The sequence below is a fragment of the Trachinotus anak genome, unplaced genomic scaffold, assembly GCF_046630095.1.
Source record: "Trachinotus anak isolate AG129_WGS33_773 ecotype Australia unplaced genomic scaffold, CSIRO_AGI_Tana_v1 ptg000009l, whole genome shotgun sequence".
In the NCBI taxonomy this organism is placed as follows: domain Eukaryota; kingdom Metazoa; phylum Chordata; class Actinopteri; order Carangiformes; family Carangidae; genus Trachinotus; species Trachinotus anak.
The window spans coordinates 22,490,879-22,635,057 of record NW_027273860.1 but is presented as its reverse complement, the minus strand read 5'-3'; the positions used below and the strand labels follow the sequence as shown (position 1 = coordinate 22,635,057).

Genomic DNA, 144,179 nt, shown 5'->3' with positions numbered 1-144,179 from the left:
TACATATACATCTCCTTGATAAATGGCCTGGAGTGGTGTGTGGACTCACTTCTTTATTGTCAATGGCCATTACTTGTGTTAATTAAGAACTCTAGCTCGCTCTGCCTGCAGGCACAACTCCTTCACTGTACTTCAGCATTTCAGTAAGAGATGGTTATTGCAAGAACAGATTCTGCTGAGAACTATCTTTAAAATCTACTACACCCTTAAACTTTAGCTGACATTCTTAACTAAAACAAGATCTTTCAAGTTCCTGAAAGGTAAAGGTTTTAGCATTAGTGATTTGACAGGAGGGGAAGGGCATGTATTAGATGTGTCAATGATGGATACTCTGTCCTTGCCAAGGTGTGGATGAGCGCAACTAAGAGACAAAAACAAATAACTACATTGTTTTTATGTGTGACGTAATATGCATTCAAATCTGTCAGTGCATCCAAACCATGATATTCAGAACCTCTGTTGCATCATTGCTCTGACCTAATCTACAGCCACAATAAGAGTGTACATACTATTATTAAAATAGTTGTTACTGTTTGAATTCAGTAGAGAAGTGCCTCTCCAATATGTCCTTGTATTCTTATTCCCTTGTTGAGTTGGTTCTTTGCTGCTCTGCATTCCTTGCTATTTTCTGCCTTGTGAGCTCCTTCAATGCGTCTACTTCTCCTGAGCTCTCTGGTAAACCATGTTTTGTTGCTGTCACACACATTAATGCAAATACACTCTTTGAAACCACGTTTCCAACATTACTCTTTCTGATGCTGCAATGAATTACATACCTTAGAGTAAATTATTATATATTACTAAAGAAATATACAGGCATGCGTGTGTTAGAAACTGACCCTTTAAATCCATGTTTTCATGTACACAACCTGCAGGATCAGTGTATGCAGTGTAATGTACTGTACTGTGAATCTAAAAAACAGATTGAGTACAAATATTCAGATATTTGTTTTTCCATATCCTAATCACAAAGGGTCATCCTTTTATGTACATAGCGTAGAACAGACCTATCAGCAGCTCTGCTTGTGTGCAGTTACCCAAGTTGCCGCAACATTTAATGAGGTTAAAGCTATTACACCAGAGGTCAATGGATTTGTGGTTTTTGGAAGAAAGCTGGCTTTGAACAAATTTCACAAAGAACAAGTGAATTTTAGTTGTTTCCTTATCTCTGCATGTGGGAGGAGCAGGCTGAGGACTGCAGGCTGGAGAATGAATGCAGTACCAGAGGGGTACATTATTGATGGGGCTTGTGCATTGAGATCCAGAATATATCTGACAGAAATGTCACAAGACCAAAACATACACCTATGATGAGATGATTTAATTAGTGTTAGTGCAGTGTCTTTTTGATTCTCCCATTCAAAACATGTGATGTTCAGACTTTAAACTTATTGTCACTTTGTCATTAAATCATGGTCATCATATTCTTCTGCAGTAGCCACTCAAGATACTTACATCCTGTTATTACATGCCCATATAATTTTCATTGTTAGTGAGTCTAACATTAAATCTGCCATCAGACACATAGTGAATTCACAGAGAATGATGCACCATATAAGCCACTGTCATTCAACTCACTGATATCAGCTTCACTGTTTACTGTTTGTTTTTCTAAAGCTGTATTTAAGCTACTGCTGATGCAAACCAGATGGTTTTTGCTGCTGCTTCACATTAAAGGCATTCCATTGCATCGGAATCGGAATCGGAATCGCCTTTATTGTCATTATACATAGTACAACGAAATTTGAGCACTGCTCCCTTGGTGCAAACAATGGTAATTAAATAAAATAAATAAAAACCTAAAGAGAGCACAAAATTAAAAATAAAGGAGGTATAAAAAGGCAGGTAATATGTACAGATATTTACACTTGGTAAGAGTGAAAAACCCGATTATTGCACTTTAGGCCCAGTTTTATTGGACAGGTAATTGGTAGTTATTCGTTGTGATCATCCGGTCATCCGGAGCTTTATGTCCTTGTTGACTGCAGTGATAGCCCTTGGGAAGAAGCTATCCCTGAGTCTGTTGGTCCTTGTTTTGTGTGACCTGTACCTTCGGCCCGACGGTAACAGGTCAAACTGGTGGTTACAGGGGTGGGAGGGGTCCTTGATGATGTTGCCAGCTCTGCTCAGATAGCGAGAGTTGGCAATGTCCTCCAGGCTGGGCAGAGAGCAGCCAGTGATCTTCTGGGCTGTGCAGACGACCCTCTGTAGTGCTCTCCTGTCAGCTGCTGAGCACCCCGCGTACCACGCTGTGATGCAGTACGCCAGGATGCTCTCTATGGTGGCTCTGTAGAAGGTCACCAGCAGCCTCTCCTCCAGGTTGTTCCTCCTGAGCACTCTCAGGAAGTGGAGACGCTGCTGGGCCTTCCTCTCCACCGCCGAGGTGTTCGCAGTCCAGGAGAGGTCGTCGGATATCTGCACACCCAAGAAACTCATGGTGTGGACTCTTTCCACACAGTCCCCGTGGATGTAAAGTGGGGCCGGGTCTTCTCCGCCCTTCCTGAAGTCCAAAATGAGTTCTTTAGTTTTTGTGGTGTTCAGTTGGAGGTTGTTAACCGAACACCACGCAGTCAGTCTTTTGACCTCGTCTCTGTAGTTGGACTCATCCCCCCCTGAGATGAGTCTGACCACGGTTGTGTTGTCCGCAAACTTTATAAGGGTATTTGAGAGATGTGTCGGGGAGCAGTCGGATGTGTACAGTGTGAACAGTAGGGGACTCAGAACACATCCTTGTGGAGAGCCGGTGTTGAGTGTGATGGTGCTGGACAGGTGGGGGCCAAGTCTGACAGTCTGTGAGCGGTTTGTCAGGAAGTCCTTAATCCAGAAGCAGATGGGGGTGGAGAGGCCCAGGTGGGACAGTTTCTGGATCAGGATCTCCGGGATGATGTGGTTGAAAGCAGAGCTGAAGTCCAGGAAGAGCATCCTCACGTAGCTGCCCGGGTGCTCTAGATGACTCAGTGCAGTGTGGAGCGCTATGGTGATAGCGTCCTCGGTGGATCGGTTTGCCCTGTAGGCAAACTGGTGGGGGTCCAGAGTGGGAGGCAGACAAGTCCCGATGTGCTGAGAGACCAGTTTCTCGAAGCACTTCATGACCACAGGTGTAAGTGCAACAGGCCTGTAGTCGTTGGGGCTGTTCACTGCTGTCTTCTTGGGGATGGGGATGATGGTGGAGGTCTTGAGGCAGGATGGAACGGTGGCCAAAGACAGGGACAGATTGAAAATTGTGGTGAACACTCCCGCCAGTTGGTCCGCACACGCTCTAAGCACCTTGCTGGGTACTCCGTCGGGTCCGGCCGCCTTCCTGGGGTTCAATGTCCTAAGCACACGAGCATAACACAGAGAGGCATTTAATGTGAAACAGCCAAAGGAAATGTAATATGTCACCATTTGTCACCAAATACTGACAGTGACTATGAAATAGTACACCACTTCATTTATCCAAATTATTGTAGCTATTCTAGCTTAATTGTTTCATAGTTTTGCCCTCTCAAAGCAATCAAGAATGACTTGATCATACTGTGGATGTGGATTTTCTGTCCGACTCATAAGTTACTGTACTTACTGAACACAGTATTGTACAGTACTGAATGCTAAACAGTGATATTCAACATGGATATCCTACAGAAAAACCACATGAATTTCACATGTGCAAAAATCTCATGACCACATGTACATGTGATTTTTGCACATGTGAAATTTTATGTGAAAATCACATGTGAAATGTGTGGAACACATGGGCTGGAACATGGAAAACATGTGGTTTTGGAACATTTTCATGGTAAAATGTGTGAAGCCCATGTAAATTCCCATGTAAAACCTATGGGCTTACATGTGAAACTCATATAAATTCCCATGTGAAACATATACATAAACTCATGTGGAACAGATGGGATTACATGTGAAACCCATACATAAACCCATACATAAAATCATGTTTTGACAACCTGGACTTATGAATAGCACACCCACAAACCGCCGCCATCAGTGCACACCTCTGGAAACACTCAACAGACGCACAGATTCGCTCCTGGTTCGCGCCTCTGTTCAAGACGCCTCCCATAGTATAGCTCAGGGTTACATTCAGTGTGGGTGAAGGCCGTCGGAGCAGCACAGTCTTAGTGCAGTAGGGCTTCAGTGAGGTCGTTAATCCCTGCCACTATGCTCGCTAGTCCGCCAAGACAAGTAACCTCCGGCCACATCAGGACGCTTCCTGTACACTTCCGGATTTCTCTCTCCACGACCACTACACTGAGCTGTTCACAGAAGCGGTCAGGTACACACACAGCAGCCATACCCTGCACTGGATTAGCTGGCTGGACAGGATTGCGACTGACGTACAACAGACTGAGTAGAACTGTTTTTTTTTTTTTGTGCCAATTTTTATATTTCTGTAACGTGAAGGTTCGATGTGTGGTGGCTTGGATCACTCTTGGTTAAAGAAACAGCAGGATGGAAACGGATGAACTTTTTAAACAGCAGTTTACTTCTCTCCACACTTCATCAGCTTCACAGTACAACACTTCCTGTCTCTCTCACATGACACTAACAAACCAATCAGAAGCAAGAAGGACTTAGACTGAGGTAAATGAGAGAAAAACTAGAGAAATGCATTCAGGAAGTTACTGTAACTGTAAATATTCAAACTTGTAAATATATATAATAATTGTGTAAACATAAATGTGTAAATAGTTAGCCGTAAACATAATTGTGTAAATAATTAAATGTATAAACACTGTAAATATATTTTTAGTACACTAACTCAGTCATACAACGTGTAAAAGCAGTGTTGGAACACACTGTGGTACCAGACCCTCATGAGCATCAGGTGAACAGTATTGTACTGTAGAAAGTAGTGTGTTGCTACAAAAAATGGCGAGAAAAAGGCAATTAACAATGGAAGAGAGACAGACCATCATAACACTTAAAAATGTAGGTCTTTCCTACAGGGAAATTGCAAAGAAAGTCAAGATGTCAGTGAGTACAGTTTTCTTCACCATCAAAAGGCACTCAGAAACTGGGGGAAACTCTGACAGGAAGCGGTCTGGCAGACCCAAAGTCACAACTGAATCAGAGAACAAGTTTCTGAGAGTAAACAGCTTGCGTGATAGGCGGCTCACAGGACAACAGCTTCAGGCACAGCTTAATAGTGGTCGTAGTAAGCAAGTCTCAGTCAACACTGCCATTGGACTACTGAAGACTGGAAGAAGGTATTATGGACTGATGAATCAAAATTTCAAATCTTTGGTTCATCACGCAGGATCTTTGTACGCTGTCAAGTAGGCGAGAAGATGGTTCCACAGTGTGTGACATCAACTGTCAAACATGGAGGAGGAAGTGTGATGGTCTGGGGCTGTTTTGCTGGATCCAGGGTCAGTGACTTGTACAGAGTGAGCGGCACCCTGAACCAATACGGCTACGACAGCATTCTGCAGCACCATGCAATACCCTCTGGTATGTGCCTAGTTGGTCAGAGGTTCATCCTACAGCAAGATAATGACCCAAAACACAAGTCCAAGCTATGCCAAAACTACCTCAGGAAAAAAGAACAAGATGTTAAGCTTGAAAACATGGAGTGGCCAGCACAGTCTCCAGACTTAAACCCCATCGAGCTGGTTTGGGATGAACTGGACAGAAGAGTGAAAGCCAAGCAACCTACAAGTGCCACAAATTTATGGGAACTTCTGCAACAGACTTGGGAAGAACTTTCTGAAGAATATTTGATTTCTATTGTAGAAAGAATGCCACGAGTGTGTTCAGCTGTTATATCTGCCAAAGGTGGCTACTTTGATGAGTCAAAAGTTTAGAATACATTTTGGTTTATAAACTGATTCCATGATTTCTTTTTCAACTCAAATTGCTTATTTGTTCTATGCTTTCATTTCAGAGTGCAATGACACAATAAACTGAATAATTTTCAGTAAGAAACTGGAAAAAGTGTGGTGTTCTAAAACCTTTTACCAGTACTATATATACAGTCAAGCCTGAAATTATTCATACCCCTGGCAAATTTTGACTTAAAGTTACTTTTATTCAACCAGCAAGTTTCTTCTTGATTGGAAATGACACAGGTATCTCCCAGAAGATAATAAGACAATGTACAAGAGGCATCATTGTGGAAAAAATAATTTCTCAGCTTTTATTTACATTTGAACAAAAAGTGGCATGTCCAAAATTATTTATACCCTTTGCAAACTTTCACAGGGAAATTCTAAAGTTCTATACCATTCCTGCTGTTTTAATCAACTCAACAGGTGAAAAACAGCAGCTCTCTGCAGTTGGTTTGTGGACAGTCATGGCTAAGACAAAGGAGCTCAATGAGGACCTGCGACTGCGCATTGTGGCTGCTCACAAGTCAGGAAAGGGTTATAAGGCCATATCTAAATGTTTTCAAGTTCCAGTGGCTACAGTGCAAAGTATTATTAAAAAATACAAGACATTCCACACTGTAGAAAATCTCAGAGGATGTGGTCGGAAGCCAAAAGTGACACCTGTGCTGGCCAGGAGGATAGTGAGAGAGGTGAAAAAGAATCCAAGGATCACCACCACCGCTGGTGGCAACGTCTCAAGGCAGACAGTCCAACGGACACTGCACACTGCTGGGTTCCATGGACGCAGACCAAGGAGGACGCCACTTATCCAGATAAGGCACACAAAAGCCCGCTTGGCCTTTGCAAATGCTCATCTGGACAAAGAAGGTCAGATGAAACAAAAATTGAATTGTTTGGCCACAATGATGTATCCTTCATTTGGCATAAAAAATGAGAAGCCTTCAACCCTAAGAACACCATCCCCACTGTCAAACATGGTGGTGGGAACCTAATACTTTGGGGGTGTTTTTCAGCCAACAGACCAGGGAACCTAATCACAGTAAATGGCACCATGAAAAAAGAGCAATACATCAAAATTCTCAACAACAACATCAAGCAGTCTGCAGAGAAACTTGGCCTTGGGCACCAGTGGACAAAAACATTAACATTTTGCAGTGGCCCAGCCAAAGTCCTGACTTGAATCCAATTGAGAATCTGTGGAGGGAGCTCAAGATCAGGGTGATGGCAAGGAGACCCTCCAACCTGAAAGAGAGACATGCAAAAAGCTGGTCAGCAATTATAGGAAGCGTTTGATTGCTGTAATAGCCAATAAAGGCTTTTCTATTGATTATTGAGAAGGGTATGAATAATGCCACTTTTTGTTCAAATGTAAATAAAAGCTGAGAAATATTTTTTTCCACAATGATGCCTCTTGTCCATCGTCTTGTTATCTTCTGGGAGACGCCTGTGTCATTTCCAATCAAGAAAAAGGGGGGGGGGGATCATTCAATGTAAAGGGTGTATGTGCAGAGAACATCCTTTGTGAGATTGGGTTAAAATGAAATAACAATGAGATCCATCTACACATTATAAACTAACTAAAATAACTAAGACACACTGACTAGACAAAAACCTACTAAGAACTACTATTCTAAATGCCAAGAGGGAGACCTGGCTGGCACCCCTTTTTAAAAAAAGAAACAGAACCTAAAACATACAAAATTAACAAAGCTCTGAACTGAAAACTGTCACACAAAAAGTGGCACCCCAGATGGGACCTAACAAAAAATACCATTGAATGATTATTACAAAGTATTACAAAAGTGAGAAAGAAGAAACAGAATACAGAATAAACACAGTGGAGAAACAACAAAAATGCAGCAAAATGACTGCTGACTTGTGTGGATTGGAAAGAGGGGAATTTTCAGCTGCAAACACAGGGCAGGAGCTATCCCCTACCACGTTTTCTCTGCTGGACATGGAACTGACTGAAATCTTTCAGCTTGCTAAGCCACTGACTCCGAAAAATGCTGTCAACACCAACAGCCAGAAAAATGGAGGACCTCACACTACAGGACCATGTCTCTGTTCCTGGGATCCTTCAGCAGCTGCAGGAGTTCTTGGATACTCAAACTCACCACAGTCGGGAACTAAACAGAAAAATGGAACAAATGTCAAACACATTTGAAACCCAAATTGAACAAGTAAGTGAAACACTGACAGATCTAACTCAGCAACAGAAAGAGAAGGTTAAACATATGGATAAGCAGCTGGAATATTTGCGCACTCAATTTAATGCAGCCCTGGGCTGGAGGTTAAACCAGCATCATGATGATCTACTGAAGGAACTCCTCTCTGTGCTCACACAGAGGCTGAGGCTGTAACCCACCTTCAGGGGAAGCTCTCCCAATGCAAAGCTTCAATGCAGACACTGACAGAGGAAATCACTGCCAGAGCTTTGACCTCCACCTTTGGCCACGCAAGTCTGCAAACCCAGTATGAGGCTCTACAAGAAAGAAACCCCATGCACATCTGCCAAGATTGCAGTCCACTTTACAGCCTAGTATGGTTGAGGACCATCTTGGTTCACCTGGAGGATTCACCATTCAGGGAGAGGCAAAGTCCAGATTCTTGGGAAAGAGTCCTGTGAAACTCCAATTTCCAACCTTTGGTAGAGTGGATGGTAAACCTGACCCACTCCAATACCTGGAAAGATGTGAAGATTTTCTGGCCCTCAATCCCCTCTCTGATGAAAAATGTATTGCTAACCTGCGTATTGTGTTGCATGGGACTGGGAGGGATTGGTGGGATGTAGCTTGTCATAAAATCAATACTTGCAAGGAATTCCAGGAACCTTTTTGTGCTGCCTTTTTGTCAGAGGACTATGAGGATGAGCTGTCAGAAAGGGTGCGTAGAGGCAGAGAGTGAAAGAATTAGAGACTTTGTTTATATGTACCAGTCATTGTGCAAGCGCTGGAAACCAAACATTGAAGAAGAGGAAATCATAAAGTTTATTTTAAAAAGCATTAACCCCAAACTGGCTGGCCAAATGAGAAGTAGTGGAGTTACCTCAGTTGAGCGACTTGTGCGCCTTGGCCAGCAACTGGAGAGGGATCAGGAGAACCAGCTACAGTATGAGAAGAGGAAGAACTTGCTAAAGAAAACAGCCAAGGCAGGTCCACCTGAGTCTGCTGCTCCGCCTACTAACAGGGAATCTTCAGTCTGCCCAAGCCAACCTAGCCAAAAAAAAGCCACCTCAAGTGTTTTGTTGGCGCCATGCATCAGCTTCCTGGTCCTAGCAGAACTCAAACTGGGGCAATGGAGCTCCTTCTCATAGACCTCAGCTGCAGACTGCTAGACCCTCCCACCCTCTACCCCAGCTTGCATTTTTCTCTGCAGTCACACTGGTGAACCTGGTCCCCTTTCCATCATGGCCTGACCTTCTACAGGAGGGGACCCATGCGATCAACTCCGAGCATCTCCCAAGGAGCATGTACTGCTGTTTGCTGAAGTTGCCCATGAGGTTGGCAATGAGCTTGGCAACTTCGAACATAATCCTTCACATCCTGGCTCATTTTAGGCCAATACGCAAGGCTCTGTAACCTTTTGTAGGTCTTGTATCTCCCAAAATGGCCAGACAGTGGATCATCATGGTAATGGCAAAGAAGTTATTTGTCAGCAAAGTGACCTGGAGGGTTTTGGAAGTGTTCCTCGTGGATTGTAGAACTGCAGCACAGGTGGCAGGTTGGTGTTGGGGGTTGTTAACAGGGGTTCTTGATAGAGTAACTGGTATTGCACTTGCCTTTACGATATTCCACTGTAAAGGAAAACTCCTGGAGGTGAAGCGCCCACCAAATTAGCTGTATTCTAAGATTTTGGATTTTGAAAACCCAAATGAGAGGGGAGTGGTCAGTTACCACAGTAAAGGTCCTGCCTTCCAGATACTATCTCCATTTTTCCAGAGCCCAAACAACAGCGCGACATTCCTGCTCGGTCGTTGAATAATTCCGCTCTGCTTGGTTCAAAGTGTGGCTGGTAAAGGCGAGAAACTGTTCTGTACCCAGTCCTATCTGTTGAGCCAAGACAGCCCCCAGGCCCACATCACTGGCATCAGTGTATACAATGAATGGGAGGGAGAAATGAGGATGTCCTAGTATCAGTGGGGAACCAGATGACGTTTCAGTGTCTCAAAGGCTGCTTGACACAAGGTCATCCAGAGGAACTTGGCTCCTTTTCGTTTCAGTGCATTGAGTGGTTCTGTCAGCTGAGAGAACTGGGGCACAAAACGATAGTACCACCCAGCCATCCCAAGAAACCTTTGGAGCTCCTTGAGGTTTTGAGGAACACGGAAGTCCTCTATCGCCCCAGTTTTCCTCAGCATCCACCTCCACTCCGGCATAGGTAAGTATATGTCCTAAGAACTTCAGTGATGTTCTTAAGAACTGGCTCTTCTTCATGTTCACGGTCAGGTGTTCAGGGCTAGGGGAATAAATGATGATGTCCAAATACACGAAACAAATCTTTCCCTGTAGGTCTCCCAGGTTAAGCTCCATAAGCCGTTGAAAGGTAGCAGGGGCACCGAACGGCATTACCTTGAACTGGTACAGGCCAAGGGGACAGATGAATGCAGTTTGTTCTTTACTGTCCTCATCCATTTTTACCCACTAGTAACCATTGTTAAGGTCCAGGGTAGTGAAAATGGCAGCTCCTGCCAGTGACTCCAGAATTCCCTGTATGTTTGGTATGGGATAGGCATCAGTCTGAGTTGCTGAATTCAATCTCCGGAAATCCACACAAAACCTTGGTTTTGGATCATTTTTCTTAGGGACCAAGACTACAGTAACAGCATAGGGAGAAGAGGATGGCTTGATGATGTCCTTTTTTTTCAGCATTTCTTGTACATGATCAATGATCATCTGAAGTTTGGTGGGTGACACACGATTAGGTTTTTGTTTGATAGGTACTTGGTGGGTGAGAAAATTTTGTGGTTGAGCTCCAGTGGCAACTTATACCTGATTGTGTTTGTGGACCATTACACAAGATGGGTGGAAATGTTTCCCCTTCGCCAAGTCACAGCAGAGACAGTTTCCTGGATCCTGGTCAGGGAGATCCTGACTCGTTGGGGTTTTTCAACCTTCATTCTTTCTGACCAAGGTCCACTGTTTGTGTCATCAGTCTTTGAGAAAACCTGTAGGTGGTGGAACCTCCAACGGAAGAGGACCTTGCCTTACCATCCTCAGTCCCACCTGACAGAAAGAATAAACCACAACATAAAGACCATGATCGCTTCATATGTGGAGGAGAAGCACAAGAGCTGGGACAAATACCTGCCTGAATTTCGCTTAGCACTGAACTCAGCAGTACACAAATGCACCAGAGTCACACCCACAGAGCTCAACCTGTCTGCTTAAAGGACTGTTAGATTCCGAATTGAGTCCACAGTTATACAATCCTGATGCCCCTGCATACTGTAACATGGAGTTGGTGGAAGACCTAGCCACTAACATAGCTCCAACACAGAGTAGCGAGGTGGGAGACGAAGTGGAGGGATTTCCACACGGTACATTTATTCAACACAAATACGGACCATATGAGGACAGGTCCTACGGCACTCAACACACATAAATGTTGGGATCTCAAGCCATGGGTTCTGAAAAAAAAAAACAATGGAGGGGCCTACATGTCCCTCCATTAGCCTGAGCCAGAGTTGGTCGATCGTTTGAACAACGGAGCCACGACCCCCCCCATGATTCACACCTAGGTGTGAATCAGAGTTTGAATGTAGACTCAGCATCGGCATTGGCTGAGGCCAGGCGCACTCAGCAGGGATCCCCGGTGACATCACTCAGGTGATAAAAGCAGCACCATGACCCTTCGCCGTTGCTTATTCCCGTGCACCAGTTACAGTAGAGAGCTACTCCAAGCTCTCTCCACAACTGGGCTGCTGAAAGGGAGCAATCTGCAAACATTTGACCTTTTTCCACAACTTCTTAAAGCCTAGTGTGTTGCCTCTAAGGCATTTCTTTTATTCACCTGTAATGTGTGCCTTGAGAGAATTCATTCATATGTTGTAGTTAAAAAAAATAAGAGTAAAAAGGTTAAAACGTTTATTAGAGGATTTTATTTTGACAGTCAAGTCACTGATGACATCACTTCCTGAGAGGTCACCTTTGTTGGTTGATTACCTGTTTATAATCCTTTTCTCCTTGGACTGAGAGTGAGGCAGACATGTTCTGAAGCTATCGTAGCCATCCGCTGAGAAATATTATACAGGCAACGCCGTAAGTGCATACATTTCATGTTTAAGGAGTTAAAAACAATAAATAGGGATAGCTACTAAAAAATATACATTTTGCCTACGTTATTTACACATCTAAAAACATTCTGCTGGTGATAATTATGGTAATTCATCGTGCCTATAATTGTGTTAATTCATGTTTTATGTTGTTTAAAATACAATATTTGCTGTATTTACAGTTTTTCACACCGAATGTCATTGAAGACTTCTGAGTAAACGGTCAACTCCACTATGACTCATGTTTTCATTGAACACGGTTTAACTTGGTGTTGAAACAGAGTTGTTACACTCTGAGTGTTCTCACTAGACCTAGGTTCGCGGGCCGAGTGCATAGACTGCTGTTGTTTGTTTCCTTTTTCGTTTTTCATTTTTCGGATCCGACGTAGATCGCTGTGCAATCAGTTGATTTAACGTTCTGTGAGGACGAGCACACCAACTTTGTTAAGGACAAAACACAGTTCACCATCCCTCATCTGTGATCTTCCTGCTGCCGCCGATGAACTCATCACACTGTCATCGCCAGGAGAGCAAGACACAAACCGCCAAGCTCCCAGCCAAGGACCGAGCTGTAGAGAATCAGAGCGGACTCTCTTTTTCTAACTCCGAAGGATCGGAGCAACGCAAAGTATGAGGCTGATGTCTGGGCAGAGACACAATTAGTATTGAGGTTAAACCTAGCTTGAATGATGGATTTAAGCTGAAGATATGGATATCTTAGGGACTTCAACTTGGTTCTTAATCAAGAATTTGACCGACTTAGTAGAGCAGCTAGTTACCGTAACTGCCAATCATCTGAAACAATAAAACAATATATGAACGATTTTGGTCTGTGCGATGCTTGGCGCTCTTGTCACCCCATGCTCAAAGAATACACCTTCTTCTCATGTCACCCCATGCTCAAAGAATACACCTTCTTCTCACCAGTTCACCACTCTTACTCCTGTTTAGACTTTTTCCTAACCAGCAACTCTTTCATGAAGGATATATCTGATACACAAATTCACCCTATCACAATCAGCGACCATGCACCAGTCACTATGACAGTCATCGGGAAAATATGCACACCTCCAATTAGACACTGGAGATTTAACACATCATTACTTACAGACGTGGAGTTTATTGATTTCTTCCAAAAAGAGTGGACAACTTTTTCTGAAACAAATGACCTGCCCGGTATCTCTCCTTGTGTTCTCTGGGAGACGGCTAAGGGTGTAATACGAGGCATAATAATTTCATACTCATCACACAAGAAAAAAAAGGATAAAGCACTTGAGATAGAACTAGATCAGAAAATTAAAACCTTGGAAGCAGCTCATGACGCCTCTCAAGAGGAACACCTGTTGAATGAATTGAGAAAATATAAAATGGAACTAAAAGAATTAATTTCAGCTACAGAGATTGCGCCTGGAGAACTTTGAACATAGTAATAAATCAAGCAAATTTTTAGCAAACCAACTAAAACAGAACAAAGAAAAAGTAACAATCTCCTCAGTTACTGACTCCACTGGGAAAACAACTCAGGTCCCAGAGGAGATAAATAAGACATTTAGGGATTTCTATAAAAACTTATATTCATCTAACATTAACCCATCAAACTCTGAAATAGAGGAGTTTTTGAGCAATATTGATCTGCCAAAACTAAACAAAGAGCAAATTAAGGCTCTGGAGTCACCTCTCTCAATTGCAGAACTCCACGATGCCCTCCAACAGAAAAGCCCCAGGTCCAGATGGCTTTCCGGCAGAATTCTACAAAATTTTGGCCTACGCTGGCATCAGTATTTCACAGAATGGTTACAGAAATTAATGAAACCACCAGACTTCCTCCAAACATGAACTGTGCAAATATTAATCTCCTCCTTAAACCAGACAAAGACCCTGCACTTCCATCTAGTTATCGTCCAATATCACTCACAAATGCAGATCTTAAAATCATCAGCAAGGCGCTAGCTTGTAGAATTGAAAAAGTAACACCTTACATAATAGACCCAGATCAAAATGGGTTTATTAAAGGCTGTTGGTCCACTGACAACACACGGAGACTAATTGACCTAATAGACTTCTGCAACATCCAGAATAAGAAAGCTATAATTGTTTCACTGGACGCAGAAAAGGCCTTCGACAGGGTGAACTGGAAATTTCTTTATTTGTGCAGTGAGGACCCAACTGCTTGCTAGCGGTGGGGTGCTTGCTAGCGGTGCCCTGACCGCTCCCCCAATTTTAAGGCACTATAGTCACCCACACACCCAACTCACTCACGCACACATACGTACACCCACACATACACACTTTGCACCCACACCAGACGTAGGGCGGGGAGAGGATGGCCCCCCGTCTATCTGTCCCTGGTGCCGTGTGGATTGTGCGGGGAGCCTGCCATGTGGGAGAAGAAGATCCATTGGGTTGGGCACGTGGCTGCCGGGGGGGCATGCTGCCGCAGGTCCTTGGGCTCTGGTGGTGGCTGGGAGTCTTGGTGGCCTGGTTTCTGGCCACCTGTGCCTTTGGTCTGGGGGGGCGCTGTTACTGCAGCCCCCACATCAATTACCCACCACATCAAATCGCTACACACTTGCATACACACATGAACACATACACATACATACATGCACACCTACCTAGCCCTTCCCTCATACACACACACACAGACAGATTCACACACACACACACACACACACAGAGTAAATCTGCCCCAACAACACAAGGCATCCAGACCACTCAAACTGCTTGCCAATGATATTGGGACAGGACAAAAAAAAAAAGAAAAAAGTATAGCGTGTTGTATTTTGCTATTTGACTTATAAGTGCTGCATATCCTGTTGTTTTAGATTTGTTTGTTTGTTCACTGTAATCAGCTTAATAAGCCAAATATCACTAGTTAAAGGACCAATATCCGACTAGACGAACTCTGGTTTGCTGGCTCAGTTATGGTGTAGTGATATTGTGATTATTGACTGTGGTGATGACCTCTTGTGGACTTCTCCCAATCACACACCTCATCTACATCTCACTCACATTCAGGCTGGCCTAGGGTGTGATTACATCATACACGTAAATCTCAAGGGCCCCTCCCTTTGTTCTCATAGTTCACGCCATTCACACTCTGCAGCCAGCCGCCATCTTGGCTCTAGCGAGTACGTTACTTACGTCACGCTGCCGTCATCTTGGCTCATACTGACACGACTTTGTCGCCATCTTCTCTCTCTCTCTCTCTCTCTCTCTCTCTCTCTCTCTCACTCGCTCATAGTTGAATTATAATTGGTTTAATATCAAGTAATATTATTTTGAATAATTATTACTCTTATTAATAAATCCTGTTATAATTTAACTCGTCGTTGTCTGTGATTATTGTGACTATTTGTGATAACAGCTGGATTCAGGACAGTCAGTGCTCGAATTTACCCTTCAACTAACCTTCTGAGACTGTATTTTGAGCCATCAATTTGGTCATTGGTCCCCGGTGACAGGGTGGTGCCCCGAGGTTACTACTTGTAGTAAACATTGATATATATATTGGTGATTATCACTGATAATCATTAATATTATACGCCAATAACCAAATTGCCCCTACCTGTGCACAACATGTGGCTCACAGTCTTCACCAATGGTCCACATCACTGAAATCAAGGAAGTCGAGAAAAATAAGACAGACGCAAAAGTGACACCTGCAGCACTAAACGGTAAAACAAAAGGGAGGCGTCACCCTGTGGCGTTAACTGGTAATGTTCTATGTAGCACTCTGGCTGTTACATATTCTCCCCTGGTAATAACAAGGCTGCCCTCAGCCGTACACAACTGAAGAAGCAACCGAGCTACATGTAGTTATACATAAATTCAATGAAAAGTTAGCCATTACACGCAGTGAAAGACATAATGACCAGCAACCTGAAATACATATCAATGGACAGAGTACATCAGGAAACAGAAAAATAGCCATTAAACACATCAGGTGAATAAGAACAGTGAAAAATCCTATTTCCATAATTATTAGCTGTTTCCTTATGTTGATCTATGAAAAAAACCTGAATCACACAACAAAAATGAGGAGATAAATACCTCAACAAAACCCTGCAAAGAAATTTGAACTGTAGTGAAACTTGTACCACGGAGGTAGGATACACAGTGCAAACACAAATAATGCAAAAATAATGCTTTTCAATTTTCAACACAGTTTCGACATAACAAACCAACTGCCTATCACAGGTCAAGTCTGTCAGTATGGTAAGAGTTTGTCCATCTGCTGACCGACAAACCAGATGTGATTCTGGGGTGAAGTCTTGGTCTGAGGTCATATCGGTCAGTGTGATCAGGGTTCAGGTCAGACACACTCATAGCTGAGCAGACCTCAGAGTAACAGTCCATGACTGGCACTGGGCCAGAGTCAGTGTCACCAGGCAAGTCAAAGCACATGTCTGCAGCAGGGAGGTCAGTCTGGCTGTCAGTCTGGGTGAGGGGCCTGCCTTCGTCCAGAGCCCAGGCGTCAGTTTGCTCCATGGCCACAGGCACAGCGTGCCTGCTGGGGGAAACAGAGTCCCAAGTGTGAAAAGGTTGCAAGTTAACTACATGAACGACTCCAGCATCCACACCAGTGTCCAACCCAGTCAGTCTGTAGTTGACATCTCCCAGCTTCTGACTAACATGGAGTGGGCCTGTGAACAGGGGTGCTAGTTTAGCTGCAAAGTTGGACTGTGCGTCAGACCTAGGGTGGGTCTTTACCCAACATAGTTTGTTCCCAACATAGCCACGTATGGCAGTTTTGAGTGTCCGGTTCACACGTTCTGTCACGTTCATTTGAGGGTGGTAAGCCGTGGTGAGCCTGTGCACAGATCCCAGGGTGGAAACAACATGCTCAAACAACTCAATGACAAAGGGTGAGCCTCTGTCAGAGATCAGGTAGGTTGGGGCACCATGTCTGGCAAACACCTCACTGACAAACCTTCCTGCTGGCACATGCACTGTCACCTCCCTAACTGCACACACCTCAATCCACTTAGAGAAACAGTCAACAAAGACCAGCAAGTAGGCGTTACCAGATGCAGTTCAGGGCAATGGGCCGACGAAATCCACTCCTGCATATTCCCAGGGCTTCTGAGGCAAGATGGGGACCATGAAACCAGCTGGTTTCCTCTGGCTGGATTTAGCAGATTTCAAGCAATATGTCACGTCCTGCTCAGTCTGAAGACAGTCATGTTTTTGAAAAACCGAGATGTCATGATAATAACAGAGCAAGGTGCCACGGATTGATATGGGGGCGTAAAGCTTCAGTTCTTTCAGAGGATGCAAACCACATCTGGCTTTTGGGTCTGAGTAGTAAAGCAGACTGTCATGAACAACAAACTGTGGGGGGTTGGTTTTGTCTAAGTCAGCATGTGGGTTCGCCTCCAGATCCCTGAGAAGCTCGCCTATGTCTGGGTCATCTTTCTGCAGCTGTTTCAAATGTGAGCGATCTGCGAAAAGCACAGGTGGCAAGGTGCGGAGGTCTAAACTGCCAATAACGTACTTGGGAAATAGATCTATGGGAGTGTCATTGGTCAGGGGCAGAGGGTTGCGAGACAGACCATCTGGCACAGTGTTGTGAGTGCCAGGCTTGTGCACTATTGAGAAGTCAAAATCTTGAAGTTGTAGCGACCAGCGGGCTAGCCAGCCAGAGGGGTTTGGGCGGGACATGAGCCACCTGAGACTGTTGTGGTCTGTGAAAATGGTCACGTGGAGGCCCTCCACGTAAGGCCTGAAATGCTCAAGAGCCCCGATCACAGTCAAACACTCCTTTTCTGGAGTGGAGTATGGCTTTTCAGCTTTGTGAAGAGAGCGACTAGCATAAGCCACAACAATCTCTCGCCCCTCTGGGTCTTTCTGCATCAATGCAGCTCCCAGCCCAAGGTCACAGGCGTTAGTGTGAATGAAAAAAGGGCTTGTGAAGTCAGGGAATCTTAAGACTGGTGCAGATGTGACACGCTCTTTCAAAATGTCCATGGATTCCTGACATTTGTCATCCCAGCGGAAAACTGCATCCTTCCTCATGAGTGCATGGAGGGACTCCGCATGGTGAGCATAGCTCTGGACAAAACGCCAGTAATATCCAGTCAGTCCGAGAAACTGAAATTGTTTCACGGTGGACAGGGTTTGGAACTCTATCACAGCTTTTATTTTGTCCTCATCAGGCTTTATGGCAGAGGGTGTGATGCGGTAGCCAAGGAATGTGAGCTCACTCAGACATAACTGACATTTCTTAAGCTTCAGTGAGAGGCCAGCAGCTTTGAGTCTGTTGAGCACTTCCTCCAGGTTGTTTAGATACTGCTCAAGGTGGGGGAAGCAAAGACAATGTCATCTAAGTACATAACACACGTTTTGAAGACAAGACCCGCTAGTACAGTGTTCATTAGTCTCTGAAATGTGGCTGGGGCATTGCAGAGACCAAAGAGGAGTACAAGAAACTGAAAAAGACCACAGTGTGAAATAAAGGTTGTCTTTGGTCGTGACTCCTCCGCAACTGCCACCTGCCAGTATCCTCAAGCTCCAGTGTTGTGATGAACTGCCCCCTTGCCAGAAAGTCAAGTGAGTTATCAATACGTGGTAAGGGGTACGAGTCTTTTTGTGTGACTTGGTTGATGCCTCTGTAGTCCACACAGAACCTTGGATCAGAGCCAGGCCTGTTAACAATAACAACAGGGGCAGCCTGTGGGCCAGTGGATGGCTCAATGATGCCATCCTGCAACATCTGCTCAACCTGCTCCTCTATGATTCATTTTTTTGTTGGTGAGGTGCGATAAGGAGGGAGATTTATAGGCTTTGTGCCCCCTGTATCAATAAGATGCTCAGTCATTGAAGTGCGCCCCAGATGACCATCAAACATGTCGTTAAACCGGGTGAGGAGACTGAGCATGGCTGCTTTCAAGGCTTGCCTCAGCGACTTTGGACATGAGACTGGATTGTAAGGCATCTGGTGACATGATGGCTCCCCCTGTAATGAATGTTTCATCTGAACAGTCCTCATCTTCGTCCACCACAGGACAAGGGATGTCATCCATAAAGACAGTTCTGGAGGGGACGTGGATGGTCAAGGAGACTCTAATCATGAAATCCATGCCTAGGATGAAAGGGGAGGACATGCTGGGGATTATGGCAAAAGGTTGGTAGAAGCGTTTTCCCATGAAGCCAATAGAGAGCCAAGACACACCGAAAGGGGTGCAGATGAGATCTGCTCGCGCTGTAGAAAGCGAAGCACCGGTGTCTAATGTTGCTTCCACTGGCATGGCATTAAAGTTCAGTTTGGTTCTCAGTGGTTTGTTCCAGGGAGCCTGGGAGTCATTGTCCTCAACATGACATAGGACGTGCTGTTCTTGTGGGCGTGAGGCGAGTGGGTGGGGCTCAGTTAGCGCCTGGAGGGAGGATTGCCTCTGCGAAATGTCCTCCCTCCCCTGAAGTTTCCTGACAGCCTGGTGTGAAGTGGGGTGTCAGAAGACATACTGTCTGTCTTGACATGTGGCTCACCTACATCTGGAGACACAGTTGCTGGGGAGTTGGCATGGGCTGTGACTTAGGGGGTAGTGGTGCCTTAGATGCAGTGTTGCAGGTTGGGCAAGTGTGGGACGTGAACCCAGGGCGAGAGCATTTATAACAATGGGGCTCAATGTTCTGGCTTCTCCTCAAATGTGCAGGAGGAGACTGGTGGCCACTCGGTCCAAGACCACATGGAGTTCATGAGCACGCATTTCAGTCCATCACTGAGGAGATAGGGGCGCCATACAGTTCAACTCTATTTTTCCAGAGAATGCTTACATATCAGTTCAATCTGCTCCTGCGCAGGTGGCTCTGTTTGTGAAGGAATATTTTTCCTTTTGCTATTTTTGCTCAAAGCTCTGTTGTCACAAGGCCATTAGCATGGCTGAGGAGTCTTTGTCATATTATTTTGTTTATTGTTAATGATCATGCAACTGCTGCAGTCTACTTACATTTGTATTTGTGCACCTTTTATAGACTTAATTCAGTCTATATTTCACATCCTTGTGTAAGCTTTTTAAAGTCACTTTTAGATTGGACCCACAAAGCAGAGGACAAAGAATCTGAGGTGTAAAGCAGAGGGAATCTTTTATTGGAAAGATTGTGAGTGGAGGTAAAGTCTGTTAGCAGTCCAGGGAGAGAGTAGTGAATGAAGTGGAAAAGTCCTGGGCAGGCTGCCGGCTGGACATGATGGGCTGAGAATTCAGGGTTGGTGGTGGAGCAGAGGAGAGGCGCATGGGTGACCCTCCACACCTTTTGGTTGTGCTGAATAAAAAGGGACCGCTAACGCAGATCCCTGGGAGAATCCTAGGGGATTCCTGGCTGGTAACCTAATGAGGCTTCAAATGTGGACATACCTGTGGCAGAGCAGGTCAGGTCGTTGTGGGAGCACTCCAACCATGGTGGGTGAGTACTCCAGGAAGAGGGGTTGGTGGCTGCTACACATTGTGTCCACAGGTATGCCAACCTCCATGACCACCAGCAGTTTCCAGAGCAGAGGGCAACTTAGAGAGAGCCACAAAATGAACAGCCTTAGAAAAATGGTCTACTATGGTAAGAATTGTGGTTTTACCATGACCACAGCAGACCAGTGACAAAGTCCAGGGCTATGTGTGACCAAGGCTGTCCAGGGTGAGGAAGAGTGTGTAGCAGGCCTTAGAGGGCTTGATGGGAAGCCTTACACCTAGCACAAACAGAGCAGGCAGCCGCATAATCCTGAGTATCTGCAGCCATGGAGGGCCACCAGAAGTGTCCTTTCAGTAGAGACAGGGTGCGGTTTGTGCTGAGGTGGCAGGTCAACTGGGAGGTATAGGTATGGGCTGGGAATAGACTGAATCAGGGATAAACAAGATATTAGGTCATCCATTAAATGGGTCTGGCTGATCTTGTTGGGCCTCCTTGATAGCAGATTCTATTTTCCTGGTGACAGCAGCCAGAACACGGTTAGGAGAGAGAATAGTGTAAGGAGATTCAGGGCTTTCAGGGGTGAATTGATGGGAAAGTGCATGAGGTTTGATATTTCTGGATCCTGGATGACATGTAAAGCTGAACCAACCAAAAAACAAAGCCTGATGAGCTTGCATGGAGTTAAGACGCTTGTATGTAGGATAGGTTTATGTGATCTGTCCCCCATAAATGGCTGCTAGGCCACCTCCAGCCAGTGACGCCACTCCTCCAGTACAAGCTTTAAGGTTCTGTAGATGAGATTGTAAGCAGTAATATAGCAGCAAAAAACTATTTTCTATGTAAAGATATAGTGGAGTCATGTTGTTGTGAGCAGAGAAAAAAGTCACACACCCTCTGACTGTGTTGTGATCTGAAGCCCCTTTTTCACTGGTCAAAAAACCTGCTAAGCCCTGCCAACATTGGGCTTTTGTCGGTGTTGGAAAGGGGTTCAAACTGCATTCACACCCAGGTCCAACAACTTTGCAGTGAATGTGGGTAATTATTGGCTCTGGCTCCGATCAGCATTGATGTAAACACAAAACCCGGGTGAAGCCGCAAATTTTCGCCTCTTTTCCTGCTGTAACATCTTTTCAGAGCACAAAGACACAGGCCTGTCACTTGTCCAGCACAGTGCTGTTACACCAGAAACTCCGCGGCCCCATTGACCTTAGGGATAAAAGAATGAGCTGCAGATCTGAACGTTTTAAAAACACACAATCACTGATTGAAACATCTCATACAGAGGCTCTGTCACTTTAACAGGCTTTTACCAGTTTGCAAGGTGGCTTGCAGCTCACTCTTCCTCTCTGCTTCTGCTTTAAGTACATGTGATGACATCACTCCTTGCACTTGTGTATCCTCAGTTCAAACAGAAAGGCAAACTCAACTGGCAGTGGAAAAGGGGTCAGTTGGCTTTTAATAGCAGGTTTACAAACGAGTAGACTAGCAGAATAGATCATATCTCTCCTGTGTTAACTTCTTTGCATTGGCTCCCTCTAAAATCCTCCCTCTCACCTACAAAGTCATTAATGGTCAGACACCATTGTATCTTAAAAAGCTTATACATAGTTCCCTATTATCCTAACAAAAAACTTGATTCTCCAAATGAAGGTCTATTGTGGTTTCTAGAGATACTGAGAGTAACAGCTGGGATGTTGGAACCTGCCATCATGGCCATCTGGAGGACCTCAGCCACAAGGAATTTATTTAGGAAAACTCACTTACACACAAGAGTCTCCTGAATGTAGTTGAGAACAAGCGGTGGCTGAAGGATTTACACAAGTACTTGACCTTAAGGTAATTTTGTGTTTGTACCTGTGCAAAACACTGAAATTGACAAATGAATACATTGAAAATATGTTTTTCATGTCCTCATAGATCTACTGCTGTCTTACGCACGCCAGCAAACGTTTTGCAATCTCACCGCCAGTCTATGAACTTAGTGCTCTGCTTGCTGCCTTGAACTTTCACCTGAAAAGACTGCCAATGCTGTCTAAAGATGGCAAAAAAATGTTTCATACAATTACAATTAAAATTCTATGAATCTAGATTGTAATGCAGATTGCAATGTTAAATAATTTTATATCTGTATTTGCTAACTAATATATAGAGTGTCAGACTGACATACTGACTGACCCTATACATTAGTATATAGAGTTGAGATAATCTAAACAAATACTATTAAACAAAATGATAATTGTTCATCATTGTCCTATTTTTGAAGATGCAAGCCAACTGAAGGAGTGACACGACAGCTGATGGACAAGCCCACTAACTTTTTGCATGACATCCTCATCAGAAGACGTCAAAGACTGGAAAAAAAAAAAAAAAAAAAAAAAACTGCTTGGGTTCAACAGAAACCCACCAACACCCACACTTGTATGCATTACTGTACATCTGCATTACTGTACACAAACTAGAAAGGGCTTATATTGTGTTTATATTTATCCTCGTCCATTTCCCTTCTGTCTGTAGCTAAAAATAAACACACAGTTTATTTGGCATACTTTAGACAGAATTGATCATTCATTTTCCTATCTATCCTTATCACTGAACACAAGAGAAATGAAATTTAATCTTACTTTTTTACAACTATGCAGAAAACTCAATTGTATAAGCAGTATTTCACAATGGATTAAGAGTATTAGGAAAGGTAATTGATGACAGCATGATTTTTCTGAGAGAATATTTTGGTTTTACAAACACAATACAGTAGTAAATTATTTACAGAAAATGCTCCAGTAAATGGTTGAATTGTTAGGCTTTTGGTGTCCTGATGATGCATGTAGCCATAAATGTAGTGTGTGTAGGAAATGAATGGCTGCCACAAAAGTGCTAATGTCCTGGAATAAAACCAATATACTTCCCCTGGAGATTGGGCCACTTGTCCCTGATCTGCCATACACAGCAGCTGGGAATTATTAACTGGTTTCCCTGACCCACTGAACCATGTTGCCAATAGATAAAGCTCTGCCAAGTAATGTGATGTCCTTCCTGTAGTTCCTGTGAATATGCAGAATCCCTGCATCCAGGCAGTAAAAGGAGAATGATGGGAGGTGGCTGATGCAGAGGGCTGGCTCCTGGTTACAGCACTTCATCTCCAAATCTGCCTGCATGTCTCTGCAGGAGGAGCACCATGCCGGTGGTGCTGCATCATTAGGGCGTCAAAAAGCCATTCAAAAAGACCTCTTCCAAGGTCCCTCCACTCCTCCAGGGTCATTTCTTGACACAGACTCTGTAAAAGCAAATAAACAAATAAAGAATGAAGTAAAGATCAGGGTTTTGGATAGCATTTATATACTGTAATGCAATTAATGGATAAATGTGCATTTTACAATATGCAAAAATAATTTATAGTAACTTAGAACAACATAATTTAACTCAATAACTGAAGTGTTGACTATTTATTATTACACCTAACTACATATGTGAGGCACAGATGGTACAAACCTCTGTCTCCTCTCTCCTATCATTACAAAGGGACTCCATACACTCTGCCTCTGCTCGAGCTGCATTATCTGTGTGCCTTGCACCTCTAGCTGTTTGTCCCCAACCCCCTCTGCCCCTACCACTTTGTTGTCCTCTCCCTCTTTGCAGAGATGGCTACACCTGACTGCAGCTAGCCTCGGCTGCGGGATTGAAATCTGACTGTGAAGAAAAAGCACTGATTTGAAAGGGTTTCAAATTTGTAACAAATAAAGAAAAAAACACCCTAAGAATCACTACATCTTGGACATTTCTCATATTTGCATAATACCATATACTTAACAATACTTTGTACATCGGGTCCCAAACATTCAATTACAACCATCAAACTTAAGCTATCTGTTGAATATTTTAATTTGTGTTCTAGGTATGTAGTGGTAGCAGAGTAGCTAGCAAGCTAATAATTACATTTCATGGATGTGTGTCACTTGGTAGTGGCAAACCATTAGCTCCTAACCAAATGACTATTAGCTCTATACTTCAAGAATCTATATTCCAACCATAAAAATAATAGCCAAGATGTACATGCTCTTGCTTGCCTAGTACTTACCTTGTCACTTGACATCATTCATACAACTTAATTGTCTCTCTTGCTGTGTTCTGGGCCACTTTAACAGAGCGTAAGAGAACTTGGCTGACAACAGCGGTGGCGGTAGCACATCATTTACCAGTGCCTGGTACATCATAATACAGCAGGGGCATTGGTTAAACTTAAATGCATCATCAGGTATTCAAAATATCCTAGGGAGTGTTAAATGCGCTCTTCCATACATCCTCTTCATGAATTCTGAGCAGGTGGTAGGCATTACGGAGGTCAAGCTTAGAAAAGATGGTGGCACCTTGGAGGGGCTCGAAAGCAGAACTGATTAAGGGCAGCGGGTACTTGTTTTTTACCGTTATGTTGTTCAGGCCACGATAGTCAATATAAGACCGTTATGTTTTGTCTTTTTTATCCACAAAGAAGACACCAGCACCGATAGGGGGGGAGGAATGTTGGGTAATATCTGCAGCTAATGCATCCTTCATGCATGTTTCCATCGCCTCACGCTCAGGACCTGAAAGGTTGTACAGACGGCTGGCGGGATCCAGGAAAGAGATTGATGGAGCAGTCATACAGCCAATGTGGTAGCAGGCTAGAGGCTTTAGATTTTACTGAACACCTCCCCCAGATCGTGATACTCCTGTGGGATTTCCGTATCTGTAGAATCAGAAGAACTGATAACAGGAGAGAGCAGATAGCAGGCAGGAGGAATGACAAAAAGTGCTCCAGCCAAGAACACAGCCAGCAGTGTCTCTTTAACCAGGGATGCCCCAGAATGAGAGGAGGTTGAGATGCAGATATTATATGGAAGTATAGTTTCTCTGTGGTTACCAGACAGAAACAAGGTTAGTGGAATGGTGCTGTGTGTGACCTTATCCAAAAGTCTTCCATCTAGAGCAGAAGCAGTCAGGAGGGTCTTGAGCTGTCCATAGGAAAACCCATCTGAGTAGCTACCTCCTGATCCAGGAACTTGTCCTCAGCCCCTGAATCCAAGAGGGCTTGGAGAGAGAGAGACAGCTGGATATCACAGAGGGTGGCAGGTAGTTGGAAAAGTGGCTTTTCGGGCTTATCAGTATTAATATCAGTGTCCCCACAGCTATGAGCTGATGAGCCAAGAAAATGACCAAAACCTCCACAGTACAACCACACATCAGCCCCTGATCCTATGATGCAGCTCCTTGGCTGACAAATGAGCCCGACCCAGTTGCATGGGCTCATCCTCTGCAGTCTGCTGTTGCACTCCGGGGCTAATGGAGACTAGTCTGGGCATTCTGTTGGGAGAAGGGACAGGGACACGGGTGGTGGTTCTCACAGATGATTATCAATTCTGATGGCTAATGCCACAAGTGAGTTAAGATTCACTGGTTTGTCTCAAGCCGCTAACTCATCCTTAAGGTTTTCATTCAGGCCCTTCACAAATACCACCTGTAATGCTTCATCATTCCAATTAGCATCAGCTACTAGAGTTCAGAATTCAATAGTTTGCCACACTTCTGGTTCTTTGACATAGATTTCACAGCTAGCAGCATTACCAGAGTAATTGGGGTGATTGAAGACAGATTTAATTCTAGCAACAAAACTACCATAAAACAGGGTGGTTAATGGGTTGTGTGAATTCATTGCCTCAACCCATGCCAGTGCTCTACCCCTCATTAAGCCAAGCACAAAATGTACCTTTGAAGAGTCCATGGCGAAGATGAGTGGACACTGACAAAAAACCATGTCACACTGAAGAAGAAAACCAGAACATTTTTCTATTTTCCCATGGAAACACTCTTGATCTACAGTGTAGGACTCACAGTAGGAAGTGGAAGATGGCGTGGCTTCAGGAGGCTCACATTGGCAGAAGCAGAGTGAATAGAGGTTAGAGTGGAAATCTGACGAGTTAACTTGGAGACCTGGTTAACCATTGATTTCTCTCAGGGCCCTAATAATCTGCTGATGGTGTCCAAGGAGGACTCCTTGACTGCAGACTGCTCAGAGTAGTGCTGACGCCTCAGAATAAGTGTCTGCGGCATCCATGTTTGGCCAGATTGTTATGTAAGTCAGTTTTCGTGGCAGAGCACAAAGAATCTGAGGTGTAAAACAAAGGTGATCTTTTATTGGAAAGATTGTGAATAGAGGTGAAGTCTGTTAGCAGCCCAGGGAGGGAATCATGAAGGAGGGGGAAAAGTCAAGGACAGGCTGTGGGCTCGATATAATGGGTGAGGCTGGGAATTCAGGGCTGAAGGTGTGGTGGAGCAGTAAGGGGCAAAGCTGGCCTGGGAGTGTGGCAGGGCATTGAGTGGAATCCTCTTGGGCAAAGAACAGGCAAATACTCCAGGGACAAACAGGTGAGACTGACAGAGCAGAGTAGACAGACAAACCTGGAGTACATAGAGAGTTCAGGTCAAAACAGAGCTTCAAAAAACTAGCAAATATAAGCAAATTTATTAGGCCAGACATGATACCACAAGATGTGACAGAATAATCTGGCAAAGAGAGGAGATCTTAGTTGTTCTTAAATACTGCAGGACTTTGGAGTTGATGAGGCTGATTGGTGGCAGGTGCGGAGGCAGAACTGGTGGAAACAGCACACTGGGAGGCCATGCGCAGCTACACACACATACATGCGAACAGACCCAAAAGAAAGACTGGGGACAAACATATGCAAGAGGAGAGGGAGACACAGGAGCACACAGGGAAAACAAGGGACCGGCGGGACCTAATCTTAACACCTTGTTATATAGCTGGTTGCTATTAACTCCCGTTGTATCTTTTTTCTTGAAATAAAGTTTATAGGTTTTCTCAGATGACTTTTGTAAATCTTTTTGGAATGTTTTTACTTAATTGGTGATGATAGTGGTGATGCTCTATGCAGGATCACCACATTATCATTACTGTCATTCTTGAACTCTCTCCTTCACTCTCTGAATGTGGCTACAGGGCTGACCCAGATGGTGACTGTGAAACTGGCTGCTGCCTTTTTAATCTAGCACTAATTACACACAGACTGTAAATTAAAGCTATATTAATCTGTTGCTGAATATTTATCAAATGCATTTACAATAAAAAGGATCTTTATATATGCAGGAGATGAAACCTGGACTACAAACCAGGGTATGGTAGAGTATCTATAGCAACTAGAAAAAAAAAAACAAAGTCTGTGATCACGTACAGGATGAGAGGCGCAATAAGAGGAGAGGTGTAAGGGATGTAATGTTAACCACTTCTACCTTTTGGTTGCTATCAATTAGAAGAGAAAGAATGTGGGCCTGGTGCAGATCAGAACCACAGTGACAAGGGTACTTGAGAAACTCAAAATAGGTTTCAAGCCATCACTGATGTAGTAGTAAAGCAAAGTAAAAATTATGGACACTCAGATACTGCAGCAGTGTTTACTGAAGTATTGCTGTTCAATATTTGTCCAATGCAGTGTACCCATATTTGCAATATTCACAAGATTTATTTACAACATTGTTAATGATGCAAATGTGGATAGTCCACCGCAGATATCAGAAGTAAACATAAAACCAATTTGGCATAAGATTATAATTTAAGCAGTCAATCTGACAATGATAGACAAACATAGACAAAATCACAGTAAATTACAGTATAAAGCATTTTTTCCATAAGGTTGGCAGAAAAGTGAAAGTGCCTTTAGTATTAAGTGAGAATGTGTTCTTTTGAGGAACAGGAACTGCAAAGAAATTATGACAGATTATCTGAGGAAGAGCTCAGGCTTTTTTTGACTTTTTACCCAATAAAGGAAGTCCAGTCTGGGATTTCAGATACATGAGACAATGTATGATATTATTATGGGAATTAATGAAAAGCATTGTAATGTTTTGGAGTCAAATAAAATAAGTATTCAGATTTGTTATTTAAGTAAAAGAACTAATACAGTAATGTAAAATACCCCAAGTAAAAGTCCTGCACTAAAATTCCTAAAAGTACACAAGTATCAGCAGCAAAATGTAGTTAACGTATTAAAGTAAATCAACTGGTTTGTCCCACTGAGCCATATATTAATACCACATCCTTAGATGATTAGTATTGAGGCATCAGAGTGTAAGCAGCATGTTACTGTTGTAGCTCCTAGATAAAGCTGAGGCATAGTGAGATAATTAGTAAAAAAAACCAAAAACAGACATAGCCTGTTTGTATAGCTGGACAAATTTTAATATGGTATCACCTTTCAAACATTAAACATTTTGCTACAACATCACCAGCATGTGCATCTTTGATGTCTGCAATGAGGTCTGTCTTGCATTGTCATTGCACAGGAGCATTTACCCCTTCAGATAAATGCAAGCATGGCTGATGCCTTTCTGAATACACAGCAGTGATTTGGAGAGTGAACAAATGTTTGTTGGTCAACAGAGCTTTGCTTTACCAATTCAGAGCAAATTGTTAATGTCAGTGATGTCCACATGTTACTGCTACAGTCACATGCTTACTGCTACAGTAACATGTGGTAACATGTGGACAGGGTCAAAACATGTTTGAGAAATGTTGGCACAATGTCAGTCAATGGGAGAAGCTGTAGCAAGCTCTCATATATGCACAGCTGATAAAGAAGCCTTAGTGATGAATTAATCTAATTGAACAACTTTCACTGCCACTAAGTATATTTGTATTGCAGCTGCCACCTCTTTCCATGCAATATGTACCCTCTTCTGATCTTTCAGAAGTTCTAGACAGTTTAGGTTTAATATAAGAATCATGTGGGATTGTCTGCTCAGCCTCACAGTGACACTTAAAGCTAATGGTAAGCCACCTGTTTGGATTGGACCGCAGAGCAGATTCAGACACAGACAAGCAGATCAAAGAAAAAGGAAGGAACGACCCGGGGGGGAGGAGGGGGTTCAGCCGGAGGGCTTAAGTCACTGGAGGAGACAAGCTTGAGGAGTGACACATGGAAGGTAGGATGCACTTTAAGAGAGGGAGGTAATTTCAGTTTGATGGATGTTGGGTTGATAACACTCTCTACTTCGTAAGGGCCAATATATCGCGGAGCCAGCTTACAGGACTCTACCTGAAGGGGGAGATCATAGGTGGAGAGCCATACCTTTTGTCCAGGTACGCATTCTGGGGCGGGAGTGTGGTGCCGGTCTGCCAGGCGCTGGTTCCTAGTTGCGGTGCGCAACAGAGCCGCTCAAGTCTCTTTCCAAACCTTCCTGCAGGGGCGAAGGTGGGACTGAAGAGAGGGAACTGCAACTTCCTCCTCCTGGGATGGGAAAAGGGGAGGCTGGTACCCCAGTATTACCATAAATGGGGACATACCTGTGGCTGAACTGGTGAGGGAATTGTGGGCATATTCTACCCATGGCAGATGGGAGCTCCAGGAGGTTGGATGGTGTGCGGTGTTGCAACGGAGAGCAGCCTCCAGGTCCTGATTTGCCCGCTCTGTCTGGCTGTTAGTCTGGGGATGGCACCTGGAGCCTTGCAGAACGCCCTCCATATCTGGGAGCAAATTGCTGTTTCTGAAGCTGAAGGAAGTTTTGAGAGGGGAACAAAGTGTGCAGCCTTGGAAAATTGATCCACAATAGTGAGTATGGTGTTACCTCCAGAAGCAGGCAGACCTGTGACAAAATCCACAGCAATATGCTGCTGACTGGAGGTAGGCGAGGTTATGATGATCTGTTCTGACCAGGAACAGATATTAAGCCCCCTCTAGCCAGTGCCTCCATTCTTCCAAGGCCAGGACCACCACCAGAAGCTCCCGGTTGCGGACATCATAATTCCTTTCAGCGGGGGACAAACGACGAGAGAAAAATGGGAGCAACGTGGATGTGAGCCTAGTTAAGGGTGTAGCAACCTTACTGTAATCCCTGATGAATTGACGGTAGAAGTTGGCAAATCCCAGGAAACGCTGGAGCTTCTTACAGCTCTCTGGTTTAGGCCACTCCGCCACTGCTGGTACCGATCCACCTTCAGTCTCCCCTTCTCCACAATGTAGCCGAGAAAACTGACAGGATTGCAGTGAAACTTACACTTCTCAGCCTTCACAAACAATTTGTTCTCTAGCAACCTCTGGAGAACTAACCTTACTTGTTGCTGATGTTCTTGCAGGTTATGGGAGAAGATCAGGATGTCATTCAGGTACACAAATACAAACCTGTTCAACATGTCCCGCAGAATATCGTTGACCAGGGCTTGAAAAACTGCAGGGGCGTTGGTGAGACTGAAAGGAATGACATTCAAGTGTCCGATTGGGAGTGTTGAAAGCAGTTTTCCACTCATCCCCCTCTCTGATCCGCACTAAATGGTAGGCATTTCTCACATCCAATTTCGAGAAGATGGTGGCTTGATGGAGTGAACCAAAAGCAGAGTCAATGAGAGGAAGAGGGTACTTGTTCTTCACTGTTATGTTATTTAAGCTGGTGTAGTAGCAGGGCTGCAGGGATTCATCCTTTTTGCTCACAAAAAAGAACCATGCTCCTACTGGAGATGATGAAGGTTGGATGAGTCCAGCCGCCAGGGATCCGTGAATGTATTTCTCCATGGCCTCCCTTTCTGGACGAGAGAGGTTGTAAAGACGGCTGGTAAGGAGAGAGGCGCCAGGGACAAGATCAATTGCACAGTTGTACGGGTGGCGAGGAGGTAATAACTGAGCCTTTTGTTTGCTGAACACCTCTGCCAGGTCATGATATACATCGGGAACACCTGTGAGAGCCGGAGGACTGGGAGCTGCGGGCAAGGCCAACTGTGAGGGGGTCAGTGCCGATTTCAGACAGGATGAGTGGCAGTGAACGCTCCAGCTCATGACAGAGCTGCAGGACCAATCTATTGGGGGGTTATGTAGCAGTAGCTGGATTACCTCTCGATGGTTGCCTGAGACGAGCAGGGACAAGGGAACAGTTTAATGGGTAACGTGGGAGAGAAGTCTTCCATCCAGAGCGGTAACAGTTCTAGGAGAGGATAATTCTTGTACTGGGATGTTATGTTGTGCGGCAAGGGCGGTGTCAAGGAAGCTGTCATTGGCACCTGAGTCAATTAAGGCAGGGAGAGCAAGCGTCAAGTTTTCCCACATGACCACAGCTTCCAGCTGAGCCCGTCGTGGGGGACTGTTGTGGGAGGACATGGTTTGGCTCACCTGGACCCCCCCCTTTCCTGATGAGCCTGAACTTTTGACAGTTCAGGACATGAAGTACACCTGTGTCCCCCCCTCCCAGAATTTACGCTGCCGTTCTGCAGGACTGAGTCGAGAATGCCCCATGCCCCAATGCGGAATTCAACCGAGTAATCCGCCACTGATCTAGACCCCTGGTGGAGGGACAGAAGGAGACCTGATACATCTTTCCCTTTAACGGGACAATGAAAAACTATTTTCATGTCAGAAACTAATTATTGGTGCGTAACTGTGAAGTTAGATTGTCTCTCCCACTGAGCCCTGCCTGAGAGGAAATTCATAGTAAACGCAATCTTGGATCCATCAGTGGAATATGTGGTTGGTTGTTGTTCAAAAACTAGTGAACACTGGAGGAGAAAACGACTGCATGCTCCCAACTCACCACTGTAGTGTTCGGGTGTGGGCATGTGGGGTTCATGGGCTTGAGCTGCTGGAGCAGTGTGAGCAGGGGCTGTCAGCTCTTTAGGAGCAGGTGAAGGCGGTGGCGTCGGCCGGGTAGTCACATGTTCCAGTTGAGCACCGAGATGAGTAACTCTAGCACTAAGCATCTTGAGGTTGCAACTATCTCCTGGAACATGGTGTCATGTCAGCCCAAGGCCTCCTAACCTATTAGGTGGCCTTGGGCTGTCAATGCTTGTTTGAAAGAATCCAAATCTGTGGGGTCCATTCTTTTTGGCCAGATTGTTCTGTTAATGCATAAGTTTAAAATCATTGGTTTACTTTGTTTCTTTAGTTCTGGAAATACAGAAACACAAGCACATCAATATAACATGGCTGCATACTGCAGGCTGTCTGGGTCTACTGAATGAAGCACTATAATCATCATAATCAATGCACCAGATGCTGTACAAATTTCACACTAATGACCAGAGACATGTCAGCAAACTGGGAGAAATGACAGCTCTGTGAAAAATGACCATTTGGAACCTTTGTCACGTCCTTCTGTAAATTATGAAAATAGATTTTGTACATATGCCAAGTTCTCAAGGGGTAAATATTTACTGGTAAATTTAGATATGTTTTATAAGCAAGAGAAGATGCAAAAAACTGTTGTTAAAAGCCTTCTAAAAGTGGTTGTACCCAGATCTGTGGTCCCTCAGGGACTAAATAGTGACAGAGGCCCAGCTTTTGTGGCAAAGATGACACAGGATCATATAAATGTTCTAGGATTTCAGTGGAAGTTGCATGTTCCTTATCATCTACAGAACTCAGATCATGCTGAGAGAATAAACTGACCAAGCTAATGATGACCACATATCTAAAGTGGCCTCATGCATTGTCAGTTGTACTATATGTACACCCAATGCAACCAAAGTCCTCATGATGGGGAGGCCTATGTTCACAGGAGCAGGCCCACTGACAGAGTATGTAACGACACTAACTGACATTTTGAGTAACACTGGGGCACACTGGATGCATGGTGTGTGCGTCACGGCTGCTGTTGCGTCTGTTGCGGAAAAACACACATGTGTATCCATACCAGCTGTGGCAGTTGTATGTTCCTTATCATCTATAGAGCTCAGATCATGCTGAGAGAAAAAAGCTACAGTAGTGCGTTGCTACTACTGCAGGTCTATCTGTCTACATAGAATTTCCAGGGTACTTGACTCTAGGATTTCTCCTCATTTTAAAGTAATTTCTGATTTATTTTTTGAGTGAAATGGATTGCAGGTTCTAAAATGGTAACAACATTACCATTACTACTCCTATCAGCATTGCATTACTAGAATGCAATTAGTTTTTTGTCCTAGATAGGCTATCTTATGATGACATTGTGTTGCTGATGTCCTGATACGCTTCTTGCAGCTGCTATTGTCCAATGTTCAAACTCTGATAGCTGAGAGATTAGAGCAGGAGAGAACTTGAGAGGAAGCTAATTAGTATCAACAAGTGTTAGATACTGTTGATCTCGTGATCAAAAAGGGGGGATCTTTGAGGGAATTTTCTTACTTTTAGTTTTATTTTATAGGCCCGCACCAACACTCAAAGAGTTCAGGTCATAGCAACCTCACATTGTTAGATGGCTGTACAATGGTTCACTATTTAGCTTCTATTATGACTGTTAGTGTCTTTAGATGGAGCCATCTTTATCCTTTGTAGCTGGAGAAACAAACGATAGGGAGGCGCAGAAAGGCATAACTTAGAGAGAAGTGGCCAAATCCAGTTCTAGTCCCAGTCAAGGATAAGTGAAGTAGGCAAAGGGCAAGATACATATAATATTAAACTGGGCAAGAACATGTGACAATGACCAGGAGACCAGAGAATATAGTTAAGCCTTATTTGGGTAAGGCACGGAAGAATGTGAGGCCTGGGAATATATACACCCTGCAGGACCAGACATCTGCAGAAAGTGCTGTGGCGCTATTCTGAGTCCCTTGTTAAGGGTGTACTGCTCATCTTTTTGTCATCGGTGTGCAGTAGGGTTACGCTAAAAGTACTGAACTGATTTGCACCACACTTGGTGAAGAGAGGGGGCACGGAGCAGGGAAGAATCCATTCATTTCTGATGCCAATGCAGTTGAAGGGCCAGATCCAGGAATTTTTTATCACATTTCTTAACATTTTTCAACATTTTTGTCAGTTTCTCAGGAAATTTTGACTTATGAAGTGTTATAAGAAATAATTTCTTTATAATTCTAATTTTAAATTAATTAATCCTTACATACAGTAGGAAGTGGTTAATTAACAGCATCCATTCAACAAACTATTCCTTTCCTCCAACACTGCAGCTCTGTGTGCATATTGCAGTTTCTGTCGTAGCGAGCACAAACATCAACACAGTTAATAATTATATAAGAAATTTTGAAATTTTGAATTTAATTCCAAAATAACATTTTCGTATCTTTTCTTGTCATTTTAGATGTATGTCAAATTTCTTAATCTTGTGTATTTTAGTTGTCTGTTCTGTGAAGTGTAAAATAATAAAACTATTTATATTTATACCAATGAATATTCTGTTGAAATTCATAATTTCACATTTTCACAGATGCTCATTTCCAGACTGTTCTCAAATATCTCACCACCCTCCAAAGATACAGAGGCTTGTCAGTGTCACACTGCTGGAGAATACATGCCTCTCAGCTATTTCATATAGTCAAAAGACTTCTCTGATTAACTAAACTCCAGAAAGTTTTATATTTTCTTTGAGTAATTCAATATACAGTTTTTTTCTCTTACTCTCTACTTTCCTTAAACTTTTCTCTCTGTTGCCTTGTCAGGTTTTCTTTATGGTTTGAACAACTTTATAAATGATTAAAAAAACTTAGTGAACAAACTATTGATTAAATATAGACAATAGGATAACATACAGCATAGAGTAAAATGTGGCAGCACAGAAGTGATGGGGCAATTTTCTCTATATATTTACCAAATCTTCCAAAATGTGTGCATCAGGAATTCCAGTATGATTATACATTTGAGTCTATCACAATTTTATAAAAGATCTTAGATTGAGTTTAGAGTTAAGATCCTGCGTACAATCAGACTCCGAAAGATGGTCCAGTCAAACAGGAATAATTTCTTCAGGGTACTTGAAGAAATTCTAATTAGCGTAACTGTAATAATTATTGAGGTATTCTTAGCACTGGTATTAATTCCAGCCCCCATTCCTTGTTATTTTTCTGCACCCTTGAAGATGGCTGAATAACCTGAATCCCATCCACAGAAAGTCCCCTGGGTTTCATTTCATTTATTTCATTTGCACATGATTTGGGTGTCAATCACACTGCAGCATTTCCTGATGGCCAAACAACATCTTGTGTGTGGGAATGAAAACATGGATAGTATCTCCAGCTAGCTGTATTGCACCATGGGAACCATTAAAATGAAGGTGAAGTCAAAGTCCTCCAGCAGAGTTAGATCCTGCAAGATGCTTTGATGGGTCATTATAATGAAACATTCTGTAGTATCTGAAGTTCTATAGGATATGTGAATTTATGGGTTTGTTATGTTTAGCTAGGAATCCCCTGGTCAAAAAGATTTAAGGGCCTTAGCGAAGAGGTTTAGGTCAAAAGTTCTACCATTGGGAGATGGATGACTTCCTCATCTTATGTGATGAAGTCCTTTTCCTGTTTTTATAAGAAATCATATGTTTACCTTAGGTTCATGAGAACAACTAACCTATATAAGTGGGGAGTTGGAGCAGTTATTCAGAGGAGATTCATATTGGCTCTGACTCCTCTCTCAGGCAATCTCGAGTGCTTGATTTGATGCTGGACTTCTTTGTAATAAACCTCTGTATATACAAGCAAGACGGTGTCAGCGGAGTTGCCTTCATCATCATCACATCATCGCCGTTTAAGAAACAACAATTCTCTAAATGTAGTTTAAGCTGGGTTGATAAGAAAACTTATATTTTTAGACAATATTACCAGCATCTGTTGGGGGATAATTATTTTCTGCCTTCTGTAATTTAATTGATTACCAAACAGTTCTGCATTAATTTATTTCAAGTCCCTACTTTTTGAATTTCATGTAATAATTTAATTTCTCTAGGTTTACCAGGCAAAGCCATTTTAAAAGGCCCCAGTCACACAACTCATAACATGATTATTTGATCTGTGGGTTAAAGTCAGGGCCATGAGCTTGATATTTTACCAAAATTAAGCAGTGAATGTCTTAATAACTTAACTGTGACCAACCTGTAAAACCCCTGTGCTCAAAGAACCAGCAATTACCCATAGAAAATCCACACCAAGGAATAATAGAAAATTGAAATTTTCTAGTACTTTATCACCCCCATTCCCCTCTAATTCTGTCTACAGATGTAATTTCAACTCTGTGACAGACAAAGTTAAGCTGCAGTAAGTGAGAGTGACATTGACTTCAGGCTTAGGCTTCTAACCCAAAAGAAAGGAATTTATCAAAAACAAAGCGATAGTTGAGACAGCAGAGCAATCCGATGAGGATGTCTCAATTTCAGCATATTGAGGCACTGTAGTAATCTTTGGCACCTTCCCATGAAAAAACACTGCACACCTGTGGAAATAAATCACTGCTGGCAATAACAACTTAACATTTTTTATGGGATTGAATCCTAAGATACATCTTATTAAGCGCTGTCTTTCAAATTTCTTTGAGCTCCAAATGATTCAGCAAACCTCCCAGTTCTTCTGTTTTTACTCTGAGCTCAGAAGATTTTTGTGCATTAAGTGATTCACTTCATTTCAATTGTTTGAGTCACACTGTTAAACTAATAGTAATAAACTAACTTATGCTTGGGAAAGAACAGCAGATGAAGCAGGTAGTCAGTGAAAGCTGTAAAGGTGTTGGTTTCAATGAGATGTTCACATAAATCAGTGTCTTCTATAAAAGCAATTGAAGAATCTTTTATAAATTTTGTATTATGATATGATTTGTGTTAATTAATTCCCTCCTTTGACACTGCTATGATGTATATCCTATCACCTACAGTATATCTTGCTGTGCCACTAACCTGATTTTAAAGCTATTCATCACCTTATCAGTGCAAAAAACACTGAGGCCACAACAGCTAATAAAACAGCACATTGGCAATGTGGTTTGTGAATTGGACAGACAACAACAGAGGAATTATAAATTTGTCTTATTAGTTAGGACAGTGCGATTAATATTTGTCAATTTGTGTTACAGATGGAAAACCTAGAGAACCAGGTGATGCAATGAACCTTAAAAATCTGGAGCTGCCCAGACGAATGGAATAAATTATGAGAGTATGTGAAGTTATTTTCTGAGAATAAAGACAAACTGAGTTTCATAAATAAGAACAACACCCCTGAAAGCATCATTATTTTAGTTTGTTTGGTTAGGTGGTTCTAAGGTGTAGTCTGATTGGTTGTTTTCTAGCTGTATTCTGCTGAGTTCATTTGTAGCCGTACTCAGATTGATTGATTTGTGGTTCTAGTCTGATTGAGTGGTTTGTAGCTGTATTCTGATTGGTTGGTTTGTAGATGTATTCTAAATAGTTGATCTGTAGCTGTATTCTGAGTGCTTAGTTAGTAGCTATAGTCTGATTGGTTTGTTTTTTAACCATAATCTGAGTGGTTGATCTGTAGCCCTACTCTGATTTGTTGATTTAAAGCCGTATTATTATTGGTTGATTTGTAATCGTATAATGATTGATTGCCAAAGTGAAAAATAAATTTATTTTTCCATACTTAAACTGTACTGTTAGCATTAAAAGTATGTTAAAAGTTTCAACAAGAACACTTGTACTTGTGTTGAAGCATGCTAACAGTGCATTTTTTGATATGTCTCCAAAGTACTTAGTAAAGAGTCATATACAGTGTGAATGGATTCAACTTAAACTATTTGGTCTGAGTCGTGAGGGTTTGGTGTGGTGAGGGTTGTTTACATATGTTATTGGCCAGTGAACCCAGACCCAGCACATGCACCCGAATGAAAGACAGTGAGAGGCCAGAAAGTCTAACAGTCACAATAATATAGTCACAATAATCACAGACAACTACGAGTTAAATTATAACAGGATTTATTAATAAGAGTAATAATTATTCAAAATAACATTACTTGATATTAAACCGATTATAATTCAACTATAACAAAAACAAACATTGGTTACTAACTAGATGATTACAGGCAAAACACATATGTAACAACCTTGTGCATGTGTGTGGTTGAGGGAGAGAGAGATAGAAGATGGCGACGAAGTCATGTGAGTGACGTGTCAGTAGGAGCCAAGATGGCGGCAGCGTGACGTGAGTGATGTACTCGCTAGAGCAGAGTGTGAATAGCATGAACAACGAGAACAAAGGGAGGGACCCTTGAGCTTTACGTGTATGACGCGATCACACCCTAGGGCAAAAAAGAAAGTCCGCTCTGATTCTCCACAGCTCGTTCCTTGGCTGAGAGCTTGGTGGTTCGTGTCTCGATCTCCTGGCGATGACGATGTGATGAGTTCCTCGGCAGCAGTGGGAAGATTACAGATGAGAGACGGTGAACTTTGTTTGGTCCTTAACAGTTGGCGTGCTCGTCCTCACAGAACGTAAAATCAACTGATTGCACAGTGATCTACGTCGGATCCGAAAGATAAAAAATGAATCTAGTCTGAGTTTATTTATCAGGATAATGTTGTTTGGCTTTGGGTTCTGCTCTTGTTTCATCAGAAATTATAATAAGCTAATTCAAGCTAAAGGTCACTAGGAACTTGCTATTGCTGCTGATCATTCCAGTTGAGCCTATCCTGTAGGAAGTTTAAGAACCTCGGTTCAGCATTTGAATACCACATATTCAATGCTATTAAGTCAAACTGTCACAATTGGCTGTTATTTCAAGTGCTCTTCCTCTGACTGTTACTGCCACAGTGTGCTACCAGTCCTCTGAAAAACAAGTCATGTACCTAGCTGTTACTGCCATGCATTACAACTTAAGTCAACTTTAAGAGATTATCCTGTGACTGTTATTGCCGTGCATCTTGCATGCATCTTGAAACATTTGGTAAGCAGACAGTAAACCTGAATTAGCATTTGCATTTACTGGCCCCAATTTTTTATAACCACTAGAGCCACTAGATGGTGCCATAGCTACCCCTCCCCCACAATAAACTACTCCCTATAGTGTATTCCACTGCATTGTTTAGTTAGGCTAGTGTTCTACCCAAGCTACACTACAAGGTGTCTGCCAATGCAACACCACAGCCAACTACATTCCTTGTTGTTTCTTGAAATCTTGTTGAGATGCTTGCTCTTAAACTTTTCAGAGGCAAACCGGCCTTGCCTCTCAGAGCAAAGTAGCCCTTGAGGAAGAGGTAAAATCCCTCAGGGCTCAAAACTCTCTCCTCTATGAAGTTCAGGCAGCTAATAAGAAAGCTATGTGTTACTTAGAGGACCTGCACTCAGCAGAGTTAGATCTCTGCTCACACAAGGAGAAATAGTTAAAACCTAGGTCAGACTGTCTTGCCTCACTACAGTCATTCAGTGAATGTTGTGATTCTGGTTTCTCTGATTTACACTCTTCCCTTCACGACAGGTTAACTCTTCCCCCAATCAGAAGATGGGACCACTTACCCAACTGACTCTACAGCCTTGGGAATTAAGTCAGCTCCTCAACCTCCACTGAGGGACAGACATAACAGTCAGCTGACTTCCCATATTTTTGAAACAGGCACTGAAGAGACAGGTGGTTCATCCTTTATTTAGTGTTAAAAGTATATTTTTTATCAGTGTATTAATGGCTCTTTTGCATTTAAGTTGCACTCAAGTACTACTTCATAAAAGCACATTTTTGTTTAGTGTGTGGTTGTACTTGTAAGTATAAGTCTGAAAAACTTTACTGAAACTGTCAATTAACTTAAGCTACGCTTTAGCATAATATTTAAAGTACAATATTTATTAATGTGTTTCTAGATGTGGAATAAATATATTCAATAAATAAATGAATGTCTGTATTAATGTGAATGACAGTTTTTACAGTAGTTTTCTGTTGTTTAGATTGTATACAGAACTCTGTAAAATTAAAGACATTAGCTGTAAATTAACAACCCAACTGTTACAGTATTATGCCAATGATACCGTTCATGCCATTAATCTTTTTTTTACAGAAAAAAATCTACATTATTAAAAAAGTATTTTCTCTGTTTATTAAATTTTAAAAACTAACAATTATCTGTAATTAAATATGTTGCCTAAAGAAAACAAAGCTTACCAGCAGCTAGCTAGCCAAACTCAGAGGTGCCAATGGAGAACTGCCTTAAAGCAGCATTCTATCTAACGACCATCCTCCACTGGTTGTAAAAAGAAGTCTGATTGTATTGAAGTCTATGTGAAAATGTCTCTACTTCTCACTTGATAGGGTGTTTATTGTCACCCAAGGTCTCTTCTGGCATGGACAAAGTCGATTCACCTGGCTTGTTCACAAATGGGTTGTGGATCCATTCCTTCCCAGTTCAGGAGTCTTTTGTGGTTGGGAAGTAATGCTCAAACTCTTTTGAAAGCTGAGATATGTGATCGTGCACCAGCTGGGAGAATGAAAGGCCAAAAATCCCAATGTTCACTGGCGGTCCCCATAATTGCAGTTTGGCTTTGAATGCAGCCACTTTATCTGCTGACTTGAAGACAGTTGTCGCTCTCCCATGAAGTGACAGATTGAGTTTGTTGAGCAGGTTGAATATGTCACACAAGTAAGCAAGTTTGAGACCCATTCTGTGCTACTGCCAGCAGTGACTGTTTTTCTTAAAGAAATCTCTGAAGCGGCTCTTGTAACTCAAAAACTCTGGCCAGCGATGTAATGTAAGGGCATGTAATTTGATGTGATTGAAAATTTTAATCATATCATGCAAAACGGTGTCGAGTTCAGGTTACATTTTTTGGCTAGCCAGCATTTCTCTATGGACCACACAGTGCATGGACTCACATTCAGAAGCAACCTCCTTGACCTGAGTAATGAAACCAGAAAGCCGTCCAGTCAGCCACTCTGTCCATGCATACACCGCCACAAAATGACCAATTCAGTTTTCCTGATATGTAATCATTCAAAGACTTTGAATAGTTCTGCAGCTGTGGTGTTGGTTGACAACAATAATGCACACAACATATCCCCAAGCACATCCTCCTGAAAAATATATCACACAAAAACAAACATTATTGCCTTGTTGTCAACATCGTTAGACTCATCAACATGGATTGCGTACCACAGTGACTCATTAATCCTCTCTAACAATTGTGCCTCAATATCCTCTGCCATTTCATCAATTTGTCTCGTAATGGTGCTAGCCAAAAGAGGAACATGTACCATCTTTTGAACTGCAACCTCCCCTAAAAGTTCACGGCAAATGTCCTTAGCAGCAGGCAGGATCAACTCTTCACCAATAGTAAAGGGCTTCTTAGCTTTCAATGCGGTTAGCCACTATGAATGATGCTGTCGGTGCAGACACATTTGATGAAGTGGTGGCCTTTAATAATTGCTTCTGTCCTCCGTGTTCAAGTTTTTTTTATTTCAAAAAACCCCAAAGGCTTGTCCTTTAATGCAGGGTGCTTGGTCTCTATGTTGCCAAGCAGTTTTGAAGGTTTCAAGGCTTCTTCGGATAGCTGGTCGCCACATACTATACAGGGCGTGCTTGGAGAATGTGAATCATCTGTTGCAATGAACCCATAATTTAAGTAGGTAGCTCTTGGTATTTTCTTTTAAATGCAGCTCTGTTTTTGTTGGCAGTCCTAGGCTGTCTCATTATTGGGTCTTTCCCCCTTTTCAAAGAAGCTCTCCAGCGATGCTTGTTTTTTACTAATTTTTACTAGGGTTAGCTTGTGGGCTTACAAAAAAACTGCAAATGAGACAAGTGCGGGAAAGAGGCGTGGATGTAGAGGGTGGAAAACAAGAGCCTCTCATTAGTAGGATGTCATACACACCCCCCCCCCCTTATTTTTTGTTAATTTATTCTCTTCTTTCTCTTTATTTTCATTTATTTCACTACATCCTAAGTTAGACTCCCATACATGTCTTTTGTTGTCATTCCACTTTGTGACCATAGATGGCACTGTGATACCAGGTTCAGTGAGAGATGCCTGACTAGCAAGCCCATCCTACTCCCATAGGAGGCAGAATAAATTGGTGCTTGAGACAGTCGCACGTTGCTGAAACCGTGTTTGTGTCTTACTGTTCCACAGGTATGTAAAACGTGGAAAACAACATAAAATTTGGTCGGCATACTGCCTAGACATTGGAAAAACATTTGGTCACGTTCATGAGGTTTAAAAGTGCTTGATAACCGAGCTTGCACCTAATTTGTGTGTATGTTTATGTTGTGTAGCAAGCTAGCTTTTTAGCTATTGTTTTCACTGCCGACAGTGTGAAGGGCAGGTATTTGGTTTGGATGTGTTGGACATGATTCTAATATGTTTGTGGTGGTTTGTGGCGCTGTTGTGTAGTAGCCGCCACCACATAATACCGGTTCACGTAAATGGATGTATTGTTCCAGGGATAAATGAAATCGCTTACATGTATTCGGGTTGCTATAGTTATGTGATTTTTGAGGTCACGTTCATGTGTTTAGAATGGTTTGATGATTTTGGTGTATCTATCAATGCAGCCACAGTATACTCTTGTTTTTTTTGTGTTATTATTTATATGTATTAAAGAGATATGCAATTATAGTTAAACTCAAACATTTGCCTGATATTAACGCTTGAAATTCACCAGTTGAATGTGAATTGAGATGTTTCACATGTTATATAGGAGGCAGAATAAATTGGTGCTTGAGACAGTCGCACGTTGCTGAAACCGTGTTTGTGTCTTACTGTTCCACAGTCATCCATTGCTGTGTAACAAAACCGTTACTGGCCCGAGTACCCCTAGGCTTGAGGCCGGTAACATGGACAGAAGACGACAATTTTTAAAATAAAATACCTTGCAGATAAAATAATAAAAAATAAAAAATGTTATTCTTTCTGTGCAGCCCGGTTCCGCACAGTCCACAGTCCGGTACCGGTCCATGCCCTGATCTAGGAAACTGGCCAATGACAAATGTGCACTCATCGGTCAAGTTTGAAAATAAATCTGTTTGAGTGGGTGTGCTGGTGCTGTGTCTCCGCACTGCTACTTGGTTGGTCCACTAGTGGATTATTACCTTGATTTTTTTTTTACATCTGCCAGCCAAATTTTTTTTGATCAATTTTAGTTGTGGGATGATAACAGAAAACAAAAAACTGGAATATGGACATGGAAGAAGGGTGTGACACAATCCATTTGGTCACCTAACTAAAGTTAAGCATGGCTTTAGTGCAGCTTTCAGTATATTAAGTACAACTTTAGTGGTTTCATTTTAACACAACTCAAGGTATACTAATAAAAAGTAAGCAAGAATATATGAAATATATTTTTAAAAAGACTTATCTAAGTTTTTTGTTTTTTTTTCACTTGGGATATGGACACACACCTGCATCTGTCCCAATGTGCAGTTTATGTATATCATCAAATTGGTCTGAATCAGTCTCTCTACTTGCCCACCATGTAGCGTGACCAGTACTGTGAAAATTGAACTTGCATACACTTTTAGTCAGTCAGGAATCCAGGAACACTCTTGTCAAGTATAATATTGATTTATCTAGAATATAGAAGAGTAGGCTTCTTAATAATTATCTTTGGTGGAATAGGTTAGTTTGGGGGGCTTCTTCTCATTATACTAGCGTACACTCTCCTGTGTCCCACCACTATCGTTTTTTATATGAAGAGTAATATTAAAGAATTACGGCCAAGCAGAACTACCAGAAATCGTAGCATATGTGATATAGGTGATATAGTAGTTGTTTAGGTGAGCTGTATTTTGTTTTGTACTGGTAACTTATGTTTCATTGCCACAGGGATGGATTAAACATTTAAGAACTGAAATATCACTCAATATCTCCATGCTTCCGGCAAGCTATCAGCCTCACAGAAATCTTCTCTAAAGCTGTAGATTTTGCAAATAAACATTTCAGATCAACTGCACAAATGAAATATACAAAAGCCTTCAGTGTAAACAGTATTACAGTCACTCACTCCAAACCCCAAATACACAAGCAAAAGCCTCACAAGTTAGCAATGTAGTGGCAGTTTCACCATATTTTGGAAATGAAGCTCAACAAAGAACATCTTTTTTTCAAATTTTTTTGTTTCCACAAGCAATTTGCTGGTATATGGAAAGGAGAAGAGGAGCAGCTTGCTGTGTTTAGAGTTTGTGCAGTCAGCATCATGTAGTGGTCAGAAAACACTTAGTTCAGCTCTACAACACCAAAATAGTTAAAATGAGCACAGTGCAAAGACTGGACATGACTGTTTCCCTGGAGAAATTTTGTAAATAGTTTCCATCAGGTACAATGCTTTGACTCTATGTAAGATTTAATTTGTAATTTTTGCTTTATTTTATTCTTGCAGCTTACATCATCTTACAAAGACTATAAATTCTATGGCACACCAGAGGAATAAAAAATTGAGACGACCATAGTCAAAAAAGTTGTAACTATAAGTTGTTGAATGTTGTGCATTGCTGTGCTGTTACACTGTTACAGACACTGTTTTAAAAACATAGTCTCACTGAGAAGAGGTACATTCATATTTTCTAAATTACAAATACAGCAGAAGTTTTAACCTCTTATCACACAGTTACCTGTGTAACAAGAATATAAATACTTGATGGTGATGGATCAATTTGTTAGGGAGCTACCTCTTCAATGCAAAAATTCAAAATTTTACCAATTATATGTCTAATTTATGTAGTATTTAGAGGACATAATCAACAACAAATAGAACAAGCTAATTTATAACAAGCAAAATTCCTCTTGTTCCACTGGCAGATTTTTTTTACTTGTTACAAGTAAAATCACCTTCTTGAATAGACAATAGACAAATATACTTGGTAAGATTTTGACTCTGTGCACTGTACTGTCCAAAAAAAAAAAGAAAAAAAAAAAAGGTTGAACTGGAAGGAAGTGTTCTCGTACCAGTGAGGGTGGCTGGGCTGGACCGCTGCTCCTTCGTGCTACAGTGACTCACTATCAAAGGGTGAGGAGCTCTTGAGAGAGAAGCTGTACCTGCAGTTCCATTAATGAGTTAAGGACTGAACCTCTGTTACTATGGCAAGCAGATTTAACATTAAATGGCTAAATTAGACTATTCGGAATGAACATTACAGATATCAACAACATAATTTTGACTAGTCAAAATGACAGTTAGAGCTGGCTGTAATTCATTTTTGACTAGCCACAATGACAGTTAGAGATGGCTTTGATTCATTTTTGACTAGTCAAAGCTGAATTACAGATATCTGCAATGATGTCACTGAAAATTACATTTGACATGTCACACATCCTAAATGACAATTGCAAATATCTGTAATTGAGTTTTAACTAGGCAGAATTAAAGATATCTCAAACATAATTTTTTCATTCATCTGAATTGTTGTGCACATTTGCCCAGCAAATATATCATTTGAACAGTTTTAGCAGAAGAAAGGGCGATTTTTGTGGATAAGATAGGTAGAAAATGCCATGAAATAGAACAAGTTTATAATCAAGGAAGAGAGTTGTGCTAGAAATTTACATCGTATCGAACATTTATTGTCTCCAGACATACTTGAGGACAATGTTCCCTCTAATTTTTCATGTGTCTGGGCATACACAAAAGCTCCCTGAGCACACTGAGGACCATTGTGAGCAACATCAGATGTGCACGCTGTGGCCACACACCAGTATCACACCTGATCAACACCTGGGATCATAGCAAGTTACATGGCTTATTAAAAGAATCAAATTACAGCATTTCCATTTGTTTACTTTTAATATAAGTGATTTGGGCCACTGAAAATGAAATGCACTGTTGTTAGCTAGCTAACTTGCATGGCGCCGTGGCGCGTATGGGAAGGGCACCTACGCAAGCAATGTCAATGCTATGATTGGCTGCGTAGCGTAAGTGAACCGTATCGTATCATTGGCTGGACATCTGTCACTCACTGTGTTACACTGCAAAAAGTTACAGAAAAAAATGTTATTGCTCTAATTAATTTACAGTTTATGTTGAATTTTATTTTATGCACTGTATAGATTTTCTTGTGCGCTGAGAATGTGTGAGCAGTGCGCGATTGCGCAAGCGCGCAGCTTAGAGGGAACATTGCTTGAGGACCTAACTTGATGATGGCGAAATAGTTGCCTTTTTGTAGATAGTAAATCAATTTCTGGAGCATTTCTCACTGACAGCTCATGTTGTGTGTGGGCTGCAACGCTAAAAACCCTGTCAAACACAAAAACGTCTTCTTCTGGCTACTCAGATATGGCTGTAAAACCATATGAATAGCAAGCCGCTCCTGCCTATGGCAAGCCCCTCCTCCTACTTACCATTACAGATATCTCTGTAAAATATTTCAAGATATCTGTAATTATGTTTTCACTAGGCAGAATGAACGTCATTAATTTAAGATATCTAAAAAGGACAATATAGATATCTTTAATTGAGAGGGATTGAGAATATCTTGAACTGGAATTATGACTAGTCAGAATTAAATTGTAGACATGTCAAACTGGAATTATGGATAGTCATAATGTAGTTGCAGATATCCACAATGTCAATTGTGGATATCTACAATTGAATTAAAGATATCTGTAATGAGAAACCTCATACACATGAATCAAAAAAGTGATATCATTTGTCCTAGGAAGAATGACTTTGTGGATATCTGAAATGACAATTGTGGATAGGAAGAATGTCATTGTGGATATCTGAAATGTGGATTATGACTAGGAAGAATTGAATAACAGATATCTCTAATACTAGCTATTAAACATTAAAAGGGCTTGGAGCCTTTATACAGACAGGGCATCAGAGTTTTGTTTTATCTGGACCACCTGACTGTGATGTCTTCCCCCAGAAATAGCACAGTGCTCCACACAATGGAGCTTGCGCAACACCTGTCAATGCTGGGGTTTGCCATAAACTGGAAAAAGAGCTCACCACAGCTCCAACTGTGATGTGTCTGTTGGGCATGATGTAAGCCAATCAAATGGCTCACCCGGGTGGTTCTCCTGGGTCTCCACATGAGGAAATTTCAGAGGTGTTGCCTCAGTGGGATTTATGCCTAGTCTTACAAATTCTGGGACAGACTCCATTAGAACCAATAACCCAAATCTCTCTCAAGCTTCTGTCTTTTAAAACAGTGCTTCTCTTTAGCTTTAATCCTGGTTAACCTTTAGCTGAGGAAATCTCATTGCCTTTGTACAGTGTGCGCACTGTCTCACTACTTGGCCTGCACCACTGACAGACCCAGACCCAGCAGCTGTTTATGCATTACAGTGAATAAACAACGGCTGTTCAAGGCCATCACTCAGGCTGCTGTGGTTGTAGGGGAGGGCATTTATGTTACATTCTACAAGAGCTGTCTCCTCTACGGCTTGTTTCAGTGGAATGACAGTGGAATATATCAGTGCAGTGGTATCATGGGCTTCCCTGTGTTCCTATATCTGTTTTTACTTAAGGGACACATCAGCATTTTCCCTAACTCACTGTGTTGAATGTGCATAGTGTCTAGTAACACTCTGTTGGCTAACAGCTTTTTATTCACACACACACACACACACACACACACACACACACACACACTGCTTTATGGGCTGTATGTGTGTATTGCGGCTGATAGCTTATTTGTACAGCCTCAGGACTGTCACAATGGCTAACAATCTTCCCTCCGGCTTTTCCAACATAAGCTTGTGGTGTGTGTATTTTTTTGAACAATGTTAATTATCTGAGCTGGCTAAGCTAGTTGTTGGCGCTGTCATGGTTACTGATTTTAACAGCGTAGGAACCATGACTTATGCCTCTACCTATACTGCCTGTTTACCCCTTACCACAACAAGCATGTTATGTGATTGTCAGGGGCTATCACCCTAATTGTTTGGGGGGGGGGCTTAGTATGAGGGCTATGGCCTCATTATACTGCTCACATATTGTGTATCACTTACAGTGGATGTGCACTGGGTGTTCAGTGCTTTTGGATCAGTGGGGTATTGACCACATTCAGCTCTGCCCTTAGAGACAGCACTTAGACGTTGGACCTGATTGGGGCCTACTGCTGTGCACGGGGTGCAAAAAACCTTCACAGCCTTCAAAACTGTGCATGTGTGACAGCATAAACCCAGTAGCGATAGATCTTAGTGGGCTGTGATCATAGAATCTGGGGTTACGGTACGTAACCTATAATTTTGTGTGGAATCCTGAGTGCCAGCATGCCTTTGAAAGTGTGAAGTCTCCTAAGCCATGCTCATGTGCTTGCTACTCCAAACCATTCAAACTTAAGTTTGATACCAGTGCTGCAGGTGCTGGAGCAGTGCTATTGCAGGAGGATGCTGATGGAGTTGTTACATCCAGTATGTTTCTACTTACATAAGTTAAACAAGCACAAAATCTGATACGCCATCACTGAAAAATAAACCCTTGCTTCGTTGTTGTTACACCACCATTTTGAAGTGTATGACAGGTCCAACTGCTGGAGGCATCCCCACCTTCCTCGCTGGTTGAGTCCTGATTGGAGTGGCCAATTATCCTGATGCGAGTCGGGACTTGGGGTACAAAAGCCTGGCCAGCCTGTCATTTGTGTGGCTGATACTCTCAGCTCCCCATTGTACCTCTTGTGGTTTTGAGGTTTTGTGGAGCTTGTGTTGGTTGTTGAATTAAGTCATCAAACCTTGTGTCTCAGTACTGAGGTACTTGTTAGGCTATGTGGGGACTGGGCCAATCACACACACAGCACACTCTTAGCTTAGATCCACCAGGAACAGGGGTGCTGTTTTTTGGTCTTAGTAGTCAGAGAGGTCTCATTTTATTTTTGTTTTAGAAGGCTAGTTGAAACTCCTTTTTATCTGAAGTGGGAGACATAATAGATCTTTTGGTTATATTTCATTCTTTGTTTTAACAGCATCTATTAGCACTGATTTCCCTTTTAGTTAACCTAATTTATTGTCTGTATCAATTTCCTCAAACTCCTTTGCCAACTACATCTGGTTTTGTTTTATGCTTCCCTTTTCTCAAAATGAGCTGGGTTGTAACATATATGGGGGCTCATCTGGTATCACATCTGATAAAAGATTCCTGGAGCCAATGTTATTTATAGTTTGGAGATTTAAATTTTTTCTGAATAGAGAAAATTTCTTGTGCCAGTGAGTTGACTGGATGTACAGTTGGTCATGTGTCAGTTTGATTTAGAGCAGTTTTTAGCCAACCTAATTTCTTCAGCTGTGTATTGCAAAAAAACCCAACAGAGCCACCCATTACCTTTCCAAGTAGATGCTGCTGCTTTTAGAGCAAGAGATAATAAAGTGTCAATTCATCTCATGCAACCTTGTGGTTATACTTTCAAGGCCAGAAGGAACTTTGATCCCTTTGAGACATAATGCATCACTCCTAAGGGTCTCAACCCATTAGATCATTAATGCATAAATGCTTGTCGGTAAGGATGTTCACTGCACCATGTTTGATCAGTGAAAACATTGTTTACACTACCGTGCTATGATCCCCTGTCCTCTGTCAGTACTGGGGCCAGAAATGAGGCTTGGCTAAAGACCTGCCTCACTTTCCTCCAAATGAAGGCCCAAGAAAATGCACAGAGCAATCGAGCACAATTACAATTTAAAATAATGAAGCTAGAAATTTAAGCTGACAAAGACTCAATCAGCTGAAGCTAAAATCTCAGAAGGAGGTGCACACATCAGATGATACCACACATATGACTTCCACTTCAACCATTTCACCTTGTAGTGGATTTGACATCAAGATTTTGAGATCATGGTTATGTTGTATTGAGATGGTGGTTTGAAATTGACTAATTGACTAGTCTTATGAACTGCAGTTGATACTTACTAGTGATAGACTTGTCTCTCTGTTAGAGATGGGATTTATGGCTCTTTGGAGGGAGCCGGATCTTTGGGATCTGTTCATTTCAAAGAGCCATTGAAAAGATTGGCTCATTGGCTCATTTTTATATTTATTCACTTTTAAGAAGCCAGCCTGGGGTTAATTAATTTTATCCTGGAAATAATCACAGGGAGGAATGAGGGCTGAGATTTGGATCAGAATAATTTCAAACTCAGATTTCATATTTGAGTTTGAATTATCCTGAAATATTGATTATAGCTTCATTTGGCATGTGTGGACAAGATTTTAAAGTCTGATATGGATTCATTGTAAATATTCCACTGCCATATCCCTCTGAGTTGACAGTGAGATCACTATTTACCCTTTGTATAAAGTGTGTGTATGTGTGTAAAACTACTTTGACTTATGTTATTCATGCAACACCTAAACACTTATAAATACACAATAAAAAACAAAGCAGGCTACAATCAAGTTCCATGCAAAAGCTTTTAGTGCAAAATTTCCACACAAGAACATTTTTAACAATACAGAAAAACTCAAAACAATATTTTAAAATTATATAATAAAGGCTTATAATAAAGATTAAAGGTGCTGTAAAAAAATACTAAGTTGTTGGTCAGTAACACCATGTCTTGTTTTAGTGCAAATTTTAGAGAAAAATGTTTCACACAAGAATATTTTGATAGAAAACTCAAAAACAATACTTCAAGTATTAGAAAAATAGATAAAACTACAATAAATTAGAGAAAAAAATGCGCATACAGCCCACTAGTACTACTAATACAAACTGTACAATGGACTAGTGAACTGTCCTGAGGTGCATATAGTTGCTTTGTAAAAAAATAAAATAAAATAAAAATAGAGCTAAACCCTGAGGAGGACTCCTGAACTGTCCTTGGGTGAACAGTAGCCTATACCTGACCTACAAAAACAGGAGATCAGTCCCTTTACTCTGAACCATAACCCCAATAACAAAATAAAGTGTAAACAAAATAAATGACATTCCCAAAATAATAAAGCAGTTCCATGCTTTATGGCCTCTCCTTCTTGTCCTTCAGCAAATTTGCATTGAGGAAGACAAGTGATCTCACTTTTGCAGGCTTAAGGCGACTTCTCCTCTCTGTGATTATTTGTCCAGTTTTAGAGAAAATTCTCTCAGATGGAACTGATGTGGCCACAACGCAAAGCTTCTTAGCCATGAGTTTGCTAAGCCTGGGGTACACAGGCACCCGACTTTTCCACCACTTGAGAGGATCTTCATTTATTGGAACAAGAGGCTCCTCGAGGTGTCATGCCTCAGCTGGATAGCTGAGTTCCTTGTTGTTTCCCCCAGTGTTCTTTGTCTTGTACTTCCTGTTTTATTCTGTTACTCACCTCTTTTCTCGTTTCAGGTTCTTCACTTCCTGCCCTCATGTGTCTTCCCCTTGTGCGATTACCTGCCCTGCCCTAATGTGTTGCACCTGTGTCTCATTGTCTTCCCTCTCCCAGAGTATTTAGTCTCAGTGTTCCCTTCCTTCTGTGCCAGTTCGTCTTGTTCTTTGTGACTATGTTCCAGCCTTTATTCCCCGTGAGCCTTATTAGTGTCTTGTCTTGTTTTTGGTTTTTGACCCTGCCTTTGCCTGCCGATTTGGATACCTTTGCTCCGCTGATTGATCACCCGTGTACCGACTTTGCCTTATTAAAGGACATATTGAGAACTTGCCAACTTTGTCTGTCTGCATCTGAATCCGAGCCATTGTTCAGACCTGACACTAGGTACGCCCGCACCTCCATGACAGCGTCTGCTGTGGGGTTCCGAGTTACCACTGTTACAGCTACCTGCTCATAGAAGTGGGAGACACAACAATGGGGTAGGAGATAAAACAATTTTATTATGAGATTGTGATATTAGACTGATGTCATCCTAGATTTAGAGAAAAAATTGTGATTAATTTTTGCCATCCTTACTTCCTCACAGAAATAGCTCCAAACAACTGATTCCGGAGCAGCACTGCCTGCTCCTTCCTTTTGGACCGGTTGCTGGATGGGTTCGCTGCTGCTAATTGTGAGTCTTGCTGCTGCAGTTGATACTCTTTGAAAAGCCTTGTCTGCAGTTCTGCCATCCATGAATGCCATCCTTTTGAATCTTGGGTTAAGCGCAACAGCATCCGCAAGGATGTGGTTGGATTCCATTGGAATCTAGCTGACATGCCAGAAGAAAGCGAGTTGACCATGTCTTTTGCTGCCTGTGTTGTTGCCCTCCTCTGGAAATCAGCTGTGGCTCTCTGCAGTCCCCTGGCCAGCAGTATTACTTTGGAGGCAGTCACGTAGCTAGTGAGAAAAAAGATAAATGTTATTATAACGATACAATTATAAAGTTGTACCAACAATAATGAATACTATGATGTATTACACAGTATCTTTTATGTATCAAATATTCATAATTTAGTATCAGCTAATTTGCATGCATGCTACAGAAAATTACCGCTGACCAGTTGAACTACATACCTTTCTGCACTGAGTTCAACAGTGACCTCTTCAAATGGCTTCAAGAGGGTGCATATCTTCTGCAATGTAGTCCATTCTTCTGGAGATAAAGGGTGGACAGGTGCATTGGTGACGGCCAGGGTGGAGACAATGGGGTTCTTGTTGGTGAGGAAACTCTGCCACATGTAATATGTTGAGTTCCATCTTGTGACATAGTCCTGTTTGGGTTGTAGTTCGTCCATCTTCATTTGGAGTTGTGTTTCCTTCAGTTTTTGTGCTCCCACTGTGCTTCTATGAAAGTATTCCACTGCCTCCTTAACTTTATTGATGATGGGTTGTGGACCTTTGAGGGCATCTCTTACCACAAGATTTATGGTGTGTGCCAGGCACGGGAGGTGGGTCCATCCTGTTATCTGAATGGCCTTTGTGATGTTTGCAGCATTGTCTGTTAAGCAGCACACCACTTTCTTATCAACCTCCCACTCTGCTCCAACACTGAGGAGCTTGTTTGCCTAGTTGTCTGCTGTGTGCTGCTCATTAAATTCAAAGCAGTCCAGGAGACAGGAGGACATGTGAAAATCTTCAATGAAGTGGCATGTTACAGACATGAATGAGGTTGTAGCCCTTGACGTCCAACATTCAGTTGTTAGGCAAACTGCTGAAACTTTGGACACCCTTCTCCTAATTGATGCTGCTTCTCTCTCATACATATCTGACACTTTCTGGGTCAGTACCCTCCGACATGGAGGAATGTAGGAGGGGTTGAGAGCATAGCAGAGGTTTTTAAAACCTTTGTCTTCCACAATTTTAAATGGCTGGAAGTCAGTGGCTATCATCTTTGCCAGCTCTTCATCTATCTTCCCCTGTCTCAATGGGGTCAAGACAGGAGCTGTGAAGTAATGACTGAGAGACGTTTGTTTAGATTTTGTGGTAGCAGCAGGAATTGTTTTACCAGGTGCCTGGCCAGGCAAAGATGTGGGCCCAGTGGTAACAGAGGCTGCTGCTGTAGCTGTGGCTTGAGTGACTGTGGCACTGGTATGATGTCTGCCTGATGTGGAGGCAGAAGTACTGGCACTCTCCACTTCATCGTCAGTCATGCTCTCTCTTCACCTCTGAGATTTTAACAGTGGGGTGTTGAGTTTTAAAATGCCTGTGCAAATTGTTTGTGGAGCCAGACTTAAATGAAATTATCTTCTGGCAAATATTGCACTTAGCCTTACTGTCTGTCTCAAGCGAAAAGTGCATCCAAATGCTGCTCCTTTTCCTTTGGCTCATTTTGCAGAACGACTACGGACGGTCCTCCCCCTCCTTCAGGTTGCTGTTAACTGCACTGCCAACTCTGAGGCACTCGCTTTTTTTCCTTTGTTTTTCACTGAGGCACTCACGTGAAGGGAGCGTGCACAACTCATGCGATATTTGCATATGAAATAAGCTCTCCTCCCCATGCTCTCTCCTCTTCTGCCGATTCCGACGCACTCGCTTTTTTTTTTTTTTTACTGAGGCACTCACGTGAAGGGAGCATGCACAACTATGCAATGCATTTGAAATAAGCATGGGGAGGAGCGCCCATGCTCCCTCCGTCTCACTCAGTGGAGGAGCAAGGAGGAGCCTGTGTGAGCATCTGTGTGAACCATAGGTGTGCACTCAGGGAGAGAGGAAAAAAAAGAACGGCTCCCAACCAATCGCGACTCGGTTCCCATCGATCATGTTAATGAGCCGGTCAAAAGATTCGGTTCGTTCGTGAACGTCACAACTCTACTCTCTGTTGGGTGCTTATTGCACAGAGTGCACTGTGTACGGTACATACGTGCTGGCTCTGGGCTCAATGGCAGATCACAATATGAAAACAACCATAACCACGCCAAACCGTCACCACTCAGACCTGAGTCACTTTACTCATTCCAAAGCTTGTTTATTTCTCATACTGAGTTAGTTTGAGCTTTAAGGCAGCTTACAACATTCATACACAGGCCCACTAGCAACACTCAGCAACATTAGCTGCCACCACATTTGAATAGGCCTGCGTGCTAACATCGCTAGCGCGTTAATGCGCTAATCGCGATTAGCACCTCATTTTTTACACACTACATATTGATGAAGCAGTATAAAAATACACACATGGAGGTATTTACGTCCTGTCAGTTTCAATATGTCCGTTACCCGTTATTAAAGCTCTTAACAGATATTTTACTCTCCTGCAGCATTTACATCTTTCATCGCTTCTCTCATTAGGCTGTTGCTCCTTCTCCGCCCTCACTTTGATCCCGCCCCTTTCACTTTCGATTTGCTGACAAACTGGTAAAAAACAATGAAATTAACAAAATGTAAAGATGAACAAACTGATGCGAGCCAACGAATGTGCACAGTTAACAAACTATTTGAAATTCAATTAACTTAAATAACACTGACAAACTGGCAGTGAACTGTAAACACTTTGATTTTGATGTAATACTTTTAAAATATTTTAAATGATCTATTCATCAGTATTTGTTTGTACATATTTATCTAAAATAAAATATTTATAGACAGGCTACATAAATTCAATAATAAAAGGGAAACTGTTTTCTCACCTGATATCATTATTTTTGCAGGATACAAGTTAAGTTAACTTTACTCAGGTGACCAAACAGATCCTGCCAGACCCTTCTTCTGTGACCATATTCCAGTTTTTTGTTCTCTGTAAAAACTTATCAAAATAATGGCTGGCAGATGTAAAATAATCATGGTAATAATCCAGGTAACAGCCACTAGTAGACCAACCGAGTACCAGAGTGGATACCCACCCCCCACTAGCTCCACACTCACTCAAACGGATGTATTTTCAAACTGACCAATGACTGCACATTTGACAGTTTCCTGGATGACAGTCAATCATGCTACAAACAACACAGTGAGACAGTTTGTTTAAGTGTTTTCCTATGGTGACTATAGGAAAAGATTTGTTTAAACTTGTTTTAAAAGTAAGAAAAGAAATATTCAATTCAATTCAGTTTTATTTGTAAAGGGCCAACCAACAGTTCCCACAAAGAGCAAGCGCTTGGCGACAGGGGGGAGGAAAAACTCCCTTTTAACAGGAAGAAACCTCCAACAGAACCGGGCTCAGGGTGGGCGGCCGTCTGCCTCAACCATTTGGGTTTAAGAGGAGAAAAGAGAGAGAGAGAGAGAGATAGAGAAAACAGAAACAGAAATACCTGCAGAATGAGGACAGAGAGAGGGAAAGAGAGGAAAAGCACAAATTCAATATTTAATTTTATTTTTAGGCTGTTATACATAATTAATTGGTCGAATGCTGCAGATGAATAATAATAATAATAATAATGCATGATAAAGTTTTAATAATAACTATAGGCTTACACACACACACACAGACACACACACACACAGACATATATTTCCAGACAAAGTAGGTTCTTAAGGGCCACCAGAAAGGGTGGGTTGGTCATTCCATTCCTATATAGTTGGGATGTACTGTGGTTGCTGTGGACATTGGACTTAATATTTCTGGCTGTTTAACACCCTATATTGTTTAACCTGGCAGCTACAACTATACATAGTAACAACCTCCTGGAAACAGCAATCACCCAGTGTTGACACCTTGGCAATTGCTTAATAAATTCCCTATCACCTACTTGTGAAAATTCTAGTGATCACCTGTATTTTAGAGTGATTATCTTACAAACACTAGCTGCCGGTTATCTTACTTATTTTAAAGTTTGTCATTCTTACTTCTTCTACTTCCTGTCTGTACTATTGCTGTACTGTTACTATAGTACTATTTTCAGTTTACTTTGTTAGATTCATTGATGTGTAGGTTTGTCCTTTTACTCACTGACATCACTGACTAGGTGTGGCTAAAGGCGCATGATGCCAGATAGTACCCTTCCAGGTGATGTAACAAGTACAACCAAGTGGCAACCCACCGTGATGTCATCCATTGGTTTGTGAACTGCCATTATCAAGCCTCAAGTTTGTAGTTTGGTTGTCGCCATGTTGGTTTCTGAAACCAGAAGAAACCATATTTGGAGGAGAAGGTGGAGCTGAGGAGGAGTGAGGGGTTTATCTGACCTGCTCTGTACTCTATCCTGATTGTCAGGCAGGTTGCTGTGTGTGGTACAGTCTGTCAAACACACAGTAGCCCTGCCCTAATGCATACCCTGCTTTATGGTCTATTTTTCTCTAAATGGACAATAAATTAAAAAAATGAACATTATGTTGTATTGAAGAAGACTTGAAACTAGAGACTGAGACCATAAACTCATCAGGAAAACGTTTACTGAGGTAATAAATCAAGTGAGAAGTAGACATTTTCACATAGACTTAATACAATCAGACTTCTTTTCACAAACAGTGGAGTCACCCCCTGATCGTTGTTAGATAGAATGCTGTTTTAAGGGACTTTAGCATTGACTTAACCTCTCAGACTATGTCCATTTTTATATACAGTCTATGAGTAGAACACATTAAGTATCCACGCAGCCTGACTGAAGATGCTTCTATTCACGCCTTTAAGGCAGATGATCTGTGATAGTGTATGTGAGGCCCCATCGATCATAAGATTTTATTACAGAGACTAGAACATATGGTCGGCATCAAAGGAACCGCACTAAGCTGGTTTAAGTCATATCTGTCAGATAGACTCCAGTTTGTTCATGTTAACAATGACTCCTCTATCATCACAGAAGTCAGTCATGGAGTTCCACAAGGTTCTGTGCTAGGACCAATACTCTTCAGTCTATATATGCTTCCTCTGGGAAACATTATTAGGAGGCACCAGATGAATTTCCATTGTTACGCAGATGACACCCAGCTGTACTTATCCATGAAGCCAGGTGAGACTAACCAGGTAGCCAAGCTTCAGGTGTGTCTTAAGGACATAAAAATCTGGATGACCAGTAATTTCTTACTCTTAAATTCAGACAAAACTGAAGTTATTGTAATTGGCCCAAAACACCTCAGAGATACACTATGTGATAATATACTGACTCTGGATGACATCACCTTGGCCTCCAGTGCTACAGTCAGAAACCTTGGTGTCATTTTTGACCAGGACTTGTCCTTTACTTCACATATAAAGCAAGTCTGTAGGACAGCCTTCTTCCACCTGCGCAATATTGCTAAAATCAGACCCATTCTATGTCTAAAGGATGCTGAAAAACTAGTTCATGCATTTGTTACCTCAAGACTGGACTACTGTAACTCTTTATTGTCAGGATGTCCCAAAAATTCAGTAAAAAGCCTCCAATTGATCCAGAATGCAGCAGCACGAGTACTGACAGGAACTAGGAAACGAGATCACGTCTCTCCTGTGTTAGCCTCTCTGCATTGGCTCCCTGTAAACTCCAGGATAGAATTTAAAATCCTCCTCCTCACCTACAAAGCCATAAATGGTCAGGCACCATCGTACCTTGGAGAGCTTATAGTTCCCTATTTTCCCAATAGGACACTTCGCTCTCTAAATGCAGGTCAACTTGTGGTTCCCAGAGTTAGTAAGAGTAGAATGGGGGGCAGAGCCTTCAGCTATCAGGCTCCTCTCCTGTGGAACCAGCTCCCAGTGTGGGTTCGGGAGGCAGACACCCTCTCTACCTTTAAGATCAGGCTTAAAACTGTCTTGTTTAGTAAAGCTTATAGTTAGGGCTGGCTCGGGTATGTCCTGACCCATCCCTTAGTTATGCTGCTATAGAGCTAGACTGCTGGGGGATTCCCATGATTCACTGGGCGCTCTCTCTCTATTTCTGTCTCTCTCCCTCTCTCTCTCTCAATGACTTCATGCCATTAACTTTGTTTTTTTTTTTTCTCTCCCGTAGTTTTGTGCTTCTCCTCTCTCTCCCTCTCTCTGTCCTCATTCTGCAGGTATCTCTGCCTCGGGAGCAGCAGGATCCAGATCCACCACTACTCATCTTTACTATTACTATTACCTGTCTTTATTATTAATAACGCCATTACCGACACAGCTGTTCCTGGTCTCTCTCTCTTCTCTCCCCTCTCCTCCCCCTCCCCCTCTTTCTATCTTCCCCTAAACCCAACCGGTCGAGGCAGACGGCCGCCCACCCTGAGCCCGGTTCTGTTGGAGGTTTCTTCCTGTTAAAAGGGAGTTTTTCCTCCCCCCTGTCGCCAAGCGCTTGCTCGTTGTGGGAACTGTTGGGTTTTTCTCTGTAACAAAGTAAGGTCTTGACCTTACCCTGTAAAGTGCCTTGAGATAATGTATATTATGATTTGGCGCTATACAAATAAATTGAATTGAATTGAATTGAATTGAATCTGCACATCTGTTAACACAGTCATCCTTCAGTTCTCACCCTTTTCACCTCGATACAAACTCCTCTGAGTTGGGTTAGTTAGCTGCTGGTTAGCTCTGTTTTCTTTAGGCTATGTAATTTAATGGAACAGAAAAAATACTTTGTAAATATTATAGTATTTTTTCTGTAAACAAAATAAATACATTGGCATAATTGGTATCATTGGCATAACAGTTGGGTTAGTTACAGATTATGCCTATAATTTTACGGATACAATATAAACAACAAAAAACTACTGTAAAAAATTGTCATTCACATTTGTACAGACATTAATTCACTTATACAATTTATTTAATCACACCCTTGAACACATTAATAAATAGAGTACTAAATAAGAATGCTAAAGCATAGCTTTAGTTAACTGACAGTTTCTGTTAAGTGATGTTGTGCATGTAGGAGTGACTTCGCTATAAATATACTGTTGAACCATTTTAAATACAATAGTTAAAAATGTATTTAAAAAATTATAACATAAGGTGAACTTTAAAAAACATGAAATGAATACACTTTTGAAAATTATTAGCTTATGTAATTAAAAACTTGCAAATTAAGTTGTGTTATCTTATGAATATGCTTTGGAAAAATTACTTGAATACACTTTCATTGGATTTCTGACTCTTACTTTGGAGACATATCAAAAAATGCAGTATGCTTCACACAAGTACAAATGTACTTGTTCAAGCTTTTTTTTTTTTAAGGGCAATGACACACAGGAAAGAGTCGGGCCGGTCGGGAGTCAAACCGGCACTCGCCTGCTAAGAACATCAGCTCATGTGATAAGCGCCCTAACCACTCCGCCATCGGGCTGCCCCTTTTTCACGCTTTTAACACACTTTCTATGCTAAAAGTATAGTTTAAGCCTAGAAAAATATACTTATTTTTCACTTGGTAAAAATAATAACATGTTAACTGTTATGCCAGGGGAAACCTGAGCATAGCAAAAAAACAAACAAAGTAATCTAACATTCAAGTGTGGTGAAAAAATAGGTGCTGGGGTGAGCACTGCCAAAACCCTGAACAAAATAATCATTATTTTTTTCTCCAACTTACCTTAAAGAAAAACAAAAATAACATACAGGAATCTTAGCTGTCTCCCTAACAAAAAACAGCGGAATTGTATTCACATAAGAAAAAAAGGCTTCTCACCCCTGCAGCTACCAGGACTGCTACCAGGTCACACTAAGTCAGCAACAATTTCACAGCTAAGGACGGCAAGGCATGGCCTGTTTGTGAGCCAAGGAAGAGGCAACCAGCATTCACTGGACATCTGAATAACAATCGTAACACTGAAACGGCATTCAGAGTAGTCGACTATACACTTGTGTATTCACACAAGAGAGAGACAAGCTATCTATTTTCAACTTGGACCTCTTTTCAGCTTAACATATGTTAACTAACAGTTGTGTTTATGTATTTCTGTATTTTCTACTTGAGAATTTGCTTACCACTTAGGATACTTTAACAAAATAATAGACAGCTTTCTTTTTCAGAGTTTTTATCAAAATTAGTTTCTATGACAGTGATCAAACCCAGCCGCAGGGTACAGGTCATTTCAAGTCTTAGAACCTTCTTGGCAAAATGTTTCTCTCCCCATGAGTGCAAGCAGAAAACATCACTTCACATTAACAAGTTTAGCCCTTAAGATACATACCGAATGCATAAATATGCCAACCATTGTAGAGGAAAGCCACAAATACAAAAAAGAAAGAAAGATTGTTATGATTTAAATGGAAATCAGCAGGAGGCCTGAACTTTGTGACATAAAATGAAAATGTAATCTTGGTGTTGATGGGGTTTCAGTTACTTTTGTTTTGCTGAGCAGCACATTTGAATACTTTATCTTTTCTTGGAGCAGAGGGAAAAAAAGTGATAAAAGGTAAAAACATTTCCCAACTTCAGCTGTGTGTTGCAAAAAAATGTCCACCTGGACTAAAGGACAAACTCATTAGGTTTTGGTGGCTAAAGGTCAAAAGTCAAGGTCACGGTGACCTCACAAAACATGTTTTGGGTCTTGTGAACGTGATATCGCAGTAATGCCTTGAAGGAACTTATTCAAATTTGGCACAAATGTCCACCTGGACTCAAGGACAAACTGATTAGACTTTGGTGGTCAAAGGTCAAGATCACAGTGACCTCACAAGATGTGGTTTTGGCGTTGTGAACATAATATCGCTGTAATGACTTGAGGCAATTTTTTCATATTTAGTACAAACATTTACTTGGACTCAAGGATGAACTGATTAGATTTTGGTGGTCAAAGTTCATGTAACCCATGGGGCTGTGTTGTTCGCTAGTGTTGAATTAGGAGGTGGATGTCAGGTCTGGGTGTCTGCTTTTTTTACTTTGTGGAAACAGAAAATACAAAGACATGAGAGCTGCATGTGTGTCTCTGGGCTTGGCACCTGTTTAGCCATCTTGAAACAGCTTTTTTTTTCTTTTGTTTTTCTATGATAACTAATCAACATAACAAAATTAAATTACAATAAAGCAAACAAACTTATCTTTAAAATTAAATATAAAACTATTAAAATTAATATAACAAAAACACAACTTAGATTTTTTAAAATCAATAAATAAATGAATTAATCCATTAATTTAATTAAAAAATAAGGCAACAACTAAGTTCAAATTGATTATCAGAAAACACATTTTTCATTACTTAATCATATGAAAAAGCAAATCAACAATTAAATTAAGCAACTAAACAAAACATTTAAATATACATACAAATCACCTACATTCCATATGACTATTCAGCGAACACAACAGTAAAACTCATTCAGCTGCATTCAGTGAACATACTGATTATTAAAACTCTCAAAAACAACAATTTACACAAAAAATATCTCCTGTGTTGAGGCTATAGTCCTCACTGCAGGTGGCCCCGGTTCGAATCCCGCGCCGGGCAGCCCTCTGCTGTGTGTCACTCCCCCTCTCTCTGCCTCCCCATTTCCTGATTCTCTCAACTGCCCTATCCAATAAAGGCATGAAAAAAAATAATATAAAAAAAACCCCAAAAACTCCCGTGGCAACAAAAACACAAGGACATGAGAGCTGTATGTGTGTCTCTGGGCTTGGCACCCCTGATAAGAAAAGACAAAATACCTGCAGTTAATGAGGAACAACTGAGTTCTATTTTTTTTCTTTCCCTTGCAGGGAGGCTAAATTAGCATGTAGGCATTATCTTTTTTCTTCGTTGCAAAACTTAATTTAACAAACTCGAAACTTTACAGAACTTTTCAATGGTCACTTATGTTCGGCCATCTTGAAACGACTTTAACCGGAACATGCACACAGACACCTATGTCAATGTGCTGCGACTGCCAACACACACAGACTCCACAGCACATGGGCAGAGAAAAATAAAAACAAAAATGAGAATCAATAACAAGTGGTGTTTTGGTGAAATACACAACGATCTATATTAACTGTTACACTCACAAAACACTTTTTACACACACAGCTATTATGGTTGACACCTGCATCTCCCAGATGTGTGCCAGTAGGCTGACAAAGACAGGAGCAGCCCGCCCCACTTGGTAGCACTAGTTTTCCTTCCTTTTGACACATGCTTTTTGAGGCTGCTCAAAAGGCATGTGCAGCATCCTTCAGTTTCATGTTGTGGGAGTAATCACTGGCTGGATTAGGTTCAGAGGCAGCTTTTTTTTTTTTTTTGAGTGAATCAAGCTACATTTATTACAAGCATCAGAGACCTCAAATTAGAGGGGATGGTAGGGACCAGAGACCATGTTCACATCCCGAGTTTTGGTTCAGGCCACATAACCTCTTTGGTTAAGAATAGAGAAAAATGGTGGTTTTGGTTAAATGTCTGAAGTTATAGAAGTGTATTGCGGCCATGCCAGAATAAAAAAATCTGTACCATGCATAGTATATAAAAATGAAAAGTGGAGCCAAAGCAGAAGTGCCTTAAAATCCAATACGCCCAGGTACAACTGAGGGCTCCAATAGACTCTCATTCAAAAAATTGATTGACATGCCTGGTCTGAATTGATAGACAAGCTGAGGAAGCAGGCTGGGGGGTTACCGGAGAGGCAGTCACCAGAGGAGACTATGCACGCCGTTTTGACTCAGTCAAGTTAAATTACTGTTATTTTGTAGTTATTTGCAGGTGGAGGAGGAATTTTCTACTGACAGTTTTGCGGTTAGTTATTTAGTTATAATTACTTTTCAGTTAACTGTAATTATGGCTTGTTCCTCTGTACTAACAGAGTGGAGGGATCCTGCTATCCAGTAAGTAAAGTAAAATCCAAATATTGTTTCTTCTGGCTCCAAAAAACCAAGATGGCAACGTCCAATAAGCCAGACTTGAGGCTTCAAAATGGTAGTTCACAAACCAGTGGATGATGTCACAGAGGGTTGCTACTTGGTATCATATTATAACGTAAAAGGTTTATTGTTATAAGAATACATTTTTCACGTTATAACTGTTTTTTCACGTTTTTACGACATACAACCTATCACACTATAACAATATAAATAATATAAAATCAGTTTATAATGTGAAATGTTAACCTGATAACTTCAAACTCATGTTTGAATGAGGAAACAGTGCGCTGAGAATAAGGAATATGGCTCATTTACACGAGGTGGTTGGTTGAGACATGGAGAGACTCTGTTCCTATGACACAAACCCCTCTTTCCTGCTGTAGTAAGTTAGACAATGGGCTATGACCTAGTTTTCATCAAAACAAGCTGTTCTCCGAGCTGGAGAAATAACACTTGTCTCTATGTGCAGCCAGCTGGGAGTTGAGTGTGAAGCACCGTCTACAAAGTGCAACACCGAACAGATATCTACTACAAAAATATTTATGTTCTCCCTGTGTCAGTGTGGGTTCCCTTGAGGTTCTCTGGCTTTCTCCCACAGTCTAAAGACATGCACATTAGTCCACCCAGTGTCAGCTGGGATTAGCTCCAGCACCCTGCGACCTGGTTTGGATAAGTGGTATAGATAATGGACAGATTGATGGATCATATACTACAGTATCACGAAAACCACTTTGCACATCAGCAGTCTCCTGTTGGTTATACTACCCCACTTAAATTGAAAAAAATTGTTTTTTCATAATTTTGGGTTATTCTTATTGGATTGATATTCAATAATTTAAGTTGTTTGAGGGGCGAGACTCAGAATGAAGGATTGCTGGTTGAGGCGGCAGATCATGGACTATGATCCCCATTAAAGAATCAAGGCGCTTGGATAGAAAGATCCTTTTTTTCTTTCTTTAATGAAGTTTGATGGTCTTTACATCACTTTACAACATATGTGTGTGTGTGTGTGTGTGTGGTCTGAAAATATACAGAAAAGCAATACAATGTATTAGAAATTATGCTCAGAATATTATTCAACAATTAGATTTAAACATTAATAAATAAACTGCCATATGGCCTGAAGTACACCAATAATATTCCTTTAACTGCTACTTAAGCATAATACAGCAACAGAAATGTAATGTCAGTGGTGGAGAAAACTACAATTTCCAACATAACATTAGCAGAGGCAAAACATGCTTAACAGCATAACCTTATATCCAAGGTGTAAACATCAGTAAATAATTCAAAATATCAAACTTCTCATAAGCTTATAGTCAGAATCACAACAATAAAACGAGTTGCAATATTAGCATTACAAACTAAACATTCGTCATTATTAGGCCATCACAGGCATCCAAAATTAGCTGCAGTGCCAGCAAGGGGCAGCGCTAACAACTATGAGCTACAGGCCACTTAGCTACTCAAGCTAACTCAACTCACACAATATACAGTATTTCCATTTAACACAAACTGCAATAATAATCAAAATATCCATCACTAAGGAGGTAGAAATCACTTACATTTCCTCAAGAACGCACACAGGATATGGGAAACACACACAGAGAGTCCCTGCAGCTTCAGTCTGCTCACTAGCTGGTCTGCTGCTTGTCAGTGTGACTGAGCATGTCCTGACCTGTTCAGACCGCGTTACTGCCGTTTCACCAGTAGGTGGCGTTTCACATGTTGGGCTTTCTCACATAAGTCTTATTCACTGATGTGTCACAAAAATCAATCGCTATGGTTCTCCTGTCTGTTGTACTACAACACTTTGTGGCTTTCATGTATTAAGTGTTGTAGTATAGCCAACAGCCAACAGGGAGAATGTTCATGTGTGAAGTGATTATTGTGACAATATAGTGTATGAGAAGGAGGATATTAAATATTAATCCTAATACAAATTCCCCTAAATTATGAAAAAGCACAGTTTTCCAAATTATGTGTATAGCCAACAGGAGTTGGCGTGAAGTGATTTTTGAGACACTATAGTGTATCACAAGGAAGATACTGAATATTTTTGTTGTAAGCCTATTTGTTTTTGGTGTTTCACTCTGTAGATGGTCCCTGTGCACTTGATTCACAGCTGGCTGCATATAGAAACCAGTGCTATTTCTCCAGCTTGGAGAAAGGTTTTAGCTCATTGTCTACCTCACTATGGCAGGAGAGAGGGGTTGTTTGTGTCACAACAGCAGAGTCTCTCCTTGTCTCAACCCAAGCATGAAATAGAACTTGATTAAATCCTGTAAATAAGGCATATTCCTTGCTCCCTACTTTTGGTACACTGTTCCTCTTTCAAAAATGAGTTGGAAGTAATCACATTAAAACGTGAAATGTTTTAACAATATGTGAAATGTTTCATGTTATAACAATATAAATATTATTTTCTTATAACATGATAACTTTGTATGTTGTAATAAAGTGAAAATATATTGTTTTAACTTGAAAAACATTTTTATAACAACAAACTTTTTTAGATTTTTTTTTTTTTTTCTGGCGTGGCAGCAGTGCGTTTCTGAATGAAATGACTGAACTTTTTCTGTATTCACCCAGACCAGGATCTTTCCCAAAGCTGAAGCAAGAGATGCGATAGTCCAAACATAACCATAAAACAGTTCAATAATTGTGCTGCAGTTTTGGTGGAAAGCATACATGTTGTCCATCAACATGATAATGATGTGAACTGATACGTTCAGTATCAACGTATTTGTGACTTGTTATACATACGCTATATTGCCAAAAGTATTCGCTCACCTGCCTTGACTCGCATATGAATTTAAGTGACATTCCATTCTTAATCCATAGGGGTTAATATGATGTCGGTCCACCCTTTGCAGCTATAACAGCTTCAACTCTTCTGGGAAGGCTGTCCACAAGGCTCAGGAGTGTGTTTCTGGGAATTTGTGACCATTTTTCCAAAAGCGCATTTGTGAGGTCACACACTGATGTTGGACGAGAAGGTCTGGCTCTCAGTCTCCGCTCTAATTCATCCCAAAGGCATTATATCGGGTTGACGTCAGGACTCTGTGCAGGCCAGTCAAGTTCATTCACACCAAACTCTCTCATCCATGTCTTTATGGACCTTGCTTTGTGCACTGGTGCACAGTCATGTTGGAAGAGGAAGGGGCCATCTCCAAACTGTTCCCACAAAGTTGGGAGCATCATTGTCCAAAATCTCTTGGTGTGCTGAAGCATTCAGAGTTCCTTTCACTGGAAGTAAGGGGCCAAGCCCAGCTCCTGAGAAACAACCCCACATAATTCCCCCTCCACCAAACTTTACACTTGGCACAATGCAGTCAGACAAGTACTGTTCTCCTGGCAACTGCCAAACCCAGACTCGTCCGTCAGATTGCCAGATGGAGAAACGCAATTCATCACTCCAGAGAACGCGTCTCCACTGCTCTAGAGTCCAGTGGTGCTTTACACCACTGCATCCAACACTTTGCATTGCACTTGGTGATGTACGGCTTGGATGCAGCTGCTCGGCCGTGGAAACCCATTCCATGAAGCTCTCTACGCACTGTTCTTGAGCTAATCTGAAGGCCACATGAAGTTTGGAGGTCTGTAGCGATTGACTCTGCAGAAAGTTGGCGACACACGTTGGTGAGGCACTATGCGCCTCAACATCCGCTGACCCTGCTCCGTCAGTTTACGTGGCCTACCACTTCGTGGCTCAGTTGCTGTCGTTCCCAATCGCTTCCACTTTGTTATAATACCGCTGACAGTTGACTGTGGAATATTTAGGAGCAAGGAAATTTCACGACTTGTTGCACAGGTGGCATCCTATTACAGTACCATGCCGGAATTCACTGAGCTCCTGAGAGTGACCCATTCTTTCACAAATGTTTGTAGAAACAGTCTGCATGCCTAGGTGCTTGATTTTATACACCTGTGGCCATGGAGGTGATTGGAACACCTGATTTCAAATATCTGGATGGGTGAGTGAATACTTTTGGCAATATAGTGTATATTAACAGCATTTTCTCATTGTGTTTATACAAATTGCAATGAGGTCTCAGTTATGTTTCCTACAAAACATATTTGCGCTTGCAAATTAGTTGTGTGTAAACATAATTTCTAGGAGCCTGGGTTGACATTTAGGAAGACCCCTTTCAAAACAGCAATGTTTTCAAAAAGCTCGTTAGCTAACTTAAGCTTAATTACAACTACAGCAGATAAAACCTTCCAGCAACTGATGGCAGAAAAGTTGACAGCTGTTGGCTATAAATGAGAAACCTGTTTTGGTCTACCTATGTCTGAGATCAAGGACCCATTCTTTCAGACTCTGGTAAATCTGTCACACTGAACAGCTTTCTTACGCTAATATTTATTGTACATAGAGACCAGTGTGTTTACATCTGTTCATCACTTGGACTGTACTGATCTCATGATGACACAGGAGCTTGAATCACAGATGACAGTTATTTTTTCATCCTACAGTGAAGATTAATCCCTCACATGGTCTCATCAAGGTTCATCACAGTTCTGTACAGCTAATCTTAATTCAGTATCAAAGAGAAGCCAAAGAAACTGTATAAAGTGTGCGTTAATGTAATCATTAAATTATTGTAAAAACTGATTCCTAGAGACAGTATGCTGAACAGAAGTGATGGTGAGCTTGAGAACCATGCAAAACCAAAAATGACAATTCTATACTCTACCCTCTCCATGGGGGGTAATTTTCCAGCCTTTTTTCAAAGTGATGAAACTTACACAATAGACAGGCAGAAAGAGAGCAGGAGATTGAGAAAAAGGCAGGCAGAGAGAGCAATAAACAAGGCAAAAAAAATTAGCATTTGATTGCCACCGTACCATGGCACCTAAACTCTAATGTCAGCAAAGTGGTTGTGGATGTCTCTGATAAAATGTATATTACTTTAGGCCTTTGGGGAGTAGAGGGGTGAGATTTCACAATACAATTAGTATTTATCCAAGAAATGTAAGTGTCTTCTGTCAATACGTGAGCCAAGATGGAGGTCGTGTTTTGTCACAGGAAGACTGGTGGGTTTTTTTCCTGCCCCCTTTCCTTGACTTCAAGGAAATTACATTACTGCAGCACACACTTTAATTTCCCAGGTTCTGAGAGAATAGGCATACATCACAGGGCAAATCAAATCTGCACAGATAACACAGAAAACAAAGTGGCAACTGAAGCCTCTGAGTGTAAGCCCTTCAATGTAAGAGTTTTACAGGGAATTCAAGGTTTCAATGCAATGCATGGTTTGTGGGCCTGATCCAGAAGGATGTCAATTTGAAATTAATTATGAGCTCAGTAGGATTATTGACAGATACCAACTAGTCATTACAGCATGTGAACAAAATTACTTTTCTTGGGAACTTCCATTAATTTAGTTGAAATTGTGCAGCAGCCACCTCTTGATCAACGAAAAGGAACCACAGAAAAATCTCACCTGTCCCTCTCTGTTAAAATACACAAAAAGGTATGGTAATGGCCTCTTATTGTGAGAAAAGGGGAATAGTATGTTAAAGGAAAGCTTTTTTGGCTGGACAACAACAGCAGGCCATCCCTATAACCTCAAATGTCCTTGACTGACTGACTGATGATATTTCCACCAGTAGTCAGTCGAGTGCCTCTGAGTTTGTGGTGCAAACAGGTTGTATTAGGGATGTTTATAGTTTGCAGTGTTGCTAATTTAGCACGTTGTTACTACATTTAGCGACTTTTTTCAAACAACTGGATATAAATCTGGAACATGACTGGACTGTGTATGGATGCCGACCGGGGCTTAGGGCTACATCTTTTGTTACAGGAAGTCTACAGAGCCACTCTGGTTTCCTGGCTGCTCAGGAACTGCAGGAAAGCAGAGGAGCACTTCCACTTCACTGAGCCTCACCTCCATTACAGCAAATTAAAAAATGTTTCTACATGTATCATTATTACTAAAGGAGGCAGAGGAAGATCTTAACATAAGACACACCGATCAGAGAGAGCAGGAGAGAGGGAGGGAGAGAAGTCATTGGTAACAAGGCTTTGTACTAACTGCTACGACCAATTCTACATATCAAACAAAGGAAGTTAGACATAAATACTTGCCTCTCATAAAAGTCTGTTATGATATGGAGCTGGAAGTATATAAAGGCTAAACCATTGTGGTTCCCAGATGGAGGCTGTACTCCGTGTGAAAAACAAATTAAGAAAGACAGTCTGTCTGTGATGGTGCACCCCTGTGGCTCAACTGGTACAACATGTGCCTTTTAGGCTTAGTTCTTACCACAGCAGTCAAACCATCTCCACACTCTCTAACTTAATAGGAATTTCTAATTTAAGGTGAACTCCGACAAGGGTGCCATTGAACACTGTATTTTAACATTGCCCTCAAACACACTACCTGACATGCAGACAACATTTACAACTTGATGAGAAAGGGCATAAGTTACCACTTATATGATGACATGAGAGCAAACCATATCAAAGATAAAGATGTGTGTGGTCATTGTGCAGACTCTCACTGATGCTCCTACTATATGAATAAGCAGTCAGCCATCCAATCAGATACGTGATGTGTACACGGAGGAGCAGTGGGAATATCAATCCTACTTATCCTATTACTTTCTCTGCATGAGCCATTTTTTGATTTAATTAAGACCAGCTGATGGGATATTTTTTGTATTTTTTTCCCTGTTGAGAAGGAATTATTACAATTTATTGGGGGATTCTTGACTCAACAAGGCAGACCAGTCCCATTTCAAAATCCAATGCTAGCCTTCTCCTGGGAAACTTGGATGATGCTACATCAAATAACAAGGTCCAATCCAAATGCCACAGCTAAAGCCTGGTACAACAAAAAAACTGATGATAAATGGAAAACCATATCTTGGCATACTTATTCACAGGAGATTAAATAAAATAATCAATAGAAGCTATTGGACTCCCTGCAAACTAGCAAAACTAAAACTACTTGACAATAACACTTGCTGGAAATGTGGAAAAGAAGTGGGCACTCTTGTATACTTGTTATTTTTCTGTGAAAAGGCAGACATTGTGAGGCAGAGATTGTGTTTTTTCTGAATAAGGTTCTATGACCACATTTGGACCAATCTCCCACTTTGTGTTTATTTTGGATATATTACCACATTACATCAAAGTGTCAAAATACAGGAGATTGTGGTTGTGGTTGTGGGAGAAAAGATCTCTTTAATGAAGTTTGGGGTTTGAGTTGCATGTGATTTTCCCGTTGTTTGTGGAATTGATGGTTGGTACCAAAGAGTATAGAGTCTACAATGCACTTTGGTATCATATTCAAAGAACCCATTCTGAAAACATTGACAGTGGCAGCATTAGATCAAGGAGAGAAAAGACAAGAGTGACCTCAAGACAGGAGTGGACAGAAACATTAACAGCATATGGGCATTCAGGTCAGCTAATACTGTACTCTGGCCTTGATGATGGCACCTGTACCTCTCCACGGCCCCCTGCCTTGACCCAGACTGTTGATGCTTAAATACAACTTTGAATATCCTGGATTTTCCAAGCACGTCTGCAGATGGGCCCTCTGCATCATGCCAAGCTAAGGTAAGCCTATAGTTTTCTTCAGCGTGCAATAACATGCAGTAAATTTACTCTTAATCAAAATGAAGAGTTCAGTGAGATATTACACAGACACACTTATGATACAGGTTAATCATTTTTAAAAGGATGACTCCAGTTGCAACATTCTTACCAGACAAGCTACTGCTATTGTGTTGACTGCAGGGGAAAAACACCATCTTTCACAGGTTTATCTTCTTCTTCTTATTAACATTTGTTCACCTGTGACTATCTGCATATCACATTTGGTTGTAGAAATTAGGCAATGTTAACATTTTGACATTAAATGTCCCTTGAGTGCTCTTGATGTGAACTATCATAGGCATAGGCCTACCTCTCACTCTGAATGTAGCCTGTCTGTATTGGTACCTGTAATTAATCCTATTCTGTGGTGAGTATCATGTGGATTGTGTATGTTTTTAGTTTTGCTGTGTGCTTATACACTTATGCTTGTTTATTTCCTACAGTTACCATTTTACTGCAACACAACTGGTCAACATGGTCTAGATAAATCCATATTTTGTATTCAATTTTAATTCCCCATCATAGGATTGATAACTGCATTAATGTTCCCCAGTGGTTTATTTTATCAAAGCGTAGTTGTGTCAAATGATTCTTATTTTCTTAATTGTGATCAATCGCTGAATTTCAATAGTTAATTGCGATTATTTGCATGTTTTATCACATGATTAAAATTCTATTATTTTGCATCTGAGAACCGTTTTCTTTTGCTTGACAACACATAGCTGTCATACTGTCTGAACTAGAAGCTAACATTAGTATGTCTGACGTGTAATTATGAAGATGTCTGATAATTTATTTATCCGTAGACAATCTCTGGGTAAGTTATATTTTTATTTTCCAACTCATTTGATCTTCATCAACGACGATTCAGGCATTGGATTTAAACACTTTAGGTCTTAATTCAATTCAATTCAATTTTATTTGTATAGCGCCAAATCATAATATACATTATCTCAAGGTACTTTAGACCTTACTTTGTTATAGAGAACAACAAGTAAATGTTTTAATTACATACCTCTGATCAAAAGTTTGGAACAGTTATTGTCCTATCCAAAGTCTTACACATGATAGATGAGCTACAGAAATCCAGAAGTGGGTATTTGTTTGACATCATAGATGGAAAACTCATGAAATCACACCCTTTATTTTCAGCCTGGCCCTCTGCTTTACAAATAATCCTTTATACAGATGAAACTGAAATTTGCAACCCTTTTGGGTCTCATGCTTCCAAGAATAAGTTGCTTATGTTTTATTATACATTGGGAAACATTATCCTAATTACAGATCAAAACTAGCTGCAACTGACTCTCTGAATGTGGAGTTGATGTAATTTTGGTAAGGTTGCATGAGGACTTAGTAATTCCATATGAAGGTGTTAAAAATCAAATTGGGAATGGTGAACATGAAATATTTGGAGCATTAGTTTCGATATGTGGAGACACTTTAGCTCAGCATGAGCTTTGTGGATTTAAAGAAGGCATTGCCAGTAAGTGCAGGCTGTGTGAATGAAATTCCAAACACAAGCAAATGACCTGATATCTATCAGTAACCTTGTAGATTTCATTTAATATTACAGTTTTAGTCACAAGGATATGACATATGTCCCCATGAAATATTATCTGGGAGATATGATTGTTTGATGTGGTTCTCTCTGGGGGGGGAAACTGTGACTCAAATATTGTTTGTTGAAGTTGTGCATCTTGACGCATTTGCATTGGAATTTCTTATTGACCAACAAGAGCTGATAAGTAAATGCTACCCCTGCTAGCTCATAAAGTAATGCTAAATCAGTGAATTGGCTGTTTAATCAGCCACCTTAGAGGACCTGAACTGAAAACACTGCAAGAGAGAGGGAGATGTAATGTATGAGCAACAGAGAGAGAGAGAGAGAGAGAGAGAGAGAGCTAAACCCTACTTCAAATGGAATCTTGATGCCGTATTTAGACGTAGTCTCAAACAGCCTGTTTTCATATGTGATAATGACGATGCTTGCAGGATCCTACTGCATGAACCACATGCATTGTTGTGACTCAGTCAGAATGCAGTCTAAGAGTCCTTTCAATTTTTGTTATGTGTTTGTGAGCTATGCAGTTTTTGTTGAGCATGGACATTTGTAATATGCAGTGTGTGTTGTGTAGATCATCTTAATAAGTGAAATGTGAAGCAGCAAGTTCTGTTCTGACAGTCAGAAAGCACTGGAAATGAGGAAAATAGACCAACTTTTATTATTGATGTTTCACAAGATTCTTAAATTTAGAAGTTGTACAAATGTTCTTACTCTTAAAATAAGGAAAACAATCCTGTTCCTCTGCTGAGATATTATGTAAAACATTATTATAGCTTATTACTAGTTCATAGTTCATAGTTGATATTAGCTCAATATTAGCTGGGATATCTTATTAGGACAAAATTGGATGTATTTTCTTAAAATGAGATTACTTTTCTAATGCAAAACATGCTTGATAAGATTACTTTTCTTTTTAGACAAAAAAATAAGACTAATTTCCTGGATCAAAGGCTGTTTTACTTTCTTGAAATTGCTTTTTTGCAGTGCACAAACCTGTCCCTCTACTCTGTAGCTTTTTGTCTGAGGCTACTTCTTCAGGTGTCCTCCCCTCCCCTCAGTAGGTGAAGGCAGAGCTGATGACATTGTCTCGTTTAAAGAGTGAGGTTGTGTTCTCACATCATTAATTTCCTCAGTTAATTCTTACTGATGCCAATTAAGTGAAATGGATGGAAGTGGCGCCAATAATTCACACAGGGAATCATAGTTTCATGACTGTGATTGGCTGAAATCATAGAATAGGGCTGAGTGCTAAAATTCACCATTAACTCATGGCAGATACCAATTTTACCAGCCACAACCATTTTAATGAAATGTATAATACTTTTAATTTCATGAAAATGCACAGATATTCTATGGTTTTGTTTTATAAAAAATACAAATGTTCTTCTTCCACAGAGACATACATAACAGATTACATATAACATATTACAGGCCCATCTTTAAAAGATTGGCTACTATATTTTATTATCAGCTAGTTTTACATGGTAGCTAATATGCAGGAGAGGTTGCCTTGAAGTTTGAATACTTTTAAATAGACTTTTAAATAGACAGAATGCAAACACTGTAAGCACGAAAAACACAGCTATATCATAGGAAATCACTGCAGACAAATTATGGACATTTCATGCAACATCTATCAAGAGTCTTTGGCTGGAAGACCCAACACCCAGCAAATAAGGCATACCAGTCTGATCAGCAGCAATTGAAAAGAGTAAAAAATGTATAATATGTTTTCCAGTGTCAAGTCATTGATGTCCATGCTCAAAACAGCCAAAAATCCAGAGCCACAAATTAGAAAAGTTCAAGTATTGGCAAGCAAAGATACCATAGTCCACTTTCGACAAAAGAAAACATGATTATTAGGAGGTCCTTTTATAACAAATGATGGTGCTTTAGTTGTAGTTGGAAAAGTAACATGATATCTAAGAGTCATCATCAGTTTTTATGATATGAAAGAGGGTAACATTAAATATTACCTGGTGTCCATTATTCCAGGCATACAGTGCTCTCTCTCTGGCATTGTAGTCAAGCATGGAGATATGAAAGTACTGGTTGTGGAAAGGAATATCTATGTACTCATAGGCTGATGTCTTGGTGGAGTAAGCATAGTAAACCTTTGCTCCTGACAGGTGAGAGTTAGTGATGTAGAGCGTCCCACAGATCATGAATGATTCCCCCGCATTTCTTTTAGAGTATTCAGTGTTCCAAGTCTTCAGGACCTGCAGGGTGTCAGGGTCGATCTGGGAGATGACAACATTTCCAGCATTTTGATTTGTCGCGTACACAACCCACATTCCCAGTTCATCAGCCATGACATCAATGTCAGAGTATCCTCCCCATGTATATGGGTACATGTTGTGGAAGCCAGCGAATTCCAAAGCTCTCTGGGCCAACACACGGCCTGTCTCAAAGCTGTACTTGACAATAATGTTGCTCTGGTACTTATTGTAGTAAAGCGATCCATTGTACACAATGTGATTGGTTCCCTCCCATTTAAATGGGAGGCTGTAGGTTCGAGAAACTACTCCTACTACAAAGTCCTCCATTGTCTTATACTCACGCACACTTTTGCTGTTGGTGTAACTGTCCATATACCAAACCTACATCACAGAGAGTGAAGAGAGAGAAAGAAAATGGTTGGTTATCCCAGCTCATATCTGATCTATCCTGTTAAATTATCAAAACTAATTTCCTAGACACTGATTTTAAAAATATGAATATGAAAATTACTTCATAACAAACTCCAGAGACATCACTACTACTATTGTTACTACTACTTCACATAAAAAACTACCAAAAAAAAGCCATTCCATGATAACAGTCTGTCCTGTCTCCAGCTGTTGTGATATTCTGCCTGATCTGAAAACATTATCACAGATATTGTACATAATGCACAGCCCTTGGAAAGCACTCCTCACTTTCATAACTCACCCTGTTGTTTCTGGATGATGCTAGAGGATCAGTCATCCATGCCCCAAACCGGGTTCCAGATGTCTTTATTGTAACAGGTCCAGTGATTTTCATTAATTTTCCACATGCTGTTAATAAAGAAATGCAGCAATAAGATGTGCTGTGGTGGTTTTTGTCTCTAACTAGATTTCTCAAGCCAATTTCATGCTTGTGCCACCAGAGAGTGTGGCCTCTGTGCATACTAAGATAGCACTGGCAGCAAGCTGCTTTATTTAACTTGAAGCACAATGGTGCAACTACTGTTTGTATCTAAAGGCAACTCAGATTTCTTATGTCTATAACATAACTTTCTCAAGGCTTAAAAAAGTAAAAGACTCAATTAATAGACAAACCTACATAAAAATATTTACATATTATTTTAGATTACTTTAGATTATTTTGGTTAACTACAACAGATTTGTTGTGAGCACAATTAACAAATGAAAGTTAGTCTTTACTTACAGTAAAATGAAGGTGTGCTTCAGCAGCAGTGTACGTACATTCAGCTATGTAAAAGAGTGGGCTAATATGTACAAACTCTACCAGACTTTCTCTGTCTACAAGACAGACTCTTTCTCTGTCAATAGTGTTCATAAAACTTCTTCATCTTCAGTATCTTTTTCTAGTGGAGTTTCTTCAGTTTTTGTTCAATGTTTGGTCTTATTTAGCACCTTTGGGCAACACAATTAATAACTGATTAGCTGACTAAGTAATAATTTGATCAGAATCAGAATCAGAATCAGAATCAGTTTTATTGCCAAGTATGTTTTCACATACAAGGAATTTTTTCTGGTGATTGGTGCAATTGATCAGCAACAGTGGGGCTCTCTAGCCTTGTTGATGAGGCTAATAGCAGATGGGAAGAAGCTATTTTTGTGGCGAGAGGTTTTGGTCCTGAAGGACCGCAGCCTCCTGCCAGAGGGGAGTGTCTCAAAGAGTTTGTGTCCAGGGTGGGAGGAGTCAGCTACAATCTTCCCTGCACGCCTCAGAGTCCTTGAGGCGTACAGGTCCTGGAGGGACGGAAGATTGCAGCCAATCACCTTCTCAGCAGAGTGGATGATACGCTGCAGTCTGTTATTGTCCCTCTCCGTGGCAGCAGCGTACCAGATGGTGATACAGATGACTTCTGTAGTGTAAGCTGTGGTTGTAGATATTAAGGCCACAAATAGCCTCCTTTTTGCCCATTACCATAAAGGCGATTAGCTACAGCATGATAGCTTTTTTTAGGATTTTGCACATTTTAGTGTTTGAAGAGCCAAAGGCTGTCAATGCACCAAATAGTCCACAAGAACAGAGACAAATTAGTTTCTTCATCTGCATAAGCTGAATTGAGGCGAAGTCATGGTGCCCTTGAACACATTTTGAAGGAAACAAATATTGGTGTGGGATGTGTACAAATAAATCATTGCAAAGAAAATCATTGCAGCAACTGAAAGTAGGTTTTCAAAGGTAGCCTGGATGGTGCCTTGGAATGAACAAAGAACAGACTTTTTGCAGCCTTATGCTTCAAACCACAAGAAAGGCTGTCAAGATGTACAATTTAATAATTTTTATTTACATTTTTTACATTGGTTATGTTCTTCTGCAGCAGCAAAACAACAGCAAACCATATTGTTACTATGGCAACAAAATGGCTGTGAAAATTTGGCCATTTGTGCTAGTGCTCTAATTGAATCAATCCATTGCCAGTGCTATCTCTGAATAGATTGTATAAAATAATGCACACTTTATAATGCCGCACACATTTCTAGAATATGTCAGCTTACTTAAATAACAGTAAAATTAACTGTCTTAATTTTAAAACTAATTCTAAAATCTAGCTGCCTGTAGTGTTAACTACTCACTTAGTTTGCCCATGCAGCTACGCAGCCTGTTGTCCAACCGCAGGACTCGCTGGTAGAGCTCATCATAGTCATAGGCCCCAAGTTCCTCCTGGATTCCTGTCAGCACTGCTGATAGATTCCTGATCTCCTCCTTGAACTGAGAGATGAGCACAGCATCCATCTTGTACTGCTCCAGCACAGGGATCAATGGCTTCAGCTCATCCATCTTGTCCTTAAGCTCCTGCAAAGCAGCAATGACAACAGCAGAATTGGAAAACAGAGAGAGGAGTGATGGTGCAATGCTATACTTTGATACAACGCTCATATGATATTCAGATATGTTGATGGTAATCCATGTCTTTATATCTGATATTCCTGCCATGTTCAGCACAGTTATTTTTCCAACTCATTCAGTGTCTAGCAACCAGCCACACCAGAGGTATTCCCAATCCCATACCAGCTGTCCAGTGTAATCCACACAGGGCAAGTGCAGCAGCAAAACAGCCTCTGAGACAGCCACAGATGTACGTGCTTTCTAAATTAGAGAGCTTCTAAATATTCTGTAGTGTATGCACTGTTCGTTTACTTGTATACATAAAAGATCCACAAACTGACAAAGAATCTTGTCTTATACAGGATTAATGGCTGTGTAAAACGCAAAGAAAGCCTACATTTGGATGGAGCCATGTGCAATACGAACACTGATGTGACTGGTGTATTTACTGTTTGTTGACTGGGTGAAATGTTTAAGTATTTTATTTTGTCTGGTCGTATGGTCATGCCAGTGGAGGATGACATGTTCACTCACTGGGAAAAAGTTTCCCCAAGGGGACAATGAAGTATCTATTCTATTCTGTTGGGTAGTTATCAGCCAGATGCACTGATTTAAACCTCAAACAACAGAGGCTAAATGTAAATGTAACATACAGGGTATCTTAATGGAGCACTGGTCCATGGTGCATACCAATTACCAGTAACATTTTCTGTTTTGAATCTGATCCAGGCCATTAATATGCCCACATTATGTAGTTCTCTTTTTTGAAATATAATTAAGAAAAACAAACAGCTGACTAATGCTCAAAAGCATGTCCATGGTATAAATGGCACTTGTGTAATTATTACTGCATAAATATAATTAAGTTGAATGAGTAAAAAAGTGAATAGAAAAGATCCTTTGACCATTTGATTAAACCAGGATATTGACTGAACATGACTGTACAATACCTGGAAGTTCCTGGCCATGATGGATTTCCTGTCATCCTCAATCTGTCTGAACTTGGTCCTCAGGCCCTTCATCTGGTTTTCCATCTTCATGACATATTGGAAATCCCTCTGAGTTCGTAGGTTCAGAACCTCAATGGACTGAGACATGTTCTGCACCTGCAATAAAACAAGCCAAGATAAATTGTGCACTAATTTAGTTTAGTTGCATAGTTAACTGAAGTGAATAGATGATGCCTTCCCTTCTTCATTTTTCTGCAACTAATAGAAAGGCACTTGGATGACTTCCATGAACCTTGATGTGTAACAAGCTACTCTTGAAAAAGAACAAACATGGAAAAGTCTAGCAGCAGTGTAGCAGTGTACCTAAAGGAGCAATAAAACGTTATTCCTCTATCCTTCCCCCCTTTAAAATAAGACTGTGTGCCTATGTGTGTATATGCTGCAATGGGGTAGTAAACATTCCCCATTACTTGTGCTTACCTTCTCTAGTAGCTGGCGGAGCTGTCTGCTCTTTGCATCTCTGGAGCAGAGGCTCTGTTCTGGGGCCACCACAGTGCAGATACAGCGCCCATCAGCATCCTGGGCTGAGCTGTACACCTGCCAGCCCTCCTTTGGGGCAATAGTCTGTTAATACAACCAAATACACACTAAAGTTACACAGGCTTTAGATTATGAGGTCTGTAATATTCATTGTGATACTGGTTCTCTTTTGAAAGCTGTTAATATCAAGTAAGTCTAAGCGTAGCAACAAAGACATACTGCTACAAATGTGTCCATTTTGTAAAAACCTGTGCAGACCCCATCAGTGGTGTGTAGCTACATATACTGCATATGATTATGAACAATAACATTTTTTATATAATAATAATAATGATAATTGTATGTCTCCATAGGTCTGATATATGACTGCTACACCTACAGACATGCAGAGACAAAGGTGTGCCCCAAGGTTCAGTGTTGGGTCCACTTTGTTTTTGTGTTTATATTAGTAACATTTATACTTCATGATGTAAATTCATCTGTGGCACATATTCTGATGTGGACTTTAAACCACATAAAAAGCCATTGTTTTTGATTTTGGATGCTTTTAAAATGAACACAGATAAACATCCCGTTTCTCACAGTGGATAAACACACTCATTAGTCTCATCCCCAAACTAGTACATTTGGTGCTACTTTACTGAGGTAATACCTTCATTACAAACATTTAGGCATCTGGATTTCCAGCAAATTCTCCTTCTAAGCACAAATGAATACATTTGACAAAAAGATGAAGGGGAAACTTGCTGTAACTTATAGATAAAAAAAGATTTTCTTAGGAAGAGGTTAGAGAAGCCAGGCCTTCTCTCAGCTCTTAATTATCATTTATAGGCATGTGGTTGCCTCCACTTTAAAATGCCCGAAGGCTTTCTGCTCCTTGCTTGCAGATTTATAACAGGTAGTTCTTGTACATGGTATTGTACTGTAAAAAGGAGCTCAGCATTGTTAGGAAAGGTTTGCTGGTCAACCATTGTATGTCTGTGCAAACTGCCTCCATACTAACTAGAAAAACAGAGTTTATTTCTGATCTCAGGATTGGCTCATACACCACAAACATCTATCTTGTTATACTGATGTATAGTAACACCTCATGGTGCCAGACACCCATACTTACACCCATACTTTACCCCCAACAACAGGGCCGGCCCTATAAAGCCCCTGACTGACTTACTTACTGAGCGTTCATTTTTCAACCATTGGAGAAGCCATCAGTTACTGCTAAGCAAAAAAACTAGCAGATCTGAATAGCATGTAAACAACAGAAATGCCAGTAACCCCAGATGAGACATTACGCTGACTGCAGCATAACAATACAAGCCGTGTTAAGAAATAAAGGGTTTCTGTCCACTGAAACGCTAGAGGGCTTTTAATTTCAAACAATTACAGGAGGTGATGAATTTGTATAAACATGGAATGCACTAACTTTTACATAACAGATGGAAGCAACTCACAATGAGGCTTTGTTTTAAAATACCAGTATGTCCAGTTCTACATGTCAAACTGAGGGAACAAACAGAGGTGCTGTTCTGTGTGAGAAACAAAATAAAGATATTCTATCACTTCTAGCTTTCTCTCTGAATGATCATTTTATAAGTAAATATAGCCAAAGACACAGCACAGTCTTTGTCTTTAATTTATGTGTTTGGTGTTTGGTTGTTTACAGCGGTTGCACAACAATTTTAAAATATGTCGTCAATTTCGCACATTGACCAGCCATATACTAGGTTGCAGTTGACTGTAAATTGAGCACTGCAGTATTTAACTCTTTCATTTATTACATTCTTAATACATCTTTCCAGCAGTGGCGAGCAGAGATATTTACTGACAGGAAAGCAGGGCCGAGCAGTCCACACCACCTTAGTGTTTACTGAACCAACAACCAGACTAAAACAAATCTTTTCATGACAGTAGCTATAGCAAATCTCTCATAAATTCAGGGACTGTCCTGCTGCTTTCTGCCTGAACATCTTAACTGAAGAGGTTTTAGGATTATTCTTCACTGAATCCTGCATTTTCCTGCCTCAGTATTGTTAACCTTTCCTGGCTCCTCGTCTGGACTGTAGTTGGGAAGCATAGGGGAGACGCAGTAGCATTTATTTATTGACAAAGAGCCTCAAGTACACATACACCGCACTGTACATTCACAGCTACACTGCTAACTTTTAGCTAACTACCTATGTCTCTGCTTTGGACGCAAGCATCATCACTCTCCCTCTCTCTTTGTCTCGCCCGCAACCTTTGTACTGATCTATTCCTGAAAGGAGCTGGTCTACTACTTTAACAATATTCTGTCTCAAACTTACTGCAGATCTTGCAGAGAAGATAAATCTGTGTAATTTGCTTGATTATTTGCTACTGCTGCCTCTAAACGCTTAATGTGCATTTAGTTTTACACAGGTATGCGCATGCATATAATGCTGCAAAATCAAAACTGAAAAGTCGAGTTAAGAACAGTTTGCCAAACACACAAGGATTCCAAGATTATCCTCAATGTACATGCACAAACCTCCAAGAAAGGGTCCTGTCTGCTCCACTTGACTAACTCCAGCCTTTGTCAACGGGACACAGCTACAACCATGAAAATGACAGAAACGACAGACACAATGGCTGGAAGGCAAGCTGGCTCCGAAGGACAATACCCAATACATCACAGGTAGGCAGTAAATCACATGATGAATGCAAACAGGCATCAGATCCTTTATGGGACAAATATTCAGTATTGTTCTAACTGATTAAACCTAACCTAACCTATTTTCAGCCTTATCATTATTATTATTTATTATCTAGCTTTATTTAGACAAGTACCTCTTGACTTGCTTGCCCTGACAGCACTTCAATGATTTCCAGTCTTGTAAATTGTTGAAATGAACGTTGTTTTAATTAGGGATGCACTGATTTATTGGCTGTATATCGGTATCAGACATTCACCTTGTTAACTGCCATCGGCCTATCAGCAAAAAGGATGACATTCACTGATGGCAAATGCTGATGTTTATCTGTCAGCTTTGTGCTGGCTAAATTGTTATTGCTGTTATTTGCCATCATTTGCCAGCAGGTTATAGTAACATCAGTAACAGCCACTGGTTGGACACGAGACCTGGCATGAGTAAAAGGGCAAGGTGTGCTGTGTTCACTAGTTTGTTTTCAGCTAAAAGTGAAAGATATGTCTCCGTGTGGGAGTATTTTAGTGTCTTGGAGAAAGATCCACGATATGTAGTTTGTAGGATGTGTTGTGATTCCTCGTGCCTGCAGGATGAAACCCAAAACATGTGGCATACTCACACTGGGCACCCGTGGGGATTTGTTGAAAACATTATTACACCTCTCTCCCTGTTTGAACAACTGACAAGAGAAGTCAGCTCATCTGAGACATGCAGATGTCATCCCCTCAGTGAGAGCCCTGAAATGTCTTTTAAGCAGGCAAGGAGGCTGACACAGACCATAGTGTCAAAACAACAAAGGCCAAATTATTAGAAGCTGTACACAAACGCTTTGATCAAATTGACCGAAATCCCATTTTCTGCATTGCAACCTCACTGGATCCCAGTATAAGGACCACGACTTCGATGAGGAAGTTAAACAACACGCAAAAACTATATGTACACAAATCTGATGGATAAGGCCTGCTGCTGGTTCTGTACATGAGACACACGGTAGAGAGAGTGCTGGTTACACACAGAGCAAGAGAGCAGGGGCGCACGGGCCAACGGTGAGGTAGTGGTGATTGACTGACAGGTGACTGTTGGTTTGTGCTTAAAGGTAACATTTTATTGTGTGAAAAACGCAAGACGTGAAAGACAGCCCTATTTATGTTTGTACTTATTCATAATTTATGATTTATTTATTTTATGATTTACTGCTTTTCTAATTGTGTATACATTTTGTGATTGTATTTAACTACATCTAATTTACTTTTCACAAAAGTTTTTTGTACTATTTAAAAAATTCTTCTAATTGAAAAACAAAACAAAAATTTCATTAAAAGTAATTTCATAAATTAGTATAATTTAATTTAATTTGTGATTATTCAAAGACAGTGTGTTGAGCTGAAACACTTTAAAACAGTTCAGTTATTTTTTATATTGATGTCTTTTTTTCTTTGCAACATAAAAAAGCGTTCCGCATCGGCCAAATTGTTATTCTAAACATTGGTATCTGCCCAGAATTTCACAATCGGTGTATCCCTTTTTTTAATGTGCAATAAAGGTATTAATGAAGCTCTTCCTTTAAATTTGTTGATGGTTTTTAAGAAGCATATCTGGTATGAATTTTAACAATAGCAACATGCACAGTGTTGTAATCATACAATAACACACTGATAGAGGTTTTTTGAGAATTTGTAATTAATTACAAGGCTATTTCTATATTTGCTTAAATCAATAACATAAAGACAAATATTTATTAACTGTTGCTGTCTTTGAAAACTGACAATGAAGGATCTAAAGATAGGTATTAGAGTTTGTGTTTTCCTCATGGGAAACCAGGGCGGTTCAGTGACATGAGTAAAAGAGGTGTAGCCCTAAGCTCATGGTTGATATCCACACAGACACGGTCCCATCACATGACATTTGGCTGACCAGAGGTTGAAATGTGATCAGTCAGCCAGTCAGGGACATTCGCCATTGTAGGGTCTGGCCTCACTGTTGCAGTCCAACCAGAAATGAACATCATGTTGTATTGAAGAAGACTTGAAAAAAATTGTATTCACTGAGGTAATAAATCAAGTTTATAGTCCTATAGACTTTAATACAATCTGACTTCTTTTTGCCAGTGGCGTTGCCTGCTGATGGTCATAAGATAGAATGCAGGTTTAAAACACGCATTGGCTACATCCATTATTATATACTGTCTATGGATTAGACCATAGCTGGTCAGGAAAGGGATTTAACAAACTGTCAATTTCACTTATGGGTGGGTGTTTTATTTTCACAATTGCATGGGTTGTAGTCAGTTATAAACCCGCTTATGACATGCTCAAGATTTTTTAAAATCATGTTTTATAATATGATTATGGTAAAATAAAACGTTTCTACTACTATGTCACTAGCATACCAATATGTTATAACTGCAGGAGAAGTTTCTGGCCAATCTGGCCAAAAATAAGTGTTTTAAGTGTTGTACAAATTTGAAAACTGGAGACATGAACTTTGAGTAACTTTAAGTAACTTCAAGTACTTTTTCTCAGTTATTCATATGACATGTGGCCATTCACTTTCGAGCAACACAGAGATTTAGCTGATGCTTCAATCAAGCAAAAACAGACAAGCCTGAAGATGCCTTCGTATTCATATAAATATTTATCTATTTTGCCACTCTGCTGGTAAACCTTGTCATCCCAGTGGCATGAGAAGGGGAGTTTATGAACAAACAGAAGAGTTGAAGATGTGATTATGTATATAAACAGTAGCTGAAAAAAATAAGAAAAGAGGACAATGCAGACAATCAAGAAAGATTACTTAACTGTCAATTAGAAAAAAAGAGGTAAAGGGAAAGAGTAGGCATGCAGGGAGATATATCACTACACAGAGGTACAAAGACAGTAAGCATAAGATGATGAGATGAGGTGAGGGATAAACAGGGAGGGCACTAACGTGCACTGAAGAGAAAATGTAGGAGATGAGGAGGAATGGATAGAGGGAATACACGGAGTTAGGCTCATCTGTGGCATTGGCAGTCAAGTCCATCTCAGTGATGCTGAGATGGACTTAAAAATCACTTATACATGACAGCACAGACATAAAATAGTGTTATCATGTATCAAGCACTGGCTGACATGGTTTATTTGAATTATGACTGTTTCATACCTGTACATGGAGAACATGTTTTACCTTGTGCAGTTCAATAATATTGTATTTTACTCATGAAACAGTGTTTGTTGATGAGGTGAAAATGAAGTGAATGTTTTTCAATATTTTCTATCTCTCACTTTGTTAGATAGAAGAAGATGAGGCACCAAGGCTACAATGGTTTCACGGAGTTGCTCGCCAAAGTCTAGTCATTAATCATCCTCACAAAACAGCATCCAGCAGCTTAAAGCTCTCCCCAGCCACCCAGAAGAGTTCTGCTCTCTGCACAGGCATCACACACACACACACACACACACACACACACACACACACACACACACACACACACACACACACACACACACACGACTGGTTACGTACAGTACACACAGCACACACAAACACAACCAGTTGCCAAGACACGTTTATTTTCCTCATGCTCCTGGTCTCTCTTTGCCAGGGTTTGACTAATGGCTTTATGAAGACTGATATGCAGCACTCATCAATAAAAATGCCAATAAACAATATTTTGTGCCAGTGGTCAATATGTTTACAGTCAAAACCCTGTGGCAAGATCTTAGTTAATTTTTATACTTTATAAATGAATACCTTAAACTTTTTTTACATCTCTTTTAGTATTTCTTCATTTGTAACTTTTCAACTCATGAGGACTTTTTTGAAGATTAAATGAACTAAGCTACACAAAGTTGAAGCTTAAAATATGGATGTTGCTGCAAACAAGCGACAAATTCTAAAATGAGGCTTCACACATATCTCCAAACCAACAGCACAGAAGAAAGAAGTTTCAAGTGGACACCCAAAGTCATGAGTTTACCAAGTGTGAAATACAATCACAAACTCCCCTTCTGTTCCTGAGTTTCAGTGTTTATTTATGGCCAGAAAATAGTTTTTGCATTTATACTACAGAAGTTGACCCTTGACCTTTTAGATATACAAATGTCATCCTGTTTGTCCCAAATTTAAATAAATTCCCTCAAGGTGTTCCTGAGATATCGTGTTCATGAAAGTGGGATGTACAGACAACCCGAATACATAATGCCTCCAACCACAGCTGTCGCCAGCGTGGAGACATAAAAATATTAAGACAATAACAGAAACACCTTACAATATGACACAGTATAATACAATAACATCAGCTATTATGACCTGCCAAACATGCTGCAGAACTGCCTCTATATCTCTGTGACAGTCTTAACAAAAATGTAACCCTATAATCGTCAGACAGGTCAGAGTTGTTACATTATTGTTCATGTTACGGTGTCCACCCAACATCCAACATAGTTATGTAACATGGGCAGTCATTTGAAAAACAAGCCTCCACTACTGAATGCTCTAACATAACTCACTGACTTAAAGATTGGACAGTCAAGTAGCCTGCAATAATGAATGATCATGACTTTGTTACTTTTATTGCTGCACACAGGGTCAGTCCAACTTCTCGTCCCTGTACTTTTATGAGGCAACCTGACAAAACTGTGATTTGTCCTTTTCATGCCTCAGTGTGTGACATTTACAGTACTGTTCATATGATTGCATCGTCATGCTCAGTTTTATATATTATTGTCTTGTACCCAGCAACAGATTTGTGGTTTGTGCTATGTGTCTGTGTTGTTGAATTTATTGATGTTGCAGTATGCTGTATGGATGTGAGTTAAAGGCCAGTTGTGTCACCACTTCACCACTTTGGTCCAAGCTGAAACATCTTAACAACTATTGGATGAGTCGTCATTTTTTTCAGACATTCATAGTCCGCAGAGGATGAATCTTAATGACTTGGTGGTCCCCTGACTTGCTGTGTAGCTCCACCAGTAGGTCAAAGAGTGGAATATCTCCCACTTGATGTACACGTAAATAGCAAAAGAGCACTTACCCAGTGTAAACAATATGATGAACTCCTCCCTGTGAAAGACACCTGTATGATTCATACTCTTCCCCGCAGACAGATATTCGGCCAATTACACACCTCATTGAATCCATTTTTGGTTTGTTATTCTGTCATGAACATGTATTTTTCCTTATTTTTTCTATTGCACACTTACCATTAACTTTGTCCTTATCAATCTGTTAGTGTGATTTAGGGAAAGACACAGGGGGTCAGTGAGGGAATAAAACTGAATGGATGTTGTTTGATCTTCTTGTAGTTTTATTTGTATTGAAAAGATAATTCTTTCTCTATCAATATTTTTACCGCTTTTAGATAAAAGAGCAGTTTTCATTCTGAGGATGTTCTGACTTACTTTATATACTTTTGAGTATTTTCTACACCAGTAACTTACTAAACTTCATTAACATTTCTTTGAAATCACTGCAAGATTTTGCTGCTCTTTGCACTCCTGCATGCAAAACTAGTTGGACTCTAGTAGAGAAACATCTCTGTTTAGTGCTAAGGAGATCTGTTTTAGGCACTGCAAAGATTCACAGCAACAGCAATAATCTCCACCCAGCTGTGTAAAGCCTTGGTCTCTTGATCTTATTTCTTTTGCCAGTGTCATAATGGCTGATTCCATTTCCTACGCTGCAGCACTATGAGTCTGGCAATGTGAGCGACTCCCCAGAAGGATACCACAGGTGAGCGTGGTGCTAAAAAATTAAAAGCTTGTCAGGAGCAATGGAAGAAATCAGTCCGTTATGAATATAGCCTTGATAAAGCATCAGCTGGAGCTGGAGAGAGGCCACAAATGGACATATAGTGTATAATAAAGTGCTGTTTGGAAATAACTCACTGAAGTCATGAATGCCTTTACTACTTCACTCTTTGTCTCAACTGGATATTTCTGTCCATTACATTAAAGAACATTAAAGAACATCAAAACTGGTGATTCATTTTCACCACAATGATGTTCTGAATCTACTTTGCTTTGAGTCAGTCTGTTCTTAAACCAGGATCTTAAAATTGGAATTTTGTCACATTAAAACATGAAAAAGCCCAGTTAATAAATTTAGAAACAAATCCAAGTGCCAGTGATGGCAACAAAACTAAATCTCATATCACAATAATACTGCTGTCCTTCCTGCCACAGACAAAGACCTAAACAGATGCTATCTATCGAATCATCGATCAACCTGCCCAAACAAAAAGCCACAAAGGTATTGGAAGCAAGTGAAGTGGAATGTGCATGTCAGTACTATAACTGATGATCACACTGGTTAAATGAGTTAACATTTTAGCTCTAATGGCAGTGGAGGATGAACTCACATGTTTAGCCAGCTCTGCAACCAGACAGATGCAGATGTCTAAGACAGCTATGACAAATGGTAACACCCCTAAACAAAGCAGCAACAGCAATCCTGGCAGCAATAATTCTGAGGTCAAAAAGGTCCCAGGCAAAGATACTAACAAAGAGATGCTGCATTCTCTGCAAGGCACGGGGGAGGGGAAAAGAGACAGCAAAAGAGAAAGCCATCTTTTCTCTCAGATGTGACTGTGATGAAAGGCATGCAGGGAGATTAATTTCCTAGAGGCGTGCCCGCCGTCTTGCCTGTTTTGACCCCAGTGAAGAGAAGATTGAATAGATAATTCTGCAGAAGCTCGGCACATTCTGCCCCAGACAGCCTCTGAATGAGCTACAGTATTTTCATGTTCACACCCTCCTGCTTCTTCCCTAGGGTGTGCATCAACGAGTCTTCTGACTGAACAAGACGACATGTACCATGGAGGATGATAATGAAACAGTCATCAAACATTATCGGTGCAGTAAAGCCAGTGGACAGCTCCAGGCCAAACTGAATGGCACATGCATACATAAGCCGAATACTAAGCAGCTGTGACAGTGCCACATAGTTATTTCTCAGTGTGCTGATATAAAGCCAGGTTTGAGGATGTCTAAAGCTTCAATAAGTCTTTGTACCCTAATTCCTTGTCATTAGAGAAATGTCCACACTCAACACCACAACGCTGGAGTCAGTGGAGTAAAACTGTGTAGGCAAAATTAAAACACAAGATGATATAAGGTGTATGCTAGTGAATACTGTATTATGTATTTTGTATTTTGAAACATTTTAAGCAGCCTCATCCTAAGCATTACTGTTTCCAGATATGTTTTACCTGAGGAGGCCCAGTAATTGGAATTTTTACTTATTACTTTCACAATTGTGGTGGAGCAATATGCTGGAATAAGCACCCTTAAATTCATGTGCAAATTAAATCTGTGTCATCTACATGTACATGTCTTGACACCTTCTCAGTGTTTGTCAAGTGCTTGTAAAGTTAGAGCGTGCTCATTAGTACTGCACAAGAAACTCAACAGATTTCAACTCTTGAAAAGGGACATTGCTGCCATATTAATTAATGTCACAGAATCTGTACTTAGACAAGGTCACATGTTGCAAAATGTTGCAGCAAAGGCAGTTCACCTGATTATTTCTTGCTCTTGAATTTTCTCCCTCTAATTATGCTTGGCAGTGTTGTCTGCATGCTGGTTAAAGCTGTATTTCCACTTCAGCCTTCATCCTGAGACAGAAGCAAGAGAGTGTGTCTAAAGATGATGCATAACTTATGGATGTTCAGTTTCACCAGAGCAACAGACAATAATTTCAATTATAAAATCTACTTGGATAAAATGTACACCATCAAAATATTGCTTTAAACTCTAAGATACCATCACATTAGTATGGTCAGCGTACTTTTATTTGCTACTTCTTTGCTTAAACTTACTTTCTGTACTTTAAGTTAATGACTTGTGTCTCAGCAACTTTCAGAGGATGTGCCTAAATTTGTTAGTTCAAATAACAGCAGGATATATAGGCATGTGCTGTAAATATGTAATATTTAGTGGGAGCTAGTTTGTGGACTTTTCAAGCTGTAATATACACTATTGCTGTAGAGAGCATTGGTGGAATTTCTTCTCCTGAGAGCTGAACGTGGGTGCAAAATTTTGAGATAAGGCAGATGTGATTTTTCATTGATTTTGAAGAGCCAATCCCAGCTGACATTGGGCGAGGGCAGGGTACACCCTGGACAGGACACCAGTCTGTCACAGGGCTGACATATAGAGACAGACAAGAGTGATACTTGACATTTGAAAAGTTTGGAGGGTAAACACATACATTTTGGGAGGTTGTCTTTTTTCTAACCTTTGCAAAACCAGAAACACTAATGCAGAAGTGTAAGGAATAGAAATAATATGTTTATAGTAATTATGGTTTCTTTATGGAAAGAAAATACAGGAAATGTTTTCGAACCATCATGAATAACAAAAATTATAACGAAACAAAAATAGCAGTAATAAAATCATATAATTACAGTATAAAAATATTGTTTAATAATTGTAAAATTATGGTTCATACCAAGAAAGCATATTGACTTGAATTGCAGAGTAGCACGCAGCAAATATGATGCCACATACACACCACCACTCTCCCTTTCACTCACACTTTACACACACATACACCCACATGCACACACACACACAAACACACACACTTAAGTTAAACACACTGTATATAGCATACTTGTAGAAAAAACATTTTTTACAACTTAGCAGCCGGCATCTATACAAGAAGCAAATGTCTTAATCAGTGCACTTTTATGCAACCAAACAATATGAGCATAAATTTTCTTCTGGGTGCAGCCTATTAGTAAGTCAATGTTAGTATGGGGTTATGATAAATCCAACCACACCAGTGAACCTGCACTAAGGAGAAGAAATGGATGGGTTCCCTCCCCTTGAAAGAAGCAATCAGGACCTCTTGTGGCTCACTATCTCCCTCATCACGGAGAAAATCCAGTTTCCAGAATCCAAAGAGTTTCAGGTGGTATCAATAACTTAGCCTGCATAACAATATAAAGTCCTTTTTGTATACAATCGTATAATTATGATCACCACGTCATCACATACAGTTTTATGCTACAAAGTCAAAAGGCATTTGAAAATGGCCTATTAAAAGTTTTTATTAGTGCTTACAGGACAGATTCTGGGCTTGAGGTAATCACTAGACTTTATAGAGGGCTTCAAGAGATTAAAACAGTAAATACGACTTACATGAAACTAAAAGGGGAAAGGGAAACTAACAGCTGCATTTCAGAGGAAATCTAGACAAAATATTGTGAATTTCATTGGAGAATATCAAGCTAAACCTCATGGAGATCGTTTCGCTGGAATTGTTTTAGGAGATATTTTATTACACCAGCTTCTGGGGGAGGTGTGGCTCCCAGGAAACCAATCATTAACTTGTTTTGTTCCAAAACATTTTGGTGTAAGATTTATTCAGAACTAGTGATCATATTTGGGACAAACATTACATTTAACTGGGACATCCTTCTTTTTTGGCTTGTATGCTCAACATCTATAAGCATTAAAACAAAATATTTATTTGTAATACTAAGTGTAGCTGCTAGAAAAGCAATCACAAAGAAATGGCTTAAGCCAGACACCCCATCTACAGAGGACTGGTACGATATCACTCATTAAATATATGTAATGGAAAGAATCACTTTCTCCATGATGATTTAGCAATCCAAATTTGAGGACATCTGGAAGGAATGGACAATGTATATTTCCCTGACACACCCTTCTTTTGTTTAAGCTTGTTTATTTAATTCTTTTATCTATTTTTATTTATTTTTTTAAGATACCCAGTTCACCCTTTTCTTGTTCTGTTTATTTTTTAATTGCATCGTAAAAAAAGAGAAATCCCTTTAAAATGAATTAACGGTGGAGACTATGTGTACTGTTGCTCTCACGTGATCCTAAACAACGTAAAAAATATATTTTTTAAAACATTATGATCACCTATGGCCATATCTTAGATGAAATCTATATTCTCAGGAAAGATACACACAATAGATACTATATTTATGGCAAGGCAATGCCAAACCACAGTTTACACATATTACAGCAGCATGACCCCGGAGTAGAAGAGGATTCAACAGGAGGGTAATGTTGCCACCCCCATCCAGCGGTGACAGCAGTTCGATCTGCTCCTTGAGTCTGCAGCAGTGGCACGGTGAGTGAGGATCCCTCATAACCTTGTTGGTATGCATCATTCAGGTATTACATACTGTCTCTGACAGTTGGGAAGAATGAAATAGAACAAGAGTTATGGATGTAACTATGGTTCTATGAATTCTGGATGACCAGCAGAGTTCACTGTCACTCAGAATGTAGATGAGACATAGGAGATCTGTAGGACGATTACTTGGTGACGGGTGCCTTTATCAGGGTGCTTGAGTCACCCAGGTCACACGTGACTTTGTTGGTGTTAGGTCCCAACCTCCTTTTGCAAATTTAAAAACATTCACAGCCTTTGCTCAGTACTTTGTTGAAGCACCTTTGGCAGCAATTACAGCCTCAAGTCTTTTTGAGTATGATACTACAAGCTTGGCACACCTATTTTTGGGCAGTTTCTCCCATTCTTCTTTGCAGAAGTGCTCAAGCTCCATCAGGTTGGATGGGGAGCGTCCGTGCACAGCCATTTTCAGATCTCTCCAGAGATGTTTGATCGGGTTCAAGTCTGGGCTCTGGCTGGGCCACTCAAGGACTTTCACGGTGTTGTCCCAAAGCCACTCCTTTGTTATCTTGGCTGTGTGCTTAGGGTCGTTGTCCTGTTGGAAGATGAACCTTTGCCCCAGTCCGAGGTCCAGAGCGCTCTGGAGCAGGTTATCATCAAGGATGTTTCTGTACATTGCTGCATTCATCTTTCCCTCAACCCTGACTAGTCTCCCAGTCCCTGCTACTGAAAAACATCCCCACAGCCTGATGCTGCCACCACCATGCTTCACTGTCGGGATGGTATTGGCCAGGTGATGAGCGGTGTCTGGTTTCCTCCAGACATGACGCTTGGCATTCAGGCCAAAGAGTTCAATCTTTGTTTCATCAGACCAGAGAATTTTGTTTCTCATGGTCTGAGAGTCCTTCAGGTGCCTTTTGGCAAACTCCAGGCGGGCTGTCATGTGCCTTTTACTGAGGAGTGGCTTCCGTCTGGCCACTCTACCATACAGAGCAACAGAGCAACGCTGGAGCACTGTCAGAGTGACCATCGGGTTCTTGGTCACCTCCCTGACTAAAGCCCTTCTGCCCCAATCGCTCAGATTGGCCGGGCGGCCAGCTCTAGGAAGAGTCCTGGTGGTTCCAAACTTCTTCAATTTACAGATGATGGAGGCCACTGTGCTCATTGGGACCTTCAATGCTGCAGAAGATTTTTCTGTACCCTTCCTCAGATCTGTGCCTCCATACAATCCTGTCTCAGAGGTCTACAGACAATTCCTTGGACTTCATGGCTTGGTTTGTGCTCTGACACGCACTGTCAACTATGGGACCTTGGCCATGGCAAAGGCTGTGAATACATATGTACATGTGATTTTTTGGTTTTTTATTTTTAATATATTTGCAAAAATTTCATGCAAACTTTTTTTTAACTTTTTGATTATGGGGTATTGTGTGTAGAATTTTGAGGTAAAAAATGAATTTAATCCATTTTGGAATAATCCATTTTGGGTATTGTGTGTAGAATCTTGAGGTAAAAATGAATTTCATCCATTTTGGAATAAGGCTGTAACATAACAAAATGTGGAAAAAGTGAAGCGCTGTGAATACTTTCCAGATGCACTGTACATGAAAGTGGGAATGGGATTTGCTTTCTCCCCCAATAGCAATTCAGTACTGCTTGATTCGACCAATTAAGAAAACAGACTTAACAGACACATAAATCAACCAAATAACTAATAAATAAACAACAAACAACCGGAAAGCAATAGGAAAATAATGTTATAATTAAATATTAAATAAAATGTAATTTTTAATAAAATTAGGAAACTCTGTTTCTACTGGTTTACACTTGCAAACATTACATCAGTTTCTATGCCCAATTAAGACTCAAACTGTTGTATTGTATTTTTAATTTGACAACTTTCCCTGGTTAAAATGAGGGAAAAGCATTGTATGCATGTGTATTCTCATTAATCTTGTCTCTCCCTGATTTATTTTAATGCATGCAAAATGCTGCTCTTTGACCTCTGTGACTGCATTAAATACAATGTATTATTTCCCTTTGCAAATGTAAAACCACTAAAACATGACACAACTATATTTTTTTTATATATAGATGTGCATATCAGATGAGCAGTAATAAAAAACCCACACCACTTCCAAGGGCATAATCATTCTGCATTTCTTAAAAAACAAGAATATGTCAAAACTCATGGCTGAACCGTGTGTGATCAATGAGCAGAACTGAAGGATGTAAACTGTTGAGGAACTAGACTAGATAGAACTGTTTGCGCCAATTCATTTTGAAAGAGCAACGGCCAATAGGGAAACTCCTTCACTTGGCCAGCTGACCAGTGTTGTGTCTTCATCACTCAGTCAATCAGTCAGTCAGTAAAGTCAGTCACTAAGGCTAGCCCCAATGTTGCAGCTAGCCAATAAATAAATGATGCCCCATACAGATACACATGGACTGTCTGCTAGCAGATGATTAAACTATGTATTTATGTGCAGACACCCACTTTAATGATCACTGAACATTGAAAGTCTGCTCACTGATTAATCTGCACTGCTTGTGTTTACAGGACATCAACCTGACATCTGCAGACAGCTGGTGTTTGCTTCCTGGCAGGAACAGACTGAATAAAGTAGAATTCCCACACTGTCCACCTCGATGGCCTCACATCTCACAGCCAAAGATAATATCTCTTCAAAAAACATAAATTGAGCCTCAGGTGGATGCCAGAGTCAGATCACCATCCTGAGTCACCACAGTCCTGTAAACTGCTGCAGGTGCACATAGACTATAACTGAAAATAATCTTTTTGATTTCAACGAAGTAGACATATTAGACATAATGGAGCCTGAACTGAGCCACTTACAACAAGTAACCACTGCAGACACAGATGAACATGTTGCAAATATCGATCATGGGATTTTGAGAATCAATACTGACTCATTCAAATAAAGGTCAAGTTAATGAAAATATTTTTTCTAGGCAGCCCTAAACCTACTTTGTAGATGTGTATGTTTTATATGTTTCTTCTTTTCAACAGTGTTCAAGTCTGTTTCGTAACCACCAACCCCTTCACTTTTTTGCTTTACCTTTACAACCTTTCCTGCCGAGTTCAGATGTCACTGCAGGATCACACAGGTTGCTTTTGTGCTAACAGCCGGGTCCAACCATTCTGACTTAATTTATTTTAAAGGTGTCAACGTCTGTTTCCATTGTATAATTTCATTTCTTTCCACAAACACTAGCTTTCTGTCCTTTCTTTAGGTACTGTGAATGCCATTTGCCACTGCTGAATAATTTTTATATGTTGCGCTTACTTCATTTTTCTAAGATTCTACAGATTAGTTTTTAAAAAAAATTTACTGTTCAGTCACACCAACTTGTTTATTTAAGTTGCCAACACCTGGAAAGAAGTGAAGTTTACTTGCCATTTACCATTTTTATATTGTGTTTACTTACCAAAATGAAGTATACAAATACATTTTACATAAACTTAACAATAAAATATAAAGAATACATACTCAGATACATACAACAAATAGTAAAGTTTACTTCACTTTATCCAGCCAATAAGTTTCCTAATTTTTTCTTAAATAAGGCTACGTCCACACGACTACATTTGTGTTTTAAAATGCATCTGTTTTGCTACATTTTCACCTGCTGTCCACACTACTCCGGTTTTCGAGCCCTGAAAACAAAGCGTTTAGAAACCACTGCTAACCCTGTGTTAGATTGTAAACTTGAGGGTTATGTTGTAGTCCGTATGATGAAAAAGCGATGACATAGTCTCGCTCGCTGATCGGGTCTTATGAGCCTCAACTACCAGTGGTGAAAGCAACATGAGTACGATTGCAAGTCTTACTGACCATTTTGTCTTTGCAAGCTTGCAAGTTGTTCAGTTAAATTCTGCATGTAAACGCTACAACTGCCTTTCCTTTCCTCATTCACAGAATTGCAACCAATCAACTGAGTACAACTGAGAGTAGACAATCTGCTTCCTGGTTACACCGGCTCGCGCATGCCCAGTGTATGTGAATAGTCTTGTATGTATGCATTTTCAGGTGTGATAGTATGGACGCAGATCATTTCTGATATTTCTATCAAATGAATATCAAATCAGAAGGCGATTGTTTGATTTCAAAATGCCATTTTAAAACAAAAGGACAGTAGTGTAGTCTTAGTCTTAGACTTAGTGTAGTCTAAGACCAGCCTGTCAAAGTTACAGAAATCTCTCATAATGTAAAAAAAAAAAAGTATTTAAGATAAGCAGCCATACAGGGTTATATTAGAATGAAATAACAGTCTGATCTTACATTTTCCCTTCTACATCTCTTCTTCTTCTTTTATCTTCTAATAATGCCGTACCCTGGAATTCAGGGAAAATCCTCTTTCTTTATTTACATGTTTTCTACAGCAGTCTTTGCTGGTGAGGATGCTGACTTTTTGCCTTGGACATGCAGCTTTAGCTTCAGTCTTTTAGCCATCATGAAGCCATCAAGTGAATTATAAAGGTGCCTTTCACAAGATTTCCTGTTTCTAAACGAGTCAGATAGAAACATTAAAAAGTCAGTCAGAGTGTGTGTTTTTGACCCAGTAATGTTAGGTTAATTATCTTAGTAAATGTGCCAACAAAACTCATCATTTCAGCTGGGAATACTGATAGCTGCAGGCTATACACAAAAGCCCTGCCTTTTTCTACCCCTGCCTGAAATCACCAATTCAAAATTTAATAGATGATAAACCTGCCTTTGTTATGAGTATAAAATACATATGTACTGTGTGAGCATGAAAAGCGTAGCAACAATAACTAACTGGTCAATGGTGAGTGAGCCAGTTCTACACAAAGCCTGAGCAGTTGTTCACTTTTTCTTTAACTCAATTTAAGTTTTAGGCAACTCATATCCAACTTAAACTCAACTGTGCACTGGCACTTCAGCATCAGTCTAAATCTGCTTTTCTGTTTAAAGCTACTTAGTAAGTTATATTGCATTTTATGTTTACTAATAAGAAATTAACAAGCATAGCCAATAATCATCTCTTTGGTAGATTGAATACAGTATAAATTCAGTGAGCCCACAAATGTCTTCCAGTCCTCTCAAGTCCAGCCTTTCAGCTCTAATCCAGTGATATGTGTATGCTACGGCTTGAGCTGTAATTATTGTTATCATAACGGAAACAGAGAGAGAGGGCCTTAACTTAAATTATGCTTGCACTATTATTAACACAGTTGCATTCACCTAGAAGAGTGAAAAAGAGCTCAAACCAAGAGAGATTTATAATAGACAGTCATAATAATCATATGTAAAAAGACAAGTATTTTATAATTATACATATCACTAATGCCTGTGTTGATGTACATCTCTTTGGAGTGAATATTATAGACCAGTGGCTAGAAAAGGGAAAAGCAGCATAATGTGAAAACAGAAAATTGCTCACAGGTAACTAGTGCTTATCTGTCACTGTCAGTATGTAGACATCTTATATTAGGACTAAAAACATGCAATACAGACATTGTGCAATATACTTTTAACTATGCTGCTGCCTTCTATTGCTGTACTTCCACTGATAGTACACTGTTTTACACTGTATATATGCCTTTTTATTATCTATTGTTTCATATATTGTGTTGTCTGTTTTTTCTGTCCTGTGCTAGTGTGTATTTTTGATCTTGAGTCTGCTGTTTTTCCTTGATGAGATGTCAAACAGAATCTCACTGTAGATACTACACTGACAATAAATTTCTTAATTCTTTTATCCTTTATCCTTTATCCTATTGAACATCCCATCCTCACACAAGCTCAAACGGTCTAACATCTCTGTAAGTCCGAACAGAAGGCAGCATATATTTACCCTGCTGCTGGTATAAATGATTCACATCCATCATCGGTGGACTAACTTTCTTTATTTCCAGTCCATCTGCTCTGACAACCCTCTTCAAACATGAAACATTCAGCATCACAGCTAATGAAACTGCTGGTAGTCTTGCGGCTAGATGTTTGCTTTGCTTGTGTTGGCACATAGTTAGAGGGTGTCATCTTTAATTTGGGCCCTGGTGGAAATGTGACATGAAATAAGAAACCTGCAGCATTTTTCTCCATCACTAAATGGTTGTTTGCATGTGCAGGTGTGTGCCCGCAGCATCTCTCATCTCTTAATATGCCTGTGCCAGACAAATTTCCCTACTATAGCTGAGTGCATCATCCACATAAATGCTAATGCACACTGAAAAAGGATTTCATACAAGCAAGAAACGATATAAGTCCCTGGCAGACAACCCTTCAGTTCAACAATACCTTCAAAGAAGGCCTTCCTATGCTTCATATGATTAATGATCAACAGTATGTCATATTAATTAGAGGAAGTCATGTTTCCTCTGCAGGACTTCCTCAACCTCTGCAGCTGGGATCGCATTTTAAATCACATTTTCATGTGTGATCTAAGTCTGATTATATGACCTGAAACCTTTCAACAGAAGCTGTGGCTGAAAACTGTTACTCAATAAACTGGTAAAAAAAAAAGTGCACGTGGGTGTGTATGTGTGCCTGCCACCTACTCACTAACAGCTAACCCAGAAGGCAAGTGCCCACACAAAGCTCCATCCCACTGGTGCTGTAACCAAATCCCTGAGAGAAACTGTGCACAAACATTCACGCTCAGTGCAGAGATGCATTTCATTTGCTGTTTAGCTACAAAGATGGAAACATACTGAGAAGAATTGAGGTTTATGATGTACTCAGGAGTTTGCACCTGTTTGGTGTTGCCATAATTGTAATTGCAGTTCCAGTGTACCTCAAATGAGTAAGCTCATTTAAAGAAATTGTGTATGTGGAGTTGCACTGACATAAAGATAAATAATAATATATGGACAGCTAGCAAAGTAATGAATAAAGAATCATAGCATCTGGCATTATCAGATCATAAAAGAGAGTTATAATTAAAGACAATTTTGAAAACATAAATAAAATCATTGTGATTCAATCTAAATTGCATTTTAAGGGATTATGGCACCTGTCTGACATCAGAATCCTTAAGTACAGTGCATCTGGAAAGTATTCACAGCGCTTCACTTTTTCCACATTTTGTTATGTTACAGCCTTATTCCAAAATGGATTAAATTCATTTTTTACCTCAAAATTCTACACACAATACCCCATAATGACAAAGTGAAAAAAGTTTGCTTGAAATTTTTGCAAATATATAAAAAATAAAAAACAAAAAAAATCACATGTACATATGTATTCACAGCCTTTGCCATGACACTCAAAATTGAGCTCAGGTGCATCCTGTTTCCACTGACCATCCTTCAGATGTTTCTACAACTTGATTGGAGTCCACCTGTGGTAAATGCAGTTGACTGGACATCATTTGGAAAGGCACACACCTGTCTATATAAGGTCCCATAGTTGACAGTGTGTGTCAGAGCACAAACCAAGCCATGAAGTCCAAGGAATTGTCTGTAGACCTCGGAGACAGGATTGTATGGAGGCACAGATCTGAGGAAGGGTACAGAAACATTTCTGCAGGATTGAAGGTCCCAATGAGCACAGTGGCCTCCATCATCCGTAAATTGAAGAAGTTTGGAACCACCAGGACTCTTCCTAGAGCTGGCGGCCCAGCCAATCTGAGCGATTGGGGCAGAAGGGCCTTAGTCAGGGAGGTGACCAAGAACCCGATGGTCACTCTGACAGTGCTCCAGCGTTGCTCTGTGGAGAGAGGAGAACCTTCCAGAAGGACAACCATTTCTGCAGCACTCCACCAATCAGGCGTGTATGGTAGAGTGGCCAGACGGAAGCCACTCCTCAGTAAAAGGCACATGACAGCCCGCCTGGAGTTTGCCAAAAGGCATCTGAAGGACTCTCAGACCACGAGAAACAAAATTCTCTGGTCTGATGAAACAAAGATTGAACTCTTTGGCCTGAATGTCAAGTGTCATGTCTGGAGGAACCAGACACCGCTCATCACCTGGCCAATACCATCCCTACAGTGAAGCATGGTGGTGGCAGCATCATACTGTGGGATGTTTTTCAGCAGCAGGAACTGGGAGACTAGTCAGGGTTGAGGGAAAGATGAATGCAGCAATGTACAGAAACATCCTTGATGATAACCTGCTCCAGAGCGCTCTGGACCTCGGACTGGGGTGAAGGTTCATCTTCCAACAGGACAACGACCCTAAGCACATAGCCATGATAACAAAGGAGTGGCTTCGGGACAACTCTGTGAATGTCCTTGAGTGGCCAGGCCAGAGCCCAGACTTGAACCCGATTGAACACCTCTGGAGAGATCTGAAAATGGCTGTGCACGGACGCTCCCCATCCAACCTGATGGAGCTTGAGAGCTTCTGCAAAGAAGAATGGGAGAAACTGCCCAAAAATAGGTGTGCCAAGCTTCTAGCATTATACTCAAAAAGACTTGAGCCTGTAATTGCTGCCAAAGGTGCTTCAAGAAAATATTTAGCAAAGGCTGTGAATACATATGGACATGTGATTTTTTTATTTTTTTTTTATATATTTGCAAACATTTTAAGCAAACTTTTTCCACTTTGTCATTATGGGGTATTGTGTGTAGAATTTTGAGGTAAAAAATGAATTTAATCCATTTTGGAATAAGGCTGTAACATAACAAAATGTGGAAAAAGTGAAGCGCTGTGAATACTTTCCAGATGCACTGTATATTAAGGCTCTCTTCCTCCTCTGATCAATATGTCCACCAGGTGCAGAATATAACATGTACTCATAAAACATAGATTCCAGTCATCATTTTTATCATGAGTAGAGTAAAGTGCCATTAGCAGCCGTGTTACCTTGCTGGCACTGACCATAAAGGAAAACTGCACTATGCAATAGTTTCATTCTCTCACAAAGGCTCCTTAGGGATCAGTTGTGTACATTGCGGAGGTAATATCTGCAGCCACAAAGGGAAATCTACACCATTAGTCCTAGCTTTAGCACTTTATTCGAGTTAGATCTGGGTTGTGATAACTTTAACGATGCTAAACTGAACCTGTGAGATAAAAAACAAAAGGCAGCACTAACGCATAAACTTAAATGCCAAGAATTAATGCCTGCCACCCCTTATGAAAATGAGCATAGCCTTGTGTACAGGATCTGACTGAGTGACAGCTTAATAATTTCCAGCTCAGTGCAATATTATAAAAGGTTTGCCTTTCCAAAAAAATCCTAAACCCTGAAATAGAAAGGCCTTTGGGGCCATGCTAGCAATTTACATGCAGCTCTCACTCAAGCAATATGCCAAATTCCTCAATGGCAGCGGTGAATTTATTGATTTAATCACGAACAGTTGAAAGATACAAACTTAACCAAATGATAGTCATCAGAGGTAACCAGAGGTAACACTGCAGAAACACATATCTAAATCATTAGGAAAATGACACAGGTTAAATATCCAGGGCTTTCTGTAAATACAATGAAACATGTACACTAGAGATGCGTAGCACTGTTTACATAGCACATTATTATTTTCATTGTTGGTTAATCTATCAATTAATTTTCAATAAATTGATTTAGTGTTAAAAATAATACAACTAAAGGTGTCAACTTGCTTTCCTGTGTACCCATGAGTCAAATAATAAAAGCCTCTACAACCAGAAACATTTGAGGAGCTGTTAATAAGAGACATTTGGTATTTCTACTTGGATGAACTGATTAACAAAACTGCCATCAATTCATCTTCTGTCCATGGATTAATTGATTAATCATTGATTAATCATCTGATTGGTTTAGGACAGGAATCAGGGATCAAGCCTATGACTGAAGCACTATCTACCACTGAGTTTACTCCACTGGAAAAAAAATAAACCACTGCATTTGTGAGAATGGGCAGATTTGTTTCCTTTTCTGTGGGGTACTGCACAGCCAGAGATAGTGAAGTTTCAGCACCAGAGAGTGGACAGCTCCACATCTTCACACTCGAAGACCCACTGATTTATCCATACATGATAAGAGATTGTAAGCAGATGAAATTCACTAGTATTTCATCTTTGGCTACATAACTTGAACTCACTGCACATGCAATTCAACTTTCCTCAGATCTGCTTTAAGTTGCACAAAAACAAACCTCACTGTATAAAATTCAGACCATAGAAACACAGTTCTTGGTCGGGGAGAAAGAGATCATCTCACCAGGACATAACCATGCTCCTGCTCAACTATTACCATCATTCACAAATAGAGGCATCTTTGGGTCGTAAGCACTGTATGCTGAAATGATTATGCAGCCCTATGTTCTAGCCCTCATAATTGCATTATAACCAGTTTAGCTTACAAAGAAAAATTATATCCACAAATGGGTCAATTGGAAGGATTAAAAGAGTGACTAGTCACAAAAGAAAATGTTCTGTTTCAGCATAAACCTGAATTTGCTGTATACAATTAACGCGATGCTTGTCGGTATGTGACTGATACAGGACTTTACATTCCATGCCAAAAAATGGCAGGCAAAACTACATTGCAAATGTGGCATGGCATTTGACTGTTTTTGTTGCTTATAGGGAAAACCTATTTTTGATTAAAATAGCACTTAAACACCTTCGCGAATGAATAGATAGTTAGTTTAATAGATAGTTTATTTACAAATTCGTCATCGGCATAATTCTCCTATCTATGGCAGTATTCTCAAGAAGTCAGAAGCCTTACAACTGATTCATGCTGCTTGCTGCAACCCAAATTTGTGGAGGAGGGTTATTTACTGTTCAAAGTTTCAGTTAATAGTTGAAATTAAGTTCAGCTAAGTGCATTAAACCCATCCCGAAGTGTAGTGCTGCCTGGGAATTTGTAAAGCTCCTTAAATCTCACCTAAATACGTTTATATCACTGATGGTAAATGAGGCAACATTAAATTGTGGGACTTTTGAGTGAAGTTTGGCGTAAGAACCTCCTTATTTGAAACAGTGGAACGTATCGGGGCGAGGGTTATTGTCGAGAAACTAAAGGCTGTACGCCCTCAAACTCGAGTAAAATAGCTGTGAATAGTGTGCAGTCATTAGGATATAGCCTCGCTCTGTAACGACGTAAGTAGCAGAAAACGCAGAGAGTAAGACACTCACCATGGAGGGATATAATCCGAAGATGGTGAGGGAAAGGGCGGGATACAGGACGCTCAACAGGACCCGCATGCTGACGGGCTCCGGCCAGCCACTTTGCTCCAAGGTGCAGTCCTCTATTATAGAGCTCCTGTCCTGTTTTTCACCTTAGCGATTTTTTTTTATCGCTGTCGAACCGCAGAGAGAGCGCTCCGGCGGCGGCACAGCGACCACACGTTCACCAGCATCACACAAACCGGTCGGCGGTGCTCCGACTGAGGGCAGTGTCGAGGGAAAAGTTTTAAGCGAGGGGGGAAATATTCAGATATTTCAGGTCCAGCAGACTGCAGGGGAGGCGCAGCAAGGCTGTGACATCACTCGGGTTTGGTGGGGTTTATAATCTATCTATCTATCTATCTTCAAATTCTCCTTCAGATTTTGTCCAACCAAGAAATCTTGTTGATTTTACTGCCCACCCCTTGTGACATTGAGTTTCTAGTTATGAAGCTCTGTGTACTGATGACAGTGATAGTTAATAAAATATAATAGCATAATATTGTAATAAACTAATGAACCACATCACAACAAAACAAAGAATAATTGTTATTTTTCAAATGTGTATCCATCAACAGTTACAGTAATACTGGTCCAGTGTATCTGCTATTGGCACCGTCTATCCAACTGGCCTTAACAAACTTAAACAATAAATAATCATGTTGAGCATTGTGCTGGCAGAGATCCAGAGCAGGTGCTTCAGGGATGTATAAAGCAGCTCCCCATCCCACAAGCCAAGAAATATTTTTTTTACTTCGTACTTTCATATAGCCTATTGCCACTATCCTTCAAGAAACAAAGCAGACAAGAAACAGGGTTCACAATAACAAAAACCCATCACTGATAAAAGAATAAGGTTGCTCACATTTTCTGCAGGGAGAGAGGGAAGCAATTCAGGGGCCACATTCGTTGTGACTCTCACCCAGAGCAAGAGTTAAGAGATTTTTGTTTACAGGGCTGACAAGAGAGCTCTGCATATATGTGTGGTTACCTTTATATAGTTTTATAGATATCTCTTGCATACACATATTCATGAAACTGTTCATCAGTTTAGCACCAGTCGGGAGATGAGATACAGACTAGTATAGTGTAGTGCACTGTCTAGAAAAGCAGCTGTACAGTGCCATGGGATACAGTGCTGGTAGTCGTAGTAAGCTGGATTCCTGACAGTCATGGTCTTCAGCTGTGTGACGCTGCCCTTGGGCTTCTCGCCCTGTGTCAAATTTATTTAGAAAGCCCAAAATGACAAATCACAAATTTGCCTCAAGCGGTTCATACAGCATAATATACATAATATACAGCACTATACAGCACAACGACCTGCTCTGTCCTTAGACTCTTGAATAGGACAAGGTACCTCCCCCCCAAAAAACTTTTTAAGGTGAGAAATAACTTTTGGTGTCATCAGGAAGAATCTCCCTCTTCTCCTTCTCTATGTTGTGTTGTGCATTTTCTCCTGATTTTGTTTGTATTTGTTTTGCTGCTTTGAATGTCTCTTCTCCTTTTAACTGTCTCATTTCTGTCTTTATGTTTTCATACACTTGTTTAACCAATGCAGACAACAAGCTGCCCCTGTTACAAATGCAATTCATTCTTGTTGAGGAGCACTCTCAGTGAGAGGTTAGTATAGCTTTATGGATGTTTTAACTGGTAGATTGTCACGCGAAGGTTGACTCTTTGCTGAAGAAATACAAACGGGTGAAAGTAATAATCCTGTGGAAGACTGTTCTGTTGTATTCTATTTGTTACCAGGATCACCTGTATGTTCTTGTTGGCGGGGATACTGTGATACTGATAACAATGTAGCCTAGACTGTTAGTGTGGAGTGAAACCCTAATAGCCCGTATAGGTACCAGCTCTCGGATAGACTTGCTGCCCATGACACTTCCTGTATGCACCAAACTTCTGCCGAGAGGGAGACCACTTGGGGGGATTTGTTCATCTACTAGAGACAGAGGACAGCTTATTAGCCTGCTTGTTAGCTTGTTAACCTATTAGCCTGTGGATATTACTCTTTATTCCTGCTGCCTGAGGACTTTGCTGTTGCAGTTTGATAAAACTACACAGTGCTTTTCGTGTCCGTTATTGTTAATAACTGATTTGCATTTTGATTTAGATGCTTTTTTGAGGTTTGTTATTTCTGCAACGGTCATGACACAACATTCTCAGAGGTTGGTAGAGTTTTGTTCATTTACTGAAGAAATAATACACATGTATAGCAGACTGAGGTGCTACTGTACTTGCATAACTCAGGGAACCTGCATAACTCAGGGAAAACCCTGGTAGATGGGGGGAAAACATTGTTTCTAAATACTTTAATTAGCAGGATTTAATAACAGCTTTGGGTACTCCACAGATTCTGATTGAAAGGAATTTCAATCAGTTGTACTAGAGGAGACCAGTGGGCTTATTTCTATACACTTCCAGAAGAGTGTATTTATGGATTCCAACCTCGGCTGTCATTTGTATCTATATATGTCTATATATAATGCATATTGCGTATTATATATAATGCATATTGCGTATTTACCACCTTATTACAGGCCATTTAATGGACGGTGCTATCTTGCTAATTAAAAGATCCATCTCATCTCTGCTCATTTACACCTCTGCTCATTTACACTTTAAACGTGTGTGTATGTGTGTGACTGAGTTTTGCATATGTGTGGTTATCTGCTTTAATTTGACAAGAGGGCATCTAATGAGTTGTCTAGGGAGTAGGTAAACATGATTTACCAAAACAAGACTTACCAATTTACCAGCCACAGCATTGTCTTCCAATTGTTTTGGTCCAAACTGAACTTCGTGCAGCTTCAACTAAGCGTGAAGGATTTAGTCTTTAATGTAATTTGTCATCTCATTAGTTCATAACTGCTAAAAATACACAAAGTTGCGTGAAAGCATAAGCAGCAGTTCAAATATGTTTGTTGTCATCGCAACCTTTGCCCCACCTTTCTCACCTTCATTTCCACTCCAACACTTCACTGTATATACAGCTGTGTGACACTTTGGGGACACCTGAAGCATCTGCTGTCTGCAAAGCCTCCAGAGATTTTTAAGAGGCATTCAGTGAACACAGCCAATGAACAAATGCTGATGTCTTTTTAAATGGATCATCTGCATTTAGCTTGTTCAATGTGAAGCTGCTAATCTTACATTCTCATAGCAGACACTCCACAGTATGCCACAGTTACTAAAAAACATTTAAGTAGTATGATCTGTGGCACTGACATATACAGTTCTCAAACAAAAACAGACTGTCGAGCTGCAATAAATTCTGTGTATTCTGTTGTTAGTTTGTTCAACCACAGAAGCGCCAGACCTTCCTGTGACTCTTTCAAACCACACTGAAAACAATGTCAGTGAAATCTTTTAAATGGGTTAACTGCTTATTAAAGGCCAGTTTCATTCATGTATATTTTTACTGCTCTGCTACCAGAAATAATGTACAGTGGTGCCAAATAATAATATCAACTAGAACTGCGTACTGCATGTGAAAGATTTAGGTGTTATACCGCAGCATCACCAATAAAAACAACTCTACAAATAACAGCAGCACCAGTTAACTCCTCAGTGAGTTAACTAATTAGTATAATGGGTGGTAAAACCAAGATTCTCTAGAAAGTCACATTTAAGATGAAATATTCAGATTTTTATCTTGTTTACATGTAAAATACCCATTCTGTTTTCATCTTGTTCTTATTTCAAACCATTTCAAGGAACACACACAACTACAAAGCATCTGACTGTGACAAATACAGAACAAACATATCAGACAAACTGAGAGAGATCACAAGCCATCCAACCAAGAGCTAAAGCAAGAAGAAACATGTCTGCACTGTGCCAAATCCTCAACAAAGCCAGACAAGAAACAACAACTCAAAATCCTGCAAAAGTCCCATCACAATCACATCACTTCTCATCCAAGTATTATTCAAGATAAGGAGTCATGGAACAAACAATTCAAAATAAATACATCCTATCATACAAGGACGATGGTAAAATATTTGAAAAAATATATTTACCTCACATTCAAGCAAGAGAAAACTGAGAGCCACCACAGATAGGCTGTCTGAGCACATCCATTGGAAGCAAATGAGAAGCACCCTGACAATATATTCTGACACTGAAAACTGTTAAAGGCAGTCTAACACTAAGGACTTACACACACACAGTGGAGAGCAGTCTCTAAGGGGCATAGGAAAAAATGGAAAGCAGGCCTTACTTGGGTTGAAGGGATATGAATGAATAGAATATTAATACTAATTGAATATTATTTCACTCGCTCTCTCTCTCTCTCTTTCTCACACACACACCCACACAGAGAAATACACACACAAACATTATAAACAAAAAGAGCACCCGAGGGGCACTTGGACATTGAGGTGGTTTAATTTGAGACTTGGCACTTGATTTGTCACAGGACCCCTCTGCTGTGACATGAAAGCGTGACAATATTTCTGTAGGGTACAAGCACAATCTGGTTAAATGGTGGTTGTAAAGAAGCTCATTCTGCAGTCAGGAACAAAAAGCAAACCTCAGATGAAGGGCTAACTGTCCTGTATCTGCATCTTCAAACACAAACCATCCCAACAACATGCCAACTACAGAAAATATAGAATGAAGCAATTAAACTGGTGCAAAGACTCCTATCAGCAGTACATACACATCATAAAGACACTCAGCTCGTAAGACAATAGTAAGAAGGAAACACACTGAAATGAAGACAACAGTGAATAATGCAGAAAGAAGCACAATTGACAGCAATTATAGAAAATTACCATATCTCCTAGGAAAAGATATTCATGTGTACAACATTAACATACTATTTTGATTAAAATTGTTCCTGCTTACTCGACTTCTCTTCACTCCATTTTGTTTTTGAATTGCCTTTCTGCCCTTTTGCCCAACTGATCTAAAAAATCTTATGTGCTTTTGCCATACCGTCTTTCCTCTGTCATTCCCTATGCTGTGTTATTCCTTTTTCGTTCTCTCCCTTGCTCTTTTCTGGCATTAGTTGCTTGGCAACATCAAGTGATATTTGATGGTACAGAATAATAGTGGGAAGGAAACAGCATATTCAGTGTGAGGGGTCCTTTGTCATTCTGCAGAGCTCGTGGGTATGAAAAGCACTTACATCTTTGAGTGGACCTCCACTAAGGCTGTCATGCACTGATTAAACAGTTCTTCTATTCATAATTCTAAACACACACCACATTTGAAATGTTGCTGGTTAATGGTACTCTATGGAGTATTTGATCATGTGTGGTAGTGAAGAGTTGATTTTTTGAAGGCTGGTTCTCTTCATTATTTTCTTTCAGTTGTGCAAGGACTTTCAGACACAATACATGCACAAATGATGCACATTTCTGAGGAATGTTGACGTCAGTGATGATTGTGAACAGCCTGTGGCAGCAATCCGCTATAAGAGATTGCTAAGCATAATGAAAGAATCATGAAAGGGAAGAGGAAGGCTGGTATCACCAAAAAAATTGAAAACATACAGAAGGGGTTTCGCAAAATGCAGTCAGTCTGTGTGCAAGACCTTAAAGACCATGTATACCTACACAGGCATTTTTACTTCTAGCTAAAAGACCTGCTCAGAGTGAAAGCTGGCAAACTGCTAATAAGCTGCTAATAAGACTGCCAACCTTTATCACTGGCATTGTTCCTGCAGTCCTGTCATGTGGAACAATGGGAAAGATTCCCATATTTACAACTTGTGAGCGGTAACCTTATCACACAACTCAGGATGGCAGCTGTGACTCTTCCTGTGCTATTGCAGATTCCAGCTGTTTTCATCAATAAACACTAACAAAACACAATAGAAAGACACAAACATTTGCTACATTTCTTTAAAGAACGTTAACAAGAAAATTGCGTGATGAAAGCACTATTAACACTATCAATGGCTTCTATACAGAAAAAATCCCAGTCATGCTTATGTTTACGTGAATGTTAAATAAAACCTATGTAATGGTGTTACTTCTTTAAATGAGGTTCAAGAACTTTCAACAACAACAACACATTGATCCCAGTGTGAACAGCTAATTACAACGTACAGTGCAGCAATTAACCCATATATAATTGCCTCTTGAATGCTGGAAGTTGAGTGGCCTCTGGAGTATGACTCTTCCTTTGTTTGAATCAAATATCTCTATTTATCCTCCACATTAAAATATGCATTTGCTTATTAGACACATTTGCATTTTTTCTGGATAGAAAGCATAATATTTACATTTTTCAACCAAAGTCAAGGGTTTATCTAAGTAGAAAAAAAAGTTTTGTCTCCAGTTACTTAGAATCTTGATAGAGAAGAAAGGCGTGTGTAAGGCTGACATGACTGAACTAATTACATTGTGGAAAATAAGTAATTGTCATAAGCAGTTGTAAAAACTCATGTTGTCAAGGATGGATTTGTCTTATATTCCTTGTTTAATACTTGTGGAGATGTCTCTATAATTAATGTAGTGAACTGTGCAGAGAGTTTGTTAACATTGTGGAAATGGCTTTTTCTGTGTAGGTCCCCATTGTAGCATTTCTTGTGCTCTAGGTTAGAACACAGCTCATTCATTTTGAAATACTGAAAAAAAGAAACATAATAGTGCATAATTAAGTATCATCATTGAGAAAAACAGAACAGAATCAGCAAATACAAATCAAATAGTAAGACACTGTCACACAGTCTGCTTTCTATATTTTTATAGCAGTGAAAGGTACAGGTAATCCAAGACAGACAGTAAGATAAAATAATATATGCCTTTATTGATCCCCAGAGAGGAAATTCAGATGTTAATGCAGTATATCATATGAACATGATATGGTAAAATAGTACAAATTTAGCAAATAGCAAGGGATAAAGTAAACATAATATAAAGTGAGATGTAGTAGTACAACAGCATACAGTATAGTGTAGTATCTTCAGGCCGAATACAGGTGAAAGCAGCTCCGCTATCCGCCATCACTTCCAATGGTCGATTATTTACTTTCACCACTATTGTTGGATCTCTCTCCGGCCCTGACACTACCAGCTGACACCCCCCTCTCGGGTCCTCTGGGCACCTCTAGAATCCTGGCTCCGGGCCCATGTAAGGGTTCACCGGTCCCCGGGATGGCCTTGGTTGGCCCCTGAATCCTCCTCTAAAGTTTCCTCTGAAGTTTCCTCTCGGCCTATTGCATTCACGGGCAAAGTGGCCAAACTGTCCACAATTATAACATACTTCTGAAAACTGTTGAAAATTCGGATTAAAATTTCCTCCTCTTCCTCTTGCTACATTTCCTCAACCTCTTCCTCTCCATGTTTGCGTTTGACCAAAAACTGGCTGTGGGCAGGAAACGACTGGAATCACCGATGATGGCTGGGATGATTGGAACTGGACCTGGATCGGCTGCGATTGCGGTGATGGTTGATTTAGTGGAGACTGACTCTGTATAATCAAAGCCTGCTTCTTCTCCTTCTTCTTGTTATCCACCAGTTGTATTTGATTGAGTTTTCTAAGGGTCTCTTGGTCCTGCTCTTTCTGATCATGCTCCTTTTTCCTATATAGCTCCACTTGATGGGCTATATGATCCGTATAAACACCCTTTGCCATGCTTCCAAGGCCAACCACCTCTTTGCTCCTAACTGGTAGGGGCAGCCCCTTCTGTATTTTGACTCGCAAAATTGACTGCTCCATTTGATTCAAGTCCGGGTCATTTTCTGTGATATTTCTCCACACTTGATGGGCTCTCAACACATAGGCCCTCGGGTTTTCTTCCTGTCCCAGTGGCTCAATAAGAATATTATCAGGATGTACATTTTTTTGGAAATGTATCTCTCAGCGCTCTCCACACTCGACCTCTATTTGCAGCAAACAGCTCCGGATCATTCACAGCAGTCCCCACATATCGATTAAGTCCAGCTTTCTGTAGAATCTCTTCCATAGCTGGAACCCACAGGAGGTTGGACAAAAGTCTCTTAATATCTCCCATGGCAAGACCGCGTTCCCACCATAATCTCTTCCAACTTCAAAATCCAAGGATGTGCTCCATCTTGAAGAGTAGATAACTTCTCAAATATATCTGACATATCTGTACTCTGCCAAGGCTTGTACTCCAAATTCTGTCCCCGGATGACCACTGGACACATCTTCTCAGATGTCTCCCCTTTTCTTGGGCGCAATGTATACTTCGTATCTGATTTTTGGGAGCCTTTTTTCTGCAACTCTTTCTTCCGCATCTGCAGCTCCTCTAATTGGTTCTCCAATGCTTTTTGGCTTTCTGATCTAGTAGATTTCGCCAAGAATGAAATGCATTCGTCTATACTTCTTTCGACCTCTCTTATTGCCCTCTGTCTGTCTTCTTCTACTCTGGTACTGGATGTCGTCAGAAAAAACCCTCTCGAAGGTGAAGGACCCTCGCTCTCCGAGTCTCCATTGCTGTCTCCATTCTCACTTTTGTTAGAACTATCATCTCCTGGGTCCTTTTTCGTCCATGTTTTGCCTCCTCTTTTCTCCGTTCTAGCCAGTATCCGTCTGACTGAAGGTTCATATCCACCCATGGCCCCCTCCAGATCACTCTGATCATCCTCATCTCCAGATTCCATCCTCCTGATCCTCAGTCCACCCTTAGTTTCCAGATATGCCATTTTCTTCTGTCTTTGGAGCTTGGATACATCTTTATAGTTGTTTCCGCTTGTCCCACTTCTATTATTCGCTCATTCTCATCTCTGATATGATATCTACCCTCCTGACTGATCACTGGGAGCTGGGGATAAATTTCCTTAAACTTCACCTCCTTCTCATAAGGTGGGGGTCTCTTTACTGGATCTGTATGTGAGAAAGGTGCATTAATTTCTGCCATTAATTTTTCTATTTCTTTTGCATTTTTTTCTATTTCTTCTGCACCTATATCTCTCTTATCTTTTACAGTTTTTATCAATTTCTGTCCCTCATTTTCAAACAACTGGAGAATGCCAACCTCTATTTGTCTCTTTTCTTTACGTTTTACCCCCTTTTTACCCTTCTTTTGGTCCGCCTTATATGTGGACACAAGCACCTGCATTTTTTTAATAACATCTGGGTTAAGAGTCCCCTCTACTAGCCATGGTTGGTCAATTTTAGGCCAGCGCTTATGCCATTTATCTGACATCTTTGTGATGCCTTTAATTAAGGGATTATTCTTCTGTACTAGGAAGTAATTAGGAGTAATTACTTTCGGAATTTTAGTGTCCATTTTCGACATTGTAATGGCTCCCTTATGTTCCCTTATTGTAAATTAAGACTAATTATTAGTTAAGTTATTTAGATTATTTATAAGCCACTATTTTGCCACAGTCAATAAAAGTACAATGAAATAGATTTACCAACTTCAAAGGAATCAAAAGACTTATTAATATAAACCAAAATCAAAACACTGAGTCCACATATGCTATTGGCTGAACACACAAATAATCTATCAAATTTTAAGTAAAACTTCCCCAAATATCCTGCAAATAAAAAGAAAGTCCAATCCTATATAAAAGCTCAAAAGGTCACACACTCCCACAAGGGACAAACTATCACCAATCGTGTTCCCCTTTGTAACAAGGCAATAACCTAATTTTCACCCAATGTTCAGACTCATCCACTTGAAAATCATCAAATAATTTCAATATTGAATCCCCAACGCAGCTCAGATCAGAATAAACCCTACACAGACAATAAAATTCACCTTTGCAATTCTCAACAGTGTTTAAACCAAATAATTATACTCCATTAATTAATTAAATGCATTAACTGGTCAGTCCGTTGCCAAGCCTCTCTTCTAAATGACTACAGCATGTATTATCTTTTGTACAAGTAGACAGATGGATGTATTCTATTAACCCCAAATTGAGAAATATTCTTATGACAGCCTATAAGTGAGCAAACTAAATGTGTATCAACAACAATGGCTATAAATGAGTGTACACACAACTGTTTAAAATGCAGGTATTTTTTAAAAGAATTTGTGGATAAAACCGCATTAGCCTTGATCAGACTGGATTCAGGAGCTGCACACTCTGTCGTCAGCAAGCCTCAATCCGATGCACTGGCCAGCTGCCTTCTCGTCTGCGCTTTGGAAGATCCCAATTCAGACGCACTCCGTCTCCTCTCTCTCCTCCTCCCACTCTCACACACCATAGGTGGATAAAGGAAGAAAAAGAGAAAACAGACAAAAATTCAGTATCTTATGAACCCACTAGGTCCTTATAAACAACACAATAAACAATTCAGTGTGATCTGCCAACACTTAGGTCATTTTTATCTACACCAGATGTTTTCCTTCTTTTAAACTACAACTATTAATAAACACCAAGTTATGATTTCATACAATACATTATCAATTTCGATATTTTAGTTTGTTTCACTCTAATAACATCTTAAATCTTCCAATAGTATATTATTATCCACCCGCTGTATTTCCTAGTACTCTTTTTTACTCTACAGTGATTCGAATATCCTAAAAACTGTCCAACTACTATCAGAACCAAATCATAATGACCTAACATCTTTCTCCATTGCACTACCTTACAATAAGAGAAGGGAGAGAGCACCCTCACCACTCCTCCTATTAGGGAGAGCCATCTTATTTGCATTCTATGTGGGGTATCCCCCCTTTCTCCACCTCTTAAATTTAGCAAGAACTTCCACTATATTCTAGCTCTCAGAGAGTGAACATCTAGCCCAATCTCCGTATATCCCCCCAAGATCAGATAGACTCCATATGACAAAGCACAGAGTCAGAAACAAAGAACACACACACAAGCCAGAGCAGAATCGCAGTCAACAACCAAAAATGCAGAACGTCCGCTAACAGTTAAATCTATCTTCTCCACTATTTTGGATGAGACTATATGTTCTTTAAACGGACAAATCCACTTCATACAATCATACACACTCACACAGACTCGCTGAGAAACTCACAGACAGCAAGAAAGAAAGACAGAGAAGAACTACACATCTATTTATCAACCAATCAATTTGCTAATTCTTAATCAAAATTCACATTCCAAAATCAATAACCTTCATCAAAAGATTTTATTTTATTTCCCAAAAACACAAACAGCATTCAATTACAAATTCTCAAAGTCGACTCATTCATACTTTTCCTATAGCATGCTTTTCACCGCTTCTTTTCTCTCTTTTTTCCTTCTAAATTTATGCTACCTTATGAGGTGTAGATATTCAATGAGAGGCTGCTTCAGACACTGTTCCTCAACTAGTGTTCGAGTGGGAACTTACAATTGAATTTTCCTTTCTACACCTCCAGTTCCTAGAACTGACCCGAAATTCACCTAGTGATGTTCCAGGAGTCTAAAACCGCCTCCCAGATGTCTTTTGTCCAAATCTGCGGCTTCTTTCTTTAACTCTTATTCTCTCTTTTCCTTTATTCCTATTTCTCTTTTATTCTTTACTCTTATTTTCTCATTTCTCTCTATTCCTCTATCGTCTCTTTACTTTTTCCCCTTGTATTCCTCAAAGACAACTTTCACGCAGTGACTGATATACACGTCTTACTGTTAAGAAGCTGAGGGCCCAATCTTCATTAATCTTGCATGGTGTTGTTTAGCTAACCTTATCTTTACTAATTAGGCTATTCTACACTTTTTCTTATTTTCATTACTTCTTTTACTTCAACTTTTATTCTTCTTCCTTTCTTTTTACTTCAACTTTTATTCTCTATCTTCTCTATTATACTCCCCCCTGTTGCATTGTTCACAACGCAATAAAACCCAATTTAGAACGGAGCATCACTCCACACATCAACACATCATGGCACAACCACACACACGATTCTTTACAGTTTGATCAGACAGCAAACACACAACAGCCTCAACGAACAAAGCAGCGCCCAATCATGTGAGAAATGCTCACCGTATTTGCCGGCTTGGTGCGGGAGTAGGTGCGCAGAAGTTGTCGGAGACGCCGCAGGTCACAACACGTCCGGACTTCGTGACACCAAAATTCTTGTTGTTTATTAATAGCGATGATGTGATGATGATGAAGAAAACTCCGCTGACACCGTCTTGCTTGTATATAAAGAGGTTTCTTAAATCCATAGATAATGAATTACTTGCATCATATTGTATATTGATTATCTCCCCTTGAATTTCCCCAGTGAATTTAATTTATATATTTTATATGTTTTTTTCTGACACCGGATAAGTTTATAAATTTGTTAATAAAATTCGGCCTCACCAACAGCTACCCCATGTGACACTTGTTAGGGAGCTAAGCTCTGCCTGACAGTTTGGAACAGAGAAGGGCCTCAGGTGAGATCTGGGGCCTGGGTATCTGCTCTTGAGACAAGTTAAAAGAGTAATATAGTAATGCTCTATTACAAGTTTAAAAATACAGTGAATTCATAGTCTAACAAGATTCAAAATTCTCCGATAAGGGTAGTGTGGTCATGAGAAATGAGAAATATTTCATGAGGTTTGTTTAATAACTGTTTAATAACTGTAGAGACTCATATTCTGTTAAAAATGTTAAAAAGTAAGTAATATATTCATTGTTTATCTCATTCTTGATGGTTAAAAGTTGAGCTATATGGTGGTATTATATCTGATCCATAAAGAGGTCTTATTTTGAGAGTCGGCGATCTACTGTTTTGTTTCCACCCATGGGCCTAGCGGGAAAATAGCTCTAGCTTTTGTTGTTGGAATAAAATGCTCACTGTGGAAACTTCACTCTTGTGTATATTTTTACTATTTTTCTACCCATTTCTCTGATGGGTGTAACCCTCTCCAATCTTCAATGACAACCACAACCCCTAACTCTAATATCATAGTGTACAGAAGAACGTCCTGACTACTGATGATGATGATAGTGAATTATTCTGCTGATTTTCCTGCTGACTGCTCATCAGTGGAGCTGCATGATTCATAATGGAGTGAATGCTTGCAGCAAATGTAAGAGTCTTTCTTCAGGCTTCTCTTCTCCCCTCGGGTCACTTATCTCTCCGTGGCACTGTTATTTCCTCTTTTTGAAATGAAATACCGTGCACTGCAGAGGTGTGTGGACAAGTAATCTGATTACCTCCTTGAATGACTGAGACTTGTGGGAAATGTTAGCTTGCCCATGCTCAGTCACAGCTGAATCATAGTTCTGGTGTATACTAAGGTTCAGCCAAAGTTGAGCCATTATTGACACCCACTGATAACTTTGACTAATTGACTCTCAGGCAGCAATTATTGGCCCAATACTTGCTCCATATATGAGTCAAACACTAATGTATATCAGGCATCCAATCCTCACCTCTCAAACAAACCACAGCCCTAAGCATTCTCACAAACACATCTACTGAAGGCAGTAAGAAGCTCAACTGCCTCTCATCCACAACAAGCCTCACTTTGTACTATCACTAGCACCTATGTGCTCTCCATCCAAACTTTTTTAATAATCTGTTCATTAGGTTTTGCAATTTTTTCAAAATGACTCAAAAATTTGTACTTGAGAATCCCCCCACTGTGAGGAGGCTGCTCCTGGTTGCTACATGAGCAGGTCTCTCCTTGCACTTCAGCAACCCCTGTCTTCCTCCTCCTGCCCCTTTCTCCTATAACACTGAAAGTGAATCATACTTTTCAAAAATATTAACAATAAAGCATAAATCTAAACTCTACACAGCAAAATCTGTAGTGTTGTTTTTTCAGTGTTAATAAATTTGAGTCGGTGGGTGTTGATTTTGGTGTTGTTTTAACACTTGTAATGATAATAAAGCTCTGCGAGCGTTGTCAATTAAGCGAGTTCAATGTTTACACCTGTGACTGAGTTGCACTCACTCCTGGCGGAGTTGATCACAACATCCGGTTTGGAGGTGCGCAGCCCGCCTTTTTCACTCGACGGAAAAGAAAAACCTTGTGTGGATTGTGTGGATGAACTTTCCACGGCTTAAAGAAGGTAAGAACCGAATATATTTACGTCTACCGGATGGTAAACGCTGTATGAAGTCGTAATAAAATTATGGGGTGTAAAACAACTGAGTTGTTATTGACGCTGGTTGAGGCAGGCTGTTAATTAAAATTAAATTCATTCACGTTTGCTGGCAAGGAGTGGTTGCTTGAAACAAAAGTTAACCAGTGGCAACGTATCAGCCAAATATTAAGTATTACGATAAAATAAATGTTTTTAAATGTATTAAGGTGAGGTGGATTAATGTTAACATTGATGGTGAGTTTTTTTGTCGAATGTAAAACTGTGCAATAATGTGGGGGAGGGGTGGTGGTGTCTCCGTTTAATCAGGCAGGGACATCATTCACTTGGCTGTAATTTCAACACTACAATTAGCGTGATATATCGCATTTACCGTTTTCTAGCGGCCAAGTGTGACCTCTTCATGCACCCATAGCCTATCTGTGTGTGTGTGTGCACGTGTGGTGCGACTGCATGCGAGAGAGACGGCATTTTTTTATTTTTTTTTACTGTGAAAGACTGTGGCGGGCCCAAACTCAGAGTGGCGGCTGAAACACTGCTACAGGCCAGGGACCACAATGCGTCCATCTCAGTCTCAAAAATTAAAACCTGATGAAGTCTGTTTAACAGCCACATTTCTCCACATATTCTACAAGGTGCAGTCTAAAGATGTGGCAATGTTGCTCAAGGTGAAGTACCAGAATACCAAGAAGTACATCCGAATGCTGTCGGGGTTCACCTTTTTGGATTTCATTGCTCAAGGTGAGTAGCCATCTCAAACTTGCCTTCACAACAAATAAACACAAGGATTTATGTATTTAGGATGGCTATTTTGGTTTTCAATTTGGGTATCAATTTTGCATCTGTTTTCATGGTTATCTTACAGTCAAATACAAGTTTGGGCTTCCTGATGCTACCGAACTTGATGCTTTTGATGAAACCAACACATTAGTCGAGGAAGACATCTTTTCTGAACTGATAGAGGCCAGTCCGGATTTACGCCTGACAGTATGTGACAGAATTCCTGATGCAGGTAGATACATTTCTCTGTCATCCATAAATCATTGAGATTGGTTAAATCAGATTTTGGTTAAGTCATCATCAGTAAAAAGTGGGGAGTCCAACAACACAAGATGGAATTTCAGAGGAAGGTATGTCTTGGTATAAAATTAGTTGTAATCAATGTTCAGGGTTTTTCTGCTTCACAAATATCATTTGAGATGTCATGTCTCTGCCTTGGCTACTATAACAAATAACATTATCAAAAATTATATTTTAAAGAAAGATCTGTATCTAATTGCAAAAACAGTTTGGAAATGTGGGATCAGGTTTGATTTGATGATGATTTTTAATGATGCACCAAATGCTGCATTTCAGGCATGTCACAGTTCTGTTATTTCTTTTAGACTTCTCTCCTTTAGATCATTCCACATCAACCTCCCTCACGGATACCAACACATCACTTTCTTCAAGTGACAATGACCACTCCAGTCGAATAGAACATGGGACTCCCATAGGCAGACGTACATCCAGCCAAGTCATACCCAGGCCTACCACAGAGGTTTCTGAGTCAGAGGCAGCAAAAGAGGTACTGAAAGGCAGCAGATGTAATTTACATTGTTGATCATCATAAAGTGTCATACTAAATCAGTTTCTCGTCAGAGTATTTGTGACATTTAGAATGATTAGGTTTGGCTAATGGATCTGTACTTAGTAATCTAAGGCAGATAAGAAACAACATAGCTTGAAAATCTGTTAATGTGGACAATGTGGAAAATGAGGACTATGGAGATGTGTTGGCTCGAGCTTTGCATGTTGAGTTTGTATCGCAAGACATCCATGCAACTAACTGGGTTACAATCAGTGGGACAGAGTACAGGGCAGGACTAATAATTTGCAGTGAGATTCAACATGACATGCCTGTGTTTTGCAGAATAGAAAAAAATATTGTTGTTGACAGTGTTATCTGCTTCCTTGTGAATAAGCTTGTGGTTGACCATTTCAATGAACATTTTCATGCTTACAAAGTATTTGAAAGTAATGACAAAGAGCTTATGGTGGAGATGAGAGCCAATATATTGTGCCATTATTTTATTTGTAAATGTTTAACTTGTGCCTGATCTTATTGTGCTAATTCCTGTGGTGCTGGGAAGTTATTTATTTTTTTGAATAAAAAAATACAAAACAAAAATACATGTATGTTTGAATTATGTTATTACTTGATCACTGTTGCTGGTCAACACATTTGAATTTATGATAACTTTCTGTAGCCTTGCAGGTGACTACAAGAATTTTCAGATCAGAATCGGTTTTATTGCCAAGTATGTTTCCACATACAAGGAATTTGTGCTGGTGATTGGTGCAATTGGGGATCAGGGGGATCAGTGACAGTGGGGCTCTCTAGCCTTGTTGGGTTTTTCCTGAAGTCCACTATCATCTCCACTGTCTTCAGAGCGTTTAGCTCTAGGTTGTTCTGCCTGCACCAGGTCACCAGACGGTCAGTCTCCCACCTGTAGGCAGACTCATCGCCATCAGAGATGAGTCCAATGAGAGTGGTGTCGTCTGCAAACTTCAGGAGCTTGACAGACTGATGGCTGGAGGTGCAGGTGTTGGTGTACAGGGAGAAGAGCAGAGGAGAAAGAACGCAGCCTTGCGGGGATCCAGTGCTGATGGTCTGGGAGTCAGACACGTGCTTTCCTAGCTTCACGTGCTGCCTCCTGTCAGACAGGAAGTCAGTGATCCACCTGTAGGTGGAGTCAGGCACGCTCAGCTGGGAGAGCTTGTCCTGCAGCAGAGCCGGGATGATGGTGTTGAAGGCAGAGCTGAAGTCCACAAACAGGATCCTGGCATAGGTCCCTGAGGAGTCCAGGTGCTGGAGGATGAAGTGGAGAGCCATGTTGACGGCGTCGTCTACAGACCTGTTGGCTCTGTAGGCGAACTGCAGGGGGTCCAGGAGTGGGTCAGTGATGGATTTGAGGTGGGACAGGACAAGGCGCTCAAATGATTTCATGACCACAGAGGTCAGGGCAATGGGTCTGTAGTCATTTAGTCCTATGGGCCTTGGTTTTTTGGGGACAGGGATGATGGTGGAGGATTTGAAGCAGGCTGGCACGTGGCAGGTCTCCAGTGAGGTGTTGAAGATGTCCGTGAACACTGGAGACAGCTGATCAGCACAGTGCTTCAGGGATGATGGAGAGACAGAGTCAGGACCAGCTGCTTTGCGGGGGTTCTGCTTCTTAAAAAGCCTGTTGACATCTCTCTCCAGGATAGAGAGAGACGTTCCTTTGGTAGGGGAGGAGGAGGGCGGTTCTGATGTGGCTAGTTGTTGAGGTGCCAGGGTCCCTGCTAAAGTGGGGGAGGAGAAGCTGGTGGTCTGGAGGTGGTGGCTGGACTCGCGGGGGTTGGTGTTAGGCCTGTCCCATTGTCTTTCAAAGCGGCAGTAGAACTCATTCAGATCGTTGGCCAGATGGAAGTTGTTAATGGAGTGGGGGGGGTTTAGGTTTGTAGTTAGTGATCTGTCTGAGCCCTTTCCAGACAGAAGCAGAGTCATTGGCTGAGAACTGGAGCTGAAGTTTCTCAGAGTACAGTCGTTTAGCTTCTCTCACCGCCTTGCTAAACCTGTGCTTGGACTCTTTAAACCTGTCCCTGTCCCCACTCCTGAAAGCTTCCTCCTTTTGCCTCCTGAGCTGACTGAGCTTAGCTGTGAACCAGGGTTTGTCATTGTTATAACTCACCCTGGTGCGTGATGGGATACAGCAGTCCTCACAGAAGCTGATGTATGACGTCACAGCCTCTGTGGACTCATCCAGACTGTTGGAAGCAGTCCTGAACACCTCCCAGTCAGTGCAGTCCAAACATGCCGCAGATCCTCTATGGCTTCACTGCTCCACTGCTTCGATGTCCTCACAACAGGTTTACACAGTTTTAGTTTCTGCCTGTATGTGGGAATCAGGTGGACCATGACATGGTCAGAGTGGCCCAGTGCAGCCCGGGGGACGGCGTGATAAGCACCACTGATTGTGGTGTAACAGTGGTCCAGAGTGTTCCCCTCTCTGGTCGGGCAATTAACAAACTGTCTGTATTTGGGCAGTTCGTGACTGAGGTTACCTTTGTTAAAGTCACCAAGGACAATAACTACGGAGTCCGGGTTGGTCCGCTCCACACACAGTATCTGCTGTGGCCTGTGGTGAGATGTAAACACCGACCAGGATGATTGAGGTGAACTCACGGGGGGAGTAGAAGGGCCTGCAGTTTATGATGAAAGTCTCCAGGTCAGGAGAACAGTGCTGCAGGATCACTGTCACGTCTTTGCACCAGCCACTGTTTGCATAAAAACAGATTCCTCCACCTTTCGTTTTGCCGGACAGCTCTGTGTCGCGATCCGCTCTGAAGAGCTGGAAGCCGGCCAGCTCCAGCGCAGAGTCCGGAATCGATCCACACAGCCACGTTTCTGTGAAGCACAGAACGGAAGATGAAGAAAAGTCTCTGTTCTTCTGCACCAGTAGCTGAAGTTCATCCAGCTTGTTGGGCAGTGAACGCACGTTGGAGAGAAAGATACCTGGGAGCGGTGTGCGAAGTCCACGCCGGCTGAGACGCGCAAGTGCACCGGCACATTTTCCTCTCCTCCGGCGTTTCACTGCGAGAGCAACGGTCAGTGACCTCTGACCAAAATCCCACAGATGAGTCCAGAAAGGTGGGAAAAAAATCCACTGGAGTTGTTTCTTTGATGTTAATGAGCTCTTCTCTGGTGAAAGAGCACCGGAAACCAAGGCAGAAAACTGAATTTATAAAGAAAATAAAGAAAAAAAGTGTGCACCAACACACTGAGGCAGCCATCTGAGGCATCATGGCAACAGAATTTAGATTTGGTTACTTTTATGTAAGGCTAGTAAACACAGAATTTTTTAATCTTTTAATTTATCATAAAATAACACTGTTAAAATTAACACTCATAGTGAAATGAAATAACACAATTTTATGGTTAAAAATACACTTTAATGTGTAATAAAATAACACTGTGTATGTTAAAATTAACACTCAGAGTGAAAGGGAATAACACAATTTGGAGTTAAAAGTGCACTTATGTGGTGTCATAAAACAACACCAAGGGTGTCAAATTTTAACACTATTAAAGAGTTAAAATATTAACACTTTTCAAAGTGTAATTTTAACTCAAAATCCGTGAGAACTATATAAACTATATAAAACTATATAAAAATTAACACTGTGGGAGTTGAATTAACACTTCCGATTTTGCTGTGTACTTTATTTGTATGTAAATGCAGGGTGTTAGAATGTTGTTATAATGAAATACGATGATCTGTCAGCTGGTATAACTAGGTCTACAAGGCACCAGAAAAACTGCACCTTTTCTTTATATCTAGTGAGGATCCAGACTTTTTTTCTAGAAATGAAGCTTATATAATATAATATCATATATCTAGCCATCCAGTTCATATGCAAGTTCCTGTTTATGAGGTGGATAGAAACATACTTACTTAACTAGCTAGCTAACTACAACTGACAATATGCTAGCAACAGTTTCAGTCATTTCAACCTACAAAATCAACTTATTGGCAGAAAAAGAGAAGCATGCTTGTCTACCTTTATCTAATCTGAAGTTTATTTATGCATTGTTGGCATTGCAAATCAGAGAAAAAACAAGCTCTTTGTCTCAAAGTTAGTGTTTCTTCAGTACTATTACCAACCTGTATGGTACAGTAACTCATGGAGTACAGCAGCAGTTGTTTACAAATATCAGTCCACATATACATCAGGGTAAAATGTACAATAGGCAGCATAAGATACAGACCTTGGAGTCCTTTTTCAGTTAAAAGGTTTAGACCACTGATGTGTGACATCATCAATTTTCAGCTCAAATAAGGGATTTAGCTCAAATATGTTTTCCATTGCCTGGTCAAACATAGGTGCATAGCAACTGCATCTGACTGTGTCAGCTCTGACTTTTGTCTATTACTATTATTGACTATTTAACATAGACTTTTTATTGTAAGTCAGATGAATGTGAGCTAGTTTTGAAGCTGCGAAGTGAAGCTGCAATGTAATAATGTAGTGTTGATTATTATTTCAGAATTTGATGCTAAGGTCACCTGTTCTGCAAATTAAAGTAATTGTGACGAAGGAGAGGAAAATAAAAAGAGTCTGGACATAATGACAGCACTGTGTTGGAGTATAGTTTATTTCCAAATAAAAATGCCAGTCTTTCAGGTAGAATATTTTCCCTCTCTGAATGTGACAGGACTTCAAACAGCCGTGTATAGGCTGTAGAGGAGGTATGGGCTAAATATCAAATCCATCAGAGGAAGGTTGATAGGTGTGACCTTGTATAGAACATTCTCCCTAACCTGTCTCAGATGGGACAAATTTCTTAGAACTTTGACAACTGAGGAGCAGTAATGTATTCTTCTTGGGTGATTCTTATGGGTTTTTTCACATTCTTTTCAGCCATTTGATTCATGTTCATTTCTATTTCTTTTTTTGGCAAGGCAAAGTGTATTGTGTGTGTAAACACTGTAGATACATGAAAGGACTCATCAGCACTTCTGGACCTGCAAACAAAAGAATCCCTCAGGCTGAGAAGTGATGTGATTCTAAAATAGTTAAAACAAATTTAAGAATGTGAATGTAAATAACATGTTAAAAGCATGGTTATAACCACTGATCTTGTGATCATGTATAAGATTCCTAAGCTGGAAAACAGTGATTTTAAAATGTCAATCCAAACCAACTAGAATTAAGTTTTTAGTTGTATTTGGTAATTAAATCGTGGCATTAGCTTGTTTAACACAGTGAAACAAAAACTGAGAGAGCAAAAAGAAAAAAAGAAAATAAAATGGAATATCAACAGACACACACACACACACACACACACACACACACACACACAGTGGCAATTGCCCAACCAACTAACCACAGCATTTCCAGAAAATTAATAATTTACAGAATCAGTTGTGCAGGTAGTTATACAGGGACATGCAGCATGTGCTTTAAAGCCTATAACAACCTTCATGCAATATGTTGTCTATTAAAACACACCCACACTATAAAGGTTCCACTTTAACCTCAGCAGTATTACTAATTTATTATTCAGTTGTTTTAGTAAGATTCTTCTTAGTCAAATTTGTCTCACTTAATCCTTAATGTTGGAAACATACTTAATTACCTATTAATGTAGAGATCTATCCCCTTCTTGTGTTCTTTCTCTGCTTTCATTTTCTCAAGATCTCCTCACATTCCCATTTCAAGTAAAGAAATGGCTTTTGAAGAGTCTACCTGTTAAATGTTTTAACGGGTGCTTCCCAGATCTACTCTTCCCACCTGTGAGATTTGCCTCTCTCCTTGGCTGGTAAACACAGTCTTCACGCTTGTCCCTTACCTGCTATTTAAGAGCACAGCGGCTCACCAGCTCCCGGGTAGATGCACTAGGATTTATTGGTAGGGAGGTCAGAGAGCCTGTTTTCGTGTTCAGAATTCATTGCCATGTACAGCTACAACACTTAATGCACAGGACGGGAGAGTGCAGAGCAGGGCTCGTCTGAACTTATCCAAATGAGAGCATGTCTTTGAAGCATTGCATAGGGTGAGCTTTGTTATGGGTCCCAGTGGGATCTGCTGTTGACAGCCTCTCAGGTTTTCTAATGAGGGGAGCCTTGGCATGTGCCTTAGGGCTCATTCACAACCACTTGTTCTGCCTCTCTGATCACTCCCACCGCTTCTTTATCTCCCCTTTTAAATGTGGCCTTGAAGTCTACTTGGGGATTTTGAAAGGCAAACACAGAACAAGAATATATACGCAAGGTACCAGTTCAGGGATAACACAGGGGTGTCATTTTGTTCACTGAATGATTCATAGCAGTCTGAGGTTTTTCTCCAAGGATGTGACTGAATGACTGATGCCTGGAGGCTTCTATAGCTGCAACACTGGATTTAGAAAACTCTTACACAATCTATCATGTGATTACCACTGCAGGGACTGGGATATCAATATTACTATTTGATACTCTAAGAAGAGATTCCACCATCTATTAACAATCAGGTAACCATAATTGTTGATGTATAAGTATGTTTGAGGAAAAGGCTGAGCACACCAGTACCATTCTCCTGTCACCTTGTATGCCATTTAAAAACCATACAAAATTTATAATTTTTAAGTGATATCAATCTTCTGTGTTTCACATAATGTCAAACAGGAGTTGGCAGATTTCTGTTTTTTACTTTAAAATGATACACGTGTAGCATCAACAGAATTATCACATTCAGTTAAAATACTTCATATCAGCTTTATGGAGCCTACAGATTCATATTTTTGGAGGATAATGAAGCATACCATTGTGGCTTGACTTTTGTTGTGGCTTAATTTGCATTTGTGTTGTTATTGCATTGGTGTTGTCACTTTTGTATTTCTGTTATGGCTTTTGTATTCGTGTGATGGCATTTGCATTTATGTTGTGGCTTCATATTTTTGGAGGATAATGAAGCATATCGTTTTCCAATCAATACTGGCATATGATGTTAGCATGTTAGTGTCTCCACCCTTGTCGTCTGAAAGGTGCATGGTACAACCCTGCTAGGAAAAGGGAAGCAACAAATGCTGATGTGATCTGGCAAGTTGCAGGAAATATGGTCACAATCTCCCTTTTCTGAGTTTTAGCAATGAATAATAGCCAGAAGTGTTTTGCAGAACATTATGATTATCACAGTGAAGTTAACCTTTGACCATTTGGTTATAAAATGTCACCACTTTGTTTAATTCCATAGACATTTGAGTTCAACTGTGTCATAATTTGGGGGAGAGTTTGCATGTTCGCATGTTTGCATCTCACTGTGTCTGCGTGGGTTCCCTGCAGGTACTCCGGCTTCCTCCCACAGTTCAAAGGTTAATTGGTGACTCTAAATTGCCTGTAGGTGTGAATGTGAGTATGAGTGGTTGTTTGTCTGTATATGTCAGCTCTGTGATAGACTGGCGACCTGTCCAGGGTGTATCCTGCCCTCGCCCAATGTCAGCTGGGATTGGCTCCAGCCAGTCTGGCCACTATGGACTCAGCAGACTCATCCACCATCCACGCTGCCATCTGCTCTCAAGACCGCCTTCTCAAACCACACAAGGAGCAACTTACCTCTGTGTACCATGAAGTATGTGAGCTCAATGCCTGGCAGTCTTTTCGGGTGCAGTGTGGGCTTCATTTAGAGATGAAGGTGGAACTTTCCCCACAGAACAAGCTTACATCATTACTCACCTATCTGATCGGGCTGAGGCTTAGGTCATGGCAGAATGGGCACACAATTCCCTCTTCTGCCAGTCCCTGAAACTGTTTTCCAATTCCCTGAACAAGATTTCCAATCACTCTTGTCCAGGTTCTGAGGCTGCACAGGCTTTGATCAACCTCTGCCAAAGGGCTGCGCCAGCTGCTGATTATGCCACTGAGTTCCACACTTTGGCAGCAGACAGTGGCTGGAACACTCTGTCTCTGTTGGATGCCTTTCACCATGGTTTGTCATACTCACCTCTCTCCAGAGGAATGTCAGTGCCGCCTTCAGGAGGGTTGTTGCATCTACTGTGGATAACATGGACATTTTCTACCAGACTGTCCAGTAAAAGACAGGACTTACCACTGAAGAGGAGGGCACTGGTGAGTTGAACAACCTCTTCTACCCGCTTAGCTCACCCTTTGTCTCAGCTCCAGTTACTTATCCTGAGTTCAATGTCCTCTCTTCAGATGTTGATAGATTCTAGAGCTGATGAGAGTTTCATGGACTGGAAACTGGCTAAAAGACTGAAACTCTCAGTGTTTGCCCTTCCTAAACCCCTCAAGGCCAACACTTTGGACACAAGACTCGTATGCACTTACGACCTGTCAAGATCATCATGACTCAAGAACATACCGAGGAATTCTCCTTTCACCTGTACAGCTCACCTTTCCATCTGCTCATCCTGGGACTTCCTTGGTTATCTCAGCATAATCCCCACATTAACGGGGCTTTTGGAGAACTAATGGGCTGCAGGGAGAATTGTGCTCGAACCTGTCTGCCTTCTGTTTGTTCCCCAAGTCACCATCACCCCCTTTCTCCCAATTACTCAGCCTTTGAGTTATTGCAAGAAGTTAAGATCCTTTCTAAATTAGATCTATGCAATGCCTGTTATTTGACCAGGATAAGGGAGGGGGGCACCCTTGTAATCACCTTTTGTAACCAGTGCTCCAGGCATTTTTCAGACTCTTGCAAGCGATGTGCCAAGGGCCAAGTGGCCTTCACCCACTACTAAGAAGCAAATATGTTTTGTGGGGTTTGCCAATTTTGACCCCAAATTCATCAGAAAAATCTGCACTGTGTATACTTTTCAGCCCCTTTGCATGCTCTTGCCTCCACGAATGTCAAATTTGAGTGGTCCCCTCAAGCATATTTAGCCTTCTTGAGGCTGAAGCACAGCTTCATCACTGTTTTGCTTTGTGGTGGAGGTGGAGGCCTCTGACGTGGGGGTAGGGGCTGTTCTGTCTCAACAGTCCCCCAAGGACAACAAACTTCATCCATGTGTCTTCTTTTTCCAGAAACTGTCTTAAGCCGAGTGGAACTATGATGATCACGAGCTATTAGCTGTTAAGGTAGCATTGGAGGAGTGGATGCACTAGTTGGAGGGGGCTGAGCAATCTTCTTTATTTTTGACAGATCTCAAGAATCTGGAATATATTCAGATGGCCAAGAGACTGATCTCTTGATATGCCAGGTGGGCTCTTTTTTTTTAATAGATTCAATTTTGCATTATCTTATTGCCCTGGTTCCAAGAATGTCAAGCCTGATGCCTTATCCTCTCAGTTTGACAGTGAGTCTTGTAGTGACTCTCCATCTCACATTCTGCCTACTTCCTGTGTGTTGGTTACATGGGATACTGAGGACAAAGTCAGGTGGGAGAGTAACAATCCCCCTCCTCCAGATGGTTGTCCCCCTAACTGGTTGTTTGTGCCAGTGTTCCTCTGTTCTCAGGTCATCCACTGGAAGCACACCTCTCGCATCTCCTGTCATCCTGGGATTAGGAGGACCATCTTCATGATTAAACAGTGCTTCTGGTGGATGGCCATGGAGAAAGAGGTGTCAGAATATGTGGCAACCTATCCAGTGTGTTCCCAGAACAAGAGTTCGCATTGGCCCTGGTCAGACATGGTGGATGGAAGAAGGCAGAAGTGGTGACAGTGGTGGACTGTTTCTCCAAAATGCTGCATTTTATTCCTCTGCCCAAGTTATCCTCTGCCAAGGATGATTTCACATATTTTTCGTATACATATATTCCCTATGGATGAGGTGTCTGACAAGGGTCCCTAGTTCATATCAGTATTTAGAAGGCAATCTGTACCTTGTTGGGTGCCTCAGTCTGCCTCTCATCTGGTTATACCCCCAGTCTAACACACAAATGTAGAGGCTGAACCAGGAGTTAGCACCCTGTGTATGCTGTCTGGCCTCTCACAACCCCTCCACCTGGAGCTAGAACATAATGTGGGTGGGGTATGGGCACAATACTTTACCCACTTTTGCTTCTTGTCTCTCTACTTTCCAGTGTGCTTAAGGTTACCAGCCTTCTCTGTTCCAGGACCTTGAGTATTATAACCAATCATAATTTGGTTTTTCTTCAGCCTTCCAACAAACCCCTAAGTACCGAGACAGGCTGCAACTCATACAGGAATTGGAACCCTGAAGGCCAGTGATGTACTGGATAGATTGGAATGTACTGCTGGAGTCACAGGAAAATGATAAGCAAGGATACTGTTTTTGATGAATGGACACAAGCAGGAGCAATGGTGAGAAACAAGAGGATGTAGAGGAGATAATGATATAAGCCCAGTCACCCTTCGGTTGTCAGGTGCAGCGTGTTATGCCTGATGGAAACATGGCAGAGTGGAAAAATACCAGTTCAGTGGAACTAGCTACCTAGTTAGAGCATACAGAGACAAACAGATCAGTAAGAAGTTGCGTGGGGCTTGCTGTCTTTGTTAATTCCAAATGGTGATGTAACCACTAAAGCTGAACTTTGCATTCCTGATGTTGAACTGTTAGCTGTGGGATTGAGGCCATACTATCTGCCCCCGCATCTCTGACCACAACTTGATACAGCTTACTCCTGCATACAAACTCCTTGTTTGGAGACAGACATCACCAACAGAACTGTGCAGCAGTGGTCTGTGGAGACAGAGGACATGATGGAGTGCTACCGGATAACTGAGAGATTTCTCAGGAGAACTTTGGTGATGACATTGATGGTTTTCCTCAGTACCTCAGTATACACACGTGGACAAAATTGTTGGTACCCTTCCGTTAAAGAAAGAAAAACCCACAATGGTCACTGAAAAAACTTGAAACTGACAAAAAGAATAATACATTAAAATTTACTGAAAATTAACTAATGAAAATCAGACATTGCTTTTGAATTGTGGTTCAAGAGAATCATTTAAAAAACAAACTAATGAAACTGGCCTGGACAAAAATGATGGTACCCCTAGGAAAGATTGAAAATAATTTGACCATAGGGACATGTTAAACTAAGGTGTGTCCTGTAATTAGCATCACAGGTGTCTTCAATCTTGTAATCAGTCAGTCTGCCTATTTAAAGGGTGAAAAGTAGTCATTGTGCTGTTGTATCATGGTGTGTACCACACTGAACATGGACCACAGAAAACCAAGGAGAGAGTTGTCTCGGGCGATTAGAAAGAAAATTATAGACAAGCATGTTAAAGGTAAAGGCTATAAGACCATCTCCAAGCAGCTTGATGTCCCTGTGACTACAGTTGCACGTATTATTCAGAAGTTTAAAGTCCACAGGACTGTAGCCAACCTCCCTGGATGTGGCCGCAAGAGGAAAATTGATGACAAATTGAAGAGACGGATAATGCGAATGGTAACCAAAGAGCCCAGAACAACTTCCAAAGAGATTAGAGGTGAACTCCAAGGTCAAGGTACATCAGTGTCAGATCGCACCATCCGTCACTGTTTGAGCCAAAGTGGACTTCACGGAAGACGACCGAGGACACCACTGTTGAAAGCAAATCATAAAAAAGCGAGACTGGAATTTGCCAAAATGCATATTGACAAGCCACAAAGCTTCTGGGAGAATGTCCTTTGGACAGATGAGCTTTTTGGCAAGTCACATCAGCTCTGTGTTCACAGACACAAAAATGAAGCATACAAAGAAAAGAACACTGTACCTACTGTAAAAAAATGGAGGAGGCTCGGTTATGCTCTGGGGCTGCTTTGCTGCTTCTGGCACAGGGTGTCTTGAATCTGTGCAGGGTACAATGAAATCTCAAGACTATCAAGGTATTCTGGAGCAAAATGTGCTGCCCAGTGTCAGAAAGCTTGGTCTCAGTCGCAGGTCATGGGTCCTCCAGCAGGATAATGACCCAAAACACACAGCTAAAAACACCCAAGAATGGCTAAGAACAAAACATTGGACTATTCTGAAGTGGCCTTCTATGAGCCCTGATCTAAATCCTATTGAACATCTGTGGAAGGAGCTGAAACATGCAGTCTGGAGAAGGCACCCTTCAAACCTGAGACAGCTGGAGCAGTTTGCTCATGAGGAGTGGGCCAAAATACCTGTCGATGCAGAAGTCTCATTGAGAGTTACAGGAAACGCTTGATTGCAGTGATTGCCTCAAAAGGTTGTGCAACAAAATATTAAGTTAAGGGTACCATCATTTTTGTCCAGGCCAGTTTCATGAGTTTGTTTTTTAAAATGATTCTGTTGATACACAATTCAAAAGCAATGTCTGATTTTCATTAGTTAATTTTCAGTAAATTTTTATGTATTATTCCTTTTGTCAATTTCAATTCCTTTCTTTAACGGAAGGGTACCAACAATTTTGTCCACGTGTGTATAACTGACTACATACGGCTGTGTCTGTTGTCTGCTGCTTCCCCAACAATAAACCCTGGATTAACTGGGAGATTAAAGCCCTGCTGAACAGGAAAAAAGGGGTTCTCATAAGGAATCCAGAGGGAGCTGAAGAGGGAGAGCCCCCAGAGAGCAGTTTGTGTACCAGGCTAACATTTGTGACAATTATGCTATCATCTAGCTGTTTCACAAAGCATGGAAAGGCTACAAAGTACTGACCTTGAGGATCCAGTTCTTTGACTCTCCAGTGCATTTGACACAATTCAGCCACTCTCAGAAGCTCTTTGTGGTGAAGTTGGACCAGGACCTTGGCACATGGATCACCAACTGCCTCACTAACAGGCCAAAGACATGTCAGGCTGCAAGGCTTTGTCGGATTTGGTGTTAAGCAGCACTGGCGTACTCCAGGGAACTGTCCTGTCACTGTTTCCATTCACCCTTTACACCTTCAAACTTCTGCTTCAACTTGGGAACGTGCCAGCTGCAGAAGTTCTCAGCCAGCATCTCCATCATCGGCTGGATCATGGTGAGGAGGAGGAGTACAGAGACCTGGTTGAGAGCTGCAGCGTAGATTATATGAAGGATATATAATCTTCTTAATCTGTGCAATTCAACACTTTTAGACTATCTAAAAAAATAATGGGAAGACTATTTAAATTAACAGATTCCAGATGGAACTTGGCAGAGAATTATCCATAGGATCTACTCATCATCCATTTGTCAACAGCATGCTTATGTACAATTCAAGATAGTGAACCAGCTTCATCAGTTAAAGGTCAGTCTGTTCAGAATCAGACTGGACTTAGATCCCTCATGTAACAGATGCACTCAGGCCCCTAAAAACTTACTACAGATGTTCTGGACATGTCCAAAGCTACACCAGTTCAGCCAGTCAATTTAGAAACTTTCTCTAAAATACTACAAGAGCCATTGGATCCATTCATCTTATTGCTTTTCAGTGTTGCACCACAGGATGTGCATCCAAGTGCAACAAGCTGGCCTTCTGCACTTTGACCTTGATCAAAAAACACAACCACTAGTATATAGATATATAGACACTGAAAAGAAACCAGTGGCACTTCTTAAGTGGTCAAGGGGATTCTGTTGGAAAAAATGTCATCCCACAAGTGATACAAGAGCTACCCCTGCATACCAGAATTGATGGTAATCTGTGTGCTTCATTGTGAACCATGTAAACATACAGTACATGCCAGTGGATGACAACATTAGATCATGTCAGTGGTATTTCTCCAGATATGAGTTATACTGAAAAAACAGTATATGCAGATCTGTGTTTTATTTTCTTTACCTTTGTTCTGTGCCCCTACTTATATGCACATGTGGCAAGATAGTGTGAATTAATAGAAGAAATGCACAGTTTTTAATGATGTATTTTTTCTAAATTGGGACAGCTTTGGCCCCCTCTGGTAAATGCAAGGCAACAACCAATAAAGTGTTTATATATATATATATATATATATATATATATATATATATATATAAGAATTAGAATTATGGGAATGAGATTTTTCACCAAATGTAGTTTGCATAGGACAGAACATCTTCATAACAACAGCTTTAAAACTATAAGTGATTAAGGTTGTTATTTATAATGCACCATGCATTAAGTCACAAAAGCACTGATTGGGTTTCATATTTTAGTAAAAGACCAGATTATTATTGATACTTTTTGCAGCTATCCTTTTTAATTTCATTGTTTGATTGGAGGTTAAATACCCTATGGTTGGGTTGTTGTGGTGTGTGAAGAATGTGAAGGCTCCCCTCTGTCACTGAAATTGAAACTTGTGATGAAACATGGAGACTATATCTTGTCGTTATCTTGGTCATAACAACCTTCATACTGTGACAACGGTTCATAGCTTCTCTTATGTTCATGTTTAGTTGGGGCCACTACTATCCTCCATGGCTAGGGTACCCAGGGTCTTATAGATAAGGGGTTAGAAGGAAAGCATAAACTTAGAAAACAATCAATCAAATCCAGTTGTTGTCAAACATAAGCCAAGTACAGAAAAAGGACAAGACACATTTGATATTAATTAGGTAAGAGCATGTGACACTGCAGATTTTGGTGTCCAATAGCATCTTCACACACAAATGTTTAGACTATAGTTTAGCCTTATATGGAGTAAAGTGTGGTAAAATGTTGCAGCCATGTGAGACCTCGGAATATATACCCACTGTCAGACAAGACATCTTCAGAACTTGGTGTGGCACTACTTTGATTCACATGCTGACTATGTACTGTTCATCATTTTCTCTAATCTTACTAAATATACTTCTGAGACATCTGAACTCCTGGTGATTGTCTTTTTCTCCAGCTCACAAGATTTCTAAATCCTACTGATACACAGACCGCAATTTGCAGAAAACTCAGTGGACAGTAACGACTTCCACTTATTCCTTCCATCCCATGACACACCTTGCTGTTGTGCTGCTGTGTGTCTACTGTCTGTCCCTGAAGAAGTAACAATGCTTATTGTTCAGTTACTTACTCAAGTCACAAAATAATGTATTTCCTAAAACTGAAACTTATATGCCTATTCTTGACACAGATATTACATTTGGTTGTATAATAAATTATACATTAACAGTAAACATCCTCTCAAACAGATATGTTAGCAAAGTCAGTAATTGGCAGGACAATGCTTGATTTGAGTGATATATTTACCAGGGTTTTTCTATGCCATACAGCACATGTAACAAACCTGATGTCATTGACTTTTTTTTTTTAATTACGCAGAACTTTCACTTCACTAACATGCTGGCAAGGCATGCTGTGTTCGCCGTCAATTCATTAACGAAAATTTAATTCGTCCAGGACTTATCCTGAGTATAATTTTCTGTATTAAACACAACACATACCAAATGTCACTTTACTTACCAGTGCCATTGCTCTCCTTTCCTGGACTATCAAAACCGTATACATTTATTCATTTTAAGTTATCACCGTCTAGCCAATTTTGGATCTTATTTACTCTGATAACAACACATCGCTGGTAACCCCAGTGTCATACCACATGTATAACCAATTAGAAATAATTTGGCCAACATTAAAGCACTGTATTGTGTTAGTTTTGGTTACAAAAATAATTCTACTTGTGGACAATCAATACTGACAAGACCAACAACCTATCACATTCGACTCTGTTAAGGGGCGGCACTTGGGGTGGCCAGTGAGATTACGGGGGGGCCTGTGCCACCCCCAGCCACCCCGTGGGCCCCACCTATGGTTCTATTAAGATAAACGAAAAATGTGCACAACTTTTGTCTGTTGGGATCTGTTTTGTTGTTTTGTCTGATGATGGAGAAGATAATGTATGCAAGGGAGGGCCTCCTTGCTTTACAGTATAACAGGTGGTTATGTGAGGAGTGCATTTAACACCATCCAACCCATCATCCTCGAAGACAAGCTAGAAGGGATGGTAATGAATCCCTCCTTCATATTCTGGATTGAGTACTACCTCACAAATGAGCAAAGTGTATCAGGCTGGGTAATTGTGTTTCAGTGCCATATCCACAAATACTCAGATGACACAGCTATTGTGGTATGTCTCAGAAATGTGCAGGAAGGGGACTACAGAGATCTGATGATGGCTTTCAGTGAATGGAGATGGTCATTGACTTTCAAGGAAGGCCCACCCTTCAACCAGTCAACATTCAAGGTGGGGACATTAAGGTTGTGCACACTTATAAATACCTGCCATAAGGGCCAGAGCTTGCTCAGGTGATGTCTGCAGTGAAATGCTACATGTTTTTTGTGGATCTCACTTCTATGCTTGTGGATTTGCATTTCACACACAGAGTTTTAAGACAAACTTTCCACCCTTCTGTATGGAACAGTAAAAATAAAATTAATAATATACTATTTGTAAACAAAAACAACTATTAACACGCAGCCATACTATCAAAGATCTTAACCAGGGTGCTGTCACTTATCATCACTTACAACTGTTAATGTAGTGTGCAGTACTTGAAGCCAAATATTTGGGGGAAAAAAAACAGCTCATAGAAGACCATGTGCTCTCACTTTGAAAAATGGAAATTGCATCTTCAGCAGGTGATCACTTGCTTCCAGAACGTGGCCTTGCAACCCAAGTGGATTTTCTTTCACACTAGTGGAAAGTTTGTCTCAAAACTTTGTGTGTGTTCAAAAATAGAAAATTGATTCACAAATGTCTGACAGTTGTAAATGAAGATATTCTCAAATGCATTTAATTTATTTGCAAATTAATTGAATGTGTTCATAGATATGTTTTTTTATTTGTGGAATTTGTTTGTTTATTTAAGAGATGCATTTTGTATTTGCAAGATATTTTGTGAATTTACAAATGTATGTGTGGAAGGTGTTATATATTTACAAATTACACATTTACACATGGATTTTCAATGTGTTCACAAAGCTAATATTGAGACACATCTGCCCCCATAAAAATAAAACTATTAATGTTAACCTACAGACACATATATAATAAACAATAGTCTTAAAAAATTGATAATAAAGCAAAAAAGACAGGTAGGAGCATTGTCAAGTTGTGTGGTTGTTAAGTTACTCCAGTTCAATTAAATTAAATTCAATTCAATTTTATTTGTATAGCGCCAAATCGTAATATACATTGTCTCAAGGCACTTTACAGGGTAAGGTCAAGACCTTACTTTGTTACAGAGAAAAACCCAACAGTTCCCACAAAGAGCAGCGCTTGGCGACAGGGGGGAGGAAAAACTCCCTCTTAACAGGAAGAAACCTCCAACAGAACCGGGCTCAGGGTGGGCGGCCACCTGCCTCGACCGGTTGGGTTTAGTAGGAGATAAAAAAGGGGGGGAGGGGGGAGGAGAGAGGAGAGAAGAGAGAGAGAGAGACCAGGAACAGCTGTGTAGGTAATGGTGTTATCAATAATAATGACAGTGGTTAATAGTAATGATGAGTAGTGATGGATCTGGATCCTGCTGCTCCAGAGGCAGAGATACCTGCAGAATGAGGACAGAGAGAGGGAGAGAGAGGAGAAGCACAAACTACGGGAGAGAAAAAAATACAAGTTAATGGCATAAAGTAGTCAAGAGAGAGAGACAGAAATAGAGAGAGAGAGCGCCCAGTGCATCATGGGAATCCCCCAGCAGTCTAGCTCTATAGCAGCATAACTAAGGGATGGTTCAGGACATACCCAAGCCAGCCCTAACTATAAGCTTTACTAAACAGGACAGTTTTAAGCCTGATTTTAAAGGTAGAGAGGGGGTCTGCCTCCCGAACCCACACTGGGAGCTGGTTCCACAGGAGAGGAGCCTGATAGCTGAAGGCTCTGCCCCCCATTCTACTCTTACAAACTCTGGGAACCACAAGTTGACCTGCATTTAGAGAGCGAAGTGTCCTATTGGGAAAATAGGGAAGTATAAGCTCTCCAAGGTACGATGGTGCCTGACCATTAATGGCTTTGTAGGTGAGGAGGAGGATTTTGAATTCTATCCTGGATTTTACAGGGAGCCAATGCAGAGAAGCTAACACAGGAGAGATGTGATCCCGTTTCCTAGTTCCTGTCAGTACTCGTGCTGCTGCATTCTGGATCAATTGGAGGCTTTTAACTGAATTTTTGGGACATCCTGACAATAAAGAGTTACAGTAGTCCAGTCTTGAGGTAACAAATGTATGAACTAGCTTTTTAGCATCCTTTAGACACATAATGGGTCTGATTTTTTCAATATTGCGCGGGTGAAAGAAGGTTGTCCTAGAGACTTGCTTTATGTGTGAAGTAAAGGACAAGTCCTGGTCAAAAATGACACCAAGGTTTCTGACTGTAGCACTGGAGGCCAAGGTAATGTCATCCAGAATCAGTATATTATCACATAGTGTATCTCTGAGGTGTTTTGGGCCAATTACAATAACTTCAGTTTTGTCTGAATTTAAGAGTAAGAAATTACTGGTCATCTAGGTTTTTATGTCCTTAAGACACACCTGAAGCTTGGCTACCTGGTTAGTCTCACCTGGCTTCATGGATAAGTACAACTGGGTGTCATCTGCGTAACAATGGAAATTTATCTGGTGCCTCCTAATAATGTTTCCTAGAGGAAGCATATATAGACTGAAAAGTATTGGTCCTAGCACAGAACCTTGTGGAACTCCATGACTGACTTTAGTGATGATAGAAGAGTCATTATTAACATGAACAAACTGGAGTCTATCTGACAAATATGACTTAAACCAGCTTAGTGCAGTTCCTTTAATGCCGACCATATGCTCTAGTCTCTGTAACAGAATCTTATGATTGATGGTGTCAAATGCAGCACTAAGATCTAGTAGGACAAGTATAGAGACAAGTCCATTGTCTGAGGCTATGAGGAGATCATTGGTAACCTTAACCAGAGCTGTTTCTGTGCTATGATGGACTCTAAAACCTGACTGAAAATCTTCAAACAAACCATTTCTGTGCAAATAATTACATAACTCGTTTGCAACGACCTTCAAGGATTTTGGAAATAAAGGGGAGGTTGGATATAGGTCTATAATTGGCTAAAACATCTGGGTCAAGAGTAGGCTTTTTAAGTAGAGGTTTAATTACTGCAACTTTAAAAGCCTGCGGTACATAACCAGTTGATAAAGATAAGTTAATCAGGCTTAATATAGAGATGTCGATTAAAGGAAAAACTTATTTGAACAGCCTTGTTGGAACAGGGTCTAGAAGACAAGTCGCTGGTTTAGATGAAGAAACTGTTGAAGTGAGCTCAGAGAGATGTACAGGAGAAAACCAGTCAAAATATAAACCAGTTACAGTGGACTTTGAGGCTGCTGAACTGGACAGTACATCTGAATCATCTGTGGGGAGGAAATGGTGAATTTTTTCTCTAACAGAGACAATTTTATTTGTAAAGAAGCTCATGAAGTCATTCCAACTGAGGGCTATAGGAATAGATGGTTCAACAGAGCTATGGCTGTCTGTGAGCCTGGCTACAGTACTGAACAGAAACCTGGGATTATTCTTGTTTTCTTCTATTAACGATGAATAGGAGGTTCTGGCTTTACGGAGACTTTTTTTTATACGCCAATAGGCTGTCTTTCCAAGCCTTTAGAAATTTTTCCAGGTTAGTAGAACACCACTTCCTTTCTAGTTTCCTTGAACTTTGCTTTAAAGCTTGTTTTTCTGAGTTGTACTATGGAGCTAGCCTCCTCTGACTCACTACCTTCTTTCTCAGAGGGGCCACAGTATCTAGTGTTGCATGCAGTGTGTTCGAAACTCCAGCTTTCTATTCCTCCTTTCCACAAAGAGGCACCAAGCAGTCCCTCACCCTGTGAATGCGCCTCCTTACACATTATAAATAGAGGTCACGATGGCGACTTCCTCTCTTCGTCTGCAACCATCTAAACCTTGTTTAGTTCTGGTGGGTGTTTGCCATGTGTCTTTTGATATATCTTCAATGTAAGTAGTATTTTCTTTCTTCTTTCTTTCTCAATTGGGATTTGAAGTTGATTGATATAATTTAACCAATTAGTTTTATTTGTTAGAAGAGGATAATTAGTATTTGAAATATTATGATTTAAAGGCCAGATTGTCGTGAAATTGTGGGGCAAATATTGTAATTCCTTTTTCCTCTGTCTAGAACCATGGCAAGCATCCCGAGAATCCACACACCGATTGAATAAACACAATTAATGGAATAAACCACAGAGCATTTGTAACCCTTGTTTCCTGGTGGTTTGTGGCTCCAGTTGGAACCCCAAGTATCCTACAAATGGTCCTTTGAGCCGGAGACTGAGCCACACTCCACACAGTGACCTACAATGGCTGCTTCAGAGACTGATTGCATTAAACCCACTGATGAAGGTCAGGCTTCTTCTACTAAGTACGTGGATGGATTTCAAGGTAGAATAGACACAACCCAGCCCCATATGGACAAGGCTACCCCAGAATTGTCTCAAACATCACCTAAACCATCTACACTTGCTCACCAAACTGAGCCTAGCCTTTCACCACAACCTTTATTACCTACCTCCCACAAGGGGAACCATGTCCCTTTGCCATCATTCCCTTCTGAAGTATTAGCTAAACCTTCAACTGGCCATGACCCAGGGGCTAGACCTAAGAGGGATAGGCGACCGCCTGACTACTATGGGGTTCATAAGCCACAGCAGAGGCCATTTACACGGTCTCATGGCTCATACAGTTCTCAAAGCAAGAAAACTCATCCTACCCAGTCGGCTGCAAGTCTCCCTACAAGCTCCCGAATTAGTAGGCATACCAATGGCAGCCATGCTTCTAATTTGAGTGATCTCCAAGCCAGCATCCTTGAGGAAAAGGCAAAGAGAGATGAGCTAGAAGAGCTTAGAAAGCAGAGACAGGAGGATGTGGAACTTCATGAACTGAACTGATAATGTAAATTAATTGATGAGAAAGCCAGAGCTGCCCAATATATGCAACAGGATGCACACAAGGAGAGAGAGAGAGAATTGTCAGACGGGTTGAAATGAACCAACGCATCCGTATTAAAGAACAAGAGTTTGAGTCAGCCCAGCTTGTTTCTAGTTTTGTTAGACAGGCTACAGTACTATCAACAAGATCATCAATTTGTGCAGATTTGAAGTTAAGAGAGCTGTCCCCTACTGTATTGATACATGGCAGTGACAAAACCAATGGGATTCTTTCTTTAAATTTGCTAACAATATTGTCAGAGAGACACATGCTGTAATTTTCCCAAATGCTGCGTAGTCCATGACTGAAAACTCAAATGTTAATAGAAAATGGTCAGATAAAAGAGGGTTTGGGGGAAATACTGTTATTCAATTTCAATCCCATAAGTCAGAACCAGATCAAGGGTATGGTTAAAAGAGTGAGTGGGTTCATTAACATGCTGAGAGAAGCCAATTGAGTCTAATAGTGAATTAAATGCATGACTCAGGCTGTCACTTTCAACATCTACATGAATGTTAAAATCACCCACTATGATGACTTTATCTGTGCTGAGAGCTAACTCAGATAAAAAGTCTGAGAACTCAGATAAGAACTAAGGGTAAGGGGCAGGTGGACAATATACAGTAACTAGTAGGACTGGTTTTTGTGTCTTCCAGTTTGGGTGTGACAGACTAAGAATAAGGCTTTCAAATAAACTATGATTAACCTTAGGCTTAGGATTTATTAATAAATTGGAGTGATAAATGGCTGCCACTCCTCCTCCTCGGCCTGTGCTTCGAGGAATGTGAACATTAACATGGGTGGGGGTTGTTGATTCATTCAGACTAAAATATTCATCCAGCTGCAGCCAGGTTTCAGTCAGACAGAGCAGATCTACATGATGATCAGTTATCAGATCATTGACCAGTAGAGATTTGGATTAGAATGATCTGATATTCAGTAATTCACATTTAATTTTCCTGTTATTTGGTTCTGAAATAGTGGTTGTGTTAATTTTTATTAGGTTTTCATGTCTAACTCCTCCTCTGTTCACTTTTGATCTATTACTTTTAAATGGTTGGGGGGCAGACACAATTTTTAGGGGGTGAATGACAGGAGACAGCTCTAAGAGAGGCGCAGAGAAGTGTGTAAGACTGTGACTCTGCCTCCTGGTCTCAACTCTGGATTGTCATGGCTTTGGCTGTCTAATAAACTCAGTCAGATTTCTAGATATGAGAGCAGCTGTGTATTGTCTTTGGTTACTTATCCACAAAGACCTTCATCCCGCAAAAGACAAAAAGAAAACACAAATCCATTAGTGTTGCTGCTTTTCATTTGTTATTATGTGGATTTCTTTTGCAGTCTTAAAGGAGAAAAAATAAATAAAAATAAAAGTTTTAGTTGTGGTCAGTTCTTTGTAACACAGGCCATCACTGAAATTTGTTTCAAGGAAACAAAGGGACTGAATTCTAATCATTAATTTAGGAGGGGGGGGGGGGGGGGGGGGGGGGGGGGGGGGGTACTCTTCCATAAATTTTATGGACAATTTTCAGAAGATTACAGTGATGTGGCTGCAACAATCTGCACAGATGAGATTAAATTAGAAACACTTGGGACACTGGATAAATTTGCTGAAATGAAAACTTGAAGCACCTACTTGATGTTTCATTTTCTTGCCAAGAGTTAAATGTTCAGATTAACCACTTTAATGTCTGGATGGTAAATATGAAGCAGCTGCTTAGGTTAGCTGAGCATAAAACAGGAATCAAGGGGAAACAACCTAGTATATAACTGATTCTGCCTAACAGCACCTTGAATGCTCACTAACTAATACTTAATGTCACAGTTGTTTCAACCATATTATAACCAGTAACATTTTGCTATTTTATGGGGTTTTGTATCTTACTCTTGACTGGGAGCAGTCAAGAGACTCTAGGAGGTTACTGGTCACAGCTGAGAATACGTCTTGCTGTGTATTCAGTTACTATCTATCCACTAAAGGTTGCTGTAGACCTCAGAATGTTGTATTGCATGTTCTTGAAAAAAGAAGAGTAGATGAAGCAGTAAAGAGTGAGAGTTAAGTTAATACAAGTGCTTTGTTATTTGTCTTGATGGATTACTTTGGATATAACAAATTGGCGATGATGGCGAATGTTGGTGTGCCTCTCTTCACCTGCCATGCGCCGAACAACCTGCAATTCTGTTCAATATGTGGATGAAGATTTTTGTCAATTATCTGCTTGCCATTCATACAGAGTGAGATGACTGTCGCAACATGAGCAAATTTGCAATTCTCCTTCAATGCCAAGGTAACGAAGGCCAACATATGTTTTACATGCTCACAGATGCAAGTACATCTTATGATTCAACCAAGAAGGCACTGTGTACACATTTCAGACCAACAATACATGTTGTAGAGTTCAGACAGAGTACAGAGACTATACATGAGACTGTAACTGAGTACATGGGGGCACTGCGTGAGCTGGCTGCAATGTGCAGGTTTGCTGAAAATACAGAACTGTATCATTGAGCATGCTAGCTACTCAAAAGTATGTGAGAGACTATTAGAGCAAACAGATGCCAACCTCACTCTGGATACAGTGGTTGTCCTTGCAATGAATACAATGCCCACGATACAAGATGGACAACCAGGTGACAGATTTCATACGGAGTCATATGCAGTCAGGTTCCTGTCCTGTGGAGTTAGTGGTGGATATGGGCATTGCTGTGTCCATCATTCCTTAGTACCTCTACTGAGAACACTTCAGTGATGTTCTGTTGACTGAGCCATTAAGAGGAGTAGTGACATATACCAAATGTGATGTTCCAGTGCTAGGTTGACTGTGAACTACAGTGTAGCACAAAGTCAATACAGTGTCAGCTACACTATATGTTGTGAAGACATGCACAGCTGTTTTTGGAATGGACTAATTCAGGACACTGAAACTTTGTATTGATAACAACACTGTACACACCTGCGGTTCTAGTGACAGAGATGAAAGAGATCAGAGCAGGACCAATGGCTGGGGAGAAACTGGGCCTTGCTAAAGGTTTTGTTTACTATGTAAAAGTCAGGAAGGTGTCTCCCACTCTCCATTAAACAAGCTGTCTCTGTGGAATTGGTAAGGCAGAAAATGGACGTGATAGAGAGGATTGATGCATCTCAGTGGATATCACCCACTGCAGTCACATGATGAAAAAATGGTGTAGTGAGGATGTGTGTGGACTTATGTGAGCAAGGCTACAAGGCTATAGTGATTGACAGTGACCCCCTTCCCCATGTGGATGACCTTTTCATAACACATGAAAGGCTATTCAGGTTCTGTGGGGTTCCACATGGACTGTGCTAAAGTGTGCTCTCCACGGTCATGTCCCTGCTTCTGAAAGACCTCAAGGGGGTGGAACTTTCTGGATGATGCCCTAGTCTATGGCATAGAAAAGGAACAAGGCCAGTGGAGCCCATGACAGAATGCCTGCTTAATGACACATTTGAGTGGCTGTCAGCTGCACAGGTAAGCTTTTGACATGGTCAAATCTTGCATCTTGAATAGCCTGGCTTTGTCATTCTTTGACCCCAGCCTTCCTACCATTGTGTCTACAAACACAACATAGTATGGCTTGGGGGCCATACGGACACAAACTGCTACACAGTTGCTTTTACTTCGCGTTCACTTACCCCTGCCTAACGGAAGTATTCCATTGTAGAATTTTCCACACAAAAGTGGAAGACTCTCCTATGAGGGACCAGATTAACACTGCATGTAGACCACCAGGTCAACTACACTTCTGTGTTTAACATACATGTGGTGATATGTGCAGGTGCACCAAATTCTGCTGCCAACTCCCATTTTCCTATCCCATCAGAAGAGAATGCAGCCTGCCCACTGCCAGATGGCCCATGGCAGAAAGTGGGAATTGATATCATCGCACCAATTGATATCATCGCACCGTTCAACAAACTGAAACTGCTGCTTTGAGGTGACACTGATTGACTACTACACTAAGTGGCTGATAGTCCCCTTTACTCTCTCTGTCACAACCACAGCAATCACCACCTTCCTGTCTACAGTGTTTTCCCGGTTTGGTAACCCTATAGAACTTGTTAGTGATAATTGGACACAGTTTACCTCAAATGAGTTTGCTGAATTCCTTGCAGTGAGAGACATTAAACACGGGAGTGTATTTGTATTATCCACTAGCAAACAGAACCATACAGTGGTTCAGTGTTCTCAAAGAGACACTTCTTACTGCCAAGCAGGAGAGGAAACCATGGAAACCATTCATACAGGATTTCCTGCTCACGTACCATGCAACTCCACATAGTACCACAGGAGTGTTGCCATATGAACTCATGTTCAACAAGAAAATGCACACAAAAGTGAAGATTGGCCTAGCAAGCACATTCCCCCTGCTGCTGCAGGAGCAGCTGCACAATTGTGTCATCTCCAACCAAAACACATCAAAAATAAGGAGGCCCTTCCACATAAATACAGGACTATCCAAGTTTCATCAACCTGCCTGGGTGATATGGAAGGCTGGTTCAAGTGCATGTGTGCTGGAGGATGGATGTACATATGGAATGCAACACATCTCTCTCTGGCCCTAGTTATGAAGTTGTGTGATAGATGGTAATGCTGTTTGTTAAAATTACAATATTAATGTTATTGAAAAGAAGGTTTTGGTTAATGCTATGGAAGATAAGGAAGACATTTAAGTTTGCATTACTTTAACGCTGAGGCGTTCAATTATTTAATAAATACATAAATGAGCATGAACCTTGCTTAAATACAAAACACCACATAGGAGACTTAAGAGTACTACAAGTTAATTAGCCTTAGTCTTTCCTTCCTTAAAACTTGCAAAACAGCTGTAAAAGAATCATAATTAAAAAATGTTTTGGACAATTTTTTTTTTCTTTTTTTTCTTTTTTTGCAGTTAGATGAGATGATTGATACAACTCTCATGTCTGTTTGGTAGATATATCATTACAGCCTGCAACAGGCTAAGGTAAAAAAAAATCGACAACATCAGCATCTTTAAAACTCACTAATTAACATGCTATATTTTGTTAATTTAATCCATATAAAAATTGATAAGGACAACAGTTCGCCTTTTACAGGGGAGTTATGTACCAGACGTGTTATAACCCAAGGAATACAAACATTAAGACAAATAATGAAGCACTTGCATAAACTTAAGTCTCACTCTTAAGCTTCTATTCTTCTTCTTTTTCCGAGAACATGCAATACAACATTCTGAGGCTGAAAGTGACCTCTAATGACCTCTTTGTTTAGGCAGCTTATTAGGTAAAACAAAAGTAAAGTCTCTTAAGAGGGATTAGCTCTCCAAGCAGAATCCTCTCCCTCAA

The 144,179-nt window shown here is 40.7% G+C and overlaps 1 protein-coding gene and 1 long non-coding RNA gene across 4 annotated transcripts; one reads left to right on the top strand and one right to left on the bottom strand.

Annotated features, from left to right (window-relative positions):
* Positions 1-50,478: 50,478 nt before the first annotated feature.
* On the bottom strand, positions 50,479-102,966 carry olfm3a (olfactomedin 3a). 3 transcript variants are annotated; one of them, XM_071485873.1, is made up of 11 exons: positions 102,579-102,965; positions 88,931-89,027; positions 78,711-78,854; positions 78,231-78,386; positions 77,028-77,247; positions 75,166-75,272; positions 64,621-74,834; positions 56,393-56,469; positions 52,494-55,663; positions 51,954-52,316; positions 50,479-51,824 (listed from the first exon to the last, which is right to left on the bottom strand). In XM_071485873.1, exons 4-7 carry the CDS (start codon positions 78,375-78,377, stop codon positions 74,157-74,159), a joined length of 1,152 nt encoding a protein of 383 aa, XP_071341974.1. In that variant the 5' UTR covers positions 78,378-78,386; positions 78,711-78,854; positions 88,931-89,027; positions 102,579-102,965; the 3' UTR covers positions 50,479-51,824; positions 51,954-52,316; positions 52,494-55,663; positions 56,393-56,469; positions 64,621-74,156. The 3 variants fall into 3 exon arrangements, with proteins under 3 accessions (XP_071341974.1, XP_071341971.1, XP_071341973.1); XM_071485870.1 differs by lacking the exon at positions 88,931-89,027 and having other exon boundaries at positions 102,579-102,966; XM_071485872.1 differs by lacking the exons at positions 56,393-56,469; positions 88,931-89,027 and having other exon boundaries at positions 102,579-102,966.
* An 11,696-nt stretch (positions 102,967-114,662) lies between these two features.
* On the top strand, positions 114,663-117,636 carry LOC139625681 (uncharacterized). The gene is made up of 3 exons (XR_011691969.1): positions 114,663-116,509; positions 117,178-117,283; positions 117,408-117,636. It is a non-coding gene; the product is annotated as an uncharacterized lncRNA (long non-coding RNA).
* Positions 117,637-144,179: the final 26,543 nt, after the last annotated feature.

Coding starts and splice junctions, on each gene's coding strand:
- olfm3a (XM_071485870.1), bottom strand. CDS start 102,647: ATGCGGGTCCTGTTGAGCGTCCTGTATCCCGCCCTTTCCCTCACCATC. Junction 78,387..78,710: donor TCCGCCAGCTACTAGAGAAG/GTAAGCACAAGT, acceptor GTTTTATTGCAG/GTGCAGAACATGTCTCAGTC. Junction 75,273..77,027: donor TAGCTGCATGGGCAAACTAA/GTGAGTAGTTAA, acceptor CTTTATTAACAG/CATGTGGAAAATTAATGAAA.